The 144,179-nt window shown below is 38.7% G+C and overlaps 1 protein-coding gene across 4 annotated transcripts; it reads right to left on the bottom strand.

The window, feature by feature from the left end:
* Positions 1 to 50,255: 50,255 nt before the first annotated feature.
* Positions 50,256 to 131,144, bottom strand: Rab28 (RAB28, member RAS oncogene family). 4 transcript variants are annotated; one of them, XM_026403341.2, is made up of 8 exons: positions 130,886 to 131,144; positions 126,497 to 126,593; positions 121,293 to 121,381; positions 109,807 to 109,936; positions 66,213 to 66,316; positions 58,970 to 59,047; positions 52,388 to 52,481; positions 51,091 to 51,177 (listed from the first exon to the last, which is right to left on the bottom strand). In XM_026403341.2, exons 1-7 carry the CDS (start codon positions 130,958 to 130,960, stop codon positions 52,392 to 52,394), a joined length of 663 nt encoding a protein of 220 aa, XP_026259126.1. In that variant the 5' UTR covers positions 130,961 to 131,144; the 3' UTR covers positions 51,091 to 51,177; positions 52,388 to 52,391. The 4 variants fall into 4 exon arrangements, with proteins under 4 accessions (XP_026259120.1, XP_077659317.1, XP_026259126.1 ...); XM_026403335.2 differs by lacking the exon at positions 52,388 to 52,481 and having other exon boundaries at positions 50,256 to 51,177; XM_077803191.1 differs by lacking the exons at positions 52,388 to 52,481; positions 130,886 to 131,144 and adding an exon at positions 129,966 to 130,038 and having other exon boundaries at positions 50,256 to 51,177.
* Between the last annotated feature and the right edge of the window lie 13,035 nt (positions 131,145 to 144,179).

The raw sequence follows: 144,179 nt of genomic DNA, 5'->3' as shown, positions 1-144,179 counted from the left end.
TAAAAATCATTAATCATCTGGAGGTCACCAGCCCTGAACACGTTTCCTCCTGGAAGGCTGTCCTGTGGGCGATCTGTCTCCTAACAGGTTTTGTAATGCCGAGTTGTAAAGCGTTCCTGATGAATTATTGTTGGCACTCGGTCCAGAGGCTTGAAGGCTCAAGTCCACAAGAAGAAAAAGCAGACCCTCTCCCCTGCGCTCGCTGTCTGTGGGGCCGGCACAGCGCTTGCAGTGTGTGAGAGACGGGTGGCTGGGCCCCTCATGCCTACAGCCTGGACTCCAGGAAGGGCCTGAGGCCGACTGTGTTCTGCAGTGAAGAACAGGGTGTTTGAGGCACTGTCGCCCTTAAGAGATGCATCCTCTGCATACATCCAGATAAGGGCAGGGCTTACCTTCCCATCTAACAGATAAGGAAAGTCAGCTCAGGGTCCTGACATGGTACGTCCAAAGCAGCCCAGCTCCTTAGCAAAGCATCTCCAAACTACCACACCTGTTCCCCATCCTCCACATGCTCACCCTGGTCTATGTGGTGTCCAGTGACATGGGCCTCCCTGAAAGACCTCAGCTCACACCCCACCCCTACCTCATTTAAGGTCCTACTCCAAAACCCTGTCTGCCTAGACTGCGGTGCTCCCAGATGTTCCTCTGGTAATCCAAGGCCAGTGTACAGTCCCTGGACAGAGAGGCTGCCGTTACCACCTGATCTAAAATATTCCCTGCCGCTCTTGATTACAGGACCCATTTCACTTCTCCAGAGCACTTGGCACTGTCAAGAGTTCTCCTGCTGCTCTGTTCATGCCCTGGGTACCTCCTTCTTTTCCATCTGATTCCCATTCAAGAGCATAAGCTCCATGAAGGCCGTCGCCTGTCTTCTACCCCATGCCCAGCACCAAGACCATAACTGGCATACAGCAGGTGCTCAGTAAACATTTGGTTAATAAATTAACCAATATTTATCATTAATAATCTCATACCTACAAAGTCTTTCCAAATATGTGTGTGTGTGTGTGTACAATCAAGTTCCAAAACACTTTCAAAAGTAATACCTTATTATTACGTTTCCCCTATATGTTTGGAAGAACAGAACAGTCATTATAACCATTTTACATATAAGGTCATTGAGGCTCAGAGAGATTTAGTAACTTTTCTTCCTGACCCTAAAATTAGGAGATGAGATTCTCCTATTTCCTTGCTAAATAACGTCAGGTGGGCCATTCTTTCTTTGGACCTTATCTCCCTACAGTGGGGATTACAAATTCAAGGATTTCTCCCGTTTTCTCTTGTAATAATATCCTTGTATGGTGTCTCCCAGACTTTGATCTTAGAATTCCAGTACATTAGTAACAGGGGATTGGGGGCTGACATTCATAAACTGCAGAAAACTTGGGTGTTAGGTATTTGATTTACCATCAACTATGGGGAGCAGCTGCTTGGCTTTCACCTTCCAGACATTTAGAGATTGAACCTAAAGTATACCCAGAGCTGTAGCTGCAAGGGAGTCTGGGAATGCAGTTGATAGCTTACAGCCCCTGCCGTTCAGAATGGCACCCCTAATATTGGTGCTTAGTGCTGAGGACCACATTCATTGCTTGTCCTAAGGTGAACCAGATTATCAATGTTCCTCTCCTCCTGACCTCTAGGCGTCTGAGATATAAACTGTGGAGTGGAGAGGGGAGAAGGAATGGGCACAGGAAAGAATTTGCCGGGGGGGGGGGGTGACAATCAGGGACCAGGATGGGGACACAAAGCTCCACTGAGTAGTGCAGCAAAGACAAAGGAGAGATGAGGAGAAGGGAAAAGAATGGAGGTGGCGACAAGTGAAGGGTTCTTTCTCAGAAGCCACCCACGGGATCCCACTGTGGCTCTTCCTGCCCTCACCTCGTGATCCCGGGCACCTTCTCTGTCTCTCTGAGACACAATCTCTTATCACTTTTTTCAACCTGGTTTTACGGATCAAGTGGATATGGTTTGTTTGCTGTTAAAGGGTGCACAGATGAGAGAAAAGGGGATAATTTCCCGACCGGCTCAGCCAAGGGCCTTCACCCAAGTGTCTTTGTGATGTGGTCACTCTACCTGGAAAGTCCTGCAAAGTGGCAGAGTTATCTTTTAATATAATTTCAATTCAGAGGAGCAGGATCACAGATGATTCTAAGAATGAATGTGTCTTACATTTGTAATCAAGTAAGCTAAAGTATGTCTTTAGCAAAATAAAATGTAATCTCACTCTTTCTCTCTATCCTCTCACTTTCCCACATTTTTGCAATCATGACTGACTTCATATTTATAGTACCTGCATGGAGTCACTGAAGCTGTAGCCAGAAGAACCCCAGAGATCATGTGGCCAAGCTGTATCCAACCGTGTTCTGAGGACCCTAGGGACACACTAGTATCTAAATGGTCCCAGGGCAGAAGGGGTGGTGAAAACTAGGAGCCGTCCTCCCACCTCCACCAGAACGTCTTGGCTTTCATCTATTTTATCTTCTCAGTTTGCCTGAAAGATTCCATTTCAAAAGGAAATCTCACAGCGACACACACAAGAATGAAAACCAGCAGCTGAACCCCAAACTACCTCGCCTCTGCCATTTTTCAGATGGGAAAGCTGAAACTGAGAGAGCAAAAATGCCCACCTAGAGCCCCCACAGAAGCAGAAAAGCGGGGTCTGGAAGTGTAATTCTGATGCCTAATCTGTTTTCCCCACTGCAAGAATCCCAGGCCGAGCGACCCAGACAGACGGGGCTCTGATCCAAGGTCAGATCATGGTAGGTTCTGTTTGTTTGCACAACGTATAACATTGTTTAAGTGCTGAAGCGGAGACATCCCTGGCAAGACTCGCTCTGAATTGGCGCCCAAGGAGTGCACTGTGGTCTCGGATGGAGAGAGCCACAGGAGGACCGGGTGGCTCCGTGCAGGGGTGGCGCGCTCTGCTGTTACGCGTCATATCCCTTCGCAGTACTGTAAACACAAGTCCGCTGTATGTTTTTAAAACGTGAAAAGAAGCAGGATCCTGCCCTCGTGTTTTGACATAGCCTGCAGGGAGGGAGAATGGGACGAGCGGATCTCGCCTGTGCAAACTGTAATTGCTCCCCCCACCCGATGGTTAATCTCAGGCGGGCGGCTGTCGGACAGCCTCCCAGCCAGCCGGCCACCCCGGGCGCAGAGCTGTCCGGGGACCCTGGCTCCAGGCCGGTCATTGTTGGCCACTCCGTGTGCGCTGGGGTTTTGGTCTCCCTTTTCCTCACCTGGAAAATGAGAGGGTTGGCCTAGACCATGGCTTTTAAGATGTCAAAGAGACTCAGATCCATTTTACAAAGTGGAGGTCCTGATAAGATTCCGTGGAAGTTTCTGCAACTAAAAAGAAAGTTGGAAATCCACAGAACTCAGTGTTTCTTACCCAGCTGGCCCCTAGACATGGATTCAACCAACACAAATCAAAAATATTCAGAAAAAAAAAATTGTATCTGGATCAAACATGTACATTTTTTCTTGCCATTCTTCTCTAAGCAACACAATAGAATGTAACTACACAGTATTTGCCCTGTATCAGGTACTATAAGGAATTTAGAGATGTTTAAAGTATGCAGGAGGATGTGTATAGATTATATGAAAAAAGTGGGGGGGGCATTGTATACAAGGAATTTGACCATCTGGATTTTGGTATCCTGAGGAGGTCCTGAACCCAATCCCCCACAGATACCAGGAGGCAGCTGTACCTCCTTTGTTCTGAAATATTTCAGTTCAAGATTCTACTACTAAAAAGAAGTTTTACCTCCACCCAAGAAAGATGGAGAAAGGCATCTGCAGTCCTTGGGAGAGCAGCTGAGCACCTGGGTCTGCAGCACTGAACCTGCACTTGCTCCATCCTCTCACGCCCATGGCTTAGGTGCACCTCTCTGCCCTGTGTGGACACTGCTGGTGTTATGCTAATATCACTGCCCACAAATAATGTATTCCTCTGAGCCACCCCTTCTCCTATTTGTGCCTCCTCCCTGCATTTCCTACCAGCAGCCTGAACTCTGTGGCTGTGTCTTATTCCTGGCTGAACCCCAGTACCCGACATAGCACTTGGCATATCATCGTTGCTCAATACATGGATGTTGAATTGGATCTGAACTATCGGCCTGACTTTCAGACTTAGCATTCTGAAGTTAATTTTGAAATGTACACAGTTTTCAAGAAAAATATTCCAGCCGGGACTAAACTAGAGACGGTATTTGTTCAACCCGTAAGCAGATGTTGAGTATCAACTATAACCCAAATGCTTCAGAGCTAGAGATATGTTGGAAAACAAAACTGAACCAGTTCGGGGAGGGATACTACTAGAAGGGCAAGAGATCATTGATTATCTAATGAGGGCCAGGAGGGCCTGTATTCCCAGAGTGTGCATTCTTCTGCTATGGTGAGTCGCGTGTGAAATCTCAGGCCCCGAGTATAAAGGATGTCATCAGCCAGTTGGGTGTTCTCACAGAGACAAGAGCCTCCCAGAAAGGAACACCGCCATACTGAATGGAGCTCAGAGAGGGAACCTCTGGGAAAAGACAGAGCAAAAGGAAAGACTGGGTGTACTCCTCCTCATTTCCTGTCCCAAACACTGTGGCAAGTGACAGAATAAGCATGGATTTTGACAGTCCTGGGTTTGGAGCTGATTGTTGTTATTGCATGCTGTGTGATGAGAAGCAAATTGCTTTCTCTGAGAATGTTTTGGAAAAAAAGTCCATAAATTTGGTTGGTGATGTGTTGAATGGGAAGTGGCTTTGTTCACCAACAGTGGGTTCAGGAGGCATACCAACATCCAGGGGAGGTGTTTGAGGTGGGGAGAAGGATTTTACAGTTAATTGGCATGTGTTGTTTCTTGATGACTTCGGTTTTAGTGATGACATCAGGGAGAGGATGTGGAGAGAATGGAGATGAGTAAGGAAGGAATCATAGGGAACATTCTAGATGGAGTAGCACAGAAACACACTGCCGGGGAAGGGCTCTCCTCTGCAGCCCTGTAGGTCCTTATTCAGGCAGCCATTACAGCTCCATCACAGATCCCATTCTGGGGAATCTTTGCTTTCATGTCTCTGCCTGTCAATTCTGCAGACTCTTCGAGGGAAGAGCCAAGATTTAACTATCATTGCATACCCAGCATCCAGCCTAGTATTTGTTGAATGAATGGAGTCTGGAAACCATATCCTGTGAGAAACTATTAAAAACTCTGTAAATGTTGTCTTGGGGAACCCAGGGAACCCAGGAAAGCTGCTGTATTGGAAATGTCAGAACTCCTTCATGTCAGTGTTAGAAGGAAATGGTTTCAGCTCAGTGCTGGAGCTGCCCAGTGTTGGAATGGGGCCTCCTGGTGGAGTAGTGAGGTCCTGAACACTGAGAGCAGGTGAGAAGAGATGGAACCTTCTCCCAGGACTAGTGCGTTGGGCGGGAGGCTGGCCACAGCTCCTAAGGCAGGCAGTTCCAGGGTCTGTGATTTCAACATGGTGCCAGGAGCTCCATCCCCTGTGATGTCCATCAGTACGGGAGCCAGGCGTTCCCCCCCACCCCGTTCTGATGGACATCACAGGGGATGGAGCACATCATTAGGAACTGGAGAAGAGACACCTAAAGGCGGTGGGCCTTGTTCTATGGAATTTCCAGAAGGCCCACTCCTTGACATTTCCTCAGCTGGTCCACAACCTTCTATGTTCCTGAACCTCATCCCATAACATATTCCTACTCATCTTCCTGTCCTATGGCCAATACCACTGCCTACTGGTGGGAAGTCCTTTCAGAGAGACCAGGACTTGTTTATTCCTCAGGCACCCATGGCTAAGGATATGGAGCCAAGATCAGGCCACCTTCGTTCCTTAGTCTGAATCTTGCAGGACTATTTTGAGGATTAAAGGGTTAATTCACATACTATTCTAGGATGTAGGACATTCTAAAAATAAGTTAGCTACTATTATTTTATGATTTTATGCTATCCCAGGCATAGTACCAGTCAACAAATATTTGCTGAACTTAAAAAATAATGAGTACATTAGCAACTAAAATAACCAATCAACAAGCATTTACTAATCTCTACTATGCACCCAATACTGTGCCGGGTTCTGAAAAATACAAAGTGGAAAAAATACACAGTTCTTTTATTTCTAAGGATTTTGCAGTCTGGTGATAAAGATAAATGTTATTTTTAAATCAATGAGTTAACAAAATGTAACACAACTTGATAAAGTAATATACTGAGCACATACCACAAATCAGGCCCTCCTGGACTTCAGAGATTATTTTATTTGATCAGGTTCTAAATTGTGAGGCATCTCCAATGAATGCTTTGAGGGGAAGATGGTAAAATCGAGTGGGCTTCCTCAAGGGAGAAGTTCTGACTTTCTGGAACAGAACTCTTAATTTTTTCTAATACTCTATGAGTTACCCTGAAATAGTGAAGCAATTCAAACAAGACAAAATGGGAAAGCAAGGCGAATTTAGCCTCTGCCATGCGATGCAAATGGGTCTTAAAGCCTTTATCAATGTCAGTCATTTAATCTCAACCTCAAAGCTGTGAAGCAACTTGGCTTTGTCCTGAGGAATCCTGGAGTCCCTTCTGTCACTCCTCTCCAGATCAACAGAGATGTGTCTCTGGTGCAGGAGGGAACTGTCAGGGTGTCTGCCCTCTGACCCACCAAGATGCAAGCCCCTGCATGGGAAAGATGCCCTGAAGACCCACCTCCTGCAGGGTCATGTGCAAATTCACCATCAGTGTCCTCACAAAAGAAAACATAAGCAGCATTGATCACCTTCCAATGACCATTTTATTCCACATCTTATGTTTATGAAAGGGCACTGAGAGAGAGAGAGGGCTGTTATTATTTCTCTCACACAAAGCAGCTGGGCCTGACAGAGGTGAGGGGACTTTCTGGGTGTGGCCCTGAGCCGTTGTGTTTTCCTGGAAGGTTTTGAGCCAGAGCCAAACCAGGCCCAGAAGTTCCCACCCAACCCTGTCTCTACACATGACTTTCATTAACAAAATTGCATTACTCTTTTCTGCAGAAAGTGGTACCATTACTGTAATAAAAACATGGCCATTACGGATCCATTGCCACCTATGTGGTGGTGAGGAAGACTCTAGAGAGAGAGAGAAGGGACCAATGAGAACAAAGAAGGGCTGATCGGGCAGAAGGAGGGCCCAGCCACTGGGCCTGGGCATGAGTGAGACGGGTGACACTTGCATCTGTAGCACAACGCCCAGACAGCACGTGGCTTTCCCAGAATTTATTCCAGTCACTAAACCACCCATTCTCCTTCATGTACTTTGATCCTAGGGCCAGGAAAAGTGCCACCAGCAACCCTCATTCCACACTCACTCTCTGGGCTCTTCTTGGACTCTGTTGCTTGATTCCTGACTTTGCTTTCTTATTCTACTTGAATAAATTCCCATCCAGTTTCCAAGTTCATGATCACTTTTTAAGTTCAATTTGAATTTCTTGGCTTGGCTATGGTCATGCTATGAACCATCCACTGGTTCATACCCCTGGTTACTGGTATGCTCAGTAACCCCTGCTGAGCCCCACCTCACCCATTCAGGGTCTACCAGCCATTCCTACCTTAGCCTGTCTCCTCTACATGGTACAAGACTGTTGTCCTCTAAAGTTCAAGAAATTTTCTGCCAGGCTCTGAAGTAACATATACTTTACCCTAGAGGTGCACATTTGGTGGAGGTTTTTTTTTTACCTATACTAGTCATTCTCAATGTGGGAATATGAAAACTAGCTAGGCGAGAGGAAAAATAAATAAATTTTTGAATACTGTCTTTAAAATTTCTGATTCTATCAGTCTACAAGGACCAAGAATCCACATTTCTCATGGTGATTGACTCTAAGTGGAAGAACTCTGAATGCGCTTTGGAGAGCACAGCCCTAAGTTGCCCTCACATGCCTTTGCTGCAAAGTAATTCGCTGAGGAAACACTGACCACCTTTCACATCTGGACGATGCATGACTCTTTTCAAGCTCTGTCACATCCATCTGCCCTCCCATCATCTCCAATTCTCTCTTCCATTAAGGCTCATAGTACGTCCACTTTAAAGAAGAGGAAAGATGAGGAAATTCAGAATATGTGAATTTTCAGATTTGGGTTTCCGAGATCCTAGCATAGGTTTCTGTGTCTGATCTAGAGGGTCTGCATATCAGTCCAGTGGCTTAAACAACAAATAGGTATTACTCACCATTTTGGAGGCTGAGAAGCTGAAGTACCAATAGATTTGGGTCCTGGCAAGGGCTTCCTTCTTGGCTTTCAGACAGTGTCCTTCTCTGTGTCCTCACACAGCAAAAAGAGGGAGCTCTGGTCTTTGTTCCTCTTTTTATAAGGATATTCATCCCATCATGGAAGCTCCACCCACATGACCTCATATAACCCAGATTATCTCCAAAGTCTCCACCTCCAAATACCATCACTTTGAGGGTTGGGGCTTCCAACATGTGAGTCTGGGAGGAGGGCACAATTCAGTTCATAGCGTCCACTGAGGGTCATTCTAAACCCAGCAGCCACTACAAGTCTATGCTGGCATAAGCGTAAATAGAGAATGTCATTCCCTGCTCCACCAAGGTCTCTGGCAACTTCCAATCACCTCCTGAATAAAAGCAAACTCCTTACAAGGGGCACCCAGTACATGGAGGACAAGGGACCTCTCTGGGCCTCACATGATGAGAATTCAGGAAGCCATAGAATGGGTGTGACCCTGGCCTGGCATGCTGATGAGGGGGACCACCTGGGGAAGTGGGCATTTTTTTTATACCTTCTTCAATGAAGAAAGAATATGAAAAAAAAATCAGGAGCAGAAGGGCTACATTCCTCTCAAGTAGAAGAAAAGACCATGGGAAAGAGACTCGGAATAACAGAGTCCTTGAAGATATCCTCACAGCTACGTGGGGGGCCATTGATTTCACCCCAAGTATCCCTAACAACCCTAGGGAAAGGGGACTGAAGGCAGGTCTGCCATTCTGTCTGTCAGAGAGCAGGAAAACCACACCATTCTCCACAAGATCAACTCTCTTTTCCTAGTATTGGGCTGGAAAGCAACTTCTCATTGGAATTATTTCAAAGCTTTTTCTCTTCAACTCCATTTGTATATGGGAGGTCTTCAAGGATATTATTAATTAGAGTCACCCTATAAAAGGTGGAACTATCACCTGAAATCAAGCAGTACAGAGGGGAGTATAACACAGCCTCTACTCCATCTTTATGATGTTTGGAACTGAGTCTGCCCTCATGGGCACATGGATGACCTTCTCTTCCAAGGGCACTGACTTTGGCTGCTGGTACTTAGTTTTCAGCATCTTTCTGCTGCTCTTCCAGGAAAGTCTGACCTCTTCACCAGGACCTGCAGGTACCAGCACCACCTGGCTCCTGCCTGCCTCCCTGGAGTCTCCTTCCCCCCACATTGAACACCTCATTCCCACCATACCAGTCTTTGGAAAAGGTCCAGTCTTTCTCCCACCGCCAATTCCTTCCCTTGCCTTGCTCACTGCAAGAGAGCTGTACCCCAGATTTTCATGTGGTGGTGCCTCCATATTCTGCAGGTCCCAACCTATTGTCACCTCCTCCACCGGCCTGCCCTGCCCTCTAAAACAGGCATCTCCATCATTCTCCACTCACGCCGAGTGGCCCTCCTTCATGCCTCCAGTCACAGTCCATGCATCCTACAGATTTCTCCCTGCTAGAAGTTGGAAGAGCAGGGATCTTGATGGCTTTTTCTTCATCCTGTCCATAGGACCCACGGGTGTTCAGTATATAATTGTTGACAATTAAAAAAAATGAATTTTCTCTCATGAGTCCTGACAGTAGTTTTTTTTTTTCTGCATTATATCCTGTCTTAAAAGATCAAATCATCCAAGAAGATATTCTTCCATGGAAATCAAGGAACCCCAAACAACACTCACTCCAAGGAGAGCAGCTAGCTTCAGCACAAAGATGGCTCACAGAGCCCTGTGCAGATGAAGTCACATGTCCCTAAAGCTCATTCTGGGCAGAGCCAATTTGTTCTTCCCCGTCGTCTTTGGCAGAGGGAGGTGGAAGGCTAGTGGGATTCTTTTCTTCTATCCTTCCACCCCAATTCCAAAAGAAATGTCCTCCCAGCAGGATGAAAACATACTTCCAACCCAAGGCACCAAAGAACTACATGGTGGAACAGATTTAAAAAGAGACACTGTCTGGACATGAACGAAAAAAATCCCTCACTTGGCCCTTCTTCCTGGTACCTGGGTCCATCGACACCCCTGGGCAGCTAGGCAGCAGCAGCCTGAGGCGAAGCCTCCTCACAGCTCCCACAGAGCCCAGGGCTAACCAGGGGAGCGGCCACCCACTGATGCGGCAGCCCAGACTGAACTGAGGGTTTATTGTCATAGCCGGCCCTCTCTGTTCCCTTTGGTTTCCTCCTTCTTTCCCACACTCTTCTTCAGCTCCAAACAGGCCACCTGGTATCCAAACCCAAATTCCTGCTCTCGGGTCTGTCCTCCTCCACAGCCACCTGGAGCGAGGAACACAACTGAGGGCTATCTCCAACTGGACACTGGGCTGTGTGGTTGAGACTTCATTCCTGCTCAGGCACTCTCAAGCTGTGGGACCTGGAGCAAAACAGTCCCTTGCCTCGGTCCATAAAACAAGCAAACTGCTCTCGTTCATGTTCGACCTTTTCCTTTGCCCTTCTGGGGATGGAACCCAGGGCCTCATGCAAGCTAGGCAGCACTCCACACTGAACCACGTGGCCAGCCCTCATCTCTGAGATCTTGACCATTCTTCATATTGCCTATTCTGTCTTTTGAAACATGATCATTTACCTTGCCTTTAGACCTACACACTTGTTAAACAATTATATTTGGGAAATCACAGATATGCTAGGTATATTTTTCTAATATGCATTCAAAATATAGAACTATTAAAAAATTGATCCATCAACTACCAAAAATCATCTCATATGCCATCAGCCCAAGGTGGGCAATTTGGGGAAATACTGGATCAATTAAATGATCTATTAGCTAAGTTCTTATGGTTCATGAGTATATTTACAGAACACAAATTTTTAATTCCAAAGGGTAGAAAGTGTGACCAGGATTTCATCTCATTCAACGTCCCCAAATCTGCTGATGGTATCAAGCCCCAAAAGTGAAGGTTCTGCTCTCAGCACAATTTGTCAAGTCTTGAAGCCCCTATTGTGTGTCCCACCCAGGGCAGAAACCTTAGAAGAGCTACATCTGTCTCGTTAGGAATAGCAGGAGCCAGCCACATACAGGAAACTCCATTGACGTGTGCTGAGAAGACCAGGCTACAAACTCCTTCAGGCGAGGGGCCCGACAAGCTCACCTGTGAGTCCTAGCCCCGCACATAGTGGAGACTTTACCTGCTGAAGCTCCATAGCAGAATCCTTACAAAATCCTGCAGGGGAACAGGGAAGCACACGTTGATTCCACACAGGCCAGATCACAGATCTGCTAAGCCGACTTTTCAAAGAGGAAGTGTACCCTGGTGAGAAATTCCCTCCAGGCAGGCAAAAGAGCCTGCGCAGAGACCAGAAGACTGTAGATACCCGTGGACATTCATGAAGAGAAAGATAATGGCCTCAGAGCACGGGGTGACGAGGACTGAGGTCCAGGCAAGTGGTCCCATGGGAAGCATGGGGCAAGCTCAGGGGACTGAACAGGCCCTGGGAGTGTCAAGCAAGGAGCTCTCCAGGAGAGCACTTCCTGGCAACTGAGGCTTTCAAGAACAACAGAACCCAGTCCAACTCTGTGCAAGCCATTTCAGAGCCAATGCATCCCAGCTCTCCTGGGCGAAAACCAACACGTCATCATCCACATGCTTTGACTTTGAATTTGAATATCTAATTTGTTGAGCAACACCACTGACTGCCTTGACCTAATTGGCATTCACTACATCCATCAATGTCAGCATACACTTACTTTTCAAATACCCTTGGAATATGAAGTAAAATATACCATATGCTGGACCACTAAACAAGTCTCAATAAAGTAAAAAAATAATAATAATGAGATCATAATACGACTCAGACTACACTGGAACTAAGTTAGAAATAAATACAAAAATGTATCTTGAAAATCCCTAGATATTTGTCAGTTATTTCTAAATAATCCATAGGCTCAATAACAAAAAAAAGATACAAAAATATTTACATCTGAATGATAATTTTTTTAAAACCCAAACATATCAAAATTTATAGAATCAGCTAAACAGTCCTTAGAGGGAATGAGGCATGAGGTGGTTATGTTAAAGGTATTTTTTTAAGATGCATCACATGTACTATTTCTCTCTCGAGAGAGAGGGGAGGAGAGTGGGGGAGAGAGAGAGACCTCTGAAATGCAAACAGAAGGCAGATTAGCCAGACCTCAACTCAAGAAATAACCTAAAAATGAATTTCCAGAGCTTTCTTTTTTGTTCATTTTGTTGTTGTTGTTGTTTTGGTTGGTTTTTGGTTTCGTTTGTTTTTTTTTTTTTTTTTTTTTGGTTTGGTTTTTGGGGATGCTGAGGATTGAACCCAGGGCCTCACACATATGAGGCAAATGCACTGTCACTGAGCTACACCCCCCAAGCTTCCTGGGTTTTCTATTTGCCTCGTCTATCCTGGGCTGGGTACAGGAGAAGCCAGCACTCCAATCTTCAAGAGATGCAGGCAAAACACCAGCCCAAGACCAGGTAAGATGCAGCCTAAAAGTATAGAAAGCTTTTAGATAATAACTCTTTTCCAAATAAACAAAAACAATAGAACTGAGGCCCCCACCAGAGCAGTGGAGGTGAAGCAGGGAGCCTAGTCCACTCTCAGTCTGTCCCCACACACTCCAACGGCTCCCCAGGGTGGCATCAGAGAGGGCCCAGGGGAGAGCAGAGTGGCCGTGACCACAGGGCAGTGCTGTTCCAGGACCCTGAACTTCCACCCCCACCTCTGGTGATGAACAAGCCGAGCTCCTCCCACAGGAGACCTTGTGGGAGAGCAAATTTAGAACAAACAGTGTGATGGGAAATTTTTCAAAAAGAGGGAAGATTCAAAGGCAATGATCTAATCCAGGGGTCAGTAAACTACAGCCCACAGGCCAAATTTGTCCGCTGCCTGTTTTTGTTAAGAGTTTTATTGGAAGATAGCCACGCTCACTTGATTACATACCACATGTATCACACAGCATGTGTCATCTGTCTGTGACTGCTTTGTGCTGCCATGACAGAGCTCAGCAGTTGCAACAGAGTGTAAGGCCCTTCAAGTCTGAAATCTGTACTCTGCAGGCCTTTGCAGAGGGCACTGGCCAGCTCCTCGTCTAAGCCACCACCTAGAGGAGCACACATTAAATCCAAAGAAAAGAGAAGGAAAGAAGTAATCGATATTGTAATCCAATAATTTACTAAAGGATTGTCTGAGTCTGTTCCTGCTGCTATAACAGAACATCTTAGACTGAGTGACTTATAAAAAATAGAAATTTATTTTTCACAGTTCTGCAGACTGGCTAGTCCAAGATCAAGCTGCTCTGGTACGGGACGAGGGCCTGATCCTCATAAACAATGCCTTTCTGTTGTAACCTCACAGGGCAGAAGGGACTTATCAAGACACTAATCCCTTATGAAGGACATCTGCCAGGGACCTTACCCGTCTTAAAGGACCCCTCTCTTTACTTCATTGCATCAGGTGAATAGGTTTCTACATCAACATTTGAGAGGACACAAACTTGGTGATGGTCTAGTGGGCGTCACGTATTTTAAAGCTTACCCAATGATACCTTCAGACCTATGAGTTGGACTGCAGGTAGAAATTTCCTCCAGAAGCCTCCAAGGTCCAGTCATGTTGCTCTTCTGCTCAGAACCTCTCAATGGGTTTGCAGAGAGCTTCCCGAGGCCTCAGCATCCCTGCATGACACTGCCCTCCTGCACAACACACCCTTCCTGCCGTGTCTCAGGTTGCATGCCAGACTCTCCTCTTGCTCGCCCACCCCAACTACATCAGCTGAAGATGGCGGCCACGGCACTGCTGTTCCCTCTGCCCGGATGCTCTTCCCCAGACACACAGATCATCCTCTCCTTCATCTCTTCTACATCTTGGCTCAGATGCCATTCTCAGTGAGTCCTACCCCAATGACGACATTTGAAATGCAGACCACTGACCCCTCTACCACTCACCCTTGCCCGGATCCTGGCCCCTGCTCTTCATTTGTGTCTGCCGCATCACCTTGGGCATGCTACATGATCTCCCTATTTTTATGCTCCTTGCTTCTTGTGTCGACGCTTCCAACACACACTAGAAAGGAAGCACAAAGCGGGTAAGAATGTGTTTGCTTGCCATCACCAGTGCTTCCTGACAGCTTAGACTGGCCCCTGGCACACAGCGGAAACTCAAGAAATATTTGCTGAGTGATTAAATGAATCACCAGTAAAGGTTGTGGGGAGAATTAAATTGAAGCAAACTACGTATGGCCTTTGTGTGGATGTGGCAGACGGAAAACACCGTCTCCTCCCCTCGGCACTCCTCATTGGTCCAGATCCTATCCATGGATACCATGCTTTCAGAGCCTACGCCCTGAAAATCCACATTATTTTATTTTAAAACACTGCTAACTCTGTGGATGGCAATTATAGTGCTTTTATCACCTGATACACTAAAGGATTGGAGCACATCCGAAATGGCACGGTGATTGTGTCATTGTGTCCCTCCAGGTACCAGGGATTGAAACCTGGGTTACTTAACCCAGAGCCACATCCCCAGTCTTTTAAAATATTTTTTTGGGTTTTTTTTTTTTTTTCATTTTGAGATAGGTTCTCACTAAGTTGCTAAGGGACTGGCTAAGTTTCTGAGGCTGGCCTCAAACTTTCTATCCTCCTGCCTCAGCCTCCCGAATCTCTGGAGACTTTGATTTAAAGAGCTCTGTTTGCATTTGCTGTTACTATTTAATTAAATATCAGCACCTTTTTAAAAAACTAGTTGAGAATATAAGAAGTGGTTACATGTTACATATTTGGACACTTCTTCCATTGTGTTGTAAAACTAGTCATCTTGGGTCTTATTGCCTTGTATTGTTAAATGCCCTGTACCTTCCCTTGCAGCTAACAGAATAAAAGGCATAGCTGTGTGCTAGCAGGGGAACTTGCTTCTTCTAAGCCTGGAACACAAGCAACAAAAGGTGGGCCAAAGAGAAGTTCAAATGAGCACAGCGTGAAGGAACAATTAGCAGCGCTGACCAGCCGGGGCTGTGTTTACATTCTGACTGCCAGCTCCAATGCTTGACTCTTGTCTGTGTTTATCGTAGGCATTAATGCCTGTCAGTTCTTCATTTCTCAACTGGGACCCAAGCTCAGTCAACATTTTCACACGAAAATAGCAAAAATGAACTATGACAGTTGCCCTTTTGTGCTTCTGGCTGGGTCACAACAATTTTGTTGTATCTCTGAGAATGCGTCTCGCTGCCTGGCAACGGTGTTCGCCTGGTGTCCTCTGGCTGTGGTTGCTTGGAACCAAAGTGGGCCCTCGACCCAAGCTCCTTGCTGTTGATCCGGGATTCCGAGACAAGCAGCTGGTCTTTGCCCGTGATGGCAACAGAGGAGGTGTAAACTCATGAACTTGAAGGCAGTCACCAGTTCCCACCACAATCAAGAGAAGCGGGGCGGGCAGCTGGCAGAGGGAACAAACCAGATGTACAGACAAGCATGAACCAGAGGAAGGAGGGCTGCTCACTCTCCAGCTCCTGGCTCCGGTCCCTCGAGAGCCCCCCTGCGTTGGGATTCCGGGATCCACCTAGCTGTCTTCTACAAATGACCTAACTGTGCTTACGTCCACTTAAGCTGGTTACTTGCAACAAATACAGTTTGTGCAAGCAGTAAAGGTTATAATTACAGCCAAGAACATGAAGCTACATAGTCCAGAAGAATTAAACATAGGCAGGATGTGGAGGCCCAGGTCTGTAGTCCCAGCCACTCAGCAGCCTGATCACTGGAGCCCAGGGGCTCAGAGCCAGCATGGGTGATAGAGTAAAATTCCTGTCTCTTAAAAAAAGGGGAGGGAGGGCAGATAAAAATCAAACTCTAATTAATGTATTTATTAATTTTTCCTGGATTATTTAATAGTTTTAAAATAACCGCAGAATTGTTCATAGAGAATTCTGATGGCAATATTCTCAGAGCTGGCCTCCCAGGCTCTCACCTGCCTATCACCAATTGATCCTGCCTTCTGTTTCTTCCCTAAGCAATGATTTATCAAGTTATCTTCCTAATCCAGACTTTTGACCTGTTGCCTTTCAAATAAAGCCGAGGGCCTGGGGTGTAGCTCAGTGGTAGAGCACGTACTTAGCATGTGCAAGGCGCTGGGTTCCGTCCCTACACGAGCATGCAGAAACACACACACACACACACACACACACACACACACACACAAACACACACAAATTAAATGTAAAAATAAAACAAAGCTCAGCTTCCTTTTGTGACACTCATCATCTGACCACCACCAGTCCTGCTCCTTCAGGCATTTCACTGTCCCCCTGTGTCACTCTGGGCCACAGACAAAAGGCCCCCGGTGCCCCACGATCCTGTAGTCATGATGCTGGAGCTCCTTGGGGCTATCCTGCCTATGGCTGCCTCTGCACACCAGCTGCAGTTTACCTGTAAATCAGTTAATTAAACAAAACAGAAGCACAGCCCTCATTCACAGGAGCTGCACCTTCGGTGTCCAACAGCACCTGTGGCTCCTTGCTGCTGAATGGACAATGGAGATCCCAGCACCGCAGGAAGGGTGAGTGGACACACGTCTCTACTGTGTCCTCCCTCCCTGGGTGCTCGTCCAGTCCTACTGACCCTGTTAGGTCTCGGTCCTAACAGCCACGTTCTTTCCACAGGAAAGCCATTTGGCCACTGGGGAATTCTAGAGTCACTCATTCCTGCTTTTCTTAGAGACTAAGCATCTGGACTCTGGATCCTGGCTGGAACTCCCTCCCATTGGCTGTGTGGCCCTGAGAACCCACTTAGCCTGTCTTTACTCGGTTTCTTCATCTGTGAATGGGATACTAACAGTACCCGACAGTTGCACTGGTGTCAGTGCGGAAGAAGTCATCAAGACGTGCTGATGGAGGGTACTGATGTGGGCAAACCCTCATATCAGAGCCTGACACCAGTCTCCCGGCGGCTCTGGCCAGCAGCAGCCACAGAAGCTCCCACTTGTCATCCTTCAGACACAAGCCTGCTTCATCCTCCTTCTGGACTCTCTCCTCCTCAAATGAAGGAAGCAAGTCTAACTCACCCTCCAGTGTCTAGGACCATGCCTCCATTTAGTGGATGCACATTTTTTAATGAATAACTCAGATGATGAATAATGATGGGCATTTAGCAGCAAGGTTTCCTGCTCAAGACTCCACTTCCCTCGCTGATGGGCCTTCAGAGGCTCTCACTTCTAAAGAGGTCCAACCGCCTTGAAATGCTGGTCCCCACAGTGCCAGAACCCTGGGAAGGAGGAGAATGAAGACCTCCCCCGCCGCGGGACTCCAGGCTGCCACGATGCCTTTGCATCTGTTGGCATTTTTCATCCTGTACAGAAACCCCTGTGCTCTCCACTCCTGAGGCACACCCTGGTCAGGCTTCCCTGAGTCCCTCCGTGCCCTAGCGGCTGTGAGCGTGAGTGCAGGCAGCACAGGACAGCGGATTTCCCCCGCACTCCTCTGCTCATTCCCTCACCCCGCAACCTGCTCAGGACTCTGTGTGAGGTGCTGGCAACTCAGAAAAAGTAAAACAGATGCCCAGAGCAGTCGGGTTCAGTGACTTGCATGGTGGCAACTCAAGCTAATAATCATGTGCAATATACTTAACAAATTCTAACAGAGGAAATTTGAAGTGTTCTCACCACAAAAAAATGTTAAGTAGGTCAGGTGCTGATGTTAATTTGCTTGATTTAATCATTCCAACGTGTCTACATATATTAAAACATGCTGCATGCTACAAATGCATACAATTATTTGTCAATTGAAAATATTTTCAGTGCTTAATCTCATTGAGTTTCTTTCTTTCCTTCCTCTCTCTTTCTTCTTTCCCAGAAATATTTGTCGAGCACCTATTACATGACACATTGTCTTATACACTGGGATTATATTAATGAACGAAATGGTTCATCATGAAATTCATGTTCTAACAGAGGAAGTCAAACAGAAATAAATAAATTATATGATATTAGGTAATAACCTGATATTAGAAGGTTATAAATGTTGTGGGCAAAGTAGAGCAGAGTAAGGAACAGTTTGAGTGGACATGGTAGTGGGTGGGGCAGTGATTGAAATTTAATTAAGTGGTCACACAGGCTTAATTAAGAGAGAGAGCAGACTCCAAAGTGCTGGGGGAGAGGGAGATGGAAATGTCTGGGGAAGAGCATCGCAGGAAGAGAACACCCTGTGCAAGGGCCCTGAGGTGGACACAGATTTTAAATACAATTGCAGTGGTTTTCAAGGTGTGATCTGGGGACTCTTAGGAGTCTCAGAGACCCTTCCAGGAAGCCCACAAGGTCAAAACTTCATAATAATACTGAAATGTAATTTGCCTTTTTCACTCTCCTTTTCTCATAAGAGTCCTGTGGCGTTTTCCAGAGGCGCATGATGTGGCATCAACACCAGCTAAGAACGTGGGGGTGTGTGGTGTTTTTAAATTTTTCTATTTTAGCTTTCAATATGGTTGATATGCATTACTTACCTAGGTAAAAGCCCTCTGGGTCCCTTGACCAGTTTCAAGAGTGCAAAGGAGTCCTCACCCCAGGGAGCTGAAGAACCACCGTGGGAGAGAAGCAAGGGAACCAGGTGGGGGAGCCCCGGTGGGGAGCGGGAGAGAGGCAGAGCCCTGCAAAAGCAAGGGGAGGGTCCCTGTCAGGTCACGGTTCCCTATTCTAAGAGACAGGAAGCCATTCTAGGGCCGTGCACTCACCCGACCCACGTTCTACGTTTTAAAAATTAAATCTGGAAGGCTGTCTTTGATTCCTATGTTTGAGAATCTGGAGGAATGGAGGAACCCTTGTTGACATAGGGTGACCTGGGGTGAACACTCGCTGCGCTGTGGACGCACTGGCCAGTGGCCTAGCTGGGGAAGGCAGGCAGTGCCCAGGAAAGCAGGTGAACTCTCAGCAGGTGACGAATGGCGCAGATCCTGCTTGTCAGCGGGGCTGGAACAGAGGCCTCGGGGCACTGTCCTGTCGGGTCATCAGGGAAGGGCTCTCTCACAGTGTGATGTCAGAGCAGAGACCTGAAGAAGGTGAGCTAGGGGGCTGCGTGGACATCTGCTGTCTCCGTGGCCGCAGGAGAGGCAGCAGCAGAGGTGGGTCTGTGGAGAGCAAAGCCAGGTCTCAACCACAGAGAGCCGCAGGACTGTCAGCCTCCGAGGGCGCCTCTGCCTCCTAATTGGAAAGTGTCCCCTGGGGTTCCCTGTGTGCCTGAGGACACACACGCCTTGCTCGGGGTCATGGTGCTCTTGGCTGTGGGACAGAGCCTGTCTTCTCCACTGGGGCTGCTCGCTGACACCTGCTGCCTCTCCTCTGCAGATGCTCCTGTTCACCCAGGCGCTGTGCCTCTCCCAGCCCTAAGAAGCCGGGTTGCCACCTCCTGCACCGGGAGGTACCTCCACTACCCACAGGCCTTTGCTTCGTTATGGTCCACTTTTCAGACATTTCAGCAATCACAGTCTATTTTTGTTGTTGTTGTTGTTGTTGATATTTTTATTATTTCATCTTTCTTTTCTCAGGCACCAGCCTGAGAGGCAGGGCCAGAAGATGGACTGGGTGCAGGGTACCCACTGTACTTACTGTCCCCTGCATGCGTCAAGGACTCGGAAAACACTCAGGCATCTTTTTTTCCCTTTCCTATTGAGGTACACTCCTTCCAGCTAAGTGAGAAACAAAAAGACTAAAATAATAAGATTGTGAGATCCCTCTATTGAGAACGAGGTTGAACACATACACAATTGACCACCTGTAACTGTGGATTCCAGATCCATGCATTCAACCAACTGTGGATTGAGAATATTAGAAAACAACGTGTTGAACTGAACACACAGACATTTTCCTGTCCTTTCTCCCTGTACAGTGTAATGACTACGTACATAGCATTTACTTCGCATTAGATTTTTACAAGTAACATAGAGCTGATTTACGGAGCTGTGCATAGGTGATATGCAAATACTACACCATTCTTTAGAAGTAATGGAAAAATCCCTGTGTTTTGATGTCTGCAGGGTTCCTGGAACCAGTCCCCTGTGGATACTGGGGGACAGTTGTACATAAGAAGAAGGGAAGCAAACAGTCTATTGGTCACGGTCAGGTCTATGCCCCGGGTTCCATCGTTCAACACGTTATCTATCTGGAGCCTTCCAGATGCCCAGGACGGTTTGGTCACTGAGGATGTAGCAGTGAACACAGGCCACAAAGTTGTCACCTCCATGAGGTCCAGTGGAGGGGGGGAAACAGTAGATGTGAGATGGTAACCTCCACAGTCAGCCAGCTGTGCTGAGCTGAGGTGGGGGTGGGGGCGCAGTGTTCCAGGAAGGCCCCACGATGACCACAGGCCTGAGAGGAAGGTAAGCAGGGGAGCAGCCCGAGCCCAGTGGAGAGGCCAAAGTTCCCGCCAGCCCTCTCTCCTCCATGGAGAGTCCCTCTGTCCTCTGAGCACCACTACCAACCAAGATGTTGAACAATCGTTTCAGGAACTTAATCAACAAAATATTGACTTGAGTTGTCTTATTTTCAACATTCCAAATTTTAAAAATTACATCATAATATTTATTAAATATGCTTTTTCAAATGATGCAGTGACTGCCCAGAAAGTCTGGTAGGCTTTCTGTCCCCAAATACCTGCTTTGTCAAAGACAGTCCTGACGGCAGGTGATATTCTCTCATAATCCACTTTCGTGCTGTAGTCTTTGGGAAGAAAGCAATTTCTCACCTTCTCCTTCCCATGAAGACAGGACAGCAGGTCGTGGACAGGTGTAAGGCATAAAAATCCACTGCAGGTATTTCAAACAAGAGGGGAAATGGGCAAGGAGCGGACAAAACCATTAGGAGAGTGACAAAGAGAGAGCTGGGACATCTCCCTGCCACCGCCAGATTCACCAGGAGCTTTTAGAGGATCAAGAAGCAGAAGAAGGCACAGAAGGAACCCCGCTAACAACTGCCAGCAGCAACAGTCAGATCACCTGGGGACAGCACCTGCCGGCCCCTGCAAAGCCAAACACTTGTAAAAACCCACACATCTGCCCACTACTGCCAGAGGAGCAAAAATATTGATTCTACCTCTGTTTGCCTTCTAGATTGTGACTGAGTGGCTGTCTGGTTGAAGTCTAATCCTGCAAGGGATTCTGGGAAATGTCATTCCCCCCGCTACAGTCCCTGGAATTTAGGGAAGAGCGTGGTGTCTTCATTCTGAATGGGTAGCAATGGTGCTGACCCGGCAGTCAACTCTCCAGCCCACCAGGAGAATCCCTGCCCATGGCCTCTGCTCGGGTACTAGGCCTGGATGCTCAGTTTGGTACTCCAGTCCTCCGAACCTCACGGATGTCCTGCAGGAAGACAGATAGGAGTCCACCGGTGGTAGAACTTAGGTTCCTGGGACGATGGTCAGCTGGTGGGCTGCTGAGCCAGCACTTTTCCCCCTCAGACAAGGTAGCAGAACTGCACTGGATCTACCCCACCTAACATGGAACCTTCTCCCTGCTTCTCCTCCCCTGGAAACTCCATCACCCACCCCATCCCACTTGACCTTCCGTACCGGACGCCCCGGAGGTTGATATCCCTCTACATACATTCTAAGGTGCCATCCGAAAGAGCCTCAGTGGAGCACTAAACAGATCCCATACTAACAGTAATGAAGGCTGGTTCCTGCCCTCCTCCTCGAAGGTCCCAACTGCCCAAACATTGTCCCATTTCTACTCTCCTGGGGAGAGGTTTTTAATGAGTCCTACAAATAGTACAAAATCGCACTTCTTTTACTTCTTGAACAGAAGACAAAACAAACCACACGTCCATGTCGTTCTTTCCGTGTCGAGCCCACAGGTGCCTGTGCTGTCACCATGGAATACCCAGGCACTTAGATTGAGGCACAGGAAGACACTGTGTCTGGTCCATTCTTTCTTGGACGAGGCTCTGCTGAGCTTTGGTTGGTAAAATGGTGGAGTCGTTCAGGGAAGTGCATTCACGGGAGGATGGGCCATCAGGAAACCGTACTGTGTGCAGAATGTATTTTACAGAGAACAGAAATGGATTTCGTTGTTCCAAGTAAATTGACAACATCCCCATCAGTAGGCTAAGCAAATGAAGAGAACCGAAACATGGTGTGTCTCCTGATAAAACACCAAAATCATACATTTATATTGCAGAGTGTGCATTCAAAGCCCACTTGTGTGTATGAAAAATACATATATGTGCCCCTGTGTAAAAAAAAAAACAAGTGCTGTACCAACTTGAGTCAGGCCAGGATAGCAGTTAATGTCACCTTCCAGGAGATGCATAGCATGGGCCTTGCTGCCCAGAACACCTTGATTATCCTTTCTGCTCACAGATTCTTTGAGACTCTGGCAGATGGCCTTAGGGCAGCCTGTTTGCTCTGGCTTTATTTGCTCCATGTACTTTCCTAACCTCCTTTTTCTGGTGTCTTTGGGAAACTGCTCCCCGACCCCATGTGTTTCTGTAAAACTGTCCCTGAGAGTGTTAGGGATGGGGAGCAGAGGGGACCCAGGTAGATCTGCCAGAATGGCTCCACACCTTAATCCCAAGGAACAGTGGAGCTCCCTAGGTGACCCCTGCAGGGGATGGAGGGTCATCTTCTGGCCACTGGGTGGTACCAAGGTAGGAGTTTATGGGGTCATCCTTGGTGACTTTATGTCCACCAAGTTAAAAAAAAAAATGAGAATTCAGTCAGAGGCAAACTGAGTTGGGAGGCAGAAAGAGAGAGTGGTAACCTAGCCAGAGTGAGCAACCATGAAAGTTTTTAGGGCCCTGAGAAGGAGCTCCTGGAAAATAAGCCAATAAATCAGTCATATTCTCAAGGTTTGTGTGGTCCAACGAGGATAATCCAGGATTAAATGGATCTTCTCCCTGAAGAAAATGCACAGACCTACCACACACAACACCATCCATCTATCTTCAAGAGCTTGTGCATATAAAATCAGAAGCTGAAGCCCTGGCAGGTTAAGAGCTCCTACCCATCAAGATTCCTAGATGGTCTTAGAGTTGATTTTAATATGAAAACTTTCCCTTTGGTTTTGGCCATTTATTGCACTTTGGGTGGGAAAGTAAATTAGTACAGCCACTGTGGAAATCAGTATGGAGCATCCTCAGAAAACTAAGAATCGAATTACCATATGGTCCAGCTATACCAATCCTGGATGTATACGTGAAGCAAATGAAGTCAGCCTACAAAAAAGAGAACCCCACACCCACAAGAGCCAAGCCACGGAATCAGCCTAGGTGGCCATCAGCAGATGACTGATAAAGAAAATGTGGCATCCTACACCATGGGACATTATTATCCAGCATGAAGAAGAATGAAATCATGTCATTTGCAGGAGAGATGGGCCTGGAGGTCGTCGGGTTGAGTGAAATAAGGCAGACTCTGAAAGACAGCTATCACGTGTTTTCTCTCACATGCGGAAGCTAAAGAAAAGGAGAAGGGGAGAAGAAGGTCAAGACCTGAAGGTGTAAGAGGGAACAGACATGTACGGAAATGTCCCAGTCAAACCCATTAATCTATAAAATTAATATGTGTTAATAATTATAATTTTTAAAAACCCTTCTTTTGTGTGTCAGGGTTCTCTTAAACATGTGAAAATGTTGGACCCTGGAAAAGTAAATGCCATGTAACAGCCATTAATAAAGAGCCCGAGGAGAGCAAGCATGATTCAGAATTACCTGCAAGGAATAAGTTGGCGAGAAGATGATGAACAAGAGGCTCTTGGCTCTTACGACTGGAGCTAGAACAAGACACCCCATCTGAGAAGTTCCCTTCTCCTGTGATGAAGTTTGGATGGGTTTCTGAGGGTTCTTTCACTAATGGATCTGCCAAATTAACCATAAGTGCTTTTCCCACTCTTGACCATAATATAAGTTTAAGCCAAGTCAAAAGAGGAAATGCTTCTTCCATGAGCACAGAGCTTTGCCCATCCCCCTCTGTGAGTCCCAGTGTTTCTTCTCCACCAGAGGAGTTTGTGAGAATGGCGTGCAGAGGAGTCTAGTGGAATAATAAATGTATCCCATTACCTTTGAGCGGCTGTTCTTTTAGTTATTCCAGGAAGACTCCAAACTCCATTGAATTCTCTAGCTTCAGAAATACCCCTGGGAAGGCTGGGAAATGAATGTGTTAATACATGCATGTAAACCTATTTAAAAACAGAGCAAGGCATTTTAAGATAAAATACCAAGATGAGTGGAAGTATTCTCACTGGAGGAATAAAATTAAGATCTTGTGATTTGAAACATGGAAATAACTTCGGGCTAGCCTCCTCTCAAGAGAAAAATGAGCAGATGAGTAACCCAAGCTGAAGAGCAGTGTTTTTCTCTTCAGGATAAGGGGGTGGAATCCCCGTCTGAGCCTAACCTTGCTCACACTGAGGTTCATTCACAGCTCACAGTGATGGGAAAACGTCGAGGCCCCCAGAGGAGACATTTAATAAGGGAGAGAAATCAGAGCGTCCTGGAAGGGAAAACTCGCCCTAAGGAGAGCATGCTGCTTTTTTACACGTCTGACCAGAAAATCATGGGTCCACCTCAGTGGAGTGACCTGGGGCTGGTTCCCGCTTGCAATCCATCCATCAGACAGCCCGAGGCTCTGGGCTCACACCTGACTTGTACCAGTGTTGCTGCAGGAAAAGAGCAAATGTAAGTCAGGAGGGTGAGACAGGAACGTGGGAGTTTCTGCAGCCTGGAGGTCAGCGGCCAGGGCACCAAGTAGACTGGTGTGTTTGTACCCAGGGTCACAGCCTTGGTGCAGGACCCTGGCACTGCCCAGGAAGCCTGTGGCTTCAGAAGTGCAAGGTGCAGATCACAGCTGGAGGGACTCCACAGCAAGAGCAAAGGCCCTGGCGTGCACAAGGACCTGCTTCTGGGGACACTCAGGACCACTAGGAAGAGGACGAGGGGTACTATGGAGGTCTGCATCTCCCCTGCTAAGCCTCATCTGCTTCACTTTTCCTCGTCCCTGGCAGTTAATACCCTGTTTTCCCTCAAGATGGGCACAGCCCGCAGACTAGAAACGCCAGTAAGGTAGGCCAAGTGGAGCTTTGCCCAACAGTGGTCGGGAGATAATTAGAACATGGAAATCTTGGGTTGGGATCCAGTGCTTCAGGCCCTCTGCCCAAATTGACATGAGAGAGTCAAACCAAGACGAGCTGCCAACTTTCCAACTCTCCTCCCTCCTCGGGATTCCCGTCTCTAAACAGATGTTCCACTGTTAGCGTGAATGCCTCCAAGCCGAAACACCCTGCGATTGTCAAGGTGATGAAATGAGATCGGAATATTCCAGACACAAACTTCTAAACCTTGGGTCCGGAGTGAGGGAAGGGTGCGGGGGGCGGGGGGGGGGGCTGTTTACTGGTGATGGTACACTCTAAAAGTCATGCTCACGACAATTGCCTGATTTGTACACCAAGAATCCACAGTCTTTTTTACAACCTAGTTAAAAAAATGGGCAAAAGACATGACAAGACGTTTCTCCAAAGAAGATATACAGTAAGCACAAGACAAGGTCACGTTCAACATGACCATGCATCGGGTAACTCAACTCAAGACAACAACAAGAGCATGGTACACATCCAAAGGAAGTGAAGTCCGATTTTGATATCTGACCATCATCTCTATTGCACCACTGCTGTAATAGCCAAGACATGGAATCAACCTGAATGTCCACTGGCTGATGAATAAATACAGAAGATGTGGTACCTGGCATGATGGAATATCATTTGATCATCCAAAGAATGAAACCCTGTTATTTGTAATGACACAAATAAATCTACAGGACGAGTGAAAACAAGCCAGGCACAAAACACAAGTACCACATGATCTCACTTAAATGTAATAAAAATGTCAATCTCACAGAAGTAGGAAATGGAATGGTGGTTACTGGAAGTTGGGGAGGTAAGAGGAGGTGGGAAGGAGAAATGTTGGTCACAAAATATATAATTCCAGTTAAACGGGAGGAGTAAGTTCAAGAGACCTATTATATGACACAATGATGATGGTTAAGTGGGTTCTTGAAAAATGTAAGAAGAGTGGGTGTTCAGTCTTCTCACAAAGATGATGGCTGTAGGAAGGAATGCAGTGAACCAGCCAGATGACCACTGCACGTGCATGCAGGCCTCCAACGTCACGCCCTCCACATTCAAGGCATGCAGTGTCACCTAAGTTCTAGAAACAGAAAAGAAGAAAAAGATGAGAAAACACCTCGCAGCAGATGAAGGCATCAACAGAACCTGGTGAACATTGAAAGGCAATGGAATTTCATTTAGTCACAGGAAGCAGTGGAAGCTGACACCTGTGCCACTTGGGTGGCCTTGGAAGGCCTTATGCCACGCGAAATTAACCACACACGAAAGGACAAATAGTATGTGGCTCCGTTTGCATGAGGAACCTGCAGCAGTCTGATTCAGAGAGACGGAAAGTAGAATTGCGTGGAATGGTGACTGCCAGGGCCCAGCAGGAGGGACATCAAGAGCTATTGTCAGGGTTTCCGTCTGGGATGCTGGACATTTTCTGCAGATGGATGGTGGGGAGAGGTGAGCAGCAATGTTAATATTAATGCTACTGAACTTGAAAATGGTCAAAATGGCAAATCCCATGTTATGCAAATTTTACCACAATAAAACAATAAAACTCCCGGTACTTTTCATACTTGCCCATGTCTCTGAACAATGAGTGTCTGGATTGAGAGTCTGGCTGGCCCTACGCACTTGTCAGGGTGGAAGTCCTGTCACCAGGACATGCCTTAAGTCACCCCGTGACTGTGGGTTACTCTTGGAAGGCTCTCATTTGCAGTCATGCCTAAGGGGATTCACATGGTCCTCTGCAACCCAATACCACCATGCCGCAGAGAACAGGAAGGAACAAGAAAAACTGGACATCAGAGTCAAAACACTAAGTCCCCGCGGTGTCCAGTGGCAAAAGGAGTCATCTGAGCCTCCGCACCACCCCAGCAGGGCAGGGGTCTCATCTACCCCCCTTCAGCTTAAAAACCCTTGTTTAGAAGGGGCTTACAAGGACGTCCCACCACCATGATTTTTTCCAGAAGTTTCCTCCTAGACTGCCTCCCACCTCAACTCTGCACAGAGACATCAAGTGTGTATCCAAACTGCCTCCTGCATTCTGGGCTCAGCCTCCTTCTGGTCACAGGAAGCAGTGGAAGCTGACACCTGTGCCCCCTGGGTCATGTTCTGGATGTGGCTTCTCGGTTCCCTGTTCTGCCGGATGCCTTCCCTTCCCTCAGGCTCCAGAGCTGATTTTCTAGCTTCCCTCTCATTTGACCATTCTTTATTTGCCCAAAAGATTTGGTGCAGTGCGTTTGTGCATAAAGGTTAGCAAAACAGAAATAATCCAGATCGAAGAAGAAAGGGAAAAAGAAAATACAGAACCTGTAAAAGTTAACCTAGCTGCAACCGCAGAGCTTCGAAAGGAGAACTCCGTGCTTCACGGCTCTCCAGGTCCAAAAGAAGCCAGTGAGTTTCAAAGGAAAATAAAGCTTCTGTGGGTGGCAAATTCTACAACTTCTCACAAGAGACATTGAGTGTAGAGGATATTGTCAGCACCTGTATGGAATACGGAGATGCCCACGCAGCTTAGTCTTGGTTTGACTTCTGCTTACCCACTGGAGACATTTTCGTACCCACACGGCCCAAGACCCTTTTCTCTTGGGTTCTATTCCCTTTGCAGGGACCAAGTTGGAAATCAAATGGTCTTTACAAATGTTCTATGTCATGTTACAAATTTTCTATGTCATGTTTCCCGTCCTGTGGGGAAAAATCACATCCATGGTGAAGTCAGTGGTGAGCTACTGTGTCAGCAGCACCATGAGGTCCTTTCTTCCCATAGGTAGGTGACTCTGCCCCATGTGTCTGACCGTCAAACATCTGTGGCTGCTAAAACCTTCACCAGCTGCCCTCTCCCATCATAGTGTCTAACCAATAGGAGAATTCATAGAAGAGCTATGGCAGACACAATTTTCATGATTCACTGAGTTGCTCGGGGCAGCTGGCCAGACAAAAGGCCAGGTCCTGTTTGCTCCTCTGGGATTAAAGGGAGTAGTGGACAAGCACTGCTGCCCTGAGCTGGACACAAAAGTGTGCACAGACTCCTCTCCTTGATCTGGTACTTGCCAAAACACAGGCTGGGAAACTTGAGGAAGGGCCACAGAGGGAGGCAGAGGTGGCGGGGGAAGCCCAGAACTGACCCTTAGCATCATGACCCACCAATCACTAGTTTAAAATAATAGCTTATTTAAAACAACTCCATCAAGCCACGTACAGACAGGGTGCGCGACCCCAGGCTCTTTATCACTCACAGTGTGACGGACCCCTCTGCCATTTCCAGCCCCCGCCCTCTTGTCTTCACGTCCTATATTGATCCGAAAGCTACATCTTGATCTCCCAGCCTTTCATGACGTATGACAGTTCAGGCCCCACCAGCCGGATGTAGGAACTGGTCCCCAGGGAGATGTCCATGGTAAGCAGAATAATGAGTCCCAACACCGCATCCTAATCTCCAGAATCTGCGTAGACGTCACTTCCCTTGGTGAAAGGGACTTTTTGGATGGGACTAAAGTGAGGATCTTGAGATGGGAAGATGAGCCCGGATTGCAGGTGGTCGGTCCCCTGTAGTCAAAAGGTCCTTAGAAGTGAAAGAGGGGACAAGAGAGGCAGAGACGGGGATGTGGCAGCAAGAGCAGAGTCACAGTGATGTGACAGGAGAGAGACTCTCGGCCGACCGTTGCTGACGCTGAAGATGGAAGAGCCAAGGACTGCGGCAGCCAAGGAGTGGGGCATGACACATCTTCCTCCCAGCGCCTCCACGCGGAGCCAGCGCTGCCTGCCGACAGCTCACCTTCAGTCCCGCAGAACCAGCTGGAACTCCTGCTCTCCAGAACCGTAGGATAACAAATTTACATTGTTTTCAGCCACTGTGGGTTTTTTGTGACAATTTATTACAGCATTATAGGAAATTAATGTAGTTTCCCTTGTTAAATGAATGTACTTTCCCCTTCTTCCTTCCTTCCTTTCCCCCTCCCTCCCTCCCTTCCTTTCCCCCTCCCTCCCTCCCTTCCTTCCTTCCTTCCTTCCTTCCTTCCTTCCTTCCTTCCTTCCTTCCTTCCTTCCCCCTTATAGTTATATGGGATGTGATATGAAGCCTGGAGGGATAGCAGCCATCTGGTCACCTGAGGCATTATGAGGCTGAAGCCTTCATGCTCTGGGCATTAAGCAGAGTCTGGGGTCGTGAGTTTCACTGAGCCTCCAACTCTGAGCCTCCCATCCCTGAACTTCTTATCACGTTAGACACATAAGATGCACTATTTTAAAGTCACTGTTGTAGGAACTTAGACATTGGTGTGCTGAAGCTCACGCACCAGCTTCTGGGGAGAAAGTGGTGAATTTTCAGGAAACCATTGAGCTGAGTACTAAACAGAGCCACTGGTAAAGATTAAGTTGTACAGTCTAACAATTAAGTAAGCTGTCTTTAAAATAACGGCATTTATACTCAAAGCTCCTCTCTTCCTGAATGGTGGGCCAGTACACTTGGCTCTGTGCTCTGGGGTTTATGTGTCCTACTATGTGGAGTTGGGGGGGGGCCTCATGCTTTGCCCAGCTCTGCCACAGCAGACTGCAGTGGACTGAGTCCCCTCTTCCCATCCTCACCCTGGGGGCCTCACATCACTAGCCTGAAGCCACCCAGGAGGGAGAATTTACACCGCAGAAATCAGCAAACACTACCAAATAAGTTATATTGACCCCAAACTAGATTCTCCCAGCTTCCCTTTTAAATAGACATTTAGGTACCAGGCATTGTGCAAGGCAGGCTCTTTCTTATTCTCTCTCAGGTGATCCTTACTACTCAAAAGTCTCATTTCATAGGTGAGGAAACCAACACACAGAGGAACCATGGAGTATGCCAATGGCCTGTGGCCAGTACTACCTGGTCCTCACCAAGATAGGACTGAACACGCTTTCAGTGACCTGTGTTCAGTCTCCAGTGACGTCTGGGGTGTTTTGAACAAGGTAGGGTGAATCATTGTTTGTTAAGTCATTTAAACAAAAGGCAACTCTCCCAGAGAGTTGGGGGCCTGGAACGCTCGGCTCATGGGCAGGGCGGAGTCCTCACCATATGTGCGGAGGACCTTGGCACCAGGCTGCTTTCCCTGAACATCAAAGCAAGCCCTGAAACACTTATGGTCAGAAGATTGAATTTCATAAAAGTATTAAATTTATGTGTTTTTGAACAGCATCGCTGGGGGAGGCACCGTGGTTACCACTCTCTCATCTTGAAACAGACAGAGAGTAATTTCCTCCTTTGCTGGTTGTCAGCCTGGCTCCCACTCATTCCCTCCAGCGCTGGCAGAATTTCAATGACTCTAAAATTAATCTGCAGGGCAGAGTCTGTCCAGGGCCTTGAAATTCTGGGAGCTTTGCTGTGGTCTCAATGTCGTTGCCTGGAATGGGAGGTCAGGAGGTCAAAGGTGAAACCCCAATTCTATGTCCAGTTGGGGAATGGTGGACAACCTTGCAGACACACTCTACCCTGAGTTTTGGATGCAGAACCCCATAAATTATTCTCAAATGGAGTGATCAGCAACTCACAGAGAATGGCGAGGCATGAACAAGGAGTTTTAAAAAATTAATCTGCTGAACTCGTACTGAGTTCCTAAGGAAGACAGACACGTGAACAGATACACAAAGTGACACAGGTAGTGAAAAGGATGTGTGCAGGCTACTAGGGTCCACAGAACCTGGGGTGACTATGCCCACACAGGAGGGAAGGGAGAACTTCGACAGTTTTCTGCAGTAGGTGATGCCTGAGGTTAGTCTGTAATAAACCAGAACTGGATGAGTGATAAGGTAGCTGAGAGAGTTTCAGACAGGGGAATAACGCACCTGTGAAGCAATAAAGTGGCTAAACGGCAAAAAGATTAGTTTATAAAGCAGAGCATAAGACACCAAATGGCAGAAACATAGTTCAAGGCATGAATAAGGGTCAGGAGCTGCAGGGTACCTAGATACCACACTAGGGTGCCCACACTTTATCCCACATGCAGTTGAAAGTCATCCAAAGTTTTATCCAGGAGATGACAGAGACATGCTTGAGTTTCAGAACTATCTCAGAGGCCTCGAGATCCATTAGGAGCTTATTACCTCTGCTCTCCCCTTGCAGGAGAGGAGCCCCAGGGGGGAGCAGAGGTAAGAGAGGAGAAGACCAACAAACTGACTCTTAAGCACTGTTGACAGAATCACAGGACATAGGGATTGAGATTAGAGCCAGTCTAGGATAATCCCTGGGTTTCTAGATCAGGTAACTAGCTGCGTGGCGGTAGTCATACTTAAGCACTAGTGGTCAAAGAGCAGGCCTAAGGGGCAGATGGGTTATAGAATTAGTTCAGTACAATTTGGGGGGGAGTCCCCGAAATGGAGGTGTGCAAAAGCAAATGGACAGATGAGTCTTCATGGAGGACCGTGCTTGATCCACCTTTCACTCAACTGTAGCAAAAATCCTGGCATACAAAAGGTTCTGGACAATTTATTTGTAAAACAGAAGCCGACATCAAGCTCAGGAGAAGGGATCGTTTTGCCAAGTGTGATGGTTAATTGTATATGTTAACTTGACTGGGCTAGAGGATGCCCAGAATGCTGGTGACATGTTACTTGCAGGTGTGTCTGGGAGGGTGTTCCAAGAGAGACTGTAATTTGAATCAGGAGACTGAGTAAAGAGGGTCCACTCTCACCAAGGTGGGGAGACACCATACAATTCATTAAGAGCCAGACAGAACACAAAGACAGGGAAAGGCACATTCTCTGTTCCTGAGCTGGGGCTCCATTTTCTCAAACATCAGAATCTTTGGATTCTAGGACTCAACACAGCAACCATCAGTTTCTCAGGCCTTCAGCCCTGGTCTGACCTACATCCCCAACTTGCTGATTCATCAGTTGGAGACAGATAATCTTGGGACTTCTCAGCCTCCATCCTCATGCGAGCCCACTCCCATGACAAGCCTCCTCTTACTTACGTATATATGTCCCACTGGTTCTTAACTCTGGAGAACCCTCGCTAGTACACCCAGAGTGGTTGAAACTGAGAATGAATAAAATTCCAGAGAAAGAATTTTTCTAAGGAGAGCCAAGATCAGGGTCCTTGGGAGAATCACCACTTAAAAAGTGGGTGAGACAGGCAGGTGCAAGGAGTTCGAGACCCGGGGTGCAGAGTGGTTGGAGGGTCACAGAGGCCAAGGACACGGGAGCCTCATAAGACATTGTGAGGGCATGGAGAGCTAAGACACACCCTGAGGAAGGCCTGCAGGAGCCCTCTGTGGACACTTGCAGTGGTGGAGGACTGTCCTGAATATAACATGGAGGTGAGGAGAGGGAGGCAAAGAGGTGAAGAGGGCTATCGGCACTCAAGGTCAAGGAGATGATGTTTGAGAACAGGAAAGACTGAAGTGTGGCTGGAAGTTTTAAAAAGTTGAAACTGTAGAGGGAAATGGGATGATCTACCGTGTAAGGTCCTGTAGCAGGTCCCCGGGGAGGAGACTGACCACACCGTGGAGAGAATAGCCTTTTACCTGTGTGAGGTGCACTTTATCAAGACCGTGAGGAAGCACAGGCTCAGCGTGGAGAGTCCTGTGGAAATTCTGGGGGTGGGGGTGAGGGCTGGAATTGGAATTTCCAATGGCATCATTGGCAGCAGCCAAAAACCTGGGGAAACCTTTCACACCCAAACATAGGGGAATAGGGGTGTGGTAATATACCATGACATATGACCCAAGGGAACATCTCATACTCATGAAGAATAACAGTGATGAAATTATAGGGACATACGGAAAAGGTGTTTTAAAATAATGTTACATTAAAAGGATGAAAATATTAGGAAGATGTTACGATGAATTTTAGAAGAAACTTCAGAAAATTTCTAGAACATAATTTTTACACTGACAGTGATCATGAAAAAGGATAGAGATTTTGTGGGTGCTTCTAGTATATTGTGTTTTATTTTCTACCATGTATTGGATTTACTTTTGAAATTCACAAAAAAATGAATTTAAAATAGGACCGACAGGATGGAGCTGAGTTTTTCCATCATCAAAATTCATTCTTCTGTGTTCATGGAGCCGAGGAGCACGGTTCCTGGAGCATTTCCGCGGCTGGAAATCTTTCCTCCTCCTCCATCAAGTTGCCCTCGGTGGGGCCTCCCGCCACCTGGTACCTGGCTCCTCACCTTTTCCCTGACAGCCCTGGCCCTAGAGCACGCCCAGCGGCCCCTGCATGAATACCGACTTTGAGCTGGTGTCCAGAGCTGCGGCCAACTCACAAGGAAGACCCTGTCCTCGCCGTAGGGCAGGTGGCCGAGGTGCCAGCCAGCGCTGGAGTCAGCTCAGTTTCCTTTGACACTTTGCCTGAGTTCTCGCCTATTTCTGAAAAGGCGATCCAAGTGGGGATTTCAGGGCAGGTCCCAAGGATTGAATGAGAGAAAACGGAGATGGAATCTCCAAGCCTCCTTATTATTAGGCCACGACAGTTAGAAAAATAGCTTCAGGGTCTGCATTGGTAAAACGGGGGTGATAAAAGCCACTCTGCTGACGACTGAGAATTAAATGAAGAAGCATGACTTTGTCTGTGTATGTAATATCTTGTTAGGTCTTTATCTAGCTATCTACATTGGCACTAGAACTTATCAAGGTGGGGTTTGTAGTGGATGTCGTCATTTAGAAATTGAATGACACCTGGAACAATTCACTTCACTGTCTTCTCTCTTCATTTTCTCACGTGTACAATGGGGATAACGTGACTGCCTCTGTGATGGTTCTAAGTGCCTTAAATGCGTGTACAAAGAGGCCATGTTCAACAAAAGGCTTTTATTATTGCGCAAGTGCCAAGCACATGGATGGAGCAAGGAAGCATAATTCTGTGCCTCTTTGCACAAGCAATACAGCCATGGCCAGGAACATACCTTGCCCTGCTTCTGCTCAACAAGTCTGCAGAGGTAGTAGGCCTTCCAAGGTTGTCTCAAGGTGCCTTTTGTTTTAGACTCAGCACACTGACTGTGTTGCTTGCCCCGGTGTTACCTATCTAATCTGAGAGCAGTGAAGAAGAATGGGTATTGTCATATAGATATTGTCAATACAGGTATTGTCAGCCGGGAAAAGCCATGACGAACCAAAGGATATAGGGTCAGGTAGGGAAATCTCCCAGAAAATATCAAAGATCAGAGACTGATGCAAAGAAGAGCATCTTGACGTTTGTTATCGATGGCACCCATCACCATTTAAGTATCCTTCTACTTACTGTGGTCCATGTTAGGAGTCCTGCTCTCTAAGCCCGAAGACAAAGCTTGAGGCTCCCTTGGAATTAGGAGGTGAGCATCTGATCTCAATTCCACTAATCACAAACATTTTTTTTTCTTTCAGAACAGTACAACGTGAGGGAGGAGGTGCCCTGTGGGATCTGTGGGAGAGTGAGAATGGCAGCCTGGGCAGAGGTGTCAGCAATAGTGCCCTACACTTGTCATGTATGGAGCCAGTTGTGAGAGCTGGGTCCCATGGCCACGGGATGGCATTTGCAAACCATCCAAGGTGAAACTGGAGTGTTCTCCTGCTTATATCACCCTCCAAAGTGGATTTCTGACTTTCCCATAGACTGAAGGCCATCCAATGGATGTGTTGCCTGACCACATCGCTGAGTGTGAACTCTCCTCTTTGCAACTGAGAATTCCAACTAATGCACATGGGCTGTGTTCCTCCATCAGAGCACATGCTGGGTTGATCTTGCTGTCTTGTGGGATAATATTTTGAAACAGTACCTGGATGTTTGCTCTGGTATTCATTCACGTTTGCACCTGTGCCTTTCTTCCTTAGCATACCGCTAAACCCAGCCCCTGTCCCTCCCATTACTTTAGAAAAGCTATGTGGAATAAAAGGGGTGTGTGTGGGGTACATCTCCTTAGGATTTCAGTTTTAAGATTCTAGATTATTAGAGGAGTGGATAGGATTTGGAGCACAGGTAATAGATTGAAGAGAAAATAAACCAAGCAAGTGAAACTATACATCCACATGACAAAGATTCTCCAACTTAGAAAATCGTATTATGTTAGAAGGAAAGCACCGTGAACACAGAAGTGGGGTGTCTTGGACAAAAGGGTTTGCTCCTTGAGATAAGCCCCAAGGAGAAGTAAATTCCAGGGCTACATTGTTGGCTGTGAGAGAAGGGGAGACCTATATACTTCACAGAGGCCTAAATCAGACCAGGGAGTGAACACAGTCTCAAGTAGGTCAGGGTTGTAGGGATGCCCCGGCAGTCAGACCTGAGACAGCCCATGATTTCCTCAAGCCCTCTTCTGCCTCGCTGACATCACAAGGTGTGGATGCACCCCAGAGAGCTCCCGGCAGGGAGGACAGGACTGCGCGTCTGGGGTGCTCCATGCATGGCAGTGAGGCATCTCCATGGCCACCTGACAAGACTAACAAATGAGGACAAGACAAGATGCTGAGGACTGTCATTGGGAGCTGTAAGGACAGACGGCAGTGAAGACCAAATGAACTAGCCTCTTTAAGAAGCTTCTAGAACTTGTTCAAAACCTAGGGAAGAATGGGATGGACCACTCAGGCTAAGTGGGCCTTAGAGGGGGAAAAAAGTAAGTAAGTTCACTGTGGAAGAGCAGAGGTTCCTTTCTTTCCCGGGGTTCACGCACTGAACGTGGCAGTGGAGTAGCTGGCACACGAGGGAGCAGCTGGCAAGAGGCAACTTGAGCTCCATTCCTGACCTCACGTCCTGGCTTTACAAACGGGTCGATGGAGGCCAAAGGAGAGGCAGCAATTGTTCATAATCACAGAGCAGCTCGAATTTGGGTCTTCTCACCTCCAGGCCCACGCTGCTTCCCCCAGTAGCTGGTTGGATCTTTTCCAAAAGGAACGGATTGGGAGCAGAGTGCCCAGCCTGTGACGGGCCATTTCCTCGAAGTGCAAGTCCTCGGTGCTTGTGTCTGGAGGGAGTAGTCTTTCCCTTGCATCTGACCCCTTCATTACATCGGGGGTGGGGGACATAGCCACACCATCCCAACTGATTGCCCAGAGGGACAGGCATCTTGAGAGTCCACCTATGTCAGGTTGGGTCAAGCAGTGATGGTCCAGCCCTGTGCCGCCCCAGTATCTTCCAACTAGGTTTATTCTCGAGGCAGGATGGCCTGTGAGTATCTCCACCCATGAACCTCGATCCGGGTGACACAGGGACATTTTCTAATCTATACTATTGTGTGGCTTAGGACTACTTTATTTGCAATGACTGAATGTCTTGAACTAGCTTGGGTAAGCCCACGAGTTTCTTAGGAGGATGCTAGTCCCAGGGCTCACAGACATGGGATTGGACTCCAGGATTTATTGGAAGCAGATATTTAAATGGCATCAAGAATTCTAACTCTGTGTTTAATTTCTGAGCTACTGTTTTATTCTTAAATTCATTAATCATAAGAAAGGATTCACCCTTGGGCTGGCCAGTTGGGCTGACAGCCTGGGTCCCACCGGCACGTCCCTGTCTTGGCCTTCACTTAACGGGAGAGGTGGGGTCAGAGGGTCCTCCGTAGGCACCCAGCACTGGTTCCAGTGTTCATTAAGTGGAGGACTCCATGCTAGTTTCTGAGGGAGAAGACAAGTCAGGGAGAAGAGCCAGATTTTTCCCTCTGGGAGCCTCCCACTTTGGAAGGGAAAATGACATAATGTGGTCCAGGAAATGCCATCATCGTCTTGGGTACAGGGAATGGAATTCTCCCTCACACAGGCCCTGGGTTCTGAAGGTAGAAAGCAAGGCCAAAAGGGGCCTAAGTCAAGTGCGTATGAATACCTGAATCGCACCCAGCAGGCCAGGTGCTCACGCCCAGGGAGAAGAGCAGATCCCAGAGTGACTCACACAACCAGGGTCACCTCTCACCCACTGAACAGACTGGCAGGCAAGAGCCCCTCCCCAGCCAGAGCAGCCTCCGCCCATTCTCTCCTACCAAGAGCCTGGAGTTAGATCTATGGGACGTGCTCAGTACGTCCCCCTAGCCAGGCAGCACCGAGCTTGGGAACCAGGATGCCAGCCCAGAGGGCTTCAGTTTAGCCCCATCTTTCTTCTCACTCCAGGCGGAGCCTAGAGTCGCTTCACCCCTGTTCTCTAAACCTTTTAAAAGTTTAGAGAACTTCTCCTTGGGATTCTCCACCGCACCCCAGCAGCCGCACAAAGTCCAGCTCAGATGGAGCCCTGTGAGTCCGGGGAGTCTGGGTTGTGCTGGGCTGGACTGGAGGTCCTCTGGACAAGCCAGGGGGGTGGCGGGAAGCAATCCCCGGGCAGCTGAGGGGTGCCATCCATTTTCCTAGGTTGTATATGCTACAAAGAGCTTATCAAGGGGTGTTTACACATGAGGAGACCTTGCTGTTTTTAACAGATTAACGTAATGTATTGGCTCAGTGACCTGGCAGCCCATTTACATGAGTTGTTAGTTTATACTTGACTTTTCCTGGACAGTAGGCAGATAAAGAGGCCACCAGGTTGGTGGGGAGGAAGCGGGCCTGGCCCAGAGTGTCCATTAAGCAGTTAGGCATGGGGTCTGCAGGCTCTGTGCACCCTAGAATTTGGCCCTAACTCACCTCCCTCTTTCCCAAATGGAGACAGGAAGCCTCCCATCTGACCCAGCCTGTGTCCCTCACTGAACATCTCCAAGCACTGGCTCATGTCCAAACACCATGGAGGAATTTCACTGTCAGGTAAAAATACCAAGTATTTACGTCACCACCAGGTCAGACCGGCCAACGGGATCCCAGGGCCTGGTTACGTTTTCTGGTCTAGGAAAGTCTGGCCCCAGGGCAGTTCACTGGCAGGCACTGTGCCCTCGCCTGTCGACTGTGTATGTTCCGGGTCTCCAGGAGATGGGCACTGCTCTCTCTTGTGTGGATGAGAAAACCGAGGCTCGGGGACATTCGCCCAAGTGGAGCAATTCCTGGTGGTGGAACTGGAGGTCACCTGTTTGTGCTGCTCAGACAGATGACCAAGGACTGGGGATTTACAAAGAATAGATGTTTCTTTGGGGATTTACAAAGAATAGATGTTTCTTTGCCAGTGGCTCTTGCAGGCTGGGGAGTCCAAGAGCAAAGTGCCAGAGTCCTGCCAGGGCCTTTGTGCAACACCACCCCCCAGAAGAGGTCGGACAGGTGAGTGAGCAGACCAGAGAGGACAGGGTTTTTTCTTCAGGAACCTCCTGCTGAGATGATGACATCAATCCCTTCGGAATCTGATCACCTTGGAGAGGTTCCATCTCTGCACATTGGCACAACGGCCATTACGTCTCAATGTGCATTTGGAGGAATCTTCCAAACACAGGGGTGTTCTTCTGCCTGTGACCTAACCAGACCTCTTAACTTCTAGGGGACAGAGGAACTTGTCACTTGCAGAACACTTGGGACAGATGTCTGAGAGTGAAACCTGCTGGCAGTAAGTCACTTTCAGTCATCAGTGAGCAAGAGACTCCTCTAGGGAGCTTGTTCAAAGTGCAAACCCCCCAGGGCTCACAGACTGTGGGTCTGTAGTTCAGCCCAGGGAGCAGCATTTCTCATATATCCTTCACAGGTGCTCCCAATCTGAGGCTGGTCAATCAGATGGCATCTTTCAGCAGCACAGGGTCCCCTCCTCTCCAGGAGTGGAGGGTCTCTGGTGAGATCAGTTATCTGCTCCTGTCCTAGTCCTCCCATTTTCTAACCTTTTAATTTTACGATGAACATACATGATTCCTGGAGTTATTGCAGCCATCTTGGGGCCAAGAGGGAACCAACCTAACAGTCATAGCCAGAGAAAAAGGCAAAAACTCTGGAAACTTGATGGTATCTTGGGGCAACTTACTTAAGCAACCCGAGGGTCACCTTACCCTGAGAATGCTTCTTGTGAGAGGTGGTTTGTATTCTTAGATGATTTAAGACATGTTAAGCTGAATATTCTGTTACTTGCAGCCAAAAGGGTCTCAGCAGGTACACCTGCTAATGAGATTCACCTGCTTACTGCCTGAGCAGTTCCAACAGGGCTTTAAATACATCAGCATATGGGGCCCACCAGACAGTAACGCCTAGACTCGGTCTGGCTGCCCAAATGACTTTAATTGTCATTAAATACCTAGTTACCCCGAGAGCTGCCTGAGTGATAATCATGGCATTTCATATCCACTCCCTTCATGCCAGGAGTTGGGTAATGCAGATGCTATCACATGCCACCTCATCCCATCCTTAAAATCACCCACTGAGATGAGGAGCATCTGTGTTTTGCACACGAGGAAACTGAGACCCAGAGAAGTTAAGGAGTTTGACCAGGCTGCTTAGCCGTGAATGGCAGAGCCCGAACGAACCCCAATCCGTCAGACTCTCAAGATGGTTCTCTCCAGGAGACCATGCTGTTCCATTTTCTGTGACTTATGAAGCTCTGTGTGTTCACACATACACCAAGGTGCTTAACGATGCGGATAAAAGGCATTCATCATTGTAATCCCTGAAGGAGATAACAGAAATATTAGCAAAGGCCCCAGTGAAAACAGATCAAGTGAGGCCTCATCTTTTACAAGGCCAAGGAATGATTTACTTTATCACAGCAAAGAATTTTATTTGACAAATGCATACTTTATCATCTCTGGTCTGCTGAAACTGTAAGTTTACATTTTTCCCAGCCATAAAATTAAAATAATTTTGGCTCCAAAAACTTAAAAAGAAATCCCATTGTAGTTCAAGTATTCCCTGGAAATTTCAACGTGAAATATGGAGCTGGAACAAGTAAAAGTACTTTCAGGCAGGACAGACTCTGGAGTCGGGAGGGGCAGGGTTCAAATCCTGGTTGGGCTTCTTTTTTTTTTTTTTTTTTTTTTGAGCATGATCTTTATTTTTAAAAAGAAACTTTCTCAATCATTTGGATAAGTTCAATATTTGGACAAAGAAGAATGCTTAGGATGATTCCAGACTTACCTACATTAGCTGATCACTCTGAGTGATCATCTCTCTGTCACTTTGTCTCTCTGACTCATAACTGTAACAAACATAGAGACAGCCTTTATGCCAAATATCTATGCTCTCTGCCTCTCAACCCATGGATGTCCTTCTGTAAAGACAATTAACATTGTGTTTAATTCATTTGAAGATTGCTTGGTTTAATCACTGTTGTGTTCAACTTCCAACTCCTGAAACTTCAAACAGTTGAATTTATACTTCTAATTTTAATTAAACAATTTCTTTCAAAAAATAAAATGTAAGCTGGGTGTATTGATGCACACCTCTCAGCTACTTGGGAAGCTGAGGCAAGAGGATTAAAGATGTGAGGCCGGGCTGGGGATGTGGCTCAAGCGGTAGTGCGCTCGCCTGGCATGCGTGTGGCCCGGGTTCGATCCTCAGCACCACATACCAACAAAGATGTTGTGTCCACCGAGAACTAAAAAATAAATATTAAAAAAATTCTCTCTCTCTCCCCCCCCATCTCTCTCTTTAAAAAAAAAAAAAAAAGATGTGAGGCCAATGTAACAATTTATTGAGATCATGTCTCAGAATAAAAACTAAGAAAGGGTTGATGATGTAACTCAGTTGTAGAGTAACACTCTGTTCAATACCTAGTACCAATAAAGAAAAAAATTAATTTTTTTTTAAATTAGAATGTAAGGCTGGACATGTAATCAGTGGTAGAGCACTTACTTGCCCAAAACATGTAAGGTCCCGAGTTTTAGCCCCAGGACTGAAAAGGAAATAAAACAGATATTTTTTTTCTATTACTTTTCTTTTTTTTTTTCCTTTTGCTATTTATTCATTATTGTAAGCAATTTTCAAATGGATTTATAGCATCTTATAAATAGAAACAAATACAACAAAGTTTTTCAATGTAAACTGTATTTTAAAATTTAAGCATGAAAATCAGAACTTCAATTCCCAAGGTATTGTTTTCTTTTTTCCCTGATTCTGGTCAATTATTGACTCTCTACCTATTTATTTATTTGGTACTGGGCATTGAACCCAGGGGCACTTAACCACTGAGCCGGGTCCCAGCCCTTTTTTATATTTTATTTATAGACAGGGTGTCACTGAGTTGCATCAAGGCCTTGCTAAATTGCTGAGGCTGGCTTTGAACTTAGGATCCTCCTGCCTCAGCCTCCTGAGCTGCTGGCATGGCTGTCTCTCCCCATTTGGAAACAGCTTCGTGTTTTTTTTTTTATTTTTTTATTTTTATTGTTGGTAGTTCAAAACATTACACAGTTCTTGACATATCATATTTCACAGTTTGATTCAAGTGGGTTATGAACTCCCCTTTTTACCCCGTATACAGATTGCTGTATCACATCAGTTACCCTTCCATTGATTTACATATTGCTGGTTGGGCTTCTTGCTTACTGTGTGACCCTGGAGAGGGCAGTTCGCTCCTCCAAGTCTGAGCTTTCCTATCTGAAAGATGAACTCACTGCAGTCTCACTGCAGGCCTGGGGAGAGGTTTAAATGGGTAGCCTGTGCCAGCTGCATGGCTGCATAGGTGCATAACAAAGGTCTCCTGATGCAAAACTGTGCGGGAAGTGTGTAACATGGCGCCTGCTACAATAGGTAGCTATGGGATAGATCTTAGTTCTCATTTCCCACCTCCAGGGCGGGCCTCCAGACCCCCCCCCCCACCGCACCAAACCCAGGGGGTCGTGGTTGTGGAAGGAGTGACAAGACAGCATCCCCATGGCTCAGCTCTCTGGCATCTTTCACAGCATGGTCCCTACCCCTGACCCAACCCAGGGCAGAGGACCAATCTGTCAGTGGGCCATCTGCCAACTGAGAAGACAAATTTGAGAAAGTCGGAGGATCAGAGTAAGAACAAGGAGTGGGGCTGGAGAGAGAGGAAATGGTTAAGTCAGCTCAAGAGCCGAGGTCTCTGGGAAGCTGGAAAGAGGCAAGCCTCCATGTCTAAGTCAGAGTGGGTTTCAAGCACATTTCAACGAATGAGGGACTGTCCAGGGAATGTGGGCGGCTAGTGGGAGAGGCAAGAGTCAGGGCCCTGGCAGGGAGGACCTAGCCATGGTCAAAGGGAAACCCAGCAGCTCCCTAGAAAAATGGGTTACCGAAGCTGTACTCCCAGAGACACTGAGATAAGCAACCCTGGAAACCAAAAGTCCCCATCCTTGTTTGGAATTGTTGTGCTTTCGTGCTATCCCCCACCGCCCACACCACGTCCTTAGCACCTCCTCTCAGCCCAGGAAACTCTCAGCGCTGTCCCCATTTTACACATTTGCAAACGGAGGTTCACGACTGGTAATGTGTTCTCTACCAAATAAGGGAAATAAATGGAGAGACAGGGAGATGAGTGTGTGCAGCGATTGCCAGAGAGAATCCAGGGCCCTGGGTCTGGGCTGGAGCCCCAGAATTGTTTATTAAGCTTTCCAGGCAATTACAATAATCACCCAGGTTTGTGAAACACCAATATCATCCAAACACCCTCACTGTGGGTAAAAGAAACACAGATTTAAGAAAACAGAGATGGAGGAAACTGCCTGAGGTCACTCAGCTGGTCAGTGGAGAGCAAAGACGGTTGGTCCCTCCACCTAATCTTCAGGGCACCTCCTGGGTCACCTCATGGCTGTTTGACAGTCCATGAACCTCCAGTATGGATCGCTTTCAGTCAATCAATAAGGCTTTATTGGGTGCATGTTTGGTGCTAGGCACCAGGTTTTGGCCTCGTGGGGTTCATGGTCTGATGGGAAACTGGTCAGGTAGCTTACGGAAGCAACGTGACATGAAGGTACTTTGAGGGAAAGCAGCTTGATGCACAAGCAAAGGGGCACACGAGGGGTTAGCAATTTCTCCCTGGGAGGCTTTAGAGGAAGGAAGCAAAAAATAAGTAGAGTGTCCTTACCTGTGAGCCTTTGTTTTAATAAGCCACTTATGTGCTGGGACTTGATATAATTAAGTTAGAATCCACAATGTTAAATGGAATGTGTGTAAGGGTATTTATTATGTGGATAAGAAAAAATATGACGCCACTGAATATGTTAGGGCAAGTATGTAGGACCAATCTAGAGGTACCAGGAGAACTTCCTGTAGACATGGACCTCTGACTGAGCCCAGGCTGCGACTCTGCTTGTGACCAATGGTGGAAGTCAGCCCTTGTCTGCACCGTGCAGAACATGAGAGGGGTCAGCACATTCACCGCAATTACAGAGGGGTTTACCATTTCCAGGGTGAAATGAGAAGGGGTGGAATTCATTTTCTGATGGGAACTACAAGGTCACTGCGAAGGGCACACTTTCATTTGTAATTAGCACAGTAAGCCACATGGTATCTCTGAAGGATGGTTTGGCAAAATTTAAGAAAAATACAATGTACTCAAAATGTCCTTTAAGCCAGTCTGTCAGATATCATACCAACACCCACTGAATTAGTTTTCTATTGCTATGAAGTCAATTACCCCCAGACTTGGGACCTAAAATAACTATAACAATTCACTATCACTCCTAGTTTCTGTGGGTGAGGAACATGGGGGCAGCTCGGCTGGGTACTTCTAGCTGGGGTCATTGCTGAGGTTGCAGTGAAGTAAAAAGCCAGGTTACAATGACCCAAAGCCCTGACTGGTGGTTTCCAAGTTGGTTGAGCCAAAGGGCCACAAGTCGGTACTGAATGTCAGCAGGGTGTCTTGTCCACAGGCTCACGTTGCTGCTGGAATGTTCCTGCAGTATGGTGTCCAGCTTCATCCAGGAAGAGAAATGCAAGGGACCCAGGAGGGAGCTTCAGTGCCTTGGGTGGCATTGGAGATGACTGACACCGCCACCATCCCTGCTGAGGTCTTCCAGGGTCACAATTAGCTCTGATTTAATCAGGGGGTAACACCAAGGTGCGATTATCAGGAGGTGCGAACCTTAGGGGAGGGGCCCTTTGGGAGGCTGACTAGCTCATACATCAAAGGAGAAAACATTCAGAAAGAGCTCTGGATACCTGCACTGCACTGGGAATCAGTGGATGGTGAATGATGGCCCAGACCTCTGGTTTTTCAGATCAGAAAACTGAGTCTAAAAGGTCCGACTGATCATGCAGGCAGTTTCATCTTTGTTTATGGTGATACTGGCAAGTGCTCTACTACTGAGCTACATCCCCAGACCTTTCTATTTTATTTTGGGATAGGGTCTTGCTAAGTTGCCCAGGTTGTCCTTGAACTTGCGATCTTCCCGCCTCAGGCTCCCAAGCTGACGGGATTATAGTTGTGGACCACTGTGCCTGGCTAGGCAATTGGGTTTTGAGACAGGAGAAGTAAGTTTTCTAACTGTCCTCTTCAGGGTCTTTCTTCCAAGGGAAATCCCAGCCAAGGTGCAGAGTGGGGGCCCACCTGCTAGAAATCCGTGGTCTGCAGAGTTGAAGAAGAGCAGATGTTTTAGAAGGAAGAGTGGGAAAGCTGTGAGAGGATTCTGCATGTCAGACAGAGGAATTCACTTTTCTTTGATGGAAAAGGCCACAGAGGGCCGCTGGGGGGGTGTGGCACTAGAGAGTGACTTAAAACCCATAGGTAAGCCCATTCTCTCAGCTGTGTGTGCAACGGTTTGTGAGGCCTCTGAGGTAAGCTGTTGGAGCGATCCACCAGGTGTTGGGAGACCAGGGCAGCAGCCAAGGAAAACAAAAAGGGGTCTGAGACATGGCATCCAGGCGTCCCCACCATGTGCAATATGTAGGTTCCATGTTCATTAAGGACTGAGGGCGAAGGTGAGGGTGGCTAAATGTGCATGGGCAGTGCCCAAGACATGTGCCTCCCTCAGTCCAACCCACAGCCCCGAGTCCGCTTCCCTCCACAGCGTGGGAGGCCCAGGAACATCCAGTACAACTCAGGATCAGGACTTGGAAGCAAGTAGTCTGCCCTTCCTCGTTTCCAGCTCTCCAGAATGGAAACCTGGTGTCATGAAGGGCCAGACATGTTTCTGAGCTCAGCCCAGAGGGCCCTGCCCTACTGACAGGCTCACTTCCTGCAGGGAGGGTGCTCTGGGGGAGGGCTCCCTCCAGGCTCTCCTGCAAGCCCTCTTTCCCCACCCAATATGCTCTGACCGCACCTGCATGCCACGTTCTCCACAGATGGAACCTCTCCTGATACCTTAGGTGCCATGGCCTTCCTGGCTCTTCTGCTTACTCCTCCAGGCTGGGGGCCTCCTGAGGCAGACACCAGGTCTGTACATGCTGTGCCCCCAGGGTGTGGCCTGAACACCATGATTTTGCTCTCTGAAAAAGCTTGACAAATAATATTCTCTCTCCTAATTTCATTAGCTTTAGATCCAGAAACTAAGGTTTACAGTCACAAGGCAGAATCTAGCCCATCCTTGGGGCTGCTATTCACAAAACCATTGCTGTAGATGTAGCATGTTCTCTAGAACAGAGAAATGCCTTGTTCTAACAAAAATGGTAAGACAATGTTTGAAAACAGGCAAGAAAGGGACTTGAGAAAGAAACCCATTTTCTAACAGGCATGAAGATTCTGAATGGGGTAAGAGTGGCCCTGGCCACACAGAGGAAGCTGGCCAACAGAACTTGAAAAGCTGGATTAGACAGGGCATATGCCCTCTAACTGGTCATCAGTTACCACTACTCCCTACTTGCTGAGGGCCATTGCCAAGTAGGAATGATGATTCGAAATCCTTGCCAGCTTACCCCATCTTAAATGGACTTGCCTTTGAAATCCGCTGTGACCTTGCATGTGTGTTTGAGAAAGGCGACCCTGCTCAAGGTGATCGAGGGTGGATCCAGGTTTAAGGTGTATCCTGCAGGTTTGAGGAAGTATCCTGCAGGTTTGAGGAAGTATCCGGGTTTAAGATAATTTGGGTTGAGGGCGTTCCCCGTTTAAGACAATAGTGGTTTTAGGGAAGTTGCAGGTTGAAGATTATTGCTGCTGGGAATAGGGTGTTCCTGCTGCTTGAGTCCCTGCTTGAGTTCTCGTGAGATTCAAATGGGATTTGGAAAAAAGCCTCGTGGAGTAGGTGAATTGGGCGGGCAGATTTTAGATTTCCCCTGAACTTGTGTGGAGGCCGGTGTAAGTTCGGGAATAAAGAATTGCTGTTTGAATCTACAAAGCTGTGAGTGGCTCGTGATTCAGTGCCAAGCCGAGACTTTGGCACCTACTGTCTTGCACACTTACCTGCTTTTTATTCCTGTGATTACATGGATAACCTCTGAAGGCATATGAGTCCACAACCCTGCAATATGATACAATGCTTCAAAAGGAATCCTTTCCATCTTTGGGGAGAAAATGTTTGCAAGGTTCTTTGTTAAGCTGGATAGAAATCTTCATAGCTTCTCCCTATTTATCTTATTTCTGGGTACCACAGGTCCTATAGCACAGATACAGCCTTGCCCTGAAGCACACTGTCTGACCTATTTGAATTCTACCTTCAGAGTCTCTCTGAGCCCTTCTCTTTTCCACATTAATTTAGCATGAAGTCTTCCTTCAACTGTTTCATAAGACATTGAGTCCCCTCACTGTAATCAGAATGCACCTTATTTCTTTAAAGAGGAACATCCATAAGGCAAAAAATACTGTAGGCCTGGCCTAATCCTTTGCAATCCAGGATGCAGTCCAAAACCCAGCTGCACCAGCATCCTTGGGAACTCATTACAAATGCAGAACCTCAAGCCCACTGCAGACCTACCCAATCAAGATCCCAGGTGACTCACACACACAACCTACTCAGAGGAGAACCGTCTTCACCTTATGTAGCATAAGGCTACATGAGCTTTTGAAGGTTATTATGATATCCTATTGGCCTTGTTTCCTCCTATCAGACATACCTGCTTTTTTCTACCCTTATTGCTAAGCTGCATCTTATATATTATTGTTTTTTTAAATATTTTTTAGTTTTAGGTGGATACAATATTTTATTTTTATGTGGTGCTGAGGATCGAACCCAGTGCCTCACACATGCTAGGTGAGCACTCTACCACTTGAGCCATAACCTCAGCCCCATATATTATTGTTTTATTGAAGCATTTAACAGTCTTATTACATTTTGGTGAGTTCTGCATGTGCCTACGACTAAGTTCTGAAGGGGCAAAACACATCATGTTAATCTGTCTTTGATGTCAAGCAAAGACCCCAGTATGTCATAGTTGCTTGTGCAAGAAGTAATCAAAAACTAGAAACACTGAAATGACAGAGAAAATCAACATACCCAGGTATGGCATGATCCAGGGCTCAAGCACAGTGGCAGGGATTTGGACTCTTGACCCCCATGCCTTGGCATCAGCCCTGTCCCTGGGGAGGCTCTCTCTCTGCGGCCTCACATTGGCTGCCAACATTGCTCAGAGCTACATGTCTTTTTATTCTAGTCCAGTGGGTATACTGTTCTGGAAACTTCTGTGAGAAAAGCTTTTTCCTTTTCTGTTTCAGAAACCTCAGCAAATTTCTCCTCCGGTTTCATTAGCTCTGATGGACTGATCAGCTCAACTCTGGGCCAACCACTGAGGTGAGGGGAGAATATCACCTAATATGCTGAAACGAGTAAGGATCCACTCTCAGAGCAACGAGTGGCCAAAATGGAGAAGGAGGGCTCCACCAACAATTCGGGAAACTGATGTTGGGAGGAGTGGTGACATGGGCACCAGGAGGCAGCGGATGTCTGCCTCTCAGGTTCCTTTCAATCTCCCAAGTGCACAGGACACCCAGCATCTCAGCCACCACCAGTGTGGGTTATGGCCCCAAACTTCTCTGTTTTCAAAAGGCACACAATTATTATGCTCCTCTGCTTGTTTCAGTAATCAACTTTAAAGGGCCTGGCCTACCTCCTCCTGGAATAATGAAGCAGTCACAGGAGCTCTCGGGCCACTCCAAAAACCACTCCAGAGCGGTCTGCCACACATAAGAGGGTGAACTTGAAAGGCAGCATCCAAACTTGGGTGGAAGACTTTTGTGTTTTCCAAAAGCTCAATAAGCAGAAGTAACCACAATGTGTTTGAAACTTTATAGCATGTGTCTTCAGGAGACAAAGTGCCTCAAACTACAAAGTAATCATGGGGAGACTTGTAATTTTTTAAATTAAAAACTGTAGGCAGGAGAGGTAACAGTTGAAGTAAAACAAGCACGAATTCTACTTTTTGTTTCAAAAATAAAACCCGAGGTATGGGGAAAATTGTAATATGGAATTTAGAAATAGGCTTTCTCTGCCTGCTGTTTCTGTGTGTTCATTATGCCTGCTTGCCTTGGCCCAAAAGGCTCTCAGCGACTGGCCACACTTAGCTGAGAGACCCAAGGCGGGAACAGGGAAGGGGTTCAATTTCTGACTTCAAGGGGAAAATTATCACCAGCTCCTTTGGGCAAACACTGCAGGTCGAGGTGGTCAGCGTGAGAGCACAGGTGGACTAATACAGGCCCATGGCCAATTCTCCAGAGAACCATAAACCAGACCTGTTCAATTCCCAGGAAGGACGTCAGTGGAGCAGGGCATCTGGAGAGCAGATAGAAACAGGTCCCAGTTTCTTCCATTATACCTCAGAAGCATCTGGGGCAGCTCCTGGCTTCACCACTGACTCAAGGAGGGCTCTTAACTGTCTCCTCACTTATCCTCAGCTTCAGTTCCCTCGGAGAGAGGGGCCAATGATTCCTTTCTCATTGATTGGTGTGAAGTGTGTGACAAGTGCTAGAAACGTCCAGAACTGGCCATTCTAGAAAAGTCCACAGAGGCCATTTTTCCCCTGCCCCCACTCAGTCCCTTTCAGTGCTCAAACTTTATAAAATACACAACTGAAGAATTCTGTTCTCATCATAGACCAGCAGCACTGAGCTTGTACAATCATATGTATGTATAAAGTCACACCTTATAGTATTGCAGTAGCTGTCCTGGGTCAGGAGAGGGAAGCTTTTCAAAGTCCTCAAGTTTTCACACAGATATAAACAACAGAATGACCAAAAGGAACTTGGTCCCAATCCTTACTAAATATAAAACCTTGGACAAGTTAGTTCAGTAGTGGGCTTCAATCAACCACGTCATTTAAAATAGCAGCAACAACAACAAACATGTCTCCTACAAGACTGTAAAGCCTATGAAGGTTAACATCTCACTTATTCAACTTTATATTCTCCTAAAGGCCCTGGTTTGCATATGTTAGGAAGATGTTGAAAGGAAGGATAAACCGAACTGTGTGAAGGGCTTAAAAGGATGCTAAATTATTATAAAAGATACAGAAATCCAAATAAGGAAGTTAGATCTAGTACCTAATGAGTACAGTCAAAATGTTTAAGTCATCTTTAATTTAAATTTTTAAACTTAATTTCTTTTCTAGAGATAGATGATCTACCCAGTCTAGCACTGAGCTTCCATAACCTCTGGCAAGTTACTTATTTTGTCTCCTTAGCCACACAAGGATGTGAAAGAAGTTTTATAAAATCCCTCACAGCTCCAAAATCAAATGTCCAAAACTTCTGCACACACTGTGGCAACTTTCCTATGAGAAAGGCACCCTGCTAGGCACTGTTAGGGACACAAGAGAGAAGAAACACAGAACTGCCCTTCAATTAGCTCATGACTTAGGAAACAGTAAGAGAGGGATACGAATAGCTCTGATTTAATGCAGCAAGGGTGGTGGGCTCCTTCTAAGAGGGAGTAACATGGAGCCGTCAGCTAGCTTTGTACAGGAGTGGCATCCATTCCTGTTTCACTGTAGCAAATACAGGGTACCCATCATGCCAGGCACCATATCGGAACACAAAACACATCTATGATCAAGACAAAGAAAACTGCCTTTATGGTGCCCAACGTCTTGTGGCAGGAGACAGACAATGGGGACGCCACAAGAGGAAACACAAAGCAGACAGAAATAAGTTCACAGTGCTATTTGCACAAAGGTCTAAGAGTAGCCGAGAAAAGATAGAAAGGTAGGATGCGGCTGTCACAGAGCTTCTGAAAAGCCAAGCTGTAGAATTCAGACTTTAATGAATCCAACAAAATAACCTAACAACTCCAAGTCACTGGCTATATACTGAACTTCAGAGGATCACTGACCATATATTCAATTATAATTTTTCTATAATAAAAAGAAAGATGGCCAAAAGAAATTTTTAAAAAATTTAATTTAAATAAATTTATTTGTGAGAGAAAAACATCTGAACATCAGGTACAGTCTGATCCACAATGATCTAACAGGATGTTATAACTCATTCTGAAGTACTCTAATACAGTTTGTAGGGAAAATTCCATGTGGAGCATCAGCTGAACACTTATTAAAATTCATAAAGCCATCTAAGCTGAGCATAATACAATACATAATGACCATGATACAGTAATAAAAATACAATATCAAATACTCACTACTTTGTGAGTTACAAACTATAGTATAAACAATTTAGGCCTCTTTTTAAAAAATGAAAAAATATTTCTATTACAGCCTTATTTCAAGCATTTTCAGTTAGGTACAGCTTTATATATTTTCACTTAAAACAGATAGCAAAAGAATGCCTTCTTAAGTAAGTGCAGGTAAAATATGTGACTTTTTCAATATTTGCACTCTGAAGTATACTATGACATACGTGAGTTCAGATAAGAGAATGAAACTGTGTTGTGGCAAAATTCTGGCTGATAATCAAGACTTGGACGGTTTTCACATTTGGTTAAAAAATTTCACGCTGGGAAAAAAAAAAAGAAGTGAGGATATAAGGAACCAACATCACTCCTTTCAATGAAGCAGTCCAATTCCAGAGAGTGGGCTTTCCGTTTTGATTTCAAAGTGTGTGGTCCCAAAGTTGAACTCCTTCCAGTCAAGGCACTGCCTGTGGCTGAGAGGCAGTACTCAGTGATGAAGCGATGGGGAGGAGAGTGGGAACTGAACTACAGAGTGGTCACTGATAAACAAGCTCCTAGATGGCCCAGGGTGGCCAGCGCTCCAACCCAGGAGGAAAACACGCTCACTGCACCGCACACATGGAGCTCCGGGGCGGGTGAACAGTTCTTGACATGGAATCCTGGCTGTAGTTTACAATATCTGCCTTCACCACCCTCTGTCATAAGAGAAAAGAGTTATTATCGGTACATCAGAAAGAGCTCCTTACAGTATATTTTTATTTTCTGAACTTTGGTGAACCCCTGATGATAAACATCATAAAAGAAGCAGGAGTTGATATTGAAAGAATCAGTCAGAACTAATGAACAGCTGTGTTTTTGGTTTTCTTGTTTGTGTGTTTCATTTTTTTTAAAAAGGCAATGGCAACTCAGTTATTGAGTCTTTTCTGGTTTTATAACATTAATTTGCAGTTTTCAGAGTCTCATAAAAATGTAACAGATCAACATGAAAATTAAACCCTGATCATAATTTAAAAGAATCAAGATAAATCATAAATCATTCACACATACTTTAATTCATGACTTTTTATCATCTATTAAATATTTCCAAAACCAGGATACTCAGCCATACCTCCTCTTAGAATGTTTACATGGGTCTGTGTGTCAGTGAGGAGAGGTATGCTGAAGAGGAGTGAGGAAGAAGGCAGAAATGTTCTGGGAAACCAAGTTTTAAAAACTTTTCTAGTTTTAAACACTTGCCTCCTAAATCCCTAACTTACTGCCAAATAATTCACTATTGGATTGTGAATAAAAATAAGGTATAATGAGGAATTTAAAAAATGACTTCATGTTCATGTTTTTAAAATAATTCAATCTAAAAGATACTTTTAATTCTTCTCTTCTTTCCACTAACCCATATGTATAGAAACATCTGAAACAATGAATTTATCAAAGTGCCCTAATATTTATCTCTAAGTAATAATTTAAATTAAAACAAATCCTTTACTGATTTCAACTCTTTAAGTCTGCACACAGAAGCAGACAAAAAAGGCCAATTCAAGGCAAATTTGAAAATACTCTTTCAATTCCCAGCTATGTCAGAAAAAACGGTAAGGAATGAATAAGGAAAGGGCTGCCTCCACTCTCCACTTCACTGCACGTGTAATAAACACAACCATGAAGACAAACATGTTTGAAAGTAACTGAAATGTTATTTTAATTTGTTCTAAATTTCTTGTTTAATTTTTAAGTCTTTTGACAAAAAAATCAATTTTTCAAAGTTCTAAAACAGGACTTATGCAATATTAATTTACAAAAATGTACAATAATCATCTGAATTTCCCTATTCATAAGGAATAAAGAACAAGATAGCATTCACTGGCCATCCCCTCCCACCTCCCCAAATTCCAATAATTTATCCATTAATACCTGACTACTGTACTGAACAGATTCTACTCTGAGAAGAGCTGGTATGTTGATTATCTTCTTCCGGATACTTCACTATTTCTGCCCTGACAATATGCTGTCAATTCCGTACAATATAAACAAGATGAAGGAGAAAGAATAAAAGAGAGAGAGAGAGAGAGAGAGGGAGAGAGAGAGGGAGAATGAAAAGTATGTTCAATGACTGAAAACAGAAGGAAACACCAAAGTAGAAAAAGAAGATTAACATATAAATTTAAACATGTCACAAAAGAAACAGCAGAAGCATGCAAACAAAAAAAAAAAAAAAAACAATAGGAACAGAGACCCAATAAACAATACTCTTTATAATTCTATTTAAATATTGAAATAGATATGTACATTGAACTTCCCAGACATGTAAGTTCTATTTTTTACCCCACAATCATATATAACATATATAACGCCCAGTATATCAGAGGACTTTTCTACACTAAAGTACAGTAAGAGAATTAATTCCATTTCCTTTGACGCACATTGCTGAGGATCTTATGTGCCAGTTACTCTCTGCTGGGAACACAAGGGTAAATTACGCAACTATTTGTCATACAACCCAAATGCTTTGCTAGTGGACCTATGCTGTAAGAACACAAAGAGAGAGTAATTAAGCATCTTTCAATGCAGGGCACGGAATGAAGAAATTAGAGGCTATTTTTACATTTAATAATATTTGTTACTTGTCCAAAATTTCCTTTTGAAATTACTCCTCCACCCCTCCTAACCCTGACCTTTGTGCTTCCAAACTGATGTTCAGAAATAACAATTGTGAGACATGTAAAAAAATATATAGAATATGTATTGTCTTCACAAATAGCAGCCCATATTAAGATGCTATAGCTATTGTTTTCAAACATCTAAGAGTTTTGCTAAGTAAAAATAATAAACTACACTATAATGTTTTTTAACTGCTTCAGCCCTTAGGATGAAACAACATGCATGACACAGATAACAAGCTCCCCATTATTTTTAGACTTGAAGCTATCCTTGCTTTTCTGTATGACCACAATATTTTATTTCAGAAAATCTTTCCTTTGCACTAGAATCTATAAATATAATAACACAAACAGAAACGCATCTTGATATGGGCTGCTGTTTGTGAAGACACGTATGAATAAAGATCAGGTGAACAATTGAGAGTAAATTAATAGGATGCTAAGGCATATGTATGTATGCATTACCTTAGGTCAGTTCTGCTTAAGTTCTCTAGCAAACAGTATTAACTTCTGGACAAGATTCATGATTTACTAGGCACTCAACTATGGACAGAAGCACTCCTAACCACCAGATGAGGGCTGAGGAGGGGTCCTCAGTGAACTGTTGAGCACCACCACCTGGCCTCCCTAAACCTGACTGCTGAATGTCAAACTATGAATTACAGTGAAGAAAGGGGAATTTCTAATCAGTAAGCAACTCATCAATCCAACAAATGTTGATTTATGCCTATCCTATAAACAACCAGCTTACTGAACTATGCTCCAGACATTTTGATCAGAGTACCTGACTAACATAAATGACTTTGGTTTTCCTCATCCATCTTATAAAATTAAAGAAGAATTAACAAGGCAAGGCAGCATCTTTCTTAGGGGTCTTGACTCTATGACAAAAATCTTTGTATGATGTTTCTAAACTGTAAGCCATAATGAAGGCTACAGATTCAAAACTTAGCTTTCTATGATTAGAAAAATTAATTTCCATGTCATAAACTTCATGGTAGGTGGTTTCACAGCAGCTGGCTTGTTTATAAGTCATTTATTGATTTTTTTCTCAGAGAAAATATGGTCTACAAAACACTGACCTTTATTTTTAGAGTCAGAAAGTACACTAATTATTCTCAGCTATTGGCCAATGGAGTAAAAATAATGAAGTGGCTTTAGGAGGAAAGGAGCCTTGTGGGTGATCAGGAGCTTACTTAACTCTGACCTTCAAAGAGCATTTGCAAGTGGATACTGGAAAGGGAAGTGGTAGAGATCCAGAGCCTACACAAGAAGCAGCCTAGGGCTGGGCTAAAAGGTGTAAAGATGATAGATGGATTCATAGGAAGGCATTAAAGATAAATTTAGTTAACTGTATAATTGTGCCTTAATCTAGATAGTATCTACCTCAGTAAAAGACATGGTTTGTCATACCCAGAATATGGAGCAATATTTATTACTATCTCTATTCTAGGTGTTGTGAACATTTAGATAAATAGTGTGTGATCTCTGTTTTTGAGATGTGTAAGACTAGGACAAAAAAAAAAAACAGATGTGTAAACTATTAAAGAGTAATCTGGTTGATATACAAAGTATAGCAAGATTACAGATTATCATATGCAGCATGGACACAAGCATGTTAATAGCACAGTACTTTGCACAGAACAGAAACTAAAATAAAAGTTACTATTGTTCTTCTGTGTAATGGGCCATTATATGCTACCAGTAACATTCATAACTTTGGGTAAGTTATTTCATCTCTTTAGTCTTCACAAACAACTAATTTATAAAACACAAAGTTTATCCATGTGGTGTCTAAAATCCCAGATAGTCTTGAAATTTTATTTTAAAATAAATTTAAAAGGTGAATAGGAAAAAGAAAAATAGGATATGATGGGGAAATCCATTAAGCAAAGTTCAATACAGGGGTATGTACAAAATGAGTAACTATGTTCTTTAAGGAAGACAAGTGGTACTTAGAGAAGGGATTTCTGGTGCAGTCCTCAAAAACACTGGAGAAAATGATAAAAAGATTAACATTTGGATAAGAAGAATTGAAGTTCTCCCAGGGCTACTTAAAGAAGGTTGATATTCAGGTAAGTGAAAAAGCAGGGAAGTCTTAGGACCAGGCCTTCAATGGGCGTTAGTGTTACACAGCTACTAGCTAAGATGTTAATGAAGACTCAACTGAAATCTAGAGCATGCTTACCACATGCTAGGTCCTATTTAGACACTGTCATATACAGTATGAAAATGATCTGAGGAGACATCAATGTACCAGACATTACAGAAATTTTTAAGAAACTAATGCATACCTAATTAAACAAATTCTTAGTTTATTAACTGACAAGAAAAATGCCAAGGCTAACAATGTATTTACAACCCTTAACAAAAGCATATATGGCAAAACTTCTATGCAATTAAGATTTAAAAAAAAAAAGATTGTGCATTCATCACAGGTTATCCAGTGAATTATTAAAAAGCTAAACACTGTACTTTATGAAGAACAGCAGTTAGAAATTTATTTTTCCTCTGAAGCTCTATTTTTCAAACAGAAACATAGGAACAATCTGAGAAACCAGAACACCTGTTAACAACAGTCCCAATTTTCACACTATCTTAGAGGGAAATATTTGGGGGAGGAGAAATATTGATAAATAATGCAAATAAAATTATTAACTAAGTTAGGGATTGTGAGAAATGCATCTGTAACGTATCTAATTGTTTAAATGTTTTCCTGCTCCATTTATCCTGAAGCTCCTTGAAGATAGGGACTTTACCTTATTCATCTCTGTTCACAGATTTTAGTATGCTCCCTGGCAATGAACAGACTCTCAAAATGTTTGCTGCATTAATAAATCGCATTCACTTTCCTTTCTTCCTTTTCCTGATTTGTTACAAAACTTATAAAATGTGTTGATAACCTGACTTTATGATTCCCACACAAAAGCAACCTGGGTTAGAACTAAAATATCAAAATCCCTTTAAATAACCAGTGAATGAAACTAATACGGAAACCTCTTTATAAATGTTTATGTCAGAAATTAAATTATTACTACAGCATGAATTCCCATGTTACATTAATTTTCTGACATTAATTTTCTCCTCAAAATAATATAAAATACTCTCAAACATTACCTTGAATCCCCTCAAGAAATGTCTCAAATATGGAAAACCTGCAGAATTTTCTCCCCCCCACAACACAGGACTTCTTTCTTTCTTTCTCTTGTTTTCTCTCTCTTTTGAGATGGGGGTTCATTCTGTTGCCCAGACTGGTCTTGAACTGTGAAATCCTGGGCTCAAGCAATACTGAATGCTAGGACTATAGACACATGTCACCAGACCCAGCTAAAACTTCTTATTCCTTTAAGCAAACTTTCAAAATTATTTCACTGAAAAATACCAATTGTGAAATTAATAATTGAATTGGCACCTCTACCAATTCATCAGGTTTATGGAGGGATAATGAGTCTTCCCACTGTACATAAAGAATTCTGAGACATGATAGATAGAGGAGGGCTCAGTATCTTACATTTATCTTCACATTCATGAATTAAAATCAAGCTCCACCAATAAACTGAAGACAGAATGAAACCTCAAAGCACAGTAAACAAGGGGCAGTGTGCAGGGACAGAGGGTAGAGGGTTGTTTAGTTAACATGTCCAACATCTCTTTAGTTTAAATATGCCTAGGTGTTAAACACTCCTCTAAATCAAGAGTAACTGGATGCCCTTGTGACAAGAGGGAACTAAGAAAAGTAAAGTTTTCTGGAAATTTTGCCTTTTAAAATTTTTCCAGTTCCTCCTCTTTGGGGGGGGGTCTTCCTGCAACCTGAACACCCACACAGCTCAGGCCAAATGCAAGAGTTCTTCCTTAGTGCAGCTCATACCCCTGTGAAAAACCAGCATGTTTTTCATCCTAAGTATAGCCACCAATCACTGGAGGACCTTGTCTCCACTCCTCTAGGCAAGCAATCTTAGAGTTATATTGGACTTCTGGTTCTCTCTCTTACCGAATCATTCCACACACCCTACAAATTCTTCTTGGCTCTGCTTTGACCTTGTCTTTATCCCAAAATAGCAGTAACCCAGTCATCTCCTTACCTCAATCCCCTTCCTATCCAACCATACACAAAAATACCCCAATAAATTAATTCTATATCAAAATTGCTTTATTCCCTACATAAAAATTATTTCCCTCTTGCTATAGATAACGTTCATCAATATGGCATTCATAAATTCCTATGATCTTTTCTCAAACTCCCTTTATACTCCTATACAAATCGTCACTTATTTTAATCAAACTGCTCTTTTGTTTCCTAAATATGATCTAAGCTTCTCTACCCAGGTACATTGTTCATGTCAGCTCATTTTCAGCCCTTTTCTTCCTCTGCATTCCAAACTGCTCTATACACCTTCCCCCAACATGGTAGAGTAGTGACAGCAGAGGAACTTGTGTCAGACAGACCTGTGTTCAAATCACAGCCTCACCACTCCCTACCCATGGTTTAGTGATCATGTTACTTAGCTTATTCACAGAAACAGTGTCCTGGCCATAAAATAATGAAATGTCACTTGTCCCAGAGAGTTATTCTGAAGAATAAATGAGATAGTTCAGTATCTGGCATAAAATATACTAATTTTCTTTACTAGAGACAGAAACTACAATTTTAAACTCCTTTAACTCTTTCTTACATCCACCATGATATTGTGTATATAATACATGATCAATAAATCATTAACTGTTTGATAATTATCCACAGACTCCAATTAACCAGCAATAAACATCATTTAGAAAAAGAATGGGAAAAGCGGAAAACCAAAGAATCTGAGGTCTACAGGGGTCTGTGTGATCAAACAAATCATCTTGACTCTTCTTTCTTGTATTCTCCCAAACCAAAACCCAGAAACTATTTTTTATGTGCTTGGGACCTGTTTACACAGCATAAAATATCTTACCTTTGTATCTGGCCATGGAAAGTGCTGAAATAAACATCTTTAAATCATGAGAATTAAAAGTAGCAAATTTCCAAGTTCCAACTTTTAATCGAGTCCTAGACATAACCACCTCCTCCATGTAAAACTTTTCAATTGATAGTTGCTCCAATTATTTACACACACACACACACACACACACACACACACACACAGTAGCCACAAGAATGTGACACAGAAATAACTTTAAAAGGAAGAAAAATTTAAGGGTGGGAAAAGATAATTATACCTTTTTAGCTGTACAGCAAAGTAGGAAGGGTGGAGAAAATTGAGGGAAATGTTAGTTTGTTGCTTCTAACCAAACCACTTATGAAGTTTAACTGCAGACTGCTACTCTAATTTTTCATTCTATCAAACATGAGACTTAAGTACAATCACAATGGCATTGTCAAGTTCTTGACTGCTGGTATTCATTTGTTTTAAATCTAAGGAGACTATCGAGGAATAGTGAAAGAACACAGAAATTCTCAATAACCAATAACACTATTAAACTGACAAGATAACATTAAGAACTAATATTATAGTGGAGAGTGTTTTAAAGATGAACAGATTATCCCTGAAAGAACTTAAATGAAGAAATACAAAACAATATGGTCAGAATTTTAACCCATCAATTAGCCACTGATAAAATTTTCATTAATCTTTTTCTTTCCACCAAAAGGGACAAAATGAAGTTTCAAGATCATGATAATTTGGTACAAAGTTAATATCCTTCATCTTCTGCAATTAATACTGATTCATACACATAATCTAAGGTTTTACAGGATATGTACATAGAATGCATGAATGAGATTCATAGACAAAAACTAATGATTTGTTAAAAATTCATTAATTTTTTAAAATATACAGTTCAAGATAATCACCTGTGACTGTTCTATTTCTGCTTTATTTAATTTTATCCCAAGGATTTCAGCAGCAACTTTTTGGAAGCACAGGAAGACCTACATAACAAAAATAGTTCACATGATTTAAAATAGTCATACTTAAAGTTACCTTCAAATAAGCTAAATTTTCTAAAAATCGATAAACAGGAAGAATTGCAAAAATATGATGTAGCATATTATGTGATTCAAAAAAAAACTTTATTGATATTGATCATGTGTAACAACTTATCATTTTTCAAATCATTAAACCATAGTTTGAAAGTCCATGAAATTCAATGAATTAGTCTAAATTTGTATTTATCCCAAAAGCATATGTTTGTAAATATTTAACATGACAAGTATAACCCACCACATTAAAACACACACCTACTAGCATAACAAACTACCATAATTCCTAAAAGAAAATAAAAATAAATTAATCTATAACTTAATGCTCTGGTTTGTCACTGTCAGCTCTATTTTGGTCCACTGAGTTCACTCTAGTCTATCTTAAAAGGTTTTTCTTTTCAACTAGTTAATAATCTTTCTGGTTTTCCTATCAATTTCAACAAACTCTCCATGTCTCTTCAGTAAAACAGCTTGCTACTCTTTACTGTATTTTATCAGTTCAGAATAAAGGAACAATATACTCCATTACTTAAATCTACAGAAGCTTTTCTATAAACAGTCTTTCAAACATAGTCAGCTTACAGCAGGTCCACTATGATTCTCAGAACTTCCATCCTGACATTTATTGCACTATAACTTATCTTTACCTCAAAAGTGTCCTGCCATATGCCTAGCCCTCCAAATCTCATGATTACTCACTGAATATTTACTACAACTTTAATAACTATAATTTCTAATAAAAAAGAGATACATACCTTTGAGAGGTCTACACAATTTTACTCCAAAAAGCATGTTTTAGTTCACTGATGGTCAATGTTAAAAGAACAACAGAAAAGCTAATGTGGTATAACAGAGAGAAAAAGAGCCATCATAAAAGAAAATGAGCAAAGAGATGAAGGAGGTACAAATCATGTAGGATCTTGTGGGCTAGGGAAAAATTTGGCATTTACTTGGAACACAAATGAAAGCCATGGGAGAATGGCCTGATCAGACTTTTATTTTAGTAGGACCCATCCAGTTGGTGTGTTGAGCATTCATTACAGAATCACAAGTGAACAACAAGAAAAATCAACCAGGAGATTAATGTACGAGATTATGGAAACTAAACCAAAGTAGTAGCAGTGGAGTTGGTAAGAAACCAACTCCATCAGGATCTGAATTCATCATTAAAGTAGAACCAAAAGGAATTGGTGATGGATAGATGTGGGTTGTGAGAGAAAAGAGAGTCAAGTATGACCAAAATTTTCTAGGTCTGAGCAACTGGAAGGATAGGATATGCCATTTTTGAAGTGGGCAAGACTGAGATTTGAGAAGAGAATATCAATAGGTCAATTCTGCACGTGTTTAAACTGTTAAACATCTCAGTGGTGATGTCAAGGGGGCAGTTGGATCTACGAGTCTAGGCAAAGCCATGAAACTAAATCAGATGCTAATGGAGTAAGTTTAGAAAATGAGACACCCAAGAACTGAGCCCTACAGCACTCTAATACAGGTTCAAGAAACAAGATGAGAGACTACTTAAGTAGAATGAAATCAGGAGGCATAGAATCCTGGAAGCTAGATGAAGAATCTATTTCAAAGAAGGGAGAGTAATCAACTATTTTATATGCAATTACTAAGTAATAAAGATGGAGATGAAGAAATGACCACTGGATTAAGCAAAAAAGAGGTTGCTGGTGAACTCTGGCCATAGCAGTTTGGGTAGGGGCAAAAGTTTGCTGGAACAAAAACTGAAAGAAGAGGAACTGGAGATAACTCTATCAAGGCCTTCTGCAAGAAAGTGAGGAAAGAAATAAAGTAATAGCAAGAGAGAGATGTGGAATTGAGAGTCTTCTTATTTTTAAGATAAGTCATAATATCCTGTATGCTGACATTATAATCCAGTACATGGAAAAAAAGACAATGCTGGAAAAAGTGAACTGCTATATCATAGAGTAGGTAGAGGGAAATGGGACTACTGAAGTACATAATGGAGGGTTACCTTCCTAGGAGCACAGATCCCACAGTGACCATGGGGAAGAGGTTTGGGAATAGATGTGCAGGAGACAGCAGAGGGATTACTATAGATGTGGTAATGTGAGTATGTGAAAGTTTCTTAGAAAATAGGAAACAGGGTCACCAGTAGAGAGAGAGAGAATGTTTTAGACATCTGAAGAGAGAAGAAAAGCTATGAAACAGTCATCTAGATATCTAGATAAGAGGGTGAGATGATAGAGTAGGAACACATGGCACAATCACCAAGCACCATTAAGGGCCCACTTGAGGTTCGTCATTGTAAATTTGAAGTGAAACGTCTGGCATGCCTCTGTATTTTTTTTGTGGTCACATGCCTTGCTGCAGTCACAGGAAAGTGGAGGCTTGGTTTAAAGCAGAATTAAGATTCGGCCAAGTGAGTATGACAATATGAATGAGGGGAAAAGGAACTGAAGGAATATGTACAGTAATGGTTTGGATTGGCCATGAGATTTTAGTTAGGAGGAGGCAAAAATGAGGACATAAAAAGAGACTAGGGGAAAAAAATTTAACAAGTTGGTTAGGGATCTTAAAATGGCATTAGAATCAATGTCTTAAAGGCCTTGGTTAGGTTAAAATAAACTATTCAGTGTTATGGTTTAGATATAAGGTATCCCCAAAACTCATGTGTAAAACAACACAGGAAAGTTCAGAGGTGAAATGATTGAGAGCCTTAACCTAATCAGTACATTACTCCAGTTGAATGGATTAACTGGGTGGTAACTATGGGCAGGCAGGGTATGGCTGAGGAGGTAGGTCCTTGGAGGTGTGCCTTGGAGTACATATTTTGACTCATGAATGGAAAAGTCTCTGCTTCCTGGCGTCTTGTCCTGAACTACTTTACTCTGCCATGATATTCTGCCTCATCTTGGACCCAGAGCAATGGAGCTGGCCCTCTATTAACTGAGACCTCTAAAACAGGAAGCACCAAAATAAACTTTTTCTCCTTTAATTGTTTCTTGTGAGGTCTTTTGATCAAGCAGCAAAAAAAAAAAAAAAAAAAAAAAAAAAAAAAAGCCGACTAAAACACTGGGTGGGTTGGGAAATTCAGGCTGTGAGCTGGAAAGACAGAGTAGGGAGGTAGTCAGTGATTACTGATACTGAGAAGGACTGCAATAATTTTTTTTCATTTTATTCAATTTTTTTTCTTTTTTTTATTGGTTGTTCAAAAGAAGCTCATGACATATCATCTTTCATACATTTGATTCAAGTGAGTTATGAACTCCCATTTTTACCCCAAATACAAATTGCAGAATCACATCAGTTACACATTCACATTTTTACATAATGCCATATTAGTGACTGTTGTATTCTGCTGCCTTTCCTATCCCCTACTATCCCCCCTCCTCTCCCCTCCCATCTTCCCTCTCTACCTAATCTGTTGTTGTTCAGTTCTCTCCCTTGTTCCCCCACCCCCTTTCCCCTCACAACCTCTTATATGTGATTTCCTATAACGTTGAGGGTTTCCTTCCGTTTCCATGCAATTTCCCTTCTCTCCCCCTAATGACACTCTCAGGAATGAGTGGCTTCAGTGTGGTGGAAGACAAAGATGCTGAAATCACTAACAGTTATGACAGAGATAGTATCAGAGAAAGTACTGTAATCTCAACACAATCAAGGAGGGAAAGTAACCTGGAGCTAAAGACAACAAAAAGTATTAAACTGATTCCACAAGAACAAACCATTTCAAAGACGTATTTATAAAGAAAACATTGAGCATTTCAACATAAGTACATAAAATACCAAGCTAATCACAAGCTAAAATATTGGAAGTTAAAATCATCCTAAAATGACAAAAGACCCATAGGAAGATTTAAGGGCAGAAGCTCAGTGAATTCATAGACAAGTTTATCAAGTACTAAAACCATGCTTTAAATGGCACATGGAGCATGTGCCCATGTCCATGTAATCCTGGAAGAGTTCCAAGAGACCAAATTAAGTGGCTCTAACCCCCTCAAAATGAAGTACCCTTTATACTATTTAATATTTATCTTAGTCATAAAAACTATAAAGGGTATCATACTAGAAAAATAGCAAAGATTAAATCACAGAAAAATTTCAAACTTCTTTTGGATGAAATTGTCAAGAAAAAAAGCAGTCATGCACAAGGCCCTGGGTTTAATCCCCAGCACCAAAAGGGGAAAAAAAAATAACAAATTAAACCCTGAATAGCAGTGAGCATTCCCCCCCCCAAAAAAAAAGTATAACAAATGACTGTTATTTTTAATATAAAAATGGTCATAGAAATTTTTTAAAACCAAATAAGAGATCCAGAATAGCTAAAGCAATTCTAAGCAGGAAGAGTGAAACAGGTGGTATTGCTATACCAGATCTTAAACTATACTACAGAGCAATAGTAACAAAAACAGCATGGTACTAGCACCAAAAGAGGCTGGTAGACCAATGGTACAGAATAGAGGACACAGAGACCAACCCACAAAATTACAACTACCTTATATTAGACAAAGTGCTAAAAGCATGCAATGGAGAAAGGATAGCATCTTTCAACAAATGGTGCTGGGGGAACTGGAAATCCATATGCAACAAAATGAAATTGAATCCCTTTCTCTCACCATGCACAAAAGTTAACTCAAGGGGCTGAGATTGTAGCTCAGTGGCAGAGTGCTCGCCTTGCACATGTAAAGTACTGGGTTCGATCCTCAGCACCACATAAAATAAGCAAACAAAAGTTAACTGAAAATGGATCAAGGATCTAGGAATCACACCAGAGACTCTGCATCTAATAGAAGAAAAAGTTGACCCTCATCTCCATCACGTAGAGTCAGGCCCCAAATTCTTTAATAAGACACCTATAGCACAAGAGTTAAAATCAAGAATCAACAAATGGGACAAATTCAAACTAAAAAGTTTTTTTCTCAGCAAGAAAAATAATATGTGAGGTGAATAGACAGCCTACATCCTGGGAACAAATTTTTACCCCTCACACATCAGATAGAGCTCTAATCTCTAGAGTATACACACAACTCAAAAAGTTAAACAACAAAAAACCAAATAACCCAATCAACAAATGGGCCAAGGACCTGAACAGACACTTCTCAAAAGAGGATATACAATCAATCAATCAATACACGAAAAAATGCTCATTGTCTCTAGCAATCACAGAAATGCAAATTAAAACTACTCTAAGATACCATCTCACTCCAGTAAGAATGGCAGCTATTATGAAGTCAAACAACAAGTGCTGGTGAGGATGCGGGAAAAAGGTACACTCATATATTGCTCATGGGACTGCAAATTGGTGCAGCCAGTTTGAAAAGCAGTATGGAGATTCCTTGGAAAGCTGGGAATGGAACCACCATTTGACCCAGCTATTCCCCTTCTTGGACTATACCCAAAAGACCTAAAAACAGCATACTACAGGGACACAGCCACATCAATGTTTACAGCAGCACAATTCACAATAGCTAGACTGTGGAACCAACCTAGATGCCCTTCAATAGATGAATGGATAAAAAAAATGTGGCATTTATACGCAATGGAATATTACACAGCACTAAAAAATAACAAGATCATGGCATTTGCAGGGAAATGGATGGCATTAGAGCAGATTATGCTAAGTGAAGTTAGCCAATGCCTAAAAAACAAAAGCCGAATGTCTTCTCTGATATAAGGGGGGTGACTCAAAATGGGGTAGGGAGGAAGAGCATGAGAAGAAGATTACCACTAAATAGGGAAGAGAGGTGGGAGAGAAAAGGAGGGAGAAGGGGAATTGCATGGAAGATGGAAGGAGACCCTCATCATTATACAGAATACATGTATGACGATGTGAGGGGGAAAAAAAGAAGTGTGTCACATTAGATTGGATAGAGAGAAGTGATGGGAGGGGAGGGGAGGGGACGGGCTATAGGAAGGACAGCAGAATAAAACAGACATTATTATTGCTGTATGTATATACATGACTGTATGACCAATGTGATTCTGCAAACTGTACACTCAGAAAAATGAGAAATTATACCCCATCTGATTCAAATGTATGATGTCAAGATCATTGCACTGTCATGTGTAACTAATTAAAACAAATTTAAAAATTTTTTAAAAAGAAAGTTGTAACTGATAGTAACAGAAAATGAATAGTTAATAAAATTTTCAAAGATTCAATTTTAACTTCAAGGAAATTCAAATTTCAATGGTGAAGTATTTTTTTCTTTTTTTTTTCTTCCTTTCTTCTTTTTTTTTTTTTGCCTGCCACATTGATAAAGACTTTAAAATAAATAAATTCTCAATGTTAAAAAGGGTGTAGTAGTATATAATCATACAATGCTGATGACTATAATTTAGCCTTTCTGGTAGTAATTTACAATATTTCTATCCCTTGTCAAAGACTCCCTCTGAAGAAAAAAATCAAAACATCAAAATCTTATGGACAAAATTTTACATTAGAACATTATGTTCAAAACTTAGAAACATAACAACATAAACATGGTTAAATATATTCTAAAACATTTACCTAATGGATTATTAAATCTATCTGATATTATTAAATGATATGGGGAAGTTTTCTTCAGATAAAAATAGTAAATAAAATTTTAAGAAGTATTTCTATATTGTATCTTAATACTTTAATATTTACTGTGGATTGGAGAGGGGCCCTGGAACATCACTGCTTGGTCACAGTCCTACCTCCACTAATGATCAACTTGGTAACCTGGGCCCTCTTACATGCCCTCTCATAAGATTCACCTTTGAAATGGAGATGATCAAGGTAGTACAACACCTGTCACAGAGTAAGTACTCACTAAGTGAGAACTGCTGGCAGTAGCAGTACTAGTGCTTGTGAATACTGAAAAATGAAGACTAAAAGGAATCACATGAAATAAAGAACAGTCACCTCTGGATGTGGGGATCATGGGTGATCTATATTCTTTTAATTCTTTGAATTTTAATATTCCTTAAAATAATAAAATAATACTAAATTAGTTATAAAAATAAGATAATCAGAATAAGCATGTTATCTCTTTTATGCCTTCAATAGGAATTAATTTGTTTCAAAATTTAAGAAACAGAAGATTACTGCCCAGGAATACTAGTAAATAAAAGTAAAACATTACTTATAATACACAGTATTCATTATTTTACTTACAGAGTCTCCTGTCTTGGCTGAGACAAAGTGGCTACTAAAACCATTTTCCTGGCAAAATCGTAAATGTTTCTCAGGTTTTACTGTTCGCATATGCTCCAAATCAACTAGAAAAGTGTTAAAGAGAGGGAAAAAAATGCACTATTAGAGTCAATCAAAACATTTTTTACATGTTTAAATTTGACTAACTTTGCAATATTATACCCTAGCATAGACACTAGCTGTATAATGCTAGGCAAGTTATTTAATTTCTTTATGCTTCAGTTTCTACATTAATAAACTTGAAATGATAAATTTATTTCTTTAATATGGAGTTCTTTCAGAATTAGTTCATGTAGAGCCCACAATGACTGGCATATATGGGCTTTAAAAAAAAGTTGAGCTGTCATATTATTATCTATATAAATTAAACACACTGATGAGGCTCAAAAAAATCTACTTGACATAATGCATTTCAACATTGTGACTAACTGAAAGTAAGACATATTTACTCAAACATATTTATTTTGAAACACTTTAATAATTAGAACAGTTTTGTAATCTTAACTTTAATATAACACAAATACACAGTATTCTGCCAGAAGAGATCAATATTACATTACATATTTACATTAATTTATTTACAGCCATGGTTTAATTTCACAAAGACACATTCAACTCTTTTTCCATTTCTAAAGTGTCCACTCGGGGAGTTATGGGTAAGGATATGTCCCTTTGAATAGCTGAAAGTACTTTAAAGTACAGCACAGACCTCATATCCAATACTGGTTTTTTATCCAGCACTCTATTTTTTCAAATGTGATTCTTTATTGAACAGTTTCTCCTTTTACAACGCTACAGACCCTATAAGGGTGTTGACTCAATGCTGTCAAATTATAAGGCAAATATATTCACAGGACTTAAGGACAACTAGGCTCTTTGAGTCAATAGAGGGAAAAAAATCTTAAACCTATTTCCTGAGGAAGGGACCCAACTGACTTGTAAAAACTTGTAAATTTGCAAATCTAGTAAGCCTACATAATAGTGGCAATTGACTGTCAACTAAAAAATGTTCTCATGCTTCATAAAAGGCTTTATTTAAAATTATATCGAAGGTTCTTAGTTTGTAGGCTCAAGGGATTTTTCTCCAGGAGATTTCTGATGTAGTGGGGGATTCCTGAGACCATTTATATTGCTTACCTTGGAAAATAGAGAGTTCTTTTTTTTCTTCTTTTTCTTTTTTAGACAAGTTGCTATTCCTTAAACATCACTGAGACCTTATTTACAAAAACCAGGCCAAAAAATGTCCAGATGCCACAAGCACCAATTTGTGGAAGACTAAAATACTAAGCTATTAGCACTGATGTTTATACATCTAGTTCATCATAATATTGAAACTAAAATACTTTCCTAATTCAATAAGAATGAATTCTGTCTCTAGAAAAAAATCCCCAATGAAATTTATATCCAATTAAAAAAACATGAAGTTGTGTCATTGAAAGTCTATTTGAATTTGTGTTTTCTAATGAAATAGTCTGTCATCCTCTTTCTTCCTTTTAATCTTCACTCCTTCTTCCCATCTCCCCATCTACCATATAAATTATAACTGAGCAATTTACTATCCAAACAAAAATTTTTCCCAATAAAGGTAACCATGAAGAGACAGTACTATATCACTGGTCAATAAAAAAAAAAATATTTTATTTAATAAGCACTTACTGAGCACCTGTTATATTCCAGGTACCATGTTAGGCAGGCAATGGAAGGAAATTACTGTTTCTGCTGTGGGAGGAGTTTTGTAGCTATGTAAATCCAGCATAAAAATATACAGTCCAGTTTCTGAAAAAGCCACTACAAATACTGTGAGCATAAAAGGCCCTTAAAAATTATACAAATCATTTTAATTAGCTGAGATTCTCAAAAATGAGACAACAGGTACAAAAGGCTCTCAAGAGCACTTCCCTACAAAGCTCTTCTCTGATATGTTAGAATTTAGTAGGCAGCTTTTAAGAGGGCTTGGTTACTAGAGGATTTGGCTTGAATGCCACCCACAAAATTATATGTTAAACTTATTTACTAATGTGATAGTACTAAGAGGTAGGATCTTTAGAAGGTAATTAAGTCATGAGGGCTGTGACTTCGTTGGTAACATTAGAATTCTGATAAAAGGGCTTGAGGAAATGGGTTTGCCCTCTTCTATTCTTCTGCCATGTGAGGACACAGCATTCATCCCCTTTTGCTTTCCCACTTTCCACCAGAAACGACAGAGCACTCAAGATGCCATCATGGAAACACAGATGGGGTTCTGATCAGACACTGGACATTCTAGCACCTTGATCTTGAACTTCTCAATCTCCAGAACAGTGAGAAATAAATTTCTTTTGTTTATAAATTACTTGGTTTCACGTATTTTGCTATGGCAGTACTAACGGATGAAGACAATGGAACAATTCGTTCTAAATAGAAAAAAGATATAAAATGTAATGATGGGGGCTGGGATTGTGGCTCAGTGGTAGAATACTCGCCTAGCATGTGTGAGGCCCTGGGTTCAATCCTCAGCATCACATAAAAATAAATAAATAAAATAAAGGTATTGTGTCAACTACAACTAAAAAATTATATAAATAAATAAATAAAATATAATGATGAAATTGCAGTGAGACACTGGGAAAATCTTTTTCTTCTATTTTTAAGAGCATCCTTAAAATTATTATCCAGTAAACTATCACAATGACTTTGTGTGAAGGATTAAACTAAAATGCAGCATATTTTCAACATTATTCATTCTTCATTAGAAATAACTTTTTATCTAGAAGGAATGGCTATTTTAGCTGGAATGAAAATAAATTTTTGAAAAGAAAGCACCACAACTTTATGAATGCCAAAAAGCATATGTGCTTCTAAAGACACTGTCTACTCAATGTAAAATGGTTAAGAGTACTGCTCATTTTTCCTCCCTGCCTTCCTCCAAGTCAAATTATGAAATTTCTATCCCAAGAATTCCCAACGACAATTTTTACCCATCACTATCGCTTAGTCTTTTTTGAATTCTGTTAACAAAAGGCGGTGCTATTTTAGTATCACTACTTTTGAACAACAAGAATTTCCTGAAGAGTTAGGCAAGTCATAAAAGAAATGTTAACTGAGGACTCCACTTTCCTTAAACATGTAGACTTCCAAACATCATGGAAACCCCAGAAATTAACCTCATATAATATAACCAAATGACCTTCAACACTCAAGACTACTCAAAGGGAAAAGGATAGCCTCTTTAATAAATGTTGATAAATTTTTGGCATTCTTTCATGAAAAAGAATGAAGTTGGACTCTTACATCATGTGCAAAAATTAACTCAAAATGGATTAAAGATCTAATAAAAAAAAAACCCAAAACTAAAACTCTTTGACTAAACAGAAGAAAAGTTTCAGGATATTGGAGTTAGAGACGATTTTTCAGAAGAAAAAAAATAGACAAAGTAACTGAATTAAACTTTAAAATGATTTTTGCATCAAAGCACACAATAGAGTAAAAAATCTACAAAATGGGAAAAGATATCTATAAATCATTATTGATAAGGGATTAATATCTAGAATATATTTTTTTAAAGTCATACAGCTCAACAACAAAAATCCAAGTAACCCCATTTAAAAATAAGCAAAAGAATTATACAGACAGTTCTTCCAAAATGATCATCAGAAATGTAAGCTAAAACTACTAAGAGATATCACCTCAAACCAAGTAAAATAGCCACCACTGGGGGGTAAAAATCAGAAGTATTGATAAGGATGTCAGAACCCTTGTGAGCTATTGGTGGGACTGTAAAACAGCACAATTGCTATAGAAAACAGTACAAAGGTTCCTTAGAAAACTTGACATAGAACTACCATATGATCCAGCCATCAATTCTTGGGATATCTCCTAAAGAAATGAAAACAGAGTCTCAAAGAGTAAAATATTAACACACCTCTGTTCATAACAGCACTAAACACATGAGCTCAGAGGTGGGAGCAGCTCAATCCATGGATGAATGAGTAAACAAAATGTAGTACGGACATGCAATGGAATGTTACTCAGCCTTTAAAAGAAAGGAAATCCTGTCACCTGCTACACCATGGATGAAACTTGAATATATTATGCAATGTAAAATAAGCCACTCACTCAAAAACAATTGATACTGTGTGATTCCAGTTACATGAGGTAACTAAAGTAGTCAAATTCATAGGAACAAAAAGTAGAATGGTGGCTATCAGAGGGATGAAGGGAGACAGGAAAGTGAAGTTGGTATAATTTTAGATTTGCCAGATTACAAAGTTTTGGAGGTCTGTTTCAAAATGTCATAAATATGCTACTTTACTGAGCTATACACTGAAAAATGATTAAGATGGTGAATTTTGCTGTTTTCTTTTAACAACAACAATAAGGAAACACAGCCTACCCAAGCTAGAATTTCTGATAAGCAGACACTCCCAAATACTTTAATGGAAAACTTCAAATTTATACAAAAATAAATCAGAAAATGACTCTTCACATACCCCTCAATCAGCCTTAAGAACTGTGTCTCCCACACACTCCATATCACTTCACCCACAGATATTTTAGTACCACGCATTCTTACTTTTGTTTTGATTTGAGTTTCACAGCTTTGGTTCCAAAGCAAAACATGAGAATTTTGAATCTAAAGCTATTACTTTCATCTTTCAGTTGGCCCTGCTGATTCCAATGGAACAATCACTCCCCTAAATTTATGTAAGAACTCAAATTTGTTTACACAGATTACTTCCAGGATAAAGTGACCAGTATACTAAGATACAGAGACAGATTGTGATGAGCAACAGGAAGTAAAGGGTATTTAATAAACAATAAACAATTCTAGGAAAAACTGCATTAGATCAAAGGTCATCATGAAGAAAGCATCATTACCAAAAAAAAAAAATTTTCTCATATCCCAAGAAATGTCCTTTGATGTTCATTGATCCATAGATGATGGATAATTCATAAGAACTAGCCCCATACAAGAAGTAACTTTCTAACATCTCAATTGTCTGTATTAAGGCAAATGTAGAAGAAACTTGGGCTGAATATAATCATAGTTCTTCAATTATTCATTGATTTATCTGAAGAGGAAGTAGGGTATGACAGTGAAGAACAAACTCCCCAATAGTGGGCACATCTTTGCCAGCACTTGTCATGTCTTATCTTATTAATAACAATATATTACAATGTTGAAAACTGTTGAGAATAGATTTTAAAGTGTTCTTACCACAAAAAATGCTATGTGAAATAATGCATTAAGTTGATTTGCTTAATTCAGTCAATCCCCAGTGTATATATATTTCTAACCATAATGTATGCTTTATGTATATTATATACATATATGTGTATAATTTTGTCAATAAAAATAATTAATTAAAAATAGATATTTTTAAAAAGAAAAAGAGGAATGCACTCTCCAGAGCCAAAGTGGCTAGGTTTGATTCCTTTCTCTGTTATTATCTATGGGATCTCAGGCAAATCACTTAATCTCTTCTCAGTTTTCTCATGTACAAAACGGGGATGAAAACAGTATCTCTCTCATAAGGTGGCTACAGTGGATAAAATGAGTAGACACCTGTAAAGATTAGTGATGAGCAGATGGTAAGGTACATGGTATGTGATGGCACACACTCAGTATTAGCCAGTGTGACTATAGTTTGTCCATAACTACTTAGTGTTTTTAACTGATGAATAATGGCAAAGCAAAAGGAACCCATGTATAAAAAGTACTCTACAATGAAATGCAGAGACCAAGAGAGTAAAGAGGGCTATAAGGTAAGTTACAACCAGAATATAGAGAAAGACAACTTCTAAAACTGCCTGGGGATGACTGAAAAGATCTCACAGAGAATGTGATACTTCAACTAACTACTGAAGAATGAGGAAAAATTAACACAGGCATAAGGATGCATATTTTTTACAAAAATAATAGCATGCAAAACCATCTAAAAGAATCTGATCTGGTGACATTAGCAGCCTGGGCAATGAAAGTCTTCTATGATGAGATGCTAAGAAGTTTACATGCACATAGGAAATCAACTGTGCAGCTGCAGCTTCCACCCAGCCTACTTCAGACATTCCTGGCTACTTGAGCAAGGAAAAGTTATAACCTTCAAAGGAAAATCCTAATGGGTGCCACATATTAGAATGGGTGCCACATTCATTTTCTCATTTTATTGGAAGCTCTTCTACTGACTACACAAAGTGATGATGGTATCTAAATTCAGAGATTATTTGTGATGATGGTATCTAAATTCAGAGATTATTCAGAAGAAAATTTCAAATGATAAAAAATGCTGTACTCCTATTCATGTCACAAACAGTATAACTGTTTAGCCACCTTGTAAAAATAAATAATTATCCATATCTATTTTATAACTTTAAAAATAGAAGATGGCAAGTTTGATACTTACAGATAGCTGATTTTTTTTTCTTCCTCTGGAAAAGTCATTACACTCCTACACCCACACTTGTCAACCTAAAAATGGTTTATATTAACAGTATATTTGGGAAACTACAGATGTTTTTAAAAAGAGGTAAAACAATAGATTCAAATAAATTTATTAAAATTGATATGAGTATCTATTATATGTCAAGCACTGTGCTACTAATAAGCATAAGCAATAAATAGGGAAACAAATTAGATGTTATCCTTATCCTCAGACTCATGAGAGAGAAAGAATGATAAATAAACAAACATGTAAATACATGAGAAAATTACAATTAACGTAATCTAAAATGGAGAGGCAGAATGAACCAGATATGGAGTAAGAGAATGAAAGAGAAGGACAGGCACCAGAATAACAACAATTTTATATAGGGTAACCATGGAAGACCTCTTTGTTCTGAGATCTAAATATAAAAACGAGCAGAACAAGTTAAGAGGAGGTTCAGGGAAATAAATGTTTTAGTTACTGGGACAGCAGAGAGGACAATCAGAAGAGGACAATCAGAAGAGGACAAGATTGAGTACCATAAGGAAAACAAAGAAGCATAATGAGCAAGAGTAGGTACCTATTATAGCATCATGAAGTTATGATCCAAATACAGCGATGATAAGCCAGTGGAAGGCTGTAACCAACATCACAATGCGATCTTTAGCATTTCAAAAAAATTATTCTGGTTGCTACAGGAGAAAGAAGGTTGGAGAGCAAAAATAGAAGCAGGGAAACCACTTTAGAAGACTTTTGAAACAACCCAAGTGGTTTCAAAATCTACAAAACCCTTTGGGGCATCATAACAACCTTGAAGAATAGGTAAGCTTTATTCCAACTGTACACACACAAATAATAATAATAATAATAATAATAATAATAATAATAATAAAAACAGGTACAGAGTGGCTTGACCAAAATTCCAAAGCTGGTTACAGTGGCACCAGAATTTAAAATATGCTATATCCAATTCAAAACCTAAGTCTTCCCAAGAAGAAAGAGTATCAGTTTTGGTGATAATCACTTAACAAGGTTTATTCAGAATTCTAATTAAAATAATAAAGACCAAGAAACTTTAAATAGTCACTATATTTTTTTAAGTGTGATCTATTATATTGCTTGTTATTTACTTGTTAGTACTTTTAAAGTATTAGCAACAATGAATCATAAAACTGAGCTCATAAGCATTATAGAAGAATATCACATATGCTTTTGCCTGAGCACTTGATTATTTAGTCCTTTTTGAAGGACTTGCAGCTCTACCTACCAGTTGTGTAATTGTATAATGTTTAAAATGATCCATCATGATTAGCCCAACCATGATAAGTAAAATTTCCATAATAATGTATTAAACTTGATTTACATGTTTAAAAATATGTATATATGCTGACTTCTAAACACCAGTGCTAATAAACCAATTATATAAATACTTCCCTTTTCAGTTCTATTCATTTACTAGCATTCAGGAATCCTTACTCAAGGATCTCCATGGCATCTACATAAACAATTACTGATAATACTGGCCAGAACAGTAGTCAAAGACATAGTATCAAATTTAATTGATTTTTTTAAAAATTAGATATAGTGAATGTATTATAAGCAGTCACTGATCAGACTAAAATGATGTAAATTTTTAATAAAAATTTTAAAATTCTGAAACACTTTACAATATAGCACTTATGTTTTTTCATATTGGCCTGAAACTTTACAATGTTCCATTTTCCAAATACTATTTTTTCAACATGGTATAAGAACATGTCCTATAATGAATATGGCTTTTTTCATTCAAATCACAATGTTATTTCATGTTTTAAAAAAGGGGCAAGTTCTATAGATGCTAATTAATTATATTATTAATGTCTACTCTCGACAATGGAAAGAAAATGTTCAAAAGTATAAACTATTTTTGCTCCTTAATCCATACATAGTAGCAGGAACAGAATATTCTCAGTGAAATGATTATAAAAAATGTCACTGTCTAACTTAAAAGAAGTAAAAGCAAAATACAAATATAGTACTTGTACAGATTTTCACAGTAATTTTTAGGTTATCAAGGAAACATCTAGAGTGTTGATCTGGTTATACTCAATTCAAACAAACTACTTGTCACATTAACTACCTCCAGGAAGTTACTCCAAACACAAAATAAACTGTTTATGCCCCTACTCAGATAGATAACATGACAGATTGTTATTAGTTGAAGACAGATGAAATACATTAATTTGATTGTGAGCATGTGTTTAATTTTACCCTGCCATGTACACTCTCTAATGCTGTCTTTCTATGATGACATAGTAAATCACGCCGTATTAGAAGAATTGCTTAATGCAAGAAACTAAAAAATTAGCAGAACTTGACTTTGACTTTGCAGATTCTTAAACCAACCTTCTCATAAAAATAACTGACTAAAAATCAATGGGTTCTACAAACATTTAAAGAAAAAGGGTAGCATCAAAGAAACCACTTTAATTTCTAGTATAAATTTAAAGACCTCGATGAAGTTTAGCATTTTTCCTGTGTACTAGCCTTTGTACTTCTTTATGAAATGTCTCTTCCTTCCTCTCCCCATTTTCTACTGGGTTTCATGTATTTACCTTATCAATTTGTGTAAGCACATTCTATGATAAGGACACTTGTCACTTTTGTTCCAAACATTCTTCTTAGTTTAGAACTTTCCTTTCAAATATTTCATAATGCTTTTGAGGAAAAAAATTAATATTTTATGAAGTCAAATACTCTTGAGATAATAAATTTGTTATTCTTGCAGTTATACTCATTTGGTTCTATTGTTACATGGAGTCACAACAAAAAACAAATGAAGAACAACATAAAAAAGGGTCCAATACAATAGCCACCCACAAAGTATTTGTTAATTGAAGAAAAATATTTCTAGATTCTTAAAATTAACACAAAATATCAACTGTACCTAAAATAATATTTATTCCTTCATTTTACAGGAATACTACATAGGACTAAAAATTAAGTAGAGTTTCACACCCCAATAAAAATAAATCTCATAGACATGTTGAGACAAGATACAAATGAATACATTAATGATTCATTTACATAAAATTCTAAAATGGCAAAACTAAAATCTGGTGAAGCACAAGAGACTGAAAGCAAGAAGAAGCAAAGATCAGGACAAAGAACAAAGTTACTTGTTTGGTTTACATGTTAGGTGTTCCCCCAAAACTCATGTGACACAATGCAAGAACATTCAGAAGTGGAATAATGCCGGATGGAGATATAACTGAGTGGTTACTGAAGTCAGGAAGGGTGTGGCTGGAGGAGGTGGGCATTGAACGTTTGCCTCTGGAATAGATATAGTGTATCTGGTGAGTAGGGTCTCTCTCTCTGCTTCCAGATCATCTTGTGAGCCGCCCTCACACACCCTTCTGCCATGACATTCTGCCTCACCTGCAGCCCAGAGCAACACAGTCAGTCATCTATGAACTGAGACCTCTGAAACCATAAGCCCCCAAATAAACCTTTCCTCCTCTAATTGTTCTTGTTAGGTGCTTGGTCACTGCAAAAAAAAAAAAAAAAAAAAAAAAAAAAAAAAAGCTAACTAAAACATTACCTGGAAGGACAGAAAGGGGACGCATGAAGAAAAGCACATGACATGCCTCTGGGGAGTTGGCAATGCTAAGCCTCACCCAGGAACAGTTCTTTATACTACACACACTTTATATACTCCTCTAGATCTATATTTTCTTATTATAAAATTCCTACTAAAACTGAAATACATGACATTCTTGTCTTACTAATTTTTCATATGATCAGTGTTGCAAAAATATTCACAGTCTTCATCCTTTTTCCCAATGACTTCTATCAACCCTTTAATCATAGAATCATACCCTCCCAATCTATCTATCTACCTATCATGAATCCTGTGGGTTTTTCTCTTTAATTACTCATCACCTGATTCTGATAGATCCTCACTTTTCTTTTTTTTTTCTTCTTAGAAAGATTCTGAGGAGATAACAATGAATATCTTAATTCAATAGACACCAAAATACCACCAACAGCAACAATTATCAAGAGGTCAGATAGAATGTAAAAATTCATATTATTTCCTCAACTTGAAGTACCATTAATTGGATTACCCATACCCAAATTTCTTCTGGGAGCAAATTAAAGCCTAAATACTTCTCCTATTACCTCAGTTCAAATTAGATAGTGGGTGTAAATGAGGGCATAGCACCAGTGAATAAAATCTTTCTATATTTGAGGCTGACTACAATTTTTCCTCTTTTTTTGTAATATTTGTATATAAATTATATAGAAGATTAGCATTTGCTCACATATCAAACAAAAGGCTAAAGGAACTGGAAAATTAATAAACATCCTTTAATACAATCTAGGGCATTTAATTTAATTTTGGGCATTTCTCATAGAAATTCTTATTAGAAAACTTCATAATCACACAGACTAGATAGGCTTATTAGAAAAGTTTTGTATAATAAGTAGATATAATAAGGCCCAGGTTCACTCATATCATTCTTACACAGACATGTGTGAAGAAAAAAAGTATATTTGCCCTGCCCAGATAATAGCATACCATGGCAACTTACAAAGAACAGAAGAACTGCCTTGATTAGGCAACTATACTATGGTTTTTAAATCCTTCTTTATATTTTCTCCTATTTTCCAATTACCAACAATGATTGTATATGTTAGAAATACTGGAAGAGGGGAAGTAATACAACATAATTTAAAATAAAAACAAGAAGTCATGAGTAAACAGAAAATTGCCCTAATGGCCATAGAATTTAAAGCAATAACAAAGACTTGTACAGCAGCACACTGTTTTCTAGGCATTTCACATGTATTAAATCATTTAATATTCACAACAATCATTATGTGATAAATGAGGAAACCAAGCTGTGGAGAAGATAAATGACTTATGTAAGACCATACATCTAGTGAGAACCAACTAGTTATGTCTTGATAACTAATATGGCAAATGCTTCTTGCTCTGTGTTTTAGTAACTATCTGTGGTCCTTTATCCTCTATAGGCATTTCAGATTTAGTTTGCTTAAACAATACAAACACAAATACTTATTTGGGCATTTGGTTAAAATAACACTGAATCAACTGATCAATCTGAGAAGTGATATTTTTATAAAACCGAGTCTTTATATCTTTGAACATGGTTATTTGCTGTCTTTCATTATGTCTTGCTTTTGTTTTGTCTCAATATAGAGCTTCTATGTACTAATTATATCACCTGAGAATCCTGTAGTTAATTTCTTCCTTTTAAATCTGTAAATTGTCTTTACCTCTTTCTTACTGTTTTTAAAAGCTGAAACCTTAACAGTGTGGAACAGGAGTGGTGAAAGTGAATTTCCTTGCTTTGTACATGATCTCAAAAGGAAACCATTCATTCTTTCACCATTACATATGCATTAACTGCAGGTTTTTCATAATGCTGAAGTTCTTTCTCATTCCTAGCTTGTACACAGCTTCTTTTAAAACCATGTATGGATATTAAATGTTATCAAATGTTTCCATTCATCTATTGAGATCATAGTATAACTTTTCTTCTTTAGTCTATATACATGGTAAATTATACTCATTGATTCAAATATGAAACCAGTCTTACATTTCCCTGATAATCATAATGTAATATCCTTTGTGAATATTACTGGATTCAATGTTAGTATTTTTTACTTTTTTTTCTTCCCTTAACCTTTCCTTTTTCCTTTCTTCTTGCTTTGGGTTTAATTCATTTTCTATTTTCTTAAGGTAGAACTTAAAGCAAGGATTTTAAGGATTTTTTTTTTCTTTTTAAATACAAGCACTTAATAATGCTAAGCATATTCCTTTAAATACTGCTCTGACTATATGGTACAAACTTTAATATGCAGTTTTCTTTTTATGCAATTCAAAATTTTTATAATTGTAATTCTTATTTGTCTTGCAGTCTATTTGGAAGCAAGTCACTCGATTTTTGAATATTTTGGTGATATTACTGATATGTCTCTGGTATTGATTTCTGGTTCAATTTCATCACAGTTAGAGAACATATTTAATTCTTTTAAATTTATTAATTCATTTTTTCTAGGTCAGAATATTTTCCATCATTGTAAACATCCCATGTGTATTTGAAAGTAACATGTACTCTCCTGTTGTCAAAGGGATGTTCTATCAACACAAAATTAGGTCCAGCTGGCTAATGTTGTTCATACTATCTATATCCTTACCAGTTCCTTGTAGTCCCAATACAGTTGGGACTGCTTTTCTATCTCTATATCTTAATTGGTATATTTAGACCAGCTATCTGAAAGATTCTTCTGTGAAGGCCAGGAGAGAAAATATTTTAGAGTCTGTGTGTCATACATTCTTTGAAGCAACTACTCTTCCGTTTTAGTAAAGATGCAGCCATAAGTAATACGTAGAGGACAAGTGTAACTATTTATGGACACTGAAATTTTATTTCACATATTTTTCAAGTTTCATTAAATATTTTCCTTCTATTTTCTCCCTACCGTTTTAAAATGCAAAACCCATTCTCAGGTAATGGGTAATACAAAAACAGGTCATGGGCCATGGTTTGCTGACCCTCTGCTCTACACCTCTGCTCAAACTGCCCCTCTGCTGAAAAACCCTTATAGGCTTTCTATGGTTCTTATGATAAAATCTAAGTTCCTCAAAACATTTGTCTGTTTCTCAATTCTTCCAGCTTTGCACCTTAAGTTCCAGCTGTGACAAAATGTTATAAATCCCCCTAATATTTCATACTATTTACTAATTTTTGCAGCTTTATTCATTCTTTCACTTCTTCCTGAAATGCCTGTTTTTTCCTCACTTCTCTTCATGGCACACTCCTGCACATCTCTTAGTATCTCTGCTCTTAATTTTCCTCTGGCCATTTCTTCCTGCCAAGCTCCCTGTATATCAAGTGAATCATCAGACAACAATATCCTACTGTCTTCTCCCACCATTGTGCTTGGTACATAAAAGGCACTCATGAAGGAATAAATAAGTGAATGGAAACTTTAAAATATATGAAGAAACTGAATGTGTGCAAATGTTTACAATGCATTACTGACATTCTAACATGTAATTATATATTTAAAATTGCCAAAATATATTTTAGTCAAACTAATTTTAGAAACATTTTTAAATTACAATAAAACTGAAATCATTTTGTCAATTTTAAAATGACTTTTAGATTGTAACATTAAACTGTAATGTACAAAGCTCTCAGAATGATGTTGGCCCAAAATGTCAATAAGCCAAGAAGTAAATACAAAAATAATGTACAAAAATAATGCTTCCTCTAAAAAAAATGGTTTCACTTAAAGACATAAGATAATTCCTCTCAGAATTCTCTTTGAAAAAATAAAAATCCATTCTTGAATGAACCTAAGACTAAATACAAAATTTAATCAATTTTCATCAATTCATATAAAAAATATAGAATATAATCAGTAAACTTCAGTGTTTTAAAAAAGGGAACCTTAAAAAAGGTGGAATGTAATTTCAACCTTCAAAAATACTCTTCATTGCAAAGAATTCAGTTCATAGTCCCAATATATTAGCATATCAAATTATAACTTTATGTATATAAATGGCAGTGGTGAGGAGAAGTTGGAATAAGAAAGGAAACAAAATTATACCAACCAACTTTGGTGTTCAATTTTAAAACCAAAACAGCATTTCTTTTCAGAAATTAAAATGGACACGTACAGTTGAGAAGTTTTAACAATACCCACCTATTTTTGCTTATTTTCAGACAACTGCCACTTTGCATTTTTGGTTAATCCCAAATTACAGAAAATAATAATATAGGACTTGAGACTCACTCCAGAGGAATTTTTTTTTCTTTTGTTTATGGCATTGGGAATTGAAACAAGGAGCACTTCACCACTGGGCTACATCCCCAGCCCTCTTTATTTTTCACTTTGGAACAGGGTCTAAGTTGCTGAGGCTGGCCTGAAACTTGTGATCTTCTGCATCAGCCTGCCAAATTCCTGGGGATTTTTAAAACTCCACATTCAGGTATTCATTTTCAAAAGATTCAGCCTTTTTATAGAATATTTCTGTGTCCTTGTGAGAATTTAAATCTATAGCTGAAAAATAAATTGTCTGGCTGAAAGATTGAAATGTTCTGATCTCTCAAGTATACATAGCCAAAATCCTAGTCCAATATCTGACTTACAACTAGTAGTCTTCTAGTCTTCCTTTTACTGGGGTGTGTTAGTGAATTACACATTTTAACTTTGAAGTATATTCAAAAATAGAATGTTGATTCTTATTTAAAAAAAAAAAAAACAGAAGCATATCTCATGGAGGCCATCTAGTATATGAAGCTGAAATAACAAACATATATAAGTTTACACCTAAAAGAAACAAAAGAGAACTTACATGGAATATATGGTAAATTAAATATATTACTGAAACACAGTTCTGGGGATAGGTGGCTTTCTTGTAGTATGGATCTCTTGATTCTACTGATACTCTTTTACTAACTACTGCAAGAAAAAACTTTTAATCAGAAAAGCCATCAAGCTTCCATCCATTAAAGTCAGAAATACAATTAACATTTATGATTAAAATTCTTAATTTTCATAATGAATACTGTATTCATTATGGGCACTACTGATTCCCATTTTTTTCAGAATACTCATTATCTGAAAAATAGAAGACTACACTAGGGAATTTAGAACAATTAAGCAATATAGTTTTCCAAGTGTTAACAATAACAGAAATTTTGCACTCCTCAGCAGCCAACTCTCTCATTTTCCAAGTTTACTACAATCTGTTAGTCACTGAAGCTGGACCCTTGATTAATTTTTCCCCCTTTATAAGACTTGACAAGTTATTTTTAAAAATCTGAAACAATCACAAAATGAAAAGTGAGTAAACTATAGGAAATCCAATCTATAGGCATTTTAGTTAACTCTTCAAAATGAAACTTTAAAAAACTCTCAACACAGCAATAACAAGTACACAGGCTAAAAACATTACATGAAAAAAATATGTATATGAAAATAAACAAACATATCAATGATTTCTTGTACTTGAACAAGTTGTAGTTACTCCACCAATATTTAATAGTATTTTTAACAAAAACTTAATAATATTTTGGACCTCCCGATTTATAATTAATTTTTTTAACAATTTTTTCATTACATTGTCTTCTGTACATAACAGCCTCAGAAGAAAATAAAACATTGTAATAAAATCTCATTGGGGGACAAAAGTGGCATAATGGCTATTCTGTCTGCTTCCAACAAATCAAAATATACAGTAAAAATATATTACATCTGATAGGAATTAACTAATCATACTGAAAACAAGATACTGAAATCAGTTTCAATGATGAATCACGTGTCATTGAAACAGATAATTCAAACTTAAAAGTTGCCAAAAAGAAAAAGTTTTAGATATTACTTTATAATTATCACATCATAATTCACTATCTATTATATAATATGAAGGTACATCCAAATGTTGTTTGTCAAACACTTCTCGCTATGCCTTTACCGCAGTACTGATTTAAAATGACACTTCTATCTCAACCTAAGCCATTTAAATGTAAAAAAAACCTTTCTAGTTCCTTTATGTATTCTCCAGCTCATTGTTTTGTAGAACAAGTCTTTATGGTGAAAAGACTTCAATTAACTTTAGAAGATTTTCAAGTCTGTATTTTTAAAACTAATGCACAAGAATAATAAAGTTTTTAATCCAAACTATTATTTAAGTTTCAAAATACATACTATTGATAAGCCAAATAAAATCTAATAATGAGAATACGAAGCACTGGAAAAGAAAAACAAAAGGAAAAGGTGCCAAGAATAGAAGAGAATTACAGAAAAATTTCTAGAAGATAAAACGAGCCAGTAGAAATAACTTTCTTAATATGAAATCTAATCTTAAAAAAAGACTATTATTAGGAAGAACCCTGGAAATAGAGTTCAATTAAATAAGCAGAACCACTGTGAGTGATAAAAAAAAGAGTTAGACATTCCATAATCACAAGCTGCTGGGGCAAGAGGAATGGACTACTGGATTTGCATCTATTCTTGAGCTGGAAATCACTACCAATCAGCAGAAGGGCACTCAGGATGAGACACTCTGAAACTTGCATGGGTAAGTTGAAATGGCCAAAAGTACAAGAAACTAGAACCTGAGAGGACAACAGGAACTAGCAGTGCCAAACTAGAACTCACACCTCTCTCTCACCAACTCCAAGCCTGATGTCAAAGATCAGTGAAGCTTGTACCCTTCAGAAAGAAGCCACATATGCAGAACAAGTACTCAGAAAAGCGAAGGGGAAGACATGGCAAGAGCTGGATAAGCTGTTGCCTCATGTGCTTTCTCATATCCTGTGAGAACTGTGACAGTGGGAGGTATTTAGCACTGACCCTCAGAAAACCAAAAGAAGTGTCTGACACTTCACGTCCTCCTTACAAATCATTTGCAAAATGTTTCTTGTGGCCAGTACTAACCAGAACAACACAGAGAAGGAAATTTGGGGAAATGCATTTCTTTTTTTTTTTAATTTAATTTTTTTTATTGGTTGTTCAAAACATTACATAGTTCTTGATATATCATATTTCACACTTTGATTCAAGTGGGTTATGAACTCCCATTTTTACCCCTTATACAGATTGCAGAATCACTTCAGTTACACTTCCATTGATTTACATATTGCCATACTCATGTCTGTTGTATTCTGCTGCCTTTCCTATCCTCTACTATCCCCCCTCCCCTCCCCTCCCCTCCCCTCTTCTCTCTCTACCCCCTCTACTGTAATTCATTTCTCCCCATTTATACACAATGGAGTATTACTCTGCATTAAAAAATGATAAAATCATAGAATTTGGAGGGAAATGGAAATGCATTTCTATTACAGCCAAGTTAACCTAGAGGATTCATCACAGAAGGAAACAGGTCAGTGCCTCTATGTAAATAGAGAAAGGAAGGACAGCAGACACAGCAGCAAAATTTGCTAACTCGGTCCAAGTAATTCCTTCTTTATTTCTACAAAGGACAACCAACCTACTGCGCATCTTATGTACCCACATTAGAGGCCTGACTGCCAATGCACAGGGTACACTAATAGTGAGGGTGAAGTCTACATTCAAGGAAGAACATCTGTGTAAGAACTCATTTCATGCTCAAGGCAAGACTGCTAAGAAAACTCAACACTGATGTTCTAATTGTAAAACCCAAATCAGCTACCAATGCTATTAAACTCTTATAGGAACAAGTTAAAGAATCAAAAATATGATTGCAAGGCCACATAGCTATTTCTTTTTAAACAATGGTTAATAAAGAAGATGAAGGACATGCAAACATATGTAATGGTATGGCAACCTTAGGATCAATATTGTAAACATAAAGCAAGAATAGGCTGAAGAAAAGAATACGGGAAAATTTTCAAAATATAATTTCCAGAACAGTTTTCAGAATAAGATAATTAAGAGGCTGAATACTAAAATAAATTTGGCAGAAATCTTGTGGATGCAGAAGAAAAATTGAGACATTTTCTCAAATATAAAGAAAACTAAAAGCAAAAAGACAGACGTCATGAAAAATAACTTAAAGCTGTGGAGAATATATGAGGCAGTTCAAATTCCCTCAGATGAGCCAGAGCAATGATAATGTATGTAATCACAGCAATTCAGGCACAAGTTCAAAGCCAGCCTCAGGAACAGTGAGGCACTAAGCAACTCAGTGAGAGCCTGCCTCTAAATAAAATACAAAATAGGGCTGGGGCTGTGGCTCAGTGGTTGAGTGCCCCTGAATTCAATCCCAGTACCTCCTCCACCAAAAAAATTCTACAAATCATTTTTTTTCTGAGCTATATTAAGTTTTAAAAACTTATAGAGCCATCCAAGCACCACAAAGTATTAATTAAAATAATAAATAAACAACATGGTAAATTTCCAATACTCCAAAGTAAAAAAAAAATTCTATAAACTCAATGAGATATAAAAATATAGAAGGAACACTAATCAAAATTAGCATCAAATTTTTCATTTTCAACATTAAATATCAAAATACAACAGAACAATGATTATAGGAGAGAGGATTCTAAATTTAAAACAAGAGAAACTATTGTTCAAATGTTCGCAAAACAATAAGATTTCAAACAACAGAGACACAAGGCACATCACCTAACATAACTTTTATGAATAAGTGATTAACTGATGAATTAAGGCACACACAAAAAAAGATGGTTCATTGAAGAATTCAATGGATACAAGAAAAGTTGATGAAAAATGAAGCTGTGAAACACCAGTGATATGTGACTATAAAATAAAGCATACTATACATCCAATGTAAAATTAATATTAAACTGATAAAAAATTAAGATTAAAAGAAAATCTAAAGATGAAATGTAAAAGGAAAAGCAAAAGTAAATATTTTATGCTGTAAATAGTTTATGCTGCTAGATAATTCTGTATTAAATGTTAAATTTAATGATTTAATGATAATATTGAATATTATTTAGCTTTTAAGGGTAAAATATATTTTATATTTTTAATATGGTTAAAATATATTTTAAATGTGAAATCAAATTAACTATAATTAAAAAATAAGAAATATAATTTTAAAATATCCAAATCTCTAGGGGGAAAAGTAGTTTTCAAAATGTTAACTGATGTACAAAAGACAAGAAAGGGTCTTTGGAATATTCTCTTCCACCCGACTTCCTCGGAATATCATTCACTTGGTATCAAACCAAACAAAAAACATTCTTGATATGTTCTAGAAATACACTAAGAATACTTTAAAAGAATTCTTTAAGGTTTTAATATTAATCTTATCAAGAAGATGAGCAAGCAATTGATTTTAGAATTAAGTCTCATTACAAGATACTAAAATTAAGGACTTAATCCCATTTAAAACTAAACAAACAAATGCTATTTTCCTGAAATCCTTTGCAGTAATTTAATATAGAACTTTCTGTTTCAAAAATTCCAACACTAGCAAATTCACTTTCTAGCATCAAGAAAGAACTGAAGATGTCACATTATATCTGTGGGCATGCAATTGAGGAGGAGGGATTCTTACAGAAAGCTGAGTTGATTCAAATATGTTTTCTCAAGATCTTGATTTTGACACTATAGGAGGACTAACAGAAACTTTCAACCTCTGGAAAAGTTATTGGCTTTTACAAGTCCTAGCACTTTTGTTTTGTTTAACACGTGCATACAGAGTTCCATGGCAATAAAAACCTGACAGTACAGCAATCACACTTCAGAGTTGCATCAATTCTAAATAATGTACAGGTGATTATCCTCATAGGCTTAGCACTTTAAGATACCACTCCCTCCTTCCATTTCCACTCAACACTTGTTTATATTACTATAGCAATAAAATATGAAAGAAAAAGAAATTAAGCTTAGGTTAAAAGCAATGTGGGATTTAAGATGTCACATTGATAACTATAATTTGTTTTATGATTATCATATTACTATCAGGTTTATCTCTGGAGATTTAAAGTTGAAATAGGGCTTTAAAATGAAAAAGACAAAAATCTGCCTAACTGCTTAATTTCAACATGGTGATCATCTCTGACATTTTCATCTCCTGACAAAATTCCTGGGAGGCTTTCACAAAGATTCAATGCCAAAGACTTACTGAAGAAGATGAGGCAGAGCAGAATTCATCCTCTTCTGAGTCTCAGGTTACCAACTAGTCTCACCCTATCAGACATGATTCATGCACTAAAGAGGATGCAACCTTGGAAAATAATCTCTGAGGAGATCCTCCACACCATGAGAACCACAAGGAACATGATTTGATCCCTGCATAAGATCCCAAGGATGATGCCTCCTGTCTTGTTTTCCATTTTCATGGTACTCATCCTTTAACTTGATGCCCATTTAATATATTTCATCTTCCTCTGCCTGTCCATAAACTGGCCACTGTTCATTTTTAATCCTGTAATTCTAACCTTCCTTATAATTTTGTGGCTATACTTTGAAACCTACCAAGTCCTTACAGATAGGGACACTGTCTTCCTCTTTTTGAATTCTCAGCTTTTAACATGATTTCAGACATAACAGGCCCTCAACAGATGTTTGCTAAATAAACTTGCTATTTGGTACTATACTAATGAAATTATACTGATGTTAGCCAACAGAGTTAATCACAACATTTGGTTGAACTTCAAAATATTTTACTATTAATTTTACTCTTGGTTACCTTTCCTCACAAAATGACTAAGGAGAATATTTTCAACCTACGGCAAGTTTAACTTGATTCAAAGGCTGCAACCTGTACTTTAGAGCTTCAGGTTATTAATCCAGTCTCTAAAAGAAAATGTTGGTTTATGTGGATTTTCAATCATCATTAACATCCTCTTTTTCCTCCTTACAATGTATAAAATTAAGATATGTACTGTATTAGAAAATAACTCAGCCTCATGATCCAATGTTCAGAATTCCCTATTCCTGCTATTTTAAAATAAACTGATTGTTGAGTTTTCCTAATTTTTTCTAAGTCTGGAAATTCTCTTCATGAAAATAGCTAACAAGACACTAAATATAATCTTTGTTCTTTGTGTATATGTATGTGTGTGTACATGTAAGCATGCACAATGAGGATCAAACCCAGGTCCTCATTCTTGCTGGATATATACTCTATATCATTCAGCTATATGCCTAGATTTCATTTTATTTTATATGTAAATTTGAATATATAAAACATTTTGAAGATATATATATATTTGAAGACTTAAAAATCATTTTCAAAGAGTACTGCTTTCATCTGTAATAGAATAACTAGGACAATTTTTTTTTTCTCCTGCTGCAAACAAGGAGAAAACTGGACAAGAGGAATGAAGGGGAGGGAATGGGGATGGGAACAGGTAAAACAGTCAATTGAATCAGATAAAACTTTCCTATGTATATATGTGAATACAGGACCAGTGAAACTCCACATTATGTATAATTGCAAAAATGGGATCCTAACTGCAAAAAGTTATACTCCATGTCCGCAACTGTTTTCAGACAACAGACATCAGGCAGGACAAGCACATGCTCCTTGACAAATACATAGACAAAGGCAAGCTAAAATTTATAATCACTCTGTTTTTCTACCTGGAGGTACTTACAAGGCCATACATAATAAAGAGAAGGAGAATGTGATAATCTTGTTTAGTTCAAGAGAACAGAAGCACCTGGGATTTTGTGGAGCAGAGTACAGAAAGTGGAGCTCTAAAAAGATAAAAAAGTTCTGACATCTTTCTAGGAGTTTTCTGCAGTCTCTTCTTTACTAAGCTATATATATATGCTTGTGGAAATATTCTTAAGAGTCTGCCAAAGAAGAAAAAGAAGGCAATAACCAGAAAAATTCCCAGCATGCAAAAAGACTCCGGAGATATTCAACTGGGAAAGAGGAAGGAGCTCATTGAAATCTCAAGGCATTCAGTAGGGAAGAGAGAAAAGTAACAGCTAAACTACCTCTCTGTATAGGTACCCGTAACAAAGCATAAAAACAAGCCTTGGAATATCAAATCACAAATAATTTAAGTGCCTGTTAAAGTTCAAAAGAAGATAAACAAAATCTAGTATTCAAGAAAATAAAATGTCCAAAGCCCGATAAAGAAGTATCACACATGTGAAGAATAAAATATCAGTGACGATTGGGAAAATCAGGGAAACAGACCCAGAAGTGGCAAAAGTCACAGAATTAACCAACATTTTTTTCTTAAATGAAAAATTCACTAGAGTGGCTCAAGAGAAGGCTCAAGCAGAGAGAAGAAATGATCAATGAATCTGAACACAGATCAAATGAAATTACTCAGCCTGAGAAGTAGGAAGAAAAACAAATGAAGAAAACTGAACAAAATATCAGAGAACTATGGGCACCACCATGTATTTCTCCTCAGGAAGAAAAAAGGAGAAAAATTATTTGAAGAAATAATCAAAAACTTTCCAAATTTTATGAAAAACATTAATGTACACATCCAAGAAGCTCAACAAATTCCAAGTAGAATAAAACTCAAATAAATCTATACTAGACACAATATAACCAAACTAAATAAAGGAGAAAAAACAAGTGGCTCAATAGTGCCACTTGCCTCACATGTATGAAAAATAAACCAACCCTGCCAGCACACTGATCTTGGACTTCTAACAAACAGAACTATAAATAAATAAACTTCTATTGCTTAAGTCATCGAATCTAAGGTACTTTGAGATAGAAGTCCTAGCAAAAAAAAAAAAAAAAATATATATATATATATATATATATATTCTAATAATATTTTTCTGTTATAGATCCTCTAACATGATCTAGATCTGTAACATTGAAACAAACACCAAAATACCGAAGTGGAACTCATATTTCAAGAAACTATAAAATAAAATCTTTTGGAGAAATAAATGTACAAAAGAACTTTGGATCTCTTTTCCAAAAGCTTGAATTACTTTGGGTGTAGTGGGACTGGAGGAATAGTAAATTCCACATTCTTACAACAAAAAGTTAACTTCATTTTTGTGTCACAGTACATACATGTGTGTTTATGTGTGTTGTGTGTGTGTGTTTTAATTGTAAATAAGATATCATTAAATTTCAAATCGAGAAGGCCCTTGAATTGGCTCAACACTTCCCTGTATCAACATGAAAAGTAGATATGCTTTGGGGGAAAACAGAGCTAGATTCAAATCTTAGTCCTGCCTCTTACCAGATACTTCACAATGGACATTTTACTTTCTCAGTCTCCTGAATCTGGCAAAGTAAGTTCTCTAAGCATGACTGATACCTAGCATATAGTATATAACACAAGCTTTATATAAGAGACATCATTTCTTTTTCACATCTTATTAAAAACTCAGCCCAAAAAGAACAGCAGGCTATCTACCTAAATATTACCCCCCCCCCAAAATTGCATTTTTACTATCATACAGTTTAAATAATAAAGCCTAAATAGAATCAAAATTAGCAACATAGTTTATATTAAAACTATTAATACAAATACTTTAAAAAATAATAAATACTTGGCATGGACTCCATTTAATGCATGCGATATTTAAGAAGGATTTGAGGTGTTTTTTTCTTGCTCATTCTAACTAAACCGTATTTTAAAATGTGACATTTTGCCAGAATTTCAAAACTCCCACTTAAAATCCAAACTCTACTAATTTTGCAAGAATCCAGTTTTGAATTCCACACTCTAATTAATTCTTAGCTTAGGAAGGAGGAATATCAGCAGAGCAGAAGAGAGAGAAAAGGGGGAGAGAGGGAGGGAGAGAGGAAAAGAAGGCAGAGGGGCAATGGGGACTGAAATCAAATTCCTGTATGGATAATTATTTCAAAATAAATCCAAATGCCATGTATAAATATAATGCTCTAATTTTAAAAAAGCAGCCATGTATTCAGAGATAACACAGTGATCTCAGCATCAACTATGTTAAACAGCTATATAATTTTGTCTTTCCTTTTCTACAATGCTTAATTTTAATGTTTGAAACTATGGAGAACTCAGAACATACCTTTAATTTAATTCATATATAGAATCACACAGAGAATTCAAAGAAAGCATTCTAAAGAATCACCTCATTTTACCTAATCATTTTTTAAAAGGAATTATTTGATAAAATACAGACCACAATATTTATTTTTTCCATTGTTAGCAATATATATCTTTTATAATCGACAGTAGTTAATCTTTCCCATTCCCCAAATGATAATGAGAATATATTTTCACAGTAGCAATTTGTGACAAATCTATAAATCAATGTGCTTCAGTGATACCTAAATAAAAGCTTATTTCACTATAATGATGCTTCCAGGCTTCCCTCAAGTCAGGTGGTTACTTGCAGTTAATGATCTGTGACATACCACACAAGAAGTCCTAAAAAGACTTATTATCCATCGCATGTGCAACAATATTTGCTTTATGGATGGGAATGAATGAAGACATTCAATGTAACTGTAAAAGTAAAATCAAAAGAAAACTTACAAGTAACATGTTTTCTTTAAGTAAAAGGGCTGTGACCATTTTCCATTAATACTTAACCTTTTGCTGGAGCAGTGCAACCACATATGAGGCTCCAATCCATAAAACCCAGGAGCTGTTCTGGGTTAATGCTAATTAACTGCCCCCAATCAAAAGAGCAGTCACTTTCCACAAATGTTAGATCATCAGCCTCTATTGTTAGCATCAGTCATATCTCAAAATTTAACCAACAGTAAAAAAGAGGTATGTTTTATACACCACTTGAAAACATATCTTTTAACCAAACCTATATATACAAATACAACCCCCAAAAAAGAATTATGTTGCTTGAAAAACTGGCTATCTCAAATACTTTATCTTTCAAATCTGTCAGGCTTTGAAGGCATTCACATGTTTATCATTTATGATTTTATTTTACTTATTAGACTCAGCTTTTGTCTACCATATGTCCACTGTGGATTAACTATTCCCTTAGGCACAATCGAGGACTTTCCATTTGTTGTAAGAAGAGCTAAGTATGAAGGACACAGCCAGAAATAACATTTATACCTCAACCCAAGACAGAAGCACATTCAAACTCAAACGATGGTTCATGCTGCATCTATTTTTTTTATTAGACACATGTCTACATAATAAAATAAACTTGAGCTACCAATCCATGGCAACAGTGCAAGAGCTTTCATCATTCAGATGAGATATAAAAATTGTATCACCTTCATCAATTGAATATAAACAATTTCCCAAAACATACTTCTAAACTATAAGTTTGGTTTACAAACATTGATTATATGACTATAATTATTTTAATTATTATGTATTTCTATGATATTTCAAATTTTTTTCATCTTTTTGATTTTTAAATCCTTACATTAGAAAAATGGACACAGCAGGATTTCTCTTATAACCCTAAATTGAAGACAGGATTTGAAGAGAGAATGGGAGATACAATAACAACTACCACATGCAGCAGTATTATATAATAGGCATGGTTCTAGGAACTTTACATATATTTAACCCTTAAGCTCATTCTATGTTTACGTCTACTTCCTAATGAGATAGACGCTATTATCAGCCCCAGTATACAGATAAGAAAACTGAGGTACAAAGAGGATAAATTCACAGTTAATAAATGAGCCCACATCCAAAGCTAAGTAGTCTTGATTAGGAATCTATACCCCTAGACACTAGTCTTCACTGTCTACTTCTATTAAATATATTTGGGTGGGAGAACACAGTACAAAACAAATATCCCTAGAGGAAAATATAATTCTCATCTTTTTAAGCTTGAAATTTTGAATGAAAATAAAAAGACTAAGGCTGGGGATGTGGCTCAAGCAGTAGCGCGCTCGCCTGGCATGCATGCAGCCCGGGTTCGATCCTCAGCACCACATACAAACAAGGATGTTGTGTCCGCTGAAAACTAAAAAATAAATATTAAAATTCTCTCTCTTTAAAAAAAAAAGAAAAAGACTAATTAAGGTTAAGAGTTTGCTTAACAACAACAACAAAAGACTACATATGCAATGGGAAATGCTTTATAAATGACTTTATATGGTACGAAGTCATAAGCATCAAGTGAAGTTGTTGTTTTCCTCAGCTTCATTAAGATATAAATGACAAATAAAAATTGTACATATTAACAGTGTCCACTATAAAGTTTGATATATGCAAACCTGAACATGATAAAATCAAGCTAATTAACACAGCCATCATATCACATTCTTATTTTTTTGTGGTGAACATTTAAGAACTACTCTTCGTAGCAATTTTCAAGTACAGTAAGTAGTTCCTTAGTATTTGTAGAGGACTGATTTCAGAAACCCTTGCAAATACCAAAATCCCATCATGCTCAAGTCCTTTACATAACGACATGGTATAGTATTTGCATATAATCTTAACACATCCTCCCATACACTTTAAATATCTCTAGATTAGTTATAATACCTGTTATATTGTTACTATAGGTATTAGTTATAATACCTAACTGTTATAATACTTGTTATAGTGGATGAGTAAGGGAATACTGACAAGGGGGAAAATCTGCATGCATTCTGCACAGATTCTTTTCCAAATATTTTCCATCTGTAGTTGTTTGAATTCAGGGATGCACAACCTACTGATACAGAAAACCAGCTGTATACATTACTATTACATATAATTACCATGATGTACAACAGACTCCAAAACTGTATGTATCCTAATTCAAAGTTTATAACCTTTGGCCTTTCTTCCCAACACCCTAGACCCTGACAATGAACTCTACTCTTTGCTTCTATGAGTTCAATGCTTTTAGATTCTATACATAAGTGATATGATACAGTATTTATCTTTCTGTTGTCTGGTTTATTTCATTTAGCATAATGTCTTCCAAGTTCATCTATGTTATCACAAATGACTGGACTTCCTTTTTAAGGCTGAATAGTATTCTACTGTACACACAAGCGCACACATACAACACAGTAAATTTTCTTTATTCATTCAGTCATTGATGGACCCTTAGAATTCTTTTTCATGACTACTGTAAATAATGCTTAAATGAATATGAGAATAAAAAATCAATATATTGATTTCATTTCCTTTGAATATATATATATCCAAAGTGGGACTCTGGATCATATTTTTTAACTTTTTGAGGAACCTCCATACTATTTTCATAATCAATATACTAATTTATACCCACAAGCAATGTACAGGTTCCTATTTCTCCACATTCTTGCCAACACCTATCTTTCGTCTTTTTGATAACAGCCATTCTAAAAAGTAAGTGGTAATATCTTACTGTGGTTTTAATTTGTATTTCTCTGATGATTAATAATTTTGAACATTTTTTTCTCACACCTGTTAACCATTTGTATGTCTCCTTTTTGAGAAATGTCCATTCAGATCCTTTTTTAATCAACTTATTTGCTTTCTAGCTATTGAGTTGTCTGAGCTTCTACATGTTTCAAGATAAATTAACTCTTGATCAAATGTACAGTATGCAAATATCTCCTGCCAATCCACAGGCTGTCTCTTCACGGGTGAGTTTTTCCTTTGCTGTGCAGCTTCTTGGTTTGATATGTATTTTTGCTTTTGTGGCAGGTGCTTTTGGGGTCATATCCAAAACAAAAAACAACAAACAAAAATCACTGCCCAAACAAATGTTAAGAAGCTTTTTTCCTTATGCTTTCTTCTAGCAGTTTTACAGTTTCTGCTCTTGTTTAAGTCTTTTATTCATCTTGAGTTGATTTTTGTTATGTGATATAAGGGTCTAATTTCATCATTTGGCATATAGATAACCAGCTTCCCCAGCACCATTTATTGAAGAGGCTGTCCTTCTCCCATTATGTGTCAAATAAATAAAAGTATAAGTGGGCTGGGGTTGTGGTTCAGTGGTAGAGTGCTGTCTTCGCACATGTGAAGTACTGGGTTCGATCCTCAGGACCACATAAAAAATAAATAAAATAAAGGTATTGCATCCATCTACCTAAAAAAAAAATTAGAAAAAAATAAGTGAAACAGGAGACCCTACAAATGATAAAAAGAAATACAAAAAAATCATTAGAAATTATTATGAGCAACTATATGCCAGAAAATGGATAACCAAGAAGAAACTGGACAAATTTCTATAAATATATAACCTGCCCAGAATGAATCATGAAGAAAATCAAAGCAAATCAATAACTAAGAAGACTGAATTAGTAAGCAAAACTTCAAAACAAAATACCCAGACCTAATGGCCTTACTGGTAAATACTGCCACTAAAGGAACAAATTTGAGTCAATCCTTCTCAGACTCTTCTAAGAGAGAATACTTCTAAACTCATCTTCTATGGCCAGCATTATCTTGATATCAAAGCAAGGCAAAAATACTATAAGACAGACAACTAGACTCCAATATTCCTGATGAGCATAGATGCAAACATCCACAAAATACTGGCCATACCAAATTCATTAAAAAATCATAAAGCCAGACATGGTAGCCATGCCTGTAATCCCAGCAGCTCAGGAAGCTTTGGAAGGAGGATCAGAAGTTCAAAGTCAGCCTCAGCAACATAGCAAGGGACTAGGCAACTTAGTGAGACACTGCCTCAAAAAAATAAAAAGGGATGGAGATGTGGCTCAATGGTTAGTACCCCAATGTTCAATCCCTAGTACCAAATAAATAAATAAATCATAAGCCACCAGAATGAAATGAAATTTATCCCTGGGACATAAGAATGGTTCAACATCAAAAAATGTGATACACTACATTAATAGAACAAAAGATAAAAATCATAAGATTATCTTGATAAATGTAGAAAAGACATGTTAAACTATCCTTTCATGTTAAAAACTCAACAAACTGGGTATAAAATAAATGTACCTCACCATAATGAAGTTCAAATAAGATAAGACTATTACTAACATTATACTCTATCTTAAAAAGCTGAAGCTTTCCTCCTAAGATCAGAAACAAGGTAAGAATGCCCAGTCTCACCATTTATATTCAATATAGTAAATGTCAGAGCCAGAGAATTAGGCAAGAAAAAGAAATAAAAGGCATTCACATTGGAAGGGAATAAGTGAAACTGTATTTATAGATGACAGGATCTCACATATATAAAACTCTACCAGAAACAAAGATTTTACCAAAAACTGCTATAACCCATACATGAATTCAATAAATTATAAATATACAAAATAGGTAGCACTTCCAAAAACAAACAGCAAACTATTCAAAAAAGAAATCAAGAAAACAATTCTATTTACAATAGCATTAAAAACCAAATTGTTTAGGAATAAATTTAACCAAGGAGACAAAAGAATAGTACTCTGAAAACTTATAAAACACTGAGAAAGAAATAAAGAAAACAGTGTGCAGTGGTATTCACCTATAATTCCAACAACTCAGGAGGCTGAGGCAAGAAGATTGCCAGTTCCAGCAACTTAACAAGAATCTGTTTCAAAATTTAAAAAGTAAAATTAAAACGTCTGGGGATGTAGCTCAGTGGTAAAGTGCCCCTGGGTTCAATCCGCAGTACCAAAAAAAAAAGAAGACACACAAATGAAAAGATATCATGTGTTTTTATGAGTTCATGGATTGGAAGAATCCATATTGTTAAATCTATAATCCAAAGTGATTTACAGATTCATTGCAATTCCTATCAAAATTCTATTTTTTTTTGTAGTTATAGATGGACAGTATGCCTTTATTTTGCTTATTTTTAAGTGGTGCTAAGGATCAAACCCAGTGCCTAACACATGCTAGGAAAGTACTCTGCCACTGAGCTATAGTCCCAGCCCTCCTATCAAAATTCTAATGAAATTTTTCACAGATTAGAAAAAAATGATTCAAAGGGTCAAAGTAATCTTAAATAAAAAGAACAAAATATAGTCACCACACTGATTTCAAAACATACTACAAAGCTACAGTAATCAAACATGACACAAATTAAGTATCCCTGACTGAAATGTTTGAGACCAAAAGTATTTCAGATTTCTGCTTTTTTTTTTATTTATCTGAATATACATAGTGAAATATCTGGGGGCTATTATAGAAGTCTATATACAAAAATCACTTAGGTTTCATATAGGCCTTATACATATATCCTAAAAGTAACTTTATACAATAGTTTTAATAATTATCTGCATGAAACAAAGTTTCATGGTGTGTAATTTTCCACTTGTGTCATGTGAATACTCAACAAGTTTCCGATTTTAGAGAATTTGATAAGGGATGTTCAATTTCTAGTGGCATAAACATAAACACACACACACACAGAACAGAATAAGAGAGCCCAAAAATTAATCTATGCACTTTGGTCAACTGATCTTCAGCAGAATCTGTTAATAGTAAACCCCCTTTTGGGTTGAAAAATCTAGGCTAAGAATTAAGCAAAAGCTAGAAAATAGAAGAGTACTATTTTTACTTTCTCATCTCAAGAGATCCTCTTACTGAGACAGAAAACTAATTTTGTAATCATTCATACAACAAATATTTATTGAGCACTTTCTAGTTAGGGACTAAAGCAACAGCAGTGAACAGGATCCTTGAAGCCTGAATCACAGAACACCTGCATAATCAGAAAAGTCACTGAAAAGATAATGTCTTCAGAGGCGTCTAATGGTTTAAAAAGCAAAAAATAGCTAAGAATTATTTAAAACAAGTGAAAAACTACTAATTTCAGGAGCCACCCGTGGGCTGTGTGTGAACTATGTTATGCTACATAGTAGCCTAAGAAGGGGATAAGTCTGGCACTGGGAATTTCCCGGGGCACCCCACAGGGACTGATGGCCTGATGCAGGTGAACTTCCCCCTCAAGTTGTGCCAGAGATCCCACACAGCACCTGAGATGGGTGTGACCTGCCAACACGTCAATCAACCTGCTGACTATAAGACCTGAAGCAAGACTCTGCTCTTGAAACCTTATCCCTGCCTTTAATATCCCTCCTCCACATAAATAAAGCACTTACGGGCTCCATTTTGCTTTTTTCAGTGTGGAAGCTCCTCCCGCCCCCACTTTCTAAAAATGTTTTCTGTGTTCTGTTTTTTTGCAGTTTTATTTTCCTCAGCTTTTATTTTGCAGCCAGCCCATTCCACCTAGGGGAACCCCATTTCCATCGTTGTGCAGGACACGGGTGAGAACCTAAGATTCTTTTTCAGTCTCTTTCCATTTTTTCTTCAAAATTATCTCAGAACTTTTATAAAAAATTCAAGAAATGGGAACGTTCCTATAGACTTTTCTACCTTCTCACTTAATCAGAACCAATGCAATAAACTGCAGAATAAGGAATGGAGATGACTCATTCAAAACTACATTTACAAATGGAGCAAATTCAAAAACTTATTAAACCCATCAGGTGTTCTTTCTCCCTTCCTCCCTCCCTCCACCTTTTTCTCTCTCATAATTTCCATACACATAAAACAAGCTGTACATCACTTATCCTTAACAAAACCAAGAGTGTCGTCCCCCTGTATTAGTCAGGTTTTACATTGATGTGACCAGAATTATTGACAAGAACAACTTAAAGGAGGAAAAGTTACTTTGGGATCATGATTAGAGGTCTCATCCATAGTTGTGATTCTATATTACATTGCTCTAGACCCAAGATGAGGCAGCACAGAATGGGGGAATGTGCTCAAGGCAAACACACATTCTCAGTGCTCATTACCAGTGATCCACCTCCTCCACCCATAACCCACCTGTCTAGTTACCACCCACTCATTCAAACTAGGATGGACTGATTAGGTCACAGCTGTCACAATCCAATCATTTTACCTCTAAACATCCCCACATTACACAGGAGGTTTTCAGGTGACACCTCACATCCAAACCATGACACAGTCTATACAGCTGCTACCCCATTTATCAACCACCTATTAAGGCAGCATTATGTATACATGTTGCCTCTATTCACTATCTGCAATTCATTTCTTTCCCTTCACTCTTGACCCTACTCTAACCATCGTTCCCCCACCAGCACCATTCAAATGAACCTGCTTGCAAGTTACCTCTACAATGATGAATCTAATAACCATTTTCAGTCCTTATCTGTGGACACTCCCTTCTCTTTAATATACCTTTACATTTGGCTTCCAGAACAGTTCATTCTTATGATTTCCCTTCTATTTCCACTGACCATTGCTAATGTTTCTTTTTTTCCTCAAACTCTAAAACATGAGTATTACCCACTTGCTTAATCTTTGGAAAAGTCATTTGATAAAATTTATCTAGCCTCATGGCCTTAAATGTGGCCCCCCATGTCACTGAGTACACATGGTGCTTTGAATGCCAGATATCTATATCCAATGTGTCTACTGAACATCTCCACACAGATTCCAAATAAGCATCTCTAACCAAACTTTTGAACCTCATTCAAAATTTAAGCCTCCCACACTTTTTGTCATCTCAGTTAAAACAACTTCAGCATTCCAGATGCTTGCATTGAAAATCCTCACACTATATTGCCCCTTCTCCCCTTTACTGAACAACCGATCCATGAGAAAATCCATCAGTTGTACCTTTAAAATATAAATAAAAGCCAGCCACTTCTCCCCACTTCTCTTATGATCACCCTGGCCTATGCCACTATTATTTCTCGCCTAGCTTATGTCAAAAGCCTCCGATCTGATTCTCATGCTTTTACTCCGAAACACTACAGTATATTCTCAAGACAAAAACTATCTAATCCTTTTCAAATATGAATCAAATCATTTCACTTTGCTCAAAACCCTCAGTAACTTTCCATCTCAAAGTAAAAGCCAAAGCTCTTAAGCAGCCTACAAAGTCTTTATTGATCCTTCACTCTATATAGCTTAACCTCATTTATGCTACTCCTTTAAGTTCTTATTCCCTATATATAACTACACACAGGCACACACAGTTACACACACACACATATATATGCATACACACACACAAACATGCGTGTATTTCTTTGGAATTCCTGGGAGAAAAAACAACAAAATATTGCACAAAAATCTTTACAACTATCATTTCCCCTCTTCTTATACAACTCACCTCCCATTTACCTATGTAGCACTCTTCCACTTGTGTGCTCTCTCTCCTTTATACCTTTGCTCAAATGTCACCTTCTCAGGCTTTCCTGACTACCACATTTAATATCTTAATACAAGCTAAGCACAGTGGCACGTGCTTGTAATCCCAGTGACTCAGGAGGCTGAGGCAGGAGGATCACAATCTTGAAGCCAGCCTGGGCAATTTAGTAAGACTGTGTCTCAAAATAAAATGAAAAAGAGTGGGGATGTAGTTAAGTGGTTAGATTGACCTTGGGTTCAAACCTAGTATCGCAGAAAAAAAAGTAAATAAATAAAATCTTAATAGCATCCTCCATACTTTCTTTCTTCTCCCTTTCCTGCTTTATCTATCTCTTATTATCAAACCCCTTTTCTTTCTTTCTTTCTTTCTTCCCTATCTTCACTGGAACATACAGCAAGATGAGGGCAGGAATATTCATCTGTTCACTTCTATAGTGAATACCCAGACTGATATGTGCTCAAATATTTATTAAACAAATGAATGGAAAGAAAATAATAAGAAATAAACAAATAACATACCTGCCAATCTGCTTTATTCACACTGCAAAACTAGACAACAACAAGGCTAGGGAGGTAGCTCAATGATACAGTGCATTTCTAGCATGTACAAAGCCCTGGTTCAACCTCCAACACCATAAAAAAAAAAAAAAAAAACTTAAGTATTCATTTGAAAATTTAGAAAAGGATGACACATAAAATGGACACTTAAAATTTAAATTCTAATTCAAGAACAATTTTAAGTTAAAAAATGCTATTTTTACTACCTCCAAAAACACCCTAAAGTTGGCCATATTTCTAAGGTATGCCTGGCAAATAGTAAGAATTCAATAACTCTTAGGTAGATTTCTTACTATTACTATTATTAAATGCACTTATCCATGTACATAGAAATTTGAATTTTTAATGATCTAATAATTGAAGAAGCCAAAGAAATCTTCGAAAAGACAACAGGTTTAGCCTACATATGAAGTTAAAATAAAACTCTCCTAAAACTATATAGCAACTATTATGTCCCATTCAGTAATCTTATAACTAAACAGTTTGGGTCATCAAATTTTAGGAGTGAAAAATAATTAGGAATATCCAGTACAACTCCCTCATTTTATATATAAGGAAGACCTTAGTGGTTAAGCGAATTGTCCAAGTTCATATAGCTAAATAAAAAGACAATATCAAGAGAAAAGCTGAATTTTTCTGATACACAGTCTAGTATTCTTTTAAATTATATTGTATCTGTTCTAAATTACCAAAAATACAGTTGAAGGAAACTACTAAAGGGACTTAAATTATGTTAAAGAAAATGTCAAACCCCTTTTCACAAGGAAATCTGATATTGTAACTCTGCTTTTAGTATAACCTTTATCTATAATAATTAATTTCTTCTACAATTGAAAATCAGAGATGAACCATAAAAGAAACAAAGTCAATTATGATTCCTTAACATTTAATAGGCCTTCTCCATTGTGAAGAAGAGAAGACAGAATAAATTACATATAGTTATAGGACTCCCCCAAAACCAAAGAAAACAAAAACTGTAATACTTCTTAGGCTAAATAAATTACAGTACTATCAAAATTGCTTGAGGTAAGCTATTCAAAGTAACTGCAAAATAATGAAATAAGATCATTGCAGCTGGGTGCAGTGGCACATGCCTGTAATCACAACGGCTTGGAAGGCTGAGGCAGGAGGATCTAGAGTTCAAAGCCAACCTCAGCAAAAGCAAAGCACTAAGCAACTCAATGAACACTGTCTCTAAATAAAATACAAAACAGGGCTGGAGATGTGGCTCAGTGGTCAAGTGTCCCTGAGTCCAATCCCTGGTACCAAATAAAAAACAAACAAACAATCAGGTAAACAACTATCGGGTAAAACTATCAGTTTTTGATTAATGTTGTGAACAGCTCTCATTTGACATTTTCTTCCCAAGCAATTGTCACTCACACTACCAGTATGAAGGCAAGCTTATTCTTACGATTTGGAGGTACTATTCAACCAATAAAACTTAAAATACTATCAACATGTCATGAAAATAAAATAGGAGTGTGAATAATCATAATCGTGTAGGAGAACACCTTTGTGTGTATATTAAAAAACTTTCTCTCCTGGTATGTAGAAATGCTTTCTGTATCTTCCAGTAAGTAAATAACCACAGCTGTTCGAAAAATTTACATGTCAAGAGAAGAAACAGTAAAGAAGCAGCAACAGTAACATTAGTTTCATCTGAAATACACACTTGGGCTGGTTCTTCAGGATTACTACTATCTGAACCAAAAAAGAAGCAAAGGATTAAAAGAAATAGGGGAGGGGGCAAGATGTGTGAATTTCAACCATATAAACAGAATAAATGTTTCAAATCCTCAAAAGAATTGTTTACGCTTTATAAATTACAGCTCTCTTAAATTTTAACAATGACTTTTTCACCTTGGTATAATAGTGTAGGTGATTCCTTCAAGATAAGAATCAAATTAAACATTACCTATTCAAATGTACATTTCTGCTCTCTAGAGGAAATAAGAACTTTTGTAGACTCAAAAGAGCTACAGTACAGGCAAACATTTTTACATAAATTCCAATGAAATTTTCAAATTTGACACTAACCATTTTTTATATTCTTCTATTACTAAGAAAAAAAAGAAAGTTTTTAAAAGTCTTGTGTTGATTTTAAGAAGAACATCAGTAAAATCTTCAACTTAAAATTTACTTGTTTTACTAGAATATTCCCACTGAGTCCAGGGAACACAACTTAGAGGGTACATTAAAATGTAACCTTTAAACCTCCCAATGTAAAACATCACTTCCTGCGCAGAGATAGTTCTCCAAGAACAATCAATCACTGTTAAGAAGAATATACATTCCACATTGTTAATTAGTGTTGATGCACTCTTCTCTATGCCCTCATCTGTCAGGAAGATTGTTTAAAATTCTGAGTTATTAGTCTTTATTTGGGAAAGGATCTGGTTAATATCTTTAAGAGTAGAAATCATTCATCCATCCACTCTATACTGGAGCACGATAATTCCTACACCCAATACAAGTTACTGATAACCACCACCCCTTCACTAACTACACAGCTATAAATCAGAAAGAGGGCAGCTCCTATGCAACCCCTGTTAATTCTGTTTACAATCTATCCAACTGAGAATGTTAGCTAGCCCGGGAAGAAACTGGCTGATGGATCAGATAGTAGAAAGGCGTAACAGATTAAAGATAGAAAAATAACAAAATGACAAATTAAAACGCCAAGTGGTTATAAAACATGGACTGAATTTAAAATTAATATTTGAAAATTAACATTCCTAAATTTTCATTTCATTTTATACCCTTGCCTGAAACACTGGAGAAAAATTTAAACTGTACTTCAGTGCAGATCGTGGTTTTCTTTTAATTAAACATAAAATTAAAACTACGTAAAGTAAAAATGGTAGAGGTTTCTATTATGTAAGTCACAAGTTAGGAAAAAGAAGCAAATTTCCTAATTTTTTTGTATTTATTTAACCTAAAATCAGAATGTAAAATTTCTGACATTTTATTTCAAACACTAGCCAACATAATACAACTAGGATGTATTTCCTAAGAAATCCCACTGACATTATTCATCAGGGTGGAATTCAGTGGAACAGTTAGGTCTGAAGGCCATCTAATAGATTCCCTATATCTAAATATGTATTTTCCTGGTTAGGAAAACATTTTCTCCGAATAACACACCCTGGGCCATAAACACTTCTAATTTCAACAGAGTCTTCATGAAAAGGCTTTTATCCATTCATTCGGTATTCACTCATTCAGGCACTGTTCTCAGTGATGAAGTCCTTAGCTTTCATAAAGCTTAAATCTGTTAGTGGAAAAAGGCAGACAAGAAATAATGACAGATGGCAATGAGACTATACGGAAAACTGAAACATAATGACCTGAAATAAAGGATTATGTGGGGCTCCTGTACTGAATGGTCAAAGAAGGCAACTTTAAAAAGATGACATTTAAAATGAGATGAAATGACCTATGGAGCTAGCGAAAATCAAGGGAAAAGCATTTCAAGCAGAAAAAATTCTAGTACAGATTAACTTGGAATGTTTTAGAAACAGGAAAAAAATAGAATAATGAGTCTTCAGCATACAGTGGGCAAGAAAACATGTAGAAAATGAGGTCTGAGAGACAGGGAAGGACCAGATCATGTATACCCAGCAAAACTGGATAAAGAATCTGGATTCAGGGCTGGGGATGTGGCTCACGCGGTAGCGCACTCGCCTGGCATGCGTGCGACCCGGGTTCGATCCTCAGCACAACATACAAACAAAGATGTTGTGTCCACCAAAAACTAAAAAATAAATATTAAAATTCTCTCTCTCTCTCTCTCTCTCTCTCTCTCTTTAAAAAAACAATCTAGATTTCACTGGAAGTATGATAAGAAAATACTAAGGGTTTTGAGCAAAAGAATCATATAATTTGATTTGTCACTTGACAACTGAGTCATAGAAGAACAAAGTTAGGAGCAGGAAGACTAGTTAGGGGAATACTGTAATAGTTTACATGAGCAGTGACAGTGGTATGTTAAGCCATGGCCAAGTTCATCCATGAAGAGCCCTTAAGAGGACATAAATTAAATATCTAGAGGCTCTGCAGTTGAAGTGAGAGTGAGCCAAAACTGGAATAGAATGACTTTCACAGCCAGGAAATTAGATAGATTCTGCTCCCTGCCTTGTGCCTCCTTGCATAATTTGGTTTATGTGGTAATATAATGGTTTACAGGTGCTTATGCAACTGAAGTTATGGCCTTTCAGACATCTCACTCTACATGGAGTGGCCAAGATCACTAAATGTCAGCTGAATTTCTGTGACAGGCACAGAATAAAGCAGATGAGCTACATTCTTTCTTGTTTTGAAATTTACCTACCAGGAATTTCTTTTTTAACTCATTATAAGCAAAAGTATGAGCTTCCATAAAAATTTGAACATAAATGTATTTATTAATCTTGATAATTAGAGCAAAAGAAAGGCAGTCACCTTTTAAGAAAACTTTATGATGACAAAGAAAAAGAATAAAAGTAATACCTAGGATGGCAGACTCTAATCATTCCTTTAAAACTCTCCCTGGCTCAATCTTTGAGCAAATTAACAATAGCTAGCTTAATACACATGGACGGCACTCAAAAATGTTTGTTGAGTGATTGGACCTACTCAGCTCATAATATGTTAACTATCAACCCCAGGATGGGGACGGGGACAAGGAATAAGACAAAAGGAAATTCTCTATGAACCATTTCTTCCCAGCCAGTTATTTAAAACATCTATTTTATTTTATTGACCATAAAAATGTTTATCTTAATTGAGCAAAAGTAGGGTGTCCTTGCCCCCAAAAAAACATTTAAAGAAAAAAAAGAAAAATATTGGAAGGCATGATGATGATGGTATTACAGCATTGTGATTAAAATGGACTAATAATAGTGCCTCCTCATAGGATGGTTGTGAGATTAAAGTACTCTGCATGGGTCCTGGTATACAGTAAGAGGTTAATAACTAGCAGCTGTTGTTTTTGTTAACATCATAACTGTTACACAGTACCTGAAGAGTTGGGTTTTTCCCCTTTGTTTGCCATGCAGGGGATCAAACCCAGGGTCTTATAAAAAAATTTTTTTAATTTAAAACATCTATGTTAGCTCTACTAATTTATAACTTGTGATCATTCAATTGAAGCTGAGTATACTCAGCATTTTTAAAGGCTATCCTAATAGCCTTTAAATAATAACTAATACTTATTAGGCATTTATTATGCATAAGACCACAGATTGGTGCTTTTCATATATACCTCGTTTAATCTTTAAACCAACTTTATCAAACAGAAACTATTACTCTAATTTTAAGATGAGGGAAATTAAGGCACAGAAATGTAAAGCAACTTCTCTGATGTCATACTTCTGTTAAGTAAACAAGTTGTATTTGTAAATAAAATATAAGTCCAAACCCTGTGATCTTAACCACTACTCAATACTTTAAAACCTTAAATTATACAAAAGCAATGCCATTAACTAATATCTGACAGATTTTCAGAATATAGACTAAAATTAACTTGTTTTAATCATTAAATACTTTTCATTGTTATACATTGAAATAATGCACTAATTGTCAATCATTCTGTCCATTTTTCTTTTTAAATTAAATAAAAATTTTTATTCATTATGCTGCTGAAAACACTCCACTTCATATTTATTATCAAAAACTCAATAATCTTTTCTTTATGGGATCTGGGTCAACACCGAAGTACATCATACACAAAAAAGTTTGTTCATTTCTTACAAACAAATCCCTTCCTCTAGTGCCTACATCATTAACTTATTCTAGTTAATCCATTTTTAAATAAAAAATTTTTAACTACACACAATCAGATAGTGCACTAATCTCTAAGATATATGAAGCACTAAAAAATCTTAACACCAAAAAAAACCAAATAACCCAATCAATAAATGGGCCAAGGAACTGAACAGACACTTCTTAGCAGATGATATACAATCAATCAACAAATACATGAAAAAAAAGTTCAACATCTCTAGCAATTAGAGAAATGCAAGTCAAAACTACCCCAAGATTTCACCTCACTCCAGTCAGAATGGCAGCTATTAAGAACACAAACTAAGTGTTGGCGAGAATGTGGGGGAAAAGGCACACTCATACATTCATTGCTGGTGAGACTGCAAAATGGTGCAGCCAATATGGAAAGCAGTATGGAGAATCCTTGGAAAACTAGGATGGAACCACCATTTGACCCAGCTATCTCACTCCTCAGTTTATACCCCAAAGACCTAAAAACAGCATACTACAGTGACGCAGCCACAACAATGTTTACAGCAGAGCAATTCACAATAGGTAAACTGTGGAACCAACCTAGATGTCCTTCAACAGACGAATGGATAAAGGAACTGTGGTATATATACACAATGGAATATTACTCAGCATTAAAAAAGAATAAAATCATGGCATTTGCAGGTAAATGAATGGAACTGGAGAATATAATGCTAAGTGAAATTAGTCAATCCCAAAATATCAAATACAGAATGTTTTCTCTGATTTAAGGATACTGATTCATAATGTAGTTGGTGGGGTGGGGGGAGGATTAGATGAACTCTAGATAGGGTAAAGGGGAGGGAAGGAAAGGGAGGGGCATGGGGGCAGGAAAGATGGTGAAATGAGATAGACATCAAAGTACATGTATGAAGACATGAATGGTGTGACTCTACTTTGTGTACAACCAAAGATATGAAAAATTGTGCTCTATATGTATAATATGAACTGTAATGCATTCTGCTGTCATATATAATAAATTAAAATTTAAAAATAAAAAACCTTAAATGTTTCATTTTTAAAAAATTCATCTTTATATCAGACTACCCTCTATCCTCAATTCAAGTTTAGTATTTGATATAAAAAGCGAATAATCTTATAACTTACTAAATATAAGCTCATTGCATGGAAAAAGTTCACACACACACACACACACACACACACACAAACACACACATACACTCCTTCTACTAACTTTCGCTAAAAGCTCACTACTGCTGTTAATATTTTAACAGACTATATATATTTCTTTTCAATATTTGTTTTCTATTTAAGTTGCAAAAAACGGGATACAAAGTTAAAAAACACATTTAAGCAGATGACTATGTTTCAACGTTGAGAATAATCTAGTTTTAAATGTTTATCATATTTCTGTTGCTTTTCCTTTAGTTAATGTGTGAAGTCTTTGTGAATTTTACTGCTTTTTGGTTTTTTTTAAATATATTTTTAGTTGTAGAAGACACAATACCTTTATTTTATTTTATGCAGTGCTAAGGACTGAACCAGGCCACACGTGCCTGGCAAGTGCTCTACCACTGAGCCCAGCACTAGACCCAATTTACTGCTTTTTAATGTAATTATATTCCCAAAAAGAAAATGAATACATACTACTATATCATACTAATGTAACATCAATTTGAAAACAGAAATCATAAAATATTGAGGAAGCTCAGAGTTAAAGCCCTAATATTCTTAACTGCAGAAAGATCTTTCATTACATGATCACATGAAATTGAGCTAGTGACAGATTATACAGTAAACAATATCCTGGAAAATATTCATCTAGAATCTCTTCATTTTACATGTATAACAGTCTATGTGACTGCATACTCTATGATCTCATTCTGAAAGAGAATATTATAAAAACATGTAAGAAAGTAGTTACAGCGAAGCCAAAAACGGGGAAAAAACCTGACTTTTATACTATTAAATCTCAAGTAAAATATTGTATTAACTTTCTGTAAAAAATCCAAATAACATATAAATGTTTATTCTTAAAACCTGGGCATGGCAACACCAGCCCAGTTCATAGCTCATTTAGTCTGACTTCCTGTCTTTGACAGGGATCAATGGTAGATGCCTCACAAAATAGCATAAACATGTGACAATGTACATAATTATGCCCCACTATACCATTATCTCAGATGGTGGTTAGATTATATTCTGAAAGAAACAAAAATGAATCCCCTCCTCCCTTTATAATTTCCCATAAATGATGGGAAACCCCAATAAAGCATAACTTTCACCATAGTATAAGCCAATGTGTTGGTAACATAACAAACAATTAAGAAATTATCTCCTAAAATGAAAAGTTGAACCCAAAAACAGAACCTAAGATCATCAAAACTAAAGATTTGTAAAGGAAGATTTCAATGAACTGAAAAGCAACTGATTCATTTAAAAATTATTTATATTGGGGCTGGAGATGTGGCTCAGCGGTAGTGCGCTCGCCGGGCATGCGTGCGGCCCGGGTTCGATCCTCAGCACCACATACCAACAAAGATGTTGTGTCTGCCGAGAACTAAAAAATAAATATTAAAAATTCTCTCTCTCTATCTCTCTCTCTCTCTCCTCTCTCACTCTCTCTTAAAAAAAAATTATTTATAAAACTGATGAGGAAATCTGACATACTTTTTTTTAATATCTTTTAGTTGTTGATGGATCTTTATTTTATTTTCTTATTTATATGTGGTACTAGGAATCAAACCCAGTGCCTCACATGGATGAGGCAAGCACTCTACGGCTGAGCTACAACTCCAGCCCCATTGACATAAAACCTTTAAAAACTCAAAAAGTACAATTTCTATCCAGATCATGCCATTTTGTGATATGTAATACTGTTTTCTAGTGAATACTATATATTTTTAACTCTTGAGAGAAATGGCATCCAAGCCTGTTTTGCAATGGTTTTAAATTAAGACTTAGATTTATTAAATGTTCATCTCAGTGTGCACAATCAGCAATGTATAAATCTTGATCTGGTTATTCAGGAAACACTATTTTCTAAACAATTACAGAGAAAAAAATTACTATATTTTCAAAGACCTTTGGAGAAGGTAATTCTCTGGGCAGTATATATGGATATTGAGTTAACAATCCTTGTAGTTAAGAAACAATTCCTGACTTACATCGTCTACTGTACAATTTGAAATTTTTCCTCTCTTTCTGATCTCAAGTAAGTTGGAGAATATCAGGTCATATCTCATATTTCATATCTGAAAGCCTTTATCAATGATTCATTTCCTATGAACCAAATAGCAGTCCTGCACTAATTTTAGTTTTAAAATTTTATATGATATATCTCATAGCCTGAGAAACAGATATCAAAAAATGGCTATCCATAATTTTTACCAAGGACTGCTCCTCTCCTAATATAAAGCACTCTTTCTCAAAAAGAAAGAAAAAACTACAAAACAAAAACCACTGAACAAACCACAAAAATTCTGAAAAGGAAGTTCATAAGTGATTGGAGCAAGAAACAATGCATATAAAATTCTATGCAGACACTGCTTCCTTCTCTAGAACAGAAGATTATTTAACGAAATGTATCTCAAAACCTCAGGGACAGAGCTGAAGCTGCAATGCAATATCATAAACTCTACAGCTGTGTTGCTGTTCTTAATAGTCCATGCTGCTTCCTTAGACCACAGGAAGCCAAAACACACAGAGTCAGGACTGAACTTACCTTCACAGGAATTGACCGAAACCAGCAGAGCAGTTATGAGAGAGCAAGGATCAAAATAGTTATTGAACAGTACATATTCATTACCACACTGTAATGCCTAAATGGGGGATTAAATGCATTTAAAAGATGTTTACTACAATATGATGTACACTATATGGTATACTGTGAATTTCAAAGAACAGATACCATTTATGAAAATAAAGTTATTGAAAAGACTGAACACACTCTTAAGAATTTTCTACTCTGTTTCCAGTTTGGAAACAGCTTCCAAAAAAGTCAAATGTCTTTGTAAGTTCTCAGTTCAGGTGGCTACAACAAAATACCACAGACTAATGGCCTAAACAACCAACATTATTTCTCACAGTTTCAGAGACTGAGAAATCTAAGACCATGGTGCAGTTGACTCAGGGTCTGGTGAAGGCCCTCTTCCTAGTTTACAGACGGCCACCTTCCTGCTATAACCCCACATGGCAGAAAAAGATCACCTCTCTCCTCTCTGTTCCTATAAAGGTATTTATTTCATCTAAGAGGGCTCCATTCTCTTTATTAACCACCCAAGAGCCCCACCTCCAATTTCCATTATGTTAGGGATGTGAGTTTCAAGATATGAATTAGGAGGGGGACACAAATAGTTCACAGCAGCAAACAAACTTTACTATAAATAAGTAGCAAGAACTTACTTTTATTGCCCACCAAAGCAACCAGCGGCTGAGTTTCTGATTCTTCACTCACTTTCTTCACCACAGTATACCAATCTTCTAAATTCTCAAAGCTTTGATAATTTGTAATATCATATACTAAGAGGATTCCCTGTCACAAAAGAGGTACAGAATATTTGTAATGTACTACTTAAAAATATTAATTATGAATATTCTTCAATTATGCTTCAGATATATCAAGTAGAATATAAGAGATAAAAATGCAGAGTTTTTATATATAAACTGACTTTATTATAAATCTTAGCAGATAAATAATACTAAATGTTCTTTCAATATAAATCCAGTAATTAAAATATAATGCAACCCAGGGTATAATTTTATCAAAAGTGATTTTCCTGTTAAGATATGCTTGGCAAATTATAGTAAATAAAATCAGGGCTGGGATTGTGGCTCATCAGTGGAGTGCTCGCCTCGCACGTGCAGGACCCTGGGTTCGATCCTCAGCACCACATAAAAAAATAAATAAGTGAAATAAAGATAATGTGTCCAATTACAACTAAAAAATAAATATTTTAAAAAATAAAAATAAGGGCTGGGGATGTGGCTCAAGCGGTAGCACGCTCGCCTGGCATGCGTGCGGCCCGGGTTCGATCCTCAGCACCACATACCAACAAAGATGTTGTGTCCGCCGAGAACTAAAAAATAAATATTAAAATTTCTCGAAAAAAAAAATAAAAAATAAAAATAAAATAAAATCATATCACACAAAAAGGAAAGGCTGCATGTCTACAGTCCTGTCTCTCATGTTCATGAGGTCAAACATTTAAGCTTTTTAATGAATAACCATCTGTTGCTATTTTTTTTTAAAGTATTTTTTAAAATGGAGATTCCATGACATCCCTTGATAGTCCATTTCAGTGTTTAACACAATTTTCTTTAAATGAAAAGTCGATTTCCTCTTTTGGTCCTCTGTGCATTTGGAGAACAACTTGAGAGTATCTTCCTTATAATAACCCTTCATATACTTGAAGATAGTTAAGTAACTCCTTTACCGTCTGCTTTCCAGAGTAAATAAACCGAGTTCCTTAAACTTCCCTCAAAGGGCCTATTTTCTGTCCCTTTAATCATAGTTGTTGATTCTTCCCAGGACACACTACATATAGTTTTTTGACATCCTCTTTAAAATGAGCAATGTAAAACTGGACATGATACTGTAATAAGAGTCTGAGTAAAGCCAAATATAACAGAGAGATTGCTTCCTGCCTCTTATATATCATATTTCTCTTAATTTATCCCATTATTTTGCAGGGGAAGAATGAAAAGTATATACATACACAAAAATAACTTCCACATTCTTGATTCTCATCCAGTTTGTGGTCAAACACTTAATATAAGTTCTGTATAAGTCTGGACTCTAATGGCATCTATGTCTACTTCTTAAGAGTGAAGTACTTTTTGCATCTACTATGCATCAGATATATGTCTTTCATTAATTCTCACAATAATCACGTGAGGCTGGCATTATCATTCCCATTTTACTGATAAACAAAGGTTACACACCAATATTATAAAGATAGGTAAGTGGGTCAAGCCAGAATTTGAGTCAAGGACTAAATGACTAAAACCATTTCTCTGACAACTACACACCATGCATTGTGCTCGGTGCTAGGGTTATAAGTTCCAAACTCTAAGGACCCCATAGTTTTGTAGCAAAATCAGACACATAAGTAGACAAGGATATACAGTAGTCATGGCCAGTAATATGCTGGTAAATATCGAGCAACTGGCTTAGGCTCAGTGAGGCTGGGAGTGGGAGTACTATTGTACTATTTGCCAAAATTTAGGCAGAGATTGGTAAAATAGAGCCTGTGGGTTAAGTCCAGCACAGAGCCTATATGTGTAGATAAACTTTTATTAAAACATCATCATACTCATTTGTTTAAGCATTACTAATGGCTGCTTTTGTGGACAACTGCAGAGTTGATTAGTTACAACAGAGATAGTACAGCCTACAAAAAGGCCTAAAATATTCCCTACCTAGCTTTTTACAGGAAAAGTCTACAAATTCCTAGTCCAGATCAATGTGTCCAAAATTTTCCATTCAGTGATCCTTATAAATTTTTCAGGACTCATAAAAAGACAGAAGGATAAACTTATTAACTGATCTAGCCATCTAAACAACCCTAATGCTTCTCTGATCATTCTCAATACAATTTAAGGTAAAAATATTATATTGTTTTTGATATTATCATCATAATTAGTACCAGTTTTGATCTTCTCCATTTTTGTGAAAATCAGAGAAGATTAAGAAAAGCAAAAATATTAAAATACAAAAGGAATTCTAGGACTTTCAGTTTCAGCTCCAACATATAAAAAATTTGTAAATGATCACACCTGTCCTTAAACAAGGAAAAGTCTGGGCACAATGAAAATCAGTGACTTTATTCTTAAACTCATCAGAGAACTGAGATTGCAAGGCAAATCACCATTCTGAAATATACGGAGACAGGAGAATTCAGATAGTTATTGTCAAGATCAGCTTACCTGGAGTAGAAGCTACTAGAGGCAGTAAATGGTAATATGTAGATATTAACTTTGTTAGCAGTTTTAACAAATTGCTAGCAATAGTGGTCAAGCTTCAGTGGAATATACTAGGGGCGCACAGTCTTAGGGTTACCCCCACACCTCCATGCGTCTTACCTCCAGAAACTTGGGGAAGAGCCAAGAAAAATTCCCTCATGGCTCTGAACGGGGAGAGAGAAAAAGTAACCATTGTGAGATATTTCCAGAGTCTTATGTTCCCTAGGAGAAGGAAAGTTTCCAACTCCAGTCTCCTCTGGCCATTGTGTTTCACTAAGTGGGAGAAGCTCAAATACAGTTGTAAAGAGTAAAGCTCCATGACACAGGCCACTAAAAACTGAGAATGCAGAATTCTTCCCCTTCCCCATAATTAGCCACATTACTGACAGTGTTCCAGTGTAATAACAGTCAACGACAGCTCAAGAGCTACAAGATACACTTCAACTAAGGAGTTCACTAAGATATCAAAAAAGGATAGGGAGAGGAAAAGAATACTAGAATTTCATGCCTTTGGCACCTATAGCTACAACACACATTCAATATGGCACAACCCAGGCCAAAACAACATAAAACCTCACACTAAAGATCTGTTTACCTAAATTTTTATCACTCAGTTCATCCTACCCAGCTTTCAGTAGGAATTTATACGGCATTCTAAAAGGCATTTTCAAGAGAAAAAGCAAGCTTCAGAACTAGAGTCTGATATGACACAGATTTTGCAATTACTAGATTTAAAATAACAATGATTACAATAAAATGCTAAGAGTTCTAATGGGAAAGACAGACAGCATGCAAGAACAGGTGGATAATGTAAACAGAAAAACTGAAACTCTAAGGAAATACTAGATAGCTAAACTACTATAACAGAAATAAAGAATGCCACTGTTGAACATATTAGTAGATAGCCTGGGACATCAGTGAACTTACAAAATTAGGTTAATAGAAACTTTCAAATCCAAAAAGAAGATGAATAAATCAGAGCAAAAACCTCAAAGAACAGTGGGACAATTCCAAGTCGTGCATCATATCCCTAATTGGAATAACAGAAGAGACACTCGAGCTTATGAAATATTTGAAGTAATAGCCAAGAAATGACCCTAATTCCACATATCAAACCTCAGAGAATACAAGTAGGAAAAATACCAACAACTGTAAAAAGAGGCATACCACATGCACAAAAGACAAGATTAAAAAAAAAAAAATCTTGAATGAAGCCAGAGAAGAATGGGAAAATGCCTTCTTAATAACAAGGATAAGAATTTCAGAGAATTTCTCATAAGAAACTTTGCAAATAAGAAGAGAGTAAAGTGATGATAGAAACAAAACAACCACCAGTCTAGAATTCTATATCCAGCAAGTTATTGTTCAGAAGTTAATAAGAAATAAAAACTTCTCAGAAAAGCAAAACCAAGGAATTCATTGCCTACTTACCTGCTCAGGAGAAATGTTTTAAAAATAGGTCTTAATTAAGGGGATTGAGAGGAAGGGAAGACGGGAGAACATGGGGAAGCACTGGGTAATTAAATCTATTAAATTATGCTATGTCCACACATGAATATATCACAATGAACTCTGCTTTTATATCATTATAATGCACTAATAAATATAATTTAAATTATAAAAGTAACAATAATAGAAGATTGGTAGAGTAAGCAGATCAGGGAGAGGGAGAAGGAAAGGAAACGCGGAGGTATTTGGGAATGAAACTGATCAAATTATGCTATGTGCATGTATGAATACAGCATAATGAATCCCACTAATATATATGATTATGTTACAAGAATAAAAAATATTTTAATGCTCTTCAGGGAGAAGGAAAACGATCTAAGAAATCTGAGTTCTACATAACAAAGAATGACTGCCACAAAATACCTCAAATAACACAGCAAAATGAGCAAAAAGAACAAAGCTGGAGGCACCACACTATCTGATTTCAAGTTCTATTGCAGTTATAGTAAAACAGCATGGTATTCCCCCCCCCCAAAAAAAATAAAAACCTGACACAATGATAAATGGGACAAAACAGCCCAGAAATGAACCACACATGTACAATTAGGGTTTTTGGGGGGTTTTTTGGTTTTTTTTTACAAAAGTGCCAAGAATACACAATGTTGGAAAAGGACAGTTTCTTCAATAAAAGGTGTTGAGAAAATTGGATATATATGCAGAAAAATAAAACTGAATCCTTTATCTCACACTACATACAAAAATCAGCTTGAAATGAATTTAAAACATAAGCATAAAAACAGAAACTGTAAAAACCACTGGCAGAAAACAAAGGGGAAAAAGCTTCTTGGTATTTACCTGGGCAGTATTTTGGATTTGACCCCAAAAGTACAGGCAGCAAAAGCAAAAACTGTCAAAAGGAATTACATTAAACTGAAAAGCTTCTGCACAGCAAAGAAAACAACAGTGTGAAGAGAACTCATACAAACCAATAATAAATTTTTTAAATGGGCAAAGGACCTGAAGAGATATTTCTCAAAGACAGACATGCAAAAAAGTCAAAAGATATAAGAAAAATGTTTAACATTAATTATCATAAAAATGTAGATTAAAACCACAAGGATGTATCATCTCAAATCTGTCTGAACCACTATTATCAAAAAGGTGAGACTACAAATGTTGATAAGTATGTGGGCTACAGAGAAAACTTTTACACTGTTGGTGGTAATGTAAATTAGTAGAGTCATTACAAAAAACTGCATCAAGTTTCCACAAAACACTAAAAAACAGAATTCCCATTTGATTCATCAATCTCACTTCTGGGTATTTATCATCCAAAAGACCTGAAATTAAGTTTATCAAAGAAATGTCTCTACTACCATATTCATGTCAGTCTTATTCACAATAGACAAGTTATGAAGTAAAACTAAGTGTCCAAAAACAAATGAACAGGAAAAAAAATATGGTATATACATACAATGGAATACTACTCTGCCTTTAAAAAGAAGAAAATGCAGTAATTTATGATAACATGGATTATACTGAAGAATGTAATTCTAAGTAAAATAAACCAGACATAAAAAGACAAATATCACATATTCTCACTTAATATGTGAAATCTAAAACAACCAAACTCATAGATTAGAAGCAGAGAGTAAAATGATAATTACAGAGGCCTGGGGATGTGAGGTAAATGGGGAGATGACAGCCAAAGGGAATAAAATCTCCCAGTTAAAAAGGAGACATACTTTTTGTGTGAGATCTCAGCACAGCCTGGTGAGTATAGTTAATAATAACAATAGTGTATTGACAAATGTTAATTAGCTTGAATTGGTCTCCACTATATCTATAAATCATAATAGCACTTTATATAGCATAAACATAAAATAATCAATTGTTGATTTATAAAAAAATAAATTTTAAAAATAGATTCATACAGAATGAGGAAGGGAGAAAGGAAGGGAAGAGAGAAAAAAGAAGCAATAAATAAAGGCAAAATAAAATATCTTTTTCTTATTGTTAACTGATCTAAATATAATTAAAGTAATTATAGCAACAATGTATTGAATGACTACAGCATATAGCATAGGGATAAGTCAGATGAATAATAATGCTATCATGAGACACAGGGAGGGTGCATTGAAAATATTCTCTTTTGAAGCATCCTTACCTCACATGAAGCAATAGATGTGTTATTCAAGGTGGACTTATATTAGTAAAAATATATATATATTGAAAACTCTAGGGCAATCACCAAAAAAAAATTAAAGAAGAATGTTGATACACTCAAATAAAATCAAAAAAGGCAAAAAAGAGTGTGGAAAAAAACAAAAATGCAAACAGTAGAAAACAAACATGATAAATATTAATCCAAGTAAATCAATCATTGCTTTAAATGTGAATGGTCAAAAAAATACCAGTTAAAAGAGTAAATTTAAAAAACAAGACTTAACTATATATTTGCCTATAAGAAACTCATTTAAAAGTTTTAAAAAGGTTGTCTATAAAGCAATAGGAAAATAGAAATTAATGAAAAGAAAGTTGGAATACCATATCAACTTTGAAGAGTTTAAAACAAGGAAAAATTAATATAACTTTAAAGACTTACAATAATGTTAGAAAGGTCTGTTTTCCAAGAATATATAACAAATCTCAGTGTATATGCAACCTAACAACAGGACATCAAAATATACGAGGGAAAAATTGATAGAACTGCAAGAAATTCCAAATCCATGGATTCATTATTATAGCTGGGGACTCTTAAACCCTTTTCTCATTAATTGACACATCAAGTAAATGGATTATCAATAAGGTTATAGTTGACTTGAAGATCACAAATAATCAACTTCATCTAATTTACATTATAGAATATTCCATCCATCATTAGAATATACTCTCTTCTCATATTCTCTTGGAACATTCACAAAGACAGACTATATTTTGGGCCTTAAAACATACCTTAACAAATTTATAACAGTAGAAATAATACAAAGCATATTCTGAAACTACAAAGAAATTAACCAGAAATCATTTTTTCAAAGACAGCTTATGAAACTCAAAATATTTACAGATTAAAATATATATATATATTTATATATATATATATATGTATTTATATATGTATGTATATATAAAACAGCAGAATGCATTACAATTCTTATTACATATATAGAGCACAATTTTTCATAAGAGATTAAACAATATATTTCTAAGTAATGTATGCATCAAGGAAATCTTAAGAGAATTTTTTTGAGTTTCTGAACTTAAGAAGTACAACTTATCAAAACTTACGAGATGCGCCTAAAGCAGTGCTTAGAGGAAAGTGTTCATTGAATGCATATGTTAGAAAAGAAGAAAGATCAACAATCTAATCTTCCACTGTAGGAAATCAGAAGAGCAGTTTTTAAAGCAAAATAATAATAAAGAATTATAGCAGACACCAATGAAAAGAGAAGAACAGTAGGAAAAAAATCAGTAAAACCACAAGCTGGTTCTTCATAAAGATCAATTTTTTTAAAAAAAGAGAAAAGACACAAATTACTACTTTCAGAAATGGATGAAAGATCACTATTATTTATCACCAATATTAAAAGGATAATAAAATGAACAATTTTATGACCACAAACTTAATGATACAAATGAAATGGACCAACTGTCTGAAAGACACTTAATATCAAACTGGTAACCCCCAAGACCTCTACCCACCAAGCCCAGCACACACACACAAAAGCTAGACCTCTAAGAACTCACCTCTTTAGGAGCCCATCAAAAAATACAAGCATGTTTAAATATGAGTTTCTCACCACATCAATCAATCCAGAATTCTTCTGATTTCTTACAGAAACTATTAGAATCTACCCAACCACAAAAAAGTACAAGTCCCTCGAACATATCTTAACATCAACTGAAGTCTGAGGACAACCTACTTGGGGCTTCTGGATCTAATCTTCCTGGCATACTTGTGTCATCTAAACCCATGGCCATGTCTCCTGCCCCATAGACCTCTTGTTTCATTTATCTTTCTTTTGTATTCATCCCCATAATGCCCTGTGCTTCCTCTTCCCAGTTTGCCTCCAACTGTACCTTTTCATCAAATTTTTATATGACCTTGGAAATCAGATTTCAAGTTTAATATGTCCTTCTTTATCTTTAAATTCTTCAACAAAAATTTCCCTTCATTTTTTTTCTTAACTGCACTTTTCTTCTATCTTCCAAATTCCAGAGGATACTACTAATCCTTCTTTGTAAACTTCACAACTCTTATATAAATAGTATGTAAGGTTGCTTTATATAGTACTTTGTTTTCATCTATTTCACTTATCATATCTAATAAGCATGATCAGTCAGCCAGTCAAGTCAGTCAAATGAATACCATTTCCAAAGTAGGAATTGATAATTGTTTTGAAGTAACACATATTGGTATCAACACTTAATAGCCTTAACAGTGAAATATTACATAGGTTTAGTTCCACAATCCACAGGTGCCAAAAACTATATAACCTCTGAACTGAAACATTTCCTTATTCCAAAATGCAAAGGGTTTTTTTGCCTCCCTTACTTGCAAGAAAAATGATCTACTTTAGTTTTTAGTTATATAGAGAAATTAATTAAGTCACACAGATTATACAACAGTCATAACAATATAATACCTTGCTGTACAGATACAACCTCTAAGAAATACCAACCCAAGAGAGGTCTCTAAATACAATCAGTTATAAATTGGCAATACCCAAATAAAGTTCATGGTAAAAGACAGCAGAGGGTTTCAGGGAGTCCAGTTTTGAGGTATGCTTTCTCCCCAGTTGTCGTACAGGCACCAAACTATTTTGTTACTAGTTAACAAGTTGACTCATCTGTGTGGGGCACTGGCACACAATAGCAGTTGTGTTCTACCTCACAAATAACTATACTTCATTGAGTTTATGCTCAGAGGGGCAGTGTTTGCAAACCACTTAGATTCCAAGACGGAAAGAGCTACAAAAATGAAACATCCAGTCCTTCTCTGAGGTTTGTTATTAGCCTCTGTTAGCCACAGGTTACCGGGCACTAAACACTATGTACTGTGTGTTTGCTCCTAACCACTAGGAAAAATAGCCTATAACATCTTTCTGAAGACTCCTAGAAATTTTTTAATTAATTTAAAATCTGGGAATTTAACTGGGACATATTTCAATTCTTAGAACTAGTTCTTGTTAAAATATCTTACTAATTATTTTGGGGTGTCAATTCAATTTGGTTTCAACCAACACTATTCAATAGACTATGGCTAAAGTTTAATGTTACTGGGGGAAAAGTGAAGATGGTAAAATAATCAGTTTTATTTAGGCCTAAGTTAACTTCCACCCTAAAATAAGATTCTTCCTGGATATTAATAAATACTTTTTAAAATAGACTTGCTAGTTTAATAGGCCAGTATTGGATAAGATAATTCTTTCTAATCACAACACAAAGTTAGAAAACCTAAAACAAAATCCTAAATAACACATTAAACTCATGTCCTCAAAATAGCTAATCAAACATTATTTGTGAAATATTTTTGTATTATAGCATGTGTACACAATCCAAAGTATTCATGAAATGGGCAATAGAAGAATCTACAACTCTAAAAGCAATACAGATCTACTATGAAGAATAAAGTATATGATTATATAATATAAAGTCATTAAGTATACTAGAATGTTTACAAAAGTATTGTTTTATGGTTATAAATAATGAATCAGCTTTTCTGTCCTAGATGTATATTTATATCTATTTTAACAAAATAAACTACTAATAAATAGGCTTTGTATATTTTACATAGCATTCACTTTTGAATTTCTGGAAAATAGAAAAAAGTTATTACATTATCATTAGTTTATGACAACTCATTTCATCATCTGGAATTCTCAGTTTCCTGGTCAATATCATGAAAATGGTCATGATTTTCTCAAGAACACTATACTACATGATTGTTTAATAAAGCAGGGTATGGGCTGATAACAGTCACAAAAACTGCAAGGTGTGAACAACATAAGGCATCAGCAAAAGGAAAAGCATCAACATGGACCTTCAAGACAGAGGCCTATACAAGTTCTAAGAGAAAAATAACATTTACTTTCTCCCAAGAAATGAAGCATATGAAAAAAGAGAATAGAGACATTTTACTAAACCTAAGGACTCCCCAAAAAGATGGAAATTCTCAAATTTTCCACAAATTTTCATATTAAAGCCTGCTGATTGTAATCAACTATTTAATACATAAAACAATATGTTAAGGGGATGGTTAGGCAATATTGTGAACGTACTAAATACCTCTGATTATGTACCTTAGAATGGTTAATTTTTTTTTTTTTTTTTAATATTTATTTTTTAGTTCTCGGCGGACACAACATCTTTGTTGGTATGTGGTGCTGAGGATCGAACCCGGGTCGCACGCATACCAGGCGAGCGCGCTACCGCTTGAGCCACATCCCCAGCCCATAGAATGGTTAATTTTATGTTACATTATTTTCACATGAATTCTAATTTTTATATAATAGTAATATATTTTAAATGACTTTTAAAAATAAAATAAATAAATTTTAAATGATTTTAAGTAAAATAGAATTGATAAAACCCAATTCATGAACACTATATTTCCCTAATTTTTAAGAAAAAAGGATTATTTGAAGTTTATATTATTTACTCTTGAAATGCATAAAGTACTCCTGTTCTTCACTAACTCTAGATACACTATAAAAATTATCCTATTTGACACCAAGAATAAAATATCATTATAAATTAGATCGGTCTTACTTTTATTTAAAAAAAAAAATCCTTTATATGGCCAGAAGCTAGATTTTATGGGGCAAAGAGGAAAAAGAGTACAATTTTCAAATTGCATTTTATCAAGCACAGGAGTAAATCAAGGACTGCAACTTTCTACATATCTCTGTCCAGCCAGTTTTCTTTAGCTTCATGTCCACTTTAGTTCTAATTTGTTTAAAATGGCAAAAAAAAAAGCCAGACACACAAGTCTTATATACAGGTTTTAAAAATAATAGTGCATAAAATAGCAGGTCATATAATCACAAATGTAAATGTTAAACATAAGTAGAAAGATTTTGCAGAAAATAAGGAACAATGTAGAAAAACATAGAAGGTTTTAAGAATCAAATTTTTGTCCTTGCAACTTTTCTCCTTTTCTATTTTTTATTATAAACAAATCATCTAATAATACCAAATTTGACACTGCATTTTTCAACTGCTAACAATAACCTCTAGAAATATAGATGGCATGTAAAAGACGTTAAGAGTTTTCTAATTCCTACCAATTCCCTCACCCAAATCATTCCAAACATAATTTGGGGAGAATGAAACCAAAGGACTGGCACAAATGCAAAATGAGTCTCTCTCATATCAAGGAAAGATTAAGTTGTGTGTGTGTGTGTGTGTGTGTGTGTGTACATTTTTATAAGAAGAGTATTGTCAGTAGTAGAATAACCATAGAATTTATGTCATACCTGTGCTCCATAGATATATTTATCCAACATCTTTCCTCCTATTGTCTGTCCTCCTATATCCCAAAGTTGAAGAGTAACATTCAAGTTTCCTAGAATATAAAAAAAGTATATAAAAAGTTAAGTAATATGAAGCAACTGAGCGGAGTTTCACAGAACACCGAGTCACAATGTTAAACTCTGAACCTAATGTGCCTTTTATTCTGAAAAAAAATATTTGGAACTGTGAAAATAGTGTTGTCAAAGAAGTCATAGTGGAGAATCAAGGTTTATGCCTTTACTTCATTGCCATGAAACCACATTTATTCTTCTTCAAAACAAAATTAAGTAAACTTTAATTTATAAACTTAAGCCTTAAAAAAAAAAAAACACAAGAAATATTCTGAACCTTAAAAAAATGTAAATATTCTCAAAGAATAGAACAATAAAACACATGTGCATGGAGTAAGAAACATACTTTAAAAATTAAAGCTTGATATATTAACCCACCCAACCCACATGAATTTTGCTGTCGGTTCTAAAACTCACCAAAAAAGACTATAAAAATGCATCTTAATTTCAACTCAAAGAAATATTTTTATTTGAATGTCTGCTATATACTAATGGTAAACAATCAAATATTATGTTTTCAAATTTAACCTATAAAATATGAACACATTTGATGACCTTGGTCAAAAATTATATAAGATACCCAGACCCAGTATATTTCTAAACAAGATACATTCATACATATTCAAAGTATGTCCACTGAAACAAATTATATGTGCTTCAAAGTCTTGATAATATACTGTGATTAATTCTCTTCCCCCATGCAAGCACTATAAAAGCATCCTAAAACACTAATTAAAAAGTAATCTTTAAAATTCATATGTACAGTTTGTAAAATATTTGGGTGAAGCAAAATGTGTGCAATAAGTTATTTCCTCTCATCAATGCAACTAATGATTGAGCTATAAAAGTGAATGACCATGTCCAATATGCATTTAGCTTAACACTTTGAACTATTCTGGCTCATAGCACTATGTTGTTCTCTTCAAAGTCTCAACCAGCATCTTCTAAATGACTTGCAAATCAGGAAAATCCACATAAAAACTGAGAAAATGACCTCACTTCCAAAACAAAAAGAATTATAAAGACAAGAATTTTTAGTCAATGTCAAACTCTAAAAAAAGAGAATGCTAGTCATATCATTTAACTACAGAACTGAAAAGAAAGTAAGACATTGGATTAACCAGCAAAATTTAACCCTTACTTCTAAATTTTGGTGGGTTTGTATTACAATCTTTCCATTGTTTGGATGTAGGCCTGCTCCATCTGCCACTGCGCAGAGGATTTCCAGGAGGAACTTCCATTAGCATTAATGAGAGCTACTGAAGTTTATCACCCACCATCATTCCCAAAGAAACACTTTCAACGGCCACAGAGTAATGAGTGAAACGGTATTAAAGCCCTATGAATGCAAAAACCAAAATGTCACAGACTAAGACTTGTCCAACAACCTACATAAACCCAATTTCTTAAAAAATGTAAATTTTTGGAGAGTCAAACCAAAATAATAGTGTTACAGAACACTGTCTCAAATTTAATAGATGAGAAAGCTAACCTCAGTAAAGGTATATGTTTCAGAAGTCCCTAGATAAACAGATAGTAATCCATTCATTTTATTTGAAAAACTCTTTACAGGCATTTGTTTATATCAAAAGACAATGCTTAACTCTTATAGTGAGTAAATTATAGAGTAAAACTATAGGCAATGCTTATTAATTGCTAAAGGGTATTTAATCCAATTTCTTCAAGGTCAATAATCTCGATTACTTAACCTCACATCAAGATAATATAAAGCTTTTTGCCTTTTTTTTCTTTATATTCTAATACTAGATCCTATCTCAACTAGACATTGTGAATATTTCAACTTTAGGAACATGCTCTTTATTACCTGCTTCCAAATACTGACTATAATCATCTTTAAAACCCTAAATCATCTACCTATCTCCAATCTAAGAGATTTATATTCATATGTTGAAGATACTTTTTAAAATCTATACCTTTTCAAACACTGTTGTTTGCTTGTTGCTTTTCTTTTTTTAAGATATAGATTCTAGTGACTCAGTAGTAAAAATAATTATACATTATTGATAATCCACCAAAATTATCAGCAATGCATATTTTGCTAAAATATTAGTGAAAAGCAATTTACTATCATTATATCTTTGACAAGAGGTATTAACTTCGCAGATGTTAATACCTAGAAATGTTTCATATACCTAGAAATACATATTTTTAACTTCTGCATTAGAATTTGGGCTTATTAACACATAAAACTAAAAACGGGGATTCTCAATTTGAGGAAAAAAGTCATGTAAAGATGTGATTCAAATCAATTTTAACTTTAGGTTTGAAAGTATAAACATATGAAGCCTCCTATTATGTTTTCAAGATGACATACCTATAAAGTTGCATAAGTATATTCAAGCAATACTATAATTTTTTTCAATCAAGTCTGCATCTAATACAAATGTGTAACAAATAAAGAACATCACAGATATTGTCAACAATCTAATCTCAAATGCAAAATGCGATAAAGTCCCTGCTCCTCTGTAAGAAATGACATGTAACTAGGAAAAAAACAAAATAGATGGGGTAACAAAATACAAGTAAGTTGTTTTTGGTATGAATCAAAGCCACCAAGAGGACTCAACAGTGACCTTGTAAAAGTACACTTGGTGCCTTGGTTAACCTTACTTAAAGTGCTGCATAGTCAAGATGAAACTAAAAACACAAGACTGCCCACTTCTTGTACTAAGACTTAGAAATCCTTTTCACAGTAGAATGCTGTTTACTGGACTGTACCCACAAGCTTCCTGAAAGTATTTTGACTAAGGCTCTTAAGAAGCTCTATCAGCAGAATCTCTGACTAACAGATACACTATTTTAAGCAGTAAAATCTGCACAGTGGTTGCATCCAGACTATACAGCATACCGGATCATGAACTATACTAAAATGGATGAGTATTTGCAAAGTAATGACCTTGAAAACCTGCATGAAGAGAATGTAATAGATGGACATGAGGTTTACATCCCTAACAATCTGACTGTTCAGAAGACTTTACTGAAATAGTAACAAGAATTAGATTCACATACGATGCTGCTTTACCATAAATTCAACAATGCTTAACTTAGCAAATGATACATATAATAATTCTACATTGAACACTTACAATGAACTGAAATTAGGGTGAAAGCATATAAAGGATGAACTACGAACCTTGTGATTTATTTGTATTTCTTAAATACACATATTAGTTACATAAGATCAAGACACACTAAAACCATTTTGAGTCCATTAAATGGCAAAAAAAATAAAATCCCATCCTTTTAAAATGTAGAAATTTTTTCTGGAACACTGTATATCAAAATAAAAATTTCATCAGGAAAATTAAGATATAAATTCATTAAGAGCATATGTTTCCAAGAGCATATGTTTCCATATGTTAGCTCAGCACTCACCTAACACGTAAAAAGCCATAGGTTGAATGTACTGTACCACAAAAAAAAAAATTTCTTAAAAGAATATATGTTTCCTAACATCATTTTTTAACCTAAATACTTTGTAAGCCTAAATTATTATACTTTAAATTTGAATCTTAAGAATACCAGAACTTTTTACAAAGTAATCAGAATTTTTAAATTGGTAGCACTATGCAATGGTCAGAAATCATCACAAGTGTTACATAAATAGTCCAAATCAGTCTTTATAATTTTTAAGTAGGTGCTTCCTCCTTTATTTAAGCTTTCAACTAAATAAATGAGAAAAAAATTAAAATTAAAAAGACAAAAAGTTGGTGCTTTTACTAATCAAAACAAAATAGCTGATAACTATTGAGGTTCTCTATGAACAACTGGCATCCCTGAGAAAAACTGGCAAAACTCAATTTTTGATATGTACATTATATGATTTGTGACTTCCCTAAGTGTCTTGAATGGAGCTTTAATCTATCTATATGAATAAGAATGATACAAATAAAAATATTTTCAGTTTTTAATACATTAAAGAAAAATACAGATGAAGTAAAGAATGTATGCTTCTCATTAAACCTCTTACTAAACAATAACTTATTATTGGAAAAGTTAGAATTCTTTTTTCCTCATGTTGTCTCTCCTATTCTTCACTAAGAACTAAATAAAAACAATCGCAAAATAGAATATATATTAATAATGAGATAAGAAGAATACCTCAATTATCAAGAGTTTTCCTTAATTGCTCTACAACTTTTATGGGGAATAGTCTGATAGGTGGGGTGTTTGAGAGGTTAACAGATTTTAATACTGGAATTTATTAAATCCCATTCCCCTGTATCACTTGCATTCTAGTATATGCATTTAACATCATACCATTTTATTCAAATGTGTTTCCTTACAGAGAAGAGGGTGATGGTTTATAAAGTCAATCAAGATAAACTGCTTTTAATAAAATACTTTCAACATAGAATTTGACCATTGAAATTGAATGGACAGAGCATTTTAAAGCCCCAATTGTTCAGAAACTAACTTAAAACATAAACCACTCTTTTTGTGTTATTATTTCCCTGTATTTCCCACAAAATGTGCTGCAACTGGCATCTAAATAGTTTCTTTGCATGGTGAACTGAAACATCTTGAATGCTCAAACTGTATTTTTATGAGTGCCTAGGGACCCTAAATTTTAGTGGTCTATTAAATGCCAGCAATTTCATGCTGCCTTGCATAAAACAGCATTCACATATTAGAGCACAGAAGTTCCATAGCTACATTATACTTCTGTTCCAACTTTCAAACAAAAAACTGAAGTAGAAGCTAATCAAAATAATATTTTAAAAAGTAATCCTTCCCAATCTTTTCACATTTAGTTAATACAATATCTGTTAACAAATGTAGAGCATTTAATTTTTTAACACCTTTTAGAATTTTATAAGCAAATATGATTTATCCTCAAAAAATGTATAGTGGCCAGAAATAGTGAGGGGGTGTGGGAACATATAATCTTTTTATCGCTCACATGGACAATATGCCTTCACCCAGATGCTGATTAAACTTCCTACAATAGATTTACTGATTGCATATATTTTCTTGCAGAAGCACCACAAATATTCATTTTACACAATTTGGCCTTATGTTTTTTATTGCAATATTTGTACAATATTCTATGTTAAGACTTTTTTGTCTCTTACCTGGCAATGTTATCCTTCTCAAAAAGAAATCCAGTCCTATAGTTTGCTTGTACTGTTTTCCAAAAGTTTCTTGAGCAAAACATGTAGCTAAGGAGGTCTAAAAAAAAATTGATGCACAAAATACCAAAGTTAATTAATGGAAACATAAGACTACTACTAAATCTTATTAAGTATTTTCTTAACATTTATACTCCAATTGATCCACCAGACAACTTAAAGCAGCTTTAATCAGTTACAAGGGGAAGGAGAGACCTAATACCCCCAGGTAAACTTCACTTGCTAGCAGCCAGCAGTGGAGACAAAAGACTAATCAGTTAGATCTCTTCAAATCCCCTGGCTGTCAATCAAGGGAAATTAGAATTAGAGAATTATTAACAAAGAAAACTAACGGAACATGACCAATAATCTGAATCTGACCTATCAGTTCAAAAAAATGTTTTCAGAGAACTCTGAGTTTCACTTATAAGGTTAAATATTTTGAGGGTAACTGTTCTTAGCTAAATAAGAAGAAAGGGAAAGTAGCTTATAAAATTTCTTTTCTTTTATTTTTTTGCAAGAAATTCATCTTAACAATCTAATTTTCCTCTGTTAAAGATATTAAATGAAAACAATTAAGTAGAATGACCCTGATAATATGTATCTTTTACATAAAGAAGCTAGCATTAATAAGATTAATATAAAACAGGCAATATAAATCCTACTCAAGGTTCATAATGCTTAAAAGTCATAAGATTATAACCAGAACAGATAATTACCTACTTTTTTAATAAAAAGGTTTCATTCAAAAATCCTAAAGCTTTTTTTAATGTATTTTTTCTAATCAAAGCAAATGAATAATTCTGGTAACAACTCAAATAACTCAATAACTCAGATTTCTTAAACATTTTAAATGCACTATTATTATTTGAAAACCTCCCCAAAAGGACAAAAAAGGCAGCTTCACTAAGATTTTATACTTCTATTTTTCACAAATGGCAATTTGTACACCCTAGCCCCAACTTTTTAAAATATTTACTCAGAATTTGTAATAAATTGCTAAGATATTTGATCAAATAATTATTGAGCACTACCATAAGATGTTCTACTAGACATTTAGAAATAAACTCACTACATTTGTTATATCCTTGAAGCATATAACGATATCAAAACTGAAAGACAAGAATAAAAGAGGTGAGTATTCTTTTTTAAGTCTTTTTGGCTATCTTTTAGCCTAATTGTGCCTCCCTTGTAGCAAAAAAAAATCACCTAGAAAGAGATTCAAAGTTCTGAAGAAAAATAAGTATGATCACTTCCACAACTACAAGTGCTTCAAATGTTTAATATATGGGTGGTTGGAAATGTAAAAGTAAGGAGAAATTTGAGGCACATGGAACAGCATATTGTCATTTGAAGTAATTTTTCACTTTCATTTAAGATTCTCAATATTTAATATTTTTATGTTAATATTCAGAAAAATTCTGAGTAAACTTCTTTTCTTGGAAACAGAACTTCCAAGATTTTTAAATATTTTTAATTAGCTCACTACATTTGTTATATCCTTGAAGCATATAACAATATCAAAACTGCCTCAAATATTTGAGGCAAAAACAGTCTCAAAATCAGAGGAATTTCAATTGGACTAAAGTATAAACTGTCAACAGTACAGGTCATAGGAAACACAAATAGGTTCTTATTCAATCATTTCCTGACATCTAGCTCTAAAAATTATTCATAGAATCAACTGAATCTATAGGAGAGAGGCTTCTTCCTCAATTGTCTAGACATCATCCCACCTTTCACACTCAATACTTTCTCACAAATTACTACAGATACCATTCCTAAAAATCATAAAGTGAACTACCACCAGCTACCATATCTCAACATTTTTATCTGATTCTTTGTATTTCTTGTTTGGAAAACTAATATTAACATCTTTAAATCAAACTACATTAACACCATAAAACAGCAAAAAAGACTATTTTGCCTCAAAAATACCTTGAGAAATGTTTAATAAATCAGAATTGAAAATATACAAAAACATGTGCCACTGGAAGGAGTAACTAAATTTCTCCTGAAGAAACTGTTAGAGGTCATGTCAGTACTGTTCTTTATTGCTTCTGTCTGTGTGTATCAAAAAGCACAGAGTTCAAAGGAGCAGGAAAAACTAATGCTAGAAAAATGGAGAAGAGTTAAATCAGGATACAAATAAGTTGAGTTCATAAAAGAAAAGGACAGTAAAAGGAGAATGGAATGTTGACAGCTGCCAATAATTGGAGGCTGAGTAGGGTAAGGAGAAATAAATTTTTCACATAAGAATAAAAAAAGAAAAAAAAAGAACCTTAGGTTTCAAATGCCCATTTCTGAAAATTTCTGACAGGAAAAGAAAACTGTTCCTTTTTAAATGCATTGTTTAGTCAAGAGGATGAAGAGTAAGTTAGAGCACCATAAAAAATATCACCATTATTCTTTGAAGCAGAATGATAAGTCCTGATTCAACAATACACAAGTGAAAAACTGTTCTACAAGAGACAGAACTTAAAACAGAGATGAAAAACTATAATTATTCACACTAAAAATATGTAGAAAAGCCTAAATTTTGGAAAACATGGATTTGAAATTATGAATAATTACTCTTCAACTAAGTAATAGATGTACAGTTAGATAAAAGCCAGAAGAAAAAAATGAACAAAGTTTAAAGAAATATGATAACATATGGGATAATAGGTGATTTGAGGATCATTTCACAAATGTACTAATATTATCGTCATAATTTTAAATGGAAAATAAGCTTAGTTACTAACTGAATTCAATAAAATTTGAAAGCAAAAAAGTTATGTGGCTTTCAAAATAAAATCTAAATGATAAAATCATAAAAACCTAACTTAAAATTTTTATTGAATAAGTGTTAGAAACAAGGCTGACTTATAAATTTATAACAATTCACTTATTCAAAATCCTTTTTAAGTGTCCAAAACATTCGTATGCTAATAAAGTGACCCCACGTTCTTTTCTTTCCCAAAATATTTAAAGGTAATTACAACATATCGAAGTATTTGCCTCAGAATAAAACTCAGTAATGCAGCCTGGAAAGATAAAGAAATGATAGGATTACTCCAATTCTGAATACGAATGGCATCTTCCCCAAGGTCTCTAAACCTCGAACTTCAGCAGCAGCAGTCGTGCAGAGCAAACTGCCAAGGAGGATTCGAACAGAAGCCTTCACCGCATTAACCGGGTCCAAATTACACCAGCAACATGGTAACGTGAAACCGAAAAAGGGGAAAGGCCAGCGTTTCTGAAGGCTGGCTGGGGAAAGGGGGCGGGTAGAAGAGAGGCAAACTTCAACAATATTCCCAGAAAGTGTGTTGGCGCCCTGGACAGAAGCAACAGGTGTGAAAGTACCCGGGGCAGAGGCTCTTCCATTTATTTGGAAGGTGGGTCTCAGACCCTCTGAGATCCCTGCAACCCTCCCTCTCCCCGGAGCAAATACCTGGCAGTTTATAGCACTGCAGGAGTCCCACAACCTTGGGTCAAGAAGCCCAGCTCAGGGGCACTGGCTGCCTGGGGCTAGTCTCAGGCATGTATTCATTCATTCTTTCAACCAAAGATCATTGGTCATCGAAGGCTGGATTTTACGGATTTTACGGCAGGGGCCACTGTCATGGTGGAAGTTCTACCCTAAGCATCTTGCCGACAGCAGGAGCTCAAAAAAACATTTGTCCAACGAATGCTTGTACTGACAGGTGCTGTGCTGGGAACAGATATGAAGAACAGGTATGATACTAGCTTAGTTAGTAACGTTTATTGAGTGCACACCGTGTTCTAAGAGCTTCGTGTGTGTATTTTCGCATTTAATGTGTATTTTCACATTTCACCCCTGGTGGCGACCCCTATCGATACCATCTTATGGACGAAACCCAAATAGGTTCGCAACGTGCCCTCCAGTGACCCGCCAGGAAATGACCGGCCTGATCCTCTCGCAGGGCACCTGGGTCCTGAGCGGAGTTCTGGGGTCTCAGTGGGCAGCGCAGGCATCCGGACCTGGACGGGCCGGGGGCGCCAGGTGCGACCTGCATTGCAGGCGGAGGTGCGGAACTCCCCGGCAGATGCTCGCCAGCCTGAAGGCGAGGAGCTGAAAGCTTCCCAGCGAAGGACGCGGACCCGAGTCTTGAAGGAGTTCGCGATCCCGCGGGGAGCTGGGGACCCACTTTTCTGTTTTTAAGGGGGCGCTGGACAGCTCTCCGCCTCCGAGCGCCAGCTCCGTGTTCGGCTGCGGGCACCGCCAGGAGGCCGGGCCTAGGGGCGCAGGGCTCGGGGCGAGAGGCGACACCGGAGGGGCGGAGGCTGGGGCGCAAGGGCCGCGCCGGGGTTCCTGCAGGCCTGTGATGGCTCGCCCGCTCGAGGACTGACCTTCCCGGAGGTGCCGTCCCCCAGCACGACGATTTTCAGTTGCCGGTCCTGGCTCTCCTCCTCGGAGTCCGACATGGTGTCCTGCGAACCTGGCCCGCCCCCCGAAGTGGAGGGAGGAAGGGAAGCAGGAGGCCTCCGGGGGCGGGGGAGAGGAGGAAGGGAGGTGATGAAGGGCCGACCCCCCGCCCCGGAGTCTCCACAGCCGCTGGAGGAATCCAGGGAGACTCACTCTCCGGGCGCCATCTTGCCCGCCTCCCCACCCCCTGCGCGCAGCCCCGCCCCTGCGCCTGACGTAGGGCGCGCGCCCCGCCCCTGCGCCAACCCGTGCCCTCCGCGAGCCTCCCCGGCAGGCTGGACCACTATGATGGCGTAGGGGTGTTTTAGTGGAACTCACGAGACGCAGCGCTGCGCTGGCAGAGGAAGTTTGCTGGAAGAGAAAAGTAAATGTGTCTTTCAAGTTAACTATAGAAAATATGAGCATATAAGCTTTCAAGCGTCCTATTAAATTCCGCTCTTTCTGTCCCCGCCTGAGACGGTCCCTGAAGCAAATGGTTTAGCCCAACGAGGTGGAGGATGCTGATGCTTGGTTGCCAGGGAAGCCGGGAGTCGAAGAGGCGGTGGGGCGTGGCCTGTCTCTGGGCACCCACGCGCTTGACCCTAAGGAGCTCAAAGGGAGCGTGATCCGCAACCGACTTAAGGATGAACGTCCTGAGCAGCAAGAGCGCTGGCCGGCAGCAGGGCGGTGGGGTGCTGACTAACACCGCCCTCCAGGCGTTGAGCCCAGGAGCCGCAGTGAAGTCAGTGGAGCCCTCGTTCTGTCTGCTACTTGTTTTGGCCTCTCAAACCCTCGGTTTCCGCCTCTGAACAACCAGAGTCAGAAGATTCATTCACCAAGCAGTGCTGGGCGCCAACCTCCTGGCGAATGCTTTTAAACTAGGGCACCCAAAAGTGTGGCCCCGCTCGTATTCCGATGAAGTGAAAACAATTTTCCATGATAATTTGCCTTTATTCCACCTTCGTTTCTCACTAGAGATGCAGTTTTCCAGAGGATACCTGCGGTGTATGACGTCTTCACTCTAGTAGCCAAGGGAGCTAGTGCTTGCAACAGTTCTTAAACATTTCTCAATTTTTTATTTCAACGTATTAATGATACGTGTAACGCACAACAACATAAAGTCTTTGGCATTCACAGTATATCTTGAGAGTATAGAAGTCTTTGTCCAAATAAAGGTAGAACTGCCCTGTACAGCCTCCCTAACAGAATGTCATCCAAACTTCATTAGAATACATCCACATTCAATCAGTTTATGAAACAACCTGACAATGGATGATTATTGGAAGACTAAGTTTCTCAGAGAGGGGTAGGGAAGAGAGGGAAATAAAGACCATCAAAGCACATTATCTGCATGTATGAAAGTGTCACAAAGGAACCCAATTTTTGTACAATTAATATGAACTAATAATTTTTAAAAATACTTTAAAATTTTTTTTCTCACTATAAAGTCCAACCAATGGCATTAAGTATGTCCTGAAAAATAAAACAAAAATCTCTCATTCTATAGGAAGATGTTCAAAGAACCACTAGGCTGGGGGAGGGGAGTGATAATACTTAATGATTAGTTCAACAAATATTTAGTGAATGCCTGCTGTATCAGTTATTCTTGTTCACAACTCTTCTAAAAGCTGAGGACAGGAAAGAAAACAAAACAGGTAAGGGCTCTGCTCTATGCAATATACAGTCTGGTGACAGGGTGTTACTAGGCTGATTAATGGCTAGACAAGATGTCAGGCCCGCGTCCTTGGAAACTGTAAATGTGAACATGGAAGCATCTTTCTGATGTGATCAAGTGAAGGATCTTGAGAAAAAGAGATTATCTTGGACTACCTGGGTGGCCCCTTAACGCAATCAGATACATCCTTAGAAAAGCAAAAGGAGATTTGGCCCAGAAACACAAAAAAGGCAGCAGTATAACCACAGAAACAGAGACTGCAGTGATGCAGCCACAAGCCAAGAAAGCTGACAGCTAGTAGGTGCTGGAAGAGACAGTGAATTCTCCCATGGAGCTTGCAGAGAGTGTGCATCTCTACCCACATCTTGCTTTCCAATGATATGACCTAGAACTTCTGGCTCCCAGAAGTATGAGCATATGAATTAATGTTGTTTTCACCTACCAATTTTATGGTAATTTGATACAACAGCCACAGGAAATTAATGCAAAGAATAACAGATATTTAATAAAAAGAAAACTTCAGATTCGTATAGATTAAAAATAGTGAAACAGCTGATGGAGGGGATAGAGCAAAAATATCTGAACATTATTATTCGAATATCACTAAGAAAAGTAAGAAAATAAGTGAATTAGAAAGTGACTTATTTTAGAAAGTACAAGTCTCTGCTATCTTTTTGTCAAATGCAATAGTCAGCCCTCAGTTTCCTTCATCTTTTTTGAAATATTTCATAATTTTGAAAAGCAAATTTTATGATTAAAATATGGATTTGGGGGAAAAGATAAAATATTATTGAGTAAGGCAAAATAATGGCCATAATCTCAACATTTACATTTCTGTACTTCTGCTGAAACATAAGAAAAATATAGGAGCAATCCCCAGAATTTACTGGTTTACCAAATGTCTAAGGGGAAAAAAATGAACCTCTCTTCATAAAATTATTCTCTCTGTATGTCTAAACATACAGACAGAAATACACATATGAATGTATGTAGGGGTGTGTGTAGATGTGTGTGTATGGGTGTGTTTAACACCACCTAGATCAAGACATAGAACAATTCAGAATTCCAGAAGATGCCCTTATGTATTCTCTCTCAGTCATTTATTCTCCAGGTAACTACTATTCTGATTTCTAGCAAAATAAATTTGTTTTTTTTTAATATTTTTTAGTTGTTGGTAGACCTTTATTTTATTTATTTATATGTGGTGCTGAGAATCGAACCCAGTGCCTCACACATGCCAGGCAAGTGTGCTACCACTGAGCCACAGTCCCAGCCTAAAAATAAGTTTTAAGTGTTTTTGAACTCTGTATGAATAGATTACACACAGGATGTACTATTTGGTGTCTGCCTCCTTTCACTCAATAGCATGTCCATGAGAGTTATCCATGTTGTATGTGCAGCAGTAATTTGCACTTTCCAATGCTCCATGCTATATTCCATTGTGTCCACTTATCATTATTCATTTAGCACTTTCTTTTGATGGACATAGATGTTGTCTCCAGTTTATGAAATATGCTTCTTAGTACACATTACAATTCCTCCAAAGGAAATCTCAGTTCACAAACACCACTCTACTATAAAAGAAAACAAATTCTCCAGCTGAGGTTGTAGCTCAGTGTTAGAGCACTTGCCTCGCACTGTGAGGCACTGGGTTCGATCCTCAGCACAATATAAAAATGAATAAATAAAGGTATTGTGTCCATTTACAACTAAAAATATTTTTTAGAAATTCTCTATGTACACTTTATAGTCTTGAGATGAGTGAGGCACTCAATAATCGGGGAACCCGGTCATGCATGCCCCTTCTGAACATCTGCATGTAGTGATTTAACCTTGGATCATCTCATCTAACATATCTAGTGGTCTCTACTTAATGCATCAATTTTCACATAGCATTTTTTTCAGAAATATAAAAATGTCATTTCCACATAAATAAATATATTTATTTCATTTTCAATCAAAACCTCCCTAACTTCTTTAAATTGATGGAATGATATTAAATTTCATCTGGAAGAATAAACACTTAAGAATAACCAGGAAAGTAAGTAGGAGGAGCAAGAAATAAAGGATCCATCAATAAGCAATATAATTTTATTTTTCAATTTCATATTTATTGGTTCTTTTAGTTACAGCTGACAACAGGATTCATTTTGACATAATTATTAATGCATGAAATAAATTTGCTCTAATTCATTCCCCAGTATTTCCCCTTTCCCTCTCCTTCTTCCTCCCCCCCCCCCCGTTCCTTTCCCTCTACTGATCTTTCTGCTTATTCTAGTTTTCTATGGTTGAAAGATAAGAGAGTGCTTATTTTTTCTCTTTATTTTTTAAAAATTATTGTTAGTTATGTATGCCACCAGTACAAATCCTGACATAGAACACAAGATGCTCCAATTCTGGCCCCAGCCCTTCCTCACATCACCCCCTGCCCTGCTCTCCTCCCTCCACTTTACCCATCCCTCTTCAAACCATTTTTTTTTTAAATTAGTGTCCAGTAGACACACCAATGCCAGGCCCCACTGTGTCCCTTGCATGCATGCACATAGGAAAATGCAGCCTCATTCATTCCACTCTTCTTCCTTTTTCCTGTCCCTTCCTCCTCCTCCTCAATCAGCTTAATCTACTCTTAATGCCTCTATTTTCTTTCTTGTTTTTTCTTATTTTTTTTAATTTCCCCCATCCCCTTAATTTGAGTTAGCTTCTGCATATCAGAGAAAACATTCTACCTTTGATTTGGGGGGATTCCATCAGTTTATAGGCCAATGCCATAACTGCATATGCCATAATTCCACTCTTCTTATGGCTGAGTAATTCTCCATTGTGTAACTGTACCACATTTTCTTTATCCATTTTTCTGTTGAAGAGCACCTAGGATGGTTTCATAGCTTGGATATTGTGAATTGTGCTGTTACAGACATTGAGGTGGCTGCGTTATTGTAGAATGCTGATTTATTTATTGATTCTCTTTAGTTATACATGATAATAGAAATCCATTTTGATATAATTGTACAAGAATGGGATATATTTTATTTTAGTTAGGATCCTATTCTTGTGGATGTACATGATGGTGGGGTTCACTGTGGTGTATTCATATATGCACATAGGAAAATTATGTCAGATTCATTCCACTGTCTTTCCTTATTCCCCACTTCCCTCCATTACCCATTGTCTAACTACTGAACTTCTGTTCTTCCCCTCACCCCCTCCAGTATTGTGGTTACCTTCCACATATCAGAGAAAACATTTGACCTTTGGCTTTGGGGGACAGCTTATTTCACTTAGCATGATAGTCTCCAGATGTATCCATTTACGACAAATGTCATAAAGTTCTTCTTTATGGCTGAGTAACACTCCATTGTGTATATATACCACTTTTGTGCTGGGTGAGAGGTAGGGGTCAAGTTGCATTGCCCTACATGTAGATATACACTTTTCCCAGCCCCATTTGTTAAAAAAGGCTATCTTTTCTCCAACATATGTTTTTGGCACCTTTGTCTAGTATCAGATAACTATATTTATGTGGGTTTGTCTCTGTGTCTTCTACTCTATTCCATTGGTACTCATATCTTCATGCCAGTTTTGGTGCCAATACCATGCTGTCTTTTTTTCTTTTTTAACTATAGCTCTGTAGTATAATTTGAAGTCCAGTATTGTGATGCCTCCAGCATTGTTCTTTTTACTTGGGATTGCTTTGGATATTCTGGTCTTTTATATTTTCAGGTGAATTATAGAAGTGCTTTTTCTTGTTCTGTGAAGAATATCATGGGTATTTTGATGGGAATTGCATTGAATCTGTATAACATTTTTGGTAGTGTAACACTTTTGACAATATTAATTCTGCCTATTGAAGAACATGGGAGTTCTTTCCATCTTCTAAGGTCTTCTTCAATTTCTGTTCTTTAGTGTTCAATAGTTTTCATTTTAGAGGTTCTTCACCTCCTTCGTTAGATTGATTCCCAAGTATTTTTGATGGGACAGTTTTCCTAATTTCATTTTCAGCAGATTCATTATTGGAGTATAGAAAAGCAATTGATTAATATGTGTTGATCTTGTATCCTGCTAGTTTACTACATTTGTTTATCAGCTTTAGAAGGCTTCTGGTAGAGCTTTTTGGGCTTTCTAAATATAGGATCATGTCATCAGCAAACAGTGATAATTTGACCTCTTTTTTTCTTATTAGTATCCCTTTAATTTCCTTCTCTTGCCTGATTGGTCTGGCTAGAGTTTTAAGGACTGTGTTGAATAGGATTGTTGAAAGTAGCATCCGTGCATGTTTTGTTCCTGTTTTTAGAGGAATGCTTTCAGTTTTTCTCCATTCAGAGTAATGCTGGCCTTGGTTTGTCATATATAGCCTTCACAATGTTAAGGTAAGTTCCTTCTATCAATAGTTTATCTGGTGTTTAAAACTTGAATGGGTGCGTGACTTTGTCAAATATTTTTTCTTTATCTATTGAGATAATCATGTTTCTTGTCTGTAAGTCTATTTATGTGGTGAATAACATTTATTGATTTCCATATGTTGAATCAATCTTGCATCTCTGGGATGAAATCACTTGATCATTGTGTGCCGTCTTTTTAATGTGTTTTTGTATGTGGTTTGCCAATATCTTCCAGAGAATTCTTTGATCTCTGTTCACCAAGGATATTGGCCTAAAGTTTCCTTTCTTTGTTGTGTCTTTGTCTAGTTTTGATATCAGAGTGATACTGGCTTCAGAGAATTTGGCAATATTCCCTTCTTTTCTATAGCATGAAATAATTTGAGGCATGTTGGTATTAATTCTTCTTTAAAGATTTGATAGAACTCAGCTGAGAATCCATTCAGTCTGGGCTTTTCTTTGTTGGAAGTCTTTTGATAGCTGCTTCAGTTTCATTACTTGCTATTAAAGTGTTTAAGTTTCCTGGTTCAATTTGTGTAGGTCATATGTCTTTAGGAATCTGTGACTCTCTTTAAGATTTTTAGCTTATTTGTGTATAAATTTTTGAAATATCTTCAAATGCTCCACTGGATTTCAATAGTATCTGTGATGATGTTCCATTTTCACCTCTTCTTTTCTTTTTTTAAAATATTTTTTAGTTGTAAAAGGATCTTTTATTTATTTATATGTGGTGCTGAGGAGGATCAAACCCAGGGCCTCACACATGCCAGGCAAGTGCTCTACCACTGAGCCACAACTCCAGCCCTTGCCTCTTATTTTCTTTATTTGGGGAAGGGCTCTCTCTCTCTCTCTCTCTCTCTCTCTCTCTCTCTCTCTCTCTCTCTCTCTCTCTCTGTCTCCACCCTCCCCCCCTTTTGGTTGGTTTGGATAGGATTTTTCAATTTTGTTTATCCTTTCAAAAAATCAACTCTTTGTTTCATCGATCCTTTGTATTTCTTTTTATTCTCAATTTCATTGATTTCTGCTCTTATTTTAATTATATCCTATTCCTCTGATTTTGGTGTTAACTTGTTCTTTCTCTAGAGCCTTTAGGTATAAGGTTAAATCATTCATTTGTTATCTATATTTTTAATGCCTTCATACTATCCCAGAGATTTTAACAATATTGTATCACTAGTCTCATTTCTTTCAAAGAATTTTTTTATTCATGAAATGGCTAAAATTAGTTTTTGCATATGATATAAGGTAGGGTTCAAGTTTTATTTTTATAAATAAAATTTTATATGACTATCTGATTACTTCTGATATTCATTCATCATTCAGAAGTGTATTATTTAATCTCCAGGTATTAGAGTGGTTTCTTTTCTTTTTCTTGTCCTTGATTTCTTATTTCATTATGATCTGATAGGATACAAGAAATGATATCTCTCTCTCTCTCTCTTCTTTTTTTTTTTGGGGGGGGGTGAGGGGGTATTTGCTAAAATTTGCTTTGTAGCCAAAATATTCCACATTCTGGTGAGAAGAAGGTGAATTAATTCATTGATAGACAAAATATTCTGTAGATATGTGTTTCGTCCATTTGATTAATAGAATGTTTTTAGTTCTGAAGAATCTTTATTTGGTTGAAATTACCCAGTACTATTATATTGTAATTCATTTATTCTAAATATTGAGAAATTTTTATTTTATGTATGTAGATGTACCATTATACCTTCTTGTGAAATAAATCCTTATGCTGGTTTTCATTTTTATTATTTATTCATTCTTAATGCAATATTTTGTTGAGTATGTTTGGTAGTATGACTCTGTTATTATGAATTCTTTTATTTTCTGCTTTTCATGGAAGGTTTTCATTTCATCTTCAATTCTGAAGAACAATTTTTCTGAGCATAATAATCTTGGTTGTTACCCATTTTCATAAATTATCCAAAGCCCTCCTGGCTTGTATAGTCTGGATTGAGAAATCAGTTGTAATCTACATTAGTTTACCTCTAAATTTGACCTGCTATTTTTCTCCTTCAGCTTTTAAAATTATATCCTTATTCTACGTTAGGTATTTTTATTGTAATGTGTCTTGGAGAAGATCTATTCTGATTTTGTCTATTTGGATTTCTATATGCCTCTTGTATTTGAATTTCTATCTCATTCCTAAGATTTGGAATATTTTGTAATATTTTATTGAAGATATTGTATATCCCTTTAGTTAGTATTTTGGAGCCTTGATCTACCTCCAGTGATTCTTAAATTTGGTCTTTCGATATTACTTAGATTTCTTGAATATTCTGGCATGTTCTCTTAATATCTTTTCCTTATGATCACTTTATTTTTAAGATTATTTAATTTGTCTTCAGGGCCTGAATATCTGTCTTCAAAGTGGTCTAATCTATTAGTGATGCCTTCAATTAAATTTTTAATTGATTTATTGAGTCTTTTATTTCCAACAATTCTGTTGTTTCTTTTTCAGAATTTCATTCTCTTAAAGTGATCTTTCAATTCCTGTATTTTCTCTCTGATTTCACTCCTAATATCTTCTTCTAGCTTACTGAACATTTTAACTATGAACTTTATAAATTCTTTTTCTGACATTTCCTCCACTGTGGTGCTGGTGGAGTCAGCTGCCGAAGGGTGATAGGCTGTTTGGGGGGGTTTCTTCCCTTGTTTTTCATATTGTTTGAATGTCTTCCCATCTACTTGAGATGGTTATCACTTCTTCTTTCCACCAAGGAACTAAAACCTTTCTCATAAGACTCCTGCATTGGGCAAAATATCCAGTTATTGATACTTTAACTCAATGAAGCAGACTCTGCTGTTCCCAAGATCAGCATCACTTTTAGAGAAGCCACTGAACACTGTTTACTACAATCACTTCAGAGCCAAGCCATGCACTATTCAACCTTATGGAAAGTGAAAAACTTGTTGATACAGTTCTCCATAATTCTCCTAATACAGGTATAAAGTTTCAGTAAAATTCTGGAGTAGGTAAAAATAATAGTTATTAAATTAGTAAAATTGCTGTAACATTATACAGGGACCGAAAAGGGGTCTAGAGTAAGATTGGGCAAAAAAGAGGGAAAAAGAAAAAATGAATAATACACACCAAGGTAAAAGGAGAAAAAGATGTACAGGGGGTATTGAGGTAGAACAGATAATATAAGGGGGAAAATATGGTGCAAGAGGAGTAAGTATAAGCCAGAACTAGAAAACAAAGATAGAGACAGTGATTCCAATTAGTGTTTAAAGCATTAGAAGAAATACAGTCAAATGGTTTGAAGGTAGAGTGTTGTTTAAAGGGGTAACAACTATCAATCAAGATAAAGAGGGATATATATGATCAAAGTGGACATTAGAGTTATTTTATAGTAAACCAGGCCAAAGTGAAGAAAATTCCTATTGAATCTTTGGATTTCATTACGATTTGGGACATTTCACAAATGTCCACCATTCGTGGGTTGTGGAACCTTCCAGAGGTGCTGAACCTTCCAGAGGTTGCTATGAACCTCCCACCAGCCACTTCTGGTTTTTCAGCTCAGGGGTCTATGGCTGATGGCTCAGAGGGTGTGGTGCTGTGTCTGTTATGTGAGGAGTTCAGGATGCTGGCCTCTAGGCTGTCACTGTGTACCCACTCCCCTCTACAGTGTCCTTCTCAAGATGACATAGTCGCTCTCTGAGGCACTAGGCCCAGGCAACTTTCAGCTTTGACTGTCCTCCCACCAGGGTCACCATCTGGATACCTTCCCTTTAAACCTCCTGGAACTCAGGCAACTTCTCATCCCAGCCTTTGTCCAGCCGCTGTCACAGTCCATGCATGGACTGTCCCTCTGTGCCACTGGAGCTCCAAGCAGCCTACCTCCAGGAAAGGCCCCAAGCAGACTATGGCTATGACTGGGGGGGAGTCGCTCTAAGCTTCCTAGGACTGAGGCCATTTCTCTGCTGGCTGTGCTCTCTGCCAGCGTGAATGGCAGCAGAGATCCTGACAGCTCCCCTTTCCTCTACTGCCTTCCAGCCTGGATCTGAGCTCTAACTTCCTGACACAGGGGACTGCAGGCATCCACTCCTCTCTGCCCAGGCTCCCTGGGAAGTTATGCAGAACTGGGTTGGGTGAGCACTTTCCCCAGTGGGCTTACCCACCTCACTCTCCTTGTTGCCCTAGGAGGGAGGGTTTCAGCAACTATTGGCTACTGCGATTTCTCTACAAGATCTTTTTAGATGGATTCTTCAGAGAACCCAGTGCAGCAGTGCTCCCTCTGGTTTAGTTTGCTGCTATCAGGTAGTGAAAGATGATTTAGAGGGTGACTTTTGTCCACTGTGGGCTCCACAAAATGACTGCAGAGCTGGTCACCTCTTTCTATTCATGATTTGGTTTTAAATTGATTGACTGCTTCAAGGATACCTCTGCTTCTATCACACTTTAATTTGAACATTTTTTTCCCCTAGATGTTGTTAAAGCTATGATGTTCTTTTTTCTTCTCTCTCTCTCTCTCTCCCTCCCTCTCTCTCTCTCTCTCTCTCTCTCTCTCCCCCACCCCCTGCTCCTTCCCACTTCCTGATCTGAGTTTCTAGTTGGGGAACTCTGAGCTTATTTTCTGCTTTCAAGCCTCCCCAGGTCTTAGACTTTGTACTAGTGGGTCTTAGAGCCTTTATTCTGCAACCCACCTCTCAGATCAACTGTTCCTTCACTGCTCCCTTTCTATTTCATGGGGAGATGGGGAATCACTAATCTCCAAGCAATATAATTTTTAAAGACACTATTTCTAATTGCAGACACATGGGAAGATTTGTATCAATTTTCCACTAAGGATACTTACAAATCTAGACATAATATTGCACCTTATTTTTTAAGCTATCAGAGTTACCCAATCATAATATAAGGAATTAATGGGGCTAAGAGCTAGGTGAGGAAGGAGGTTAATGTTTGAGGCCACTCACCCCAATAGTATTTGCTCATTCAAAAAGTGGAGTGGAGAGATAAAGGGGACAAGTGGCACTTTTTTTTTAAAAAAACAATCCTATAATATTTCTGGTACTCATACCAATGGACACAATACCTTTACTTATTTATTCATTTATTCTTATGTGGTGCTGAGGTTTGAATCCAGTGTCTCACATGTGCCAGTCAAGTGCTCTACCACCAAGCCAGAACCCCAGCCCCAAGTGGCACTTTTAACAGCCTCATAAACGTTGAGGAGAAAGGACAGACACTGGCCTTCTGGCACTCCACGGAGGAGAGGCTAATCAACCAGCCCCTGTTCTCTAGGTTGGGACCCGAAAAGGCTGCATCTTAGGAGAAAGGGTGGGTGAACCAGAAACAGGGTCTCCAGAGGACCTGGGGCCAATATTTCAGTTATCTTAGTTTCTCATTAGGTTGCTAGCATCCCTACGTAAACCACAAACCAAAAATAAAGGTACGGTTTCTTTGGAGGAAAACCATACCAAATTATCTCTATAATTTTCCATAATGGGTATCTAGTCCTCAATCAAAACTAGGTACATAGAAAGCAAAACTTTGTGGCTGAAAGTCAAAGGGAATTATGAACAAAGGAGGTCTACCACAGAAATCCAAATAGTGGAGATAGAAAACATGAACGTTTAACAAGCTGATATATTGACAGGATTAAATGACAAGATTAGAATTTTTGTTAGCAAGTTGAAACTATAAAAAAGAACCAAAAGAAAATTATCAATAAAGATATAGTGACTAAAATTAACCAATGAATAACTTTTATAGCCAGTTAGACACAGCCGAAAGAAGAAATAATGAGGTAGAAGTAAGTTAAACGAGAAGACCTAAGCTGGGTATAATGGCACATGCCTATCAACCCAAGTACGTGGGAAGCTGAAGCAGGATGCTCATGAGTCTAAAATAGACCAAAAGACACAAAGACAACAGAATAGAAAATACAGAAAACATGGTAAGAGACTATGGAGTGTGGTCCTCAATGTACAGTTGGAGTTCCAAGAGGAATTTCTTTCTTGATTCACCACAAATGTGCTGCTCTAGAGCAATAAGAAAATGACTCTTTTTTTCAATAGTCTTGAGCCAATCAGATAATTATGTAGGATAAAAATAAAAATTGAGGGCTAGGATTGTGGCTCAGCGGTAGAGCACTCGCCTAGCATGGGCGAGACCCAGGTTCGATTCTCAGCACCACATAAAAATAAAGGCATTGTGTTGTGTCCATCTACACCTAAAAGTAAATATTTAAAAAAATAAGTAAATAAAATAAATATTAAAAATAAAACTTGAATCCTACCTTTCATCATAGACAAAAACCAGTTCTAGGCATTTCATAAAATTAAGTCTGAAAATAAATAAGCTTATAAAAGATTGTATAAAAATTTTTTATGATCATGGGGTAGGAAAAGGTGTCCTAAAGAAGACACAAAGAAAAACAACCTTTAAAACAAAAGTTTATTTAATGAATTATGCTAAAATTTTAAAGTATCAAAAGATACCTTTAAATAAATAAAGATGAAAAACTTAGAATGGAAGGAGATATTTTCAGTCACTTACAAGGCACTTATGGCTAAAATTAGAAAGTACAGCTACATCAATAATAAACTGATGCAAATAACCCAATAGAATATTAGACATGAGGCTTAGATAGGTAGGTCACAAAATGGTCAATAACATTAGTAACCAGGTAAATGTAAGTGAAAACTACAGTTAACTATCGCTCCACACCTACCAATGAATAACTTTTATAGCTAGTTAGACACAGCTTATTGACTGCTCCAAGGATACCTCTGCTTCTATCACACTTTAATTTGGACATTTTTTCCCCTAGATGATGTTAAAGCTATGATGTTCTTTTCTTCCTCTCTCTCTCTCTCTCTCTCTCTCTCTCTCTCTCTCTCTCTCTCTCTCTCTCCCCCCCCTCCTCCCCACTTCCTGGTCTCAGTTTCTAGTTGGGGAAACTCAGGCTGACATTGCCAAGTGTTGGGGAAGCAGAGCCTCTACACTTTCTGTACACTGTTGATAGGAGTATATCTGTAACCACTTTGGAAACCTTTTAATATCATAATTTAACTAAAGTCAAATACATACTCCTATAAGCCAGAGATTTCATTTCTTAGTGTCTATCTAGCTAAAAGGTATCCCAGGGTACATACAAAAACACTCATATATTTGTTATCCATAATATTCCCAAACTGGTACCATATTCATGTAGCATATTCATACAGTGGAAT

The sequence above is a fragment of the Urocitellus parryii genome, chromosome 10 (assembly GCF_045843805.1).
Source record: "Urocitellus parryii isolate mUroPar1 chromosome 10, mUroPar1.hap1, whole genome shotgun sequence".
Classification (NCBI taxonomy): Eukaryota; Metazoa; Chordata; class Mammalia; order Rodentia; family Sciuridae; genus Urocitellus; species Urocitellus parryii.
Note: the sequence above shows the minus strand (reverse complement) of the source record. Positions and strands in the feature narration are given on the sequence as shown.

Coding starts and splice junctions, on each gene's coding strand:
- Rab28 (XM_026403335.2), bottom strand. CDS start 130,960: ATGTCGGACTCCGAGGAGGAGAGCCAGGACCGGCAACTGAAAATCGTC. Junction 126,594..130,885: donor GGGACGGCACCTCCGGGAAG/GTCAGTCCTCGA, acceptor ATTTTTTTTTAG/ACCTCCTTAGCTACATGTTT. Junction 66,317..109,806: donor TGCTTTGGTGGGCAATAAAA/GTAAGTTCTTGC, acceptor ACACTTTTCTAG/TTGATTTGGAGCATATGCGA.